The 140,941-nt window shown below is 43.4% G+C and overlaps 2 protein-coding genes and 2 long non-coding RNA genes across 8 annotated transcripts; 2 read left to right on the plus strand and 2 right to left on the minus strand.

The window, feature by feature from the left end:
- Positions 1–5,890: 5,890 nt before the first annotated feature.
- On the minus strand, positions 5,891–32,139 carry NRIP3 (nuclear receptor interacting protein 3). Its single transcript, XM_059135602.1, has 7 exons — positions 31,875–32,139; positions 12,686–12,847; positions 12,136–12,218; positions 10,022–10,161; positions 9,407–9,459; positions 9,197–9,291; positions 5,891–8,896 (listed from the first exon to the last, which is right to left on the minus strand). Exons 1-7 carry the CDS (start codon positions 32,046–32,048, stop codon positions 8,881–8,883), a joined length of 723 nt encoding a protein of 240 aa, XP_058991585.1. The 5' UTR covers positions 32,049–32,139; the 3' UTR covers positions 5,891–8,880.
- Position 32,140: 1 nt separating this feature from the next.
- LOC131809074 (uncharacterized) lies at positions 32,141–52,888 on the plus strand. The gene is made up of 2 exons (XR_009345049.1): positions 32,141–32,652; positions 50,569–52,888. It is a non-coding gene; the product is annotated as an uncharacterized LOC131809074 (long non-coding RNA).
- On the minus strand, positions 46,487–116,585 carry SCUBE2 (signal peptide, CUB domain and EGF like domain containing 2). Of its 5 annotated transcripts, none has more exons than XM_059135562.1 (23): positions 116,290–116,584; positions 114,811–114,933; positions 107,655–107,780; positions 102,292–102,426; positions 96,948–97,073; positions 93,542–93,658; positions 92,617–92,706; positions 86,923–87,039; positions 85,849–85,971; positions 83,297–83,413; positions 81,831–81,953; positions 81,331–81,447; positions 80,982–81,068; positions 79,122–79,226; positions 76,315–76,470; positions 75,697–75,903; positions 61,170–61,340; positions 59,511–59,678; positions 58,629–58,790; positions 56,418–56,615; positions 55,068–55,220; positions 50,409–50,488; positions 46,487–49,713 (listed from the first exon to the last, which is right to left on the minus strand). In XM_059135562.1, exons 1-23 carry the CDS (start codon positions 116,555–116,557, stop codon positions 49,561–49,563), a joined length of 3,222 nt encoding a protein of 1,073 aa, XP_058991545.1. In that variant the 5' UTR covers positions 116,558–116,584; the 3' UTR covers positions 46,487–49,560. The 5 variants fall into 5 exon arrangements, with proteins under 5 accessions (XP_058991545.1, XP_058991535.1, XP_058991553.1 ...); XM_059135552.1 differs by having other exon boundaries at positions 79,122–79,256; XM_059135570.1 differs by lacking the exon at positions 96,948–97,073 and having other exon boundaries at positions 79,122–79,256; positions 116,290–116,585.
- LOC131809069 (uncharacterized) lies at positions 58,248–62,074 on the plus strand. Its single transcript, XR_009345047.1, has 3 exons — positions 58,248–58,440; positions 60,836–60,902; positions 61,903–62,074. It is a non-coding gene; the product is annotated as an uncharacterized LOC131809069 (long non-coding RNA).
- Positions 116,586–140,941: the final 24,356 nt, after the last annotated feature.

The following is a 140,941-nucleotide window of genomic DNA, read 5'->3' on the forward strand; positions in this document are numbered from 1 at the left end:
AGTGTCCCATATGAATGGGTAAAGATGGAGTATGTACACACACACACACACACACACACACACACACATACAGGAATATTATTCAGTCATAAAAAAAAAGAACAACACCTTGCCATTTGTGACAACATGGATGGATCTAGAGAGTATAAATGCTAAGCAAAATAAGACACTCAGAAAAAACAAAAACCATGTGATTTCACTCATGAGGAATTTAATAAACAAAACAAATGAACAAAGGGGAAAAAAAGATAGACAAACCAAAAACACACTTTTAACTGTAGAGAACAGATGGTTACCAGAAGGGTGATAAAAGGGGGCTTGGGTGAAATAGGTGAAGAGGATTTAAGAACACACTTATCTTGATGAGCACTGAGTAATATATGGAACTGTTAAATCACTATATTGTACACCTGAAACTAATATAACACTGTATGTTAGTTATACTTAAAATAAAAAAGGATAAAATAGGGATGCCTGGGTGGCTCAGTTGGTTGAGCAGCTGCCTTCAGCTCAGGTCATGATCCCAGCGTCCTGGGATCGAGTCCCACATTGGGCTCCTTGCTCCGCAGGGAGCCTGCTTCTCCCTCTGACTCTGCCTTCCACTCTGTCTGCCTGTGCTCGCTCTCACTCTCTCTCTCTCTTACAAATAAATAAATAAAATCTTTAAAAAAAAAAGGATAAAATACATTTAAAAAAATAAAGTGAGACCAATCAGCATGGTTACTGCACAGGTTTAGGCAAAAAGCTGGCTTTAACCAATATTGTGGTTTTGCGAAATGACAAAAAGAGAGGGTAAATGGAGTTAAAAGTATATGCAAGTGAATCATTATACTGACTGATCCTGGGATCTAAACTGGTTATGAAGTGAGGAGAGGACCTCAGGAAGGGTATGGACAATGAAAGGTGGTAGTCAAAAGAGTGCTGAAATCAAGTTACTAGGAGATGGCTGGAAGATAAAAGGTGGTGGTGGGGGGGTGGTGAGACAGTGAGCTACATCAGCCTGACATTATGGAGGGGTTAGTTTTGGGAACTAAGAAAATCAAAGGTATGACCATGGGAATGAATGCAGGAAATGGGAGAGGATAATATCAGCGGAACACTGTTATTCAAGGAATATGTCAGGGTGTTGAAAGGATTATCCACGTACGTAATTTAATCACCGAGAATTAAATCAGGAGTAGTGTTGTAGGGAGTGAAATGAGCCAAGAGCTAAACTTTTTGAGAAATGAGAGTGAATGACCCAGAGATTTTTATGGATGACAGCAATAACGAAGGGAAATAAGTGATACAATTTGATGGCATGAGACTCAAAGCTGGGGAATTTAAAAGGAATACAAAGGGAGAAATGTCTGGAAACAGTGATAAGGTACAAGAAGAACATCTACTTCCAACTCTTGAGGAGTAATAGGACTGTGGGAGGAAAAAAACCACCTGAGAGGGCTGCAGTGAAAGCACTGACCTAAGAAAAGAGCCAGGGACAGAAGTGCCTGATGCTTCAGAATGCTCAACTTTAAATTCCCATTTTCAGTGAGATGCCTCCTCCCAGCTCCCAGCTGTTCTTGGTGACTGGGAAGCATCCTGGAAAGAGTGAGCCAGTCAGACATGTCTGACCCCTTAACAAAAGTCTTACTGGCAACACCTTAGTAAAAATGTGGACTGAAACTACAGTTTCCTCCTGAAACACCACTAAAATGACAGCAAAGCAATATTAAATGATATAAATCAAGGAGGACAAAGAACATGGGAGAAAAGATAATAGCACTCAAACACTGTCAACAAAACCTTTGAATCTGGAAGGTAAAAGACAAGCAACAACTGTTGGAGCAGTTCAAAGAAAGCAGAAACCTAATGGGGGTGGGGGCTGAGGGCAAGGGGACAATAATAATAATAAGCAAGCAAATGTATACCACAGAACCCCAGAAAAGACTGAGTGAGGAGTCTAATTCAGTTTCTCCAGAGGACAAAAGAATGAACAAATGAAAGAGTAAGAGGAGAGGATTTCAGGTCTAATTTACTTTACAGTCTTTCAAGTAATCTTTGTGTTTTTAGCCCTCTACACTTACCCCTTGCTATTCAGATAACTGATGTCTCCAACTCCTCACTCAGTCTTTTCTGGTTCAGACAGATCAGAATCACAGTGGTGGAATCAACTTAGGCGGAAGCTGGGATTCCCACTTTGTTTTTGTTTCCCTTTAATCATCACTCTTTTCATTGCTGCCCTTCCCCTTACTCCTAACTCCTTACTATTTCTGAAATTCTACTCTCCATGGAGCATGCCCAGCTGTTCATCCTCTCTAGCTATCCTTCCTCAGAGCTTAGCACTGGCCCCCTTCAGACACCCCTGTGGTCTAATTGGTCTTCATGAGACCTGTTCACTTTAATATACTCCCCACTGGTTTGAATCCGTCAAAGAGAAACTATTATGAACTCAGACATGTGGGGGAACAGTTTCTGTAGAACTTTCAAAATAGAGTAATTGCTTCTTCATATGATCAGACCCAGTGCACTGGTCAAATTCTCATGTCCTTACCCATTTTCAAAATAAGTAAGATGGGAAATCACGATAGCAGCTCCCCAAGTACAAGGTCATCCAGTATATCCATGGAGCCCAGCAGTTCATAACAGAATCCCAAGACATTCCACCTTAGTTTGTCACATGATGAAAGCAAAGTTAAATTCCTATTACTTAAGCTCATAATACAAAGATTTCATTTCCCCCGTCCTTTACCCTCCAAGTCTCTCCTCTGGCACAAACACAAGTATCTCCACTAGGTCAGCCATACTCTGTTTTCCCAACCTGTTTCTCCTGTTTCAGGAAACTGGCATGGTTTGAGTAAGTCAACATCAAAGTACGTGATTTCCCTAGAGAGTTAACTTTTCTGTATTAATACAAATTTGGAGGCTACCCTGGCTCTAGTAAAAGCAATGCTAAGGGAGTACCTGGATGGCTCAGTCATTAATTGTCTGCCTTTGGCTCAGGTCATAATCCCAGGCTCCCTGCTCAACTAGAGAGACTGCTTCTCCCTCTCCCACTCCCCTGCTTGTTTTCCCTCTCTCACTGTACCTTTCTATGTCAAATAAATAAATAAAATCTTAAAAAAAGAAGCTAAAAAAAAAAAAAGCAACACTAAGATTAAATTACCCTTTCTGATTTTGGTGGCAGTGATTTGCTGGTTAGAGTCACAGGTCTAGGAAAGAGCGTGAAAGAATGGGCTGAAAAGAAAGAACAAAGTTTGTAGTCATCAGGCTACTTGAACGTTTGGACTGATCACTACTAAAAAAAATCAGATAAAGACTCATTTTTCTCCATTTTGGCCAGATATCTGGCAGCCCCAGTCTTCCAGAACATACCACGACCCATGAATAAAAGTGCCTTTAAGAAAACAGTTATCACAGTGTCCATATGCTTGACACAATGTGAGAAACAGCTGCCAGTAGGTCACTGGCCAGACAAATAAGACAGTAGCATCGTATAACTCAGGATAAACTAATAATGGAAGGAAGAGGTGGCAGCCGACAGAGGAGTGCAAGCTATAATAAAAACAAGTTTGTCTCTGCTTTCTGATTCCATGAGAACAGTAACCTTCAACCCTTCCAATCTGGGTAAAGAAGATCATAACTCAAAGCCAAATTAATGAGTTTGTTTGTAGTGATGGCAGTGAGTCAACAAGAGACTACATTTGGTTTACAATGTCATTTAATAAGATGTCCTAGAGAATCAAAGAATTTTGACATTAGAAATTACTTTGGAGGGACACCTGGGTGGCTCAGTTGGTTAAGCCACTGCCTTTGGCTCAGGTCATGATCCTGGAGTCCCACATGGGGCTCCTTGCTTGGTGGGGAGCCTGCTTCTATCTCTGCCTCTGCCTGCCATTCTGCCTGCTTGTGCTCTCTCTCTCTATTTTGGATGTTGTGAAATGTGTAAGCCTGATGATTCACAGACCTGTACCCTGGGGGCAAATAATATATGTTAATAAAAATTTTAAAAAATAAAATTATGTATTATTGAAAATCCTTAAAAAAAAAAAGAAATTACTTTGGGGCTCTCTTTATTCCACCTTCTATCCAATGCCAAAATCTTTTACAATATTGTTAGGAAATGATCATCCCACCTTTCACTTCCAGTGAAAGAAAATATAGAGATAATTCATTTAATTCATTTTGCTAAATAGTTGTACCTTGATACCACTCTGAGCCTTAGCTTTTCCTTCTGAAAAACTATGAACAATACTACCTTCTTTGCAGGTATTCTCATAGGCCTTGGTTTACAATAGATGCTTCCCTCCAATTGAGCCAGGATATGTATGCCTCTCTGCAACCTCCACCTACTGGAAATGCTTGCCTTCTGGTGCCAGAAAGAACATTTTCCATGACAGCTCTGAAGACAAGAATCATGTTATCATTGTCCTTTTCTAGATGCTCCACAAATTGTATACATGTCTCTATCTTACAAATGACAACTACATACAGAGTCCTTAATACTTTTTTTTAACACCACACAAGCTTTATTTGTACAATCTGTAAGATTTCTAAATCTCTCAGACCGTAATACTTTTAACTAAAGTGTTTTAACTAAACACCATCATCTTCACATAAACTTTTGTTAATCCAAGCTCTCCCCCACTGTACAAGAGCAATAGATTTTTAAAAAATAAAAGTCAAGATGTATTTTTTAACTCTTTTAAAACTTAATTTTCTTCATTTTATTTTATGAAGATGATCATGAATCTTGATTCAGTCCCTCATTATTTAAGGTTGGGTAAGTCTTTTTAATTTTTTATGTATTTTTAAATTTTAAATATTTTTAAAAAGAGTTTATTTGAGAGAAAGAGATCATAGTGCATACAAGTTGGGGAGGGGCAGAGGGAGAAGAAGACTCCTCACTGAGCATGGAGCTTGATGCAGGGCTGGATCCCAGAACCCTGAGATCATGACCTGAGCCAAAGTCAGATGCTTACTGAGCCACCCAGGCACCCCTAATTTTTTATATTTAGAATAAATGGACAAAACAAGACAAAATCTTTTGAGGTGGAATGGTAGTACCATCTAAGTAGTAGTGGAATTATAATTCTAAATTGTGATAAACATTGTCATAGCTAAAGAATGTTTCCTGTTGGCTCTTTAATCTTACTATTTCAATATTAAAATATTAATACTTAAAAGTTTCTATCATCTGTAAAATTTATTTATTTGAAATGTCATTTAGGCAATGGCTTTAACTACATATTAAGGCTCATTCAATAATTCTTCCCCTTCTGAAACCTGTCTTATTTGTTTGAACTAAATAAATATGTCCCTTTCTAGAAAAATATTCTCTTAGGCACTGCTGACCTACCATAAAAGATTGTTCTCATGTACTGTTAAATCTTTAAATAACTACCACATGCCAACCACTTCACACAATTGATACTGTGTAGCAAGTACTATCATCACATGTTTTATAGACTGAAAAACCAAGCTCAGAGAGGTTCACTAATATGACCAAAGACATATACCCAATAAGAGACAGCTGAAGAGGGGCACCTGGGTGGCTCAGTGGGTTAAAGCCTCTGCCTTCGGCTCAGGTCATGATCCCAGGGTCCTGGGATCGAGTCCTGCATTGGGCTCTCTGCTGAGCAGGGAGCCTGCTTTCCCTTCTTGCTCTCTCTGCCTGCCTCTCTGCCTACTTGTGATCTCTGTCTGTCAAATAAATAAATAAAATCTTTTCTTTTCTTTTTTTTTTTTTTTTTAAAGAGAGATTGCTGAAGGACTAGTAGCAATGGAAGAAATGAGGACTTCAAAGCCTTGTGTTCAGAGGACTCTATGAGAGAAACATTGATGCAATTAGGCTGTGCCTTGGCTCCCTAACCTTCCAGGGGCCCTGACACAGAGACTTTGTCAGACAAGCACACAGAGGGGAAGATTTCACTTTATTGTTACATCAATCTCACAAATAAACCCAACACAGCCAGAAACACTGAGCAGGTAGAAGTGCCAATGTAGAGGACTGGCAACAGAAGGAGGAAAGAATCCAGTTCATCTCCTCCATGTTTCCAGCCTGGAAAGATATTTCTATTACACAAAAGTCAGGGCAGCTGACACAATAAGTGATCCATTCTACAGACACTTTAGCTAAGGAATAGAAAATCTTACCAGGTGGGGTCTGTGCAAGGCAAGGAAATAGAAAAGTCAGAAAACATTTTTTCCTCATATAACTCTGGCACAGATATACCAAATAACAAAAACAATATTTTTCAAACTTCCTGTATTTGTGATGGATATCTAATAAGGAATGAGAGGGGTACTAGTTCTATAGGCTTACTTCCTGCTACTGGCCATCTTCAGAACACAGTGTGGCTAGACACTTTCTTCCCCAATCCTGAGTCAGAGATGCCAGAGATAATTTTCTAGGATTCTGGGAAGAACTAACCTTACCTTTTCACCTTGCCAGCCCCTGAAAGGTAGATCAGGTACTCCCTCATGAATATCAAGGAGATATGGACTATCAGAACAATCAACTTGGCAGCATTTAAAGATTAATGAAGCTCAAGATTTCCCATAGCTGTCTTTAGACATTTTTAGGTACCTCTGTCAAGCCTGGGGTTTAAAGTACAATTATTTGTCTAGTAAATTCAAATGATCTGACTTCTGAGAGTGAGATTATGATACCATAAGCTCAGATCACCCCAACTGTTTCTATTCCAAAATTGGAAATTCAGTGACGGATTCTCAGAAGCCAAAAAGATCACTAAAGTTCATCTAATCATCCCTATGATGCCACAGAATCCTGAATTCAAAGGGCAGAATTAGTCACATCTTTCCAACACCTAAGAATTCCTGGCTGTACCTCATCTACATGGAATCCAAATAAGGATAAGCCAGGCCCAGGAACTTCCAACATGCCTTACTTGTGGCCAAGAGTCAAGGCTTGGAGTAGAATTTTCAACCTCAGGAGGAAGGGGTGAAGTATTTCAACTCAGCCTTAGGATAAGGAGCCAAATTGGTGCCATGATAGGTAAAGTAGGAGAGTGGAGAGGCCTCAGTGGAAAGGCACAGACCCCCCCTCCCACTGCCCTGCTCAGGGTGAATTTGGAGGGGGCATTGAAGACTGATAAGGTGCGATCACCCCTGCTAAAGTTTAGATATGACCTTCCCTGCTGTGGCTGTGCTTAGTTTTCCATCTTGCTTCCTCTATAAAGACTGATAAGGGGGTTTGGGGGTGACACAGGCTGCAGTATGGCTGCCTAGTTGTTCAAATGGGAGTCATTAAGTTTCTAGCCTTTAGGGAGCTTCTATAAGTCTAAAAACATTCAGAGTTCCAAAGAGTTGTTTGATAGAGGTGGGAGCTGAACACTTGACAAGATTGTTGGTGGGATCTGGCAATTCAAAATTCAAAGTGGGATCCATTAAATGCTCGGAAACTACTGCTATGAACCAAGCGCAGGCTTGGAAATCTCATAAGAAGATATTCACAGCTGATTATTTTTCTGACTTCTCCATGTACTTCTATTACCAAATTGAAGGGGAGATTTCATTACAGGTATCTGTGTGCCTAAACTGACACCCCCCCAAAAAGCTTTGAGACACTCCTGTGATCTCCAACATTTTGAGAAGGGTCGAAAGACATTGCACAGCAGGAAAAAGTTGTCCTTAACACTGTCAGCTCTTGCCCTGCCTCTTTTCTTGAAGCAGAACAAGGCAGAAGAGTTTCCAACCTTCAGCTCCCTGTCTGGAAATTTCATTCTTGACCTCCAGCCCGGAAAGCTTTCCATAGGTAGGACTTCCCACCAACTGATTCTACTCAGTACTTCCTTCTATTCTGGATCTGCTTGGATTTTTTTCATCTCCTTTCCCTATTCCTGATCTTAGCTACTTGAGTCTGTGGCAGACAAATAACAGACTGGGCAGAAATACTGACCAGATCTTGGGGGTAAAAATGTTTAATAATGATCCCCAGATTATTTACCAAAGCCTTCAATTCCATCTCATAAAGTGATTAATGTTCTTCTGGCTGTGGTTCCTTCTCCTCCCGTCCAAGAAGTTCAGGTAAGAGGTCATCCCACTCATTTTTGCACCCTCAGGTTTTAGGCACCAAAATAAGGTCCTAGATGCGACAATTTGGGGCAGAGAATTTTAGCAGACTTAGCACATGGGAGGAAGGGCTACCCAAAACCTCCTGGCATCCATCTCCAAAGCAGATCCTTCCCCTACCTTGACTTTTTAAAATCTTACCTCTTCATCCTCCTTCAAGGCCTGAACACAAAAGAAGCAGCATGGGAGAATGAACATAGCCTTGGCTTGTCAAGTCTGAGTTCTATGTTCCTCTGCCATTGACTTAGTATAACAGTTTACTTAATTCATTTGCCTCTCTGGACCTATAAATGAAAAATTGGACTAGATGATCTCTCTGGGCTCTTTCAGATAAACTTATTCTTGAGAAATCACGAATGAATTAGAAGAAATTCTAATTCTGAGACATAGGTATCCTGCACCTCTTTGAAACAGCTGGAGATAAAGGTCAGGTTCCTGTTTATTATACATTTTAACTATAGGAAAAGAAGCAAGTGTATCTATGGAGAAAGAGAACCTGGCAGCCCCTATACTAATAAAAGCAAATTCCTGAAAGAAGCAGAGAAGTAGGCCACAAGTGAGACCTGGCAGTGTCAAAAGGTCTATAAATTAAGTGACCAGAGGAGTAAAAAACAATGGCTATAACCAGATAAGATCTCTAAGCACGGACTAAAATCTAAAGAAGTCTGGGTGGGAAGGAGCCCCTGGAGCTTCTATTAGAGGAAAGGACTTGGTCCACAGCAAGTTGCTACTGCATTTGGTTCAAACCCAATTTTCTCAATCTGTCAACCTGGTATGTGTGCACACGTGCAGACATGCTGCAGTCTGTAGTTATGCTTCTGAAGTGCTGAAATGAGAAAGAAATAGAAGAAATGATACCAAATTCAAAGAAGTTAGGTTGCAGGCAAGTACAATTTTAGTTTAAAAGCTACTTATTTTCCCCACCACTCTGTGCAGTACCATCACTACTTATTCTGGAATGTGGGCTAGAGAGTTATTTAGGATGGTGAACTCTAGGGGTTGGGGATGGGTGTACTTGTGATAATATTGAAGGACAAAGGCAAGACACAATCCAATATCCTGTGTGAGAGCCCCTCCACTTAATGATAAATGGATTTTACTTGACCTGACCCATTTGGGCACTTACTTGTCTTCATTCAAGGAAACGGTCTCCACAAAAGGGATTTCTTCCTTGTCTGTCTTCCCCATGATCAGCCGGTGCTTATCCAAATTTATGATGCACTAAAAACAAGGGAGAATCACTGGTAACTGTCAGTGATCCCAAGGCCAATGGTCCATGTAAGAGGACCCCTGCTTCAGAAAGTAAGATTCAAAGGGAAAGTAGAATCAATCCTACCTTAAGGGATCGGAGAGTCTGAAGACCAAGGGACAAGTTTTTCTCACTGTCCTCTAAAAAAAAAATTAAGATCCAACTATTGCTATGCTGGGTTAGAAGTCAGCCTTATCACCGTTGGATTCCATCTCATCTTCCTTCCTTCTTTCCACTCATCCATCCATCCATCCATCCAATAAACACCTGTTAAGCATCTATTATATTAAGTAATTTTCCTAGATCATTATAGTTAAAAGGTAATAGAGCCAAGATTCAAACCTAGGTCTTTTAAACTCTAAAGGACAAAGGCCTTTAGATAAAATTCAGGAATCTTAAGTAGTCTGAAGTAGAGTACATAAGGGTAGTCAACAATTTAAGGCGAAGGAGTAAGGGGATCTAGCCCTCTACCTCCAACTAGGTCAGAGAAAGCTCTCAGGAGCCACTTTCACTGGCACACAAAAACATTTCTTGCTCCTTACATTTTTTTTTTATCCTGAATTACACACTCTTTTTTCTTAGTGATTCCAAACATTTTTAGAAGTTAATATTTACAAGCATGAGATTTTAATGAGGATTTGGTGGAAGTAGGGAGGGCGTTTACAATAGGAGTCCATAGGTCCAGTTCTCAATTCTACTCACCAACCACAGCTGCTGCACAGTCCAGACGGAGGGAGCCCAGTGTGATCACCAGGTGCTCAATCTGGCCCACTACTTTCAGATGTCGGGGTAGAGAAAGCTTCTCTCCTTCATGCTTGTGAGATCTGACATGCTCCTTGAGTCTGCACCAGAGAGGGAGATATCGGAATTCCTTTGGCAGAGGTTTCTGATGGAATTGGACAATGTATACAATACCACCCCACCCACACTGTTGGACTTTTCCAGGGATTTCCTGGGATTAATTTACCAAAAAGTGTGCTAGGCAGCCTATACTTCTTGCTTCAGAACTTTGTCCTACATATGCCAGGGGATACAAAAAACAAAAGATTCAGCTCCTATTCTCAAAAAGCTATGTCACTATCTGTACTGGTGAAAAACGACAGTTGATACACTCAGAAAATCCTATTCTGAATCTTAACATCCCCACCTATATGCAAGGCAATTTAGTTAACATGTCCTGTTACCCACTGCGGGTAAAAGATGTCAGAAAGGGCAGGAGTTTGTCCTAATTTTAGAAGATGCTTTTTGTTCAGCATCTTATTTTCTCTTTGCCTTCTCTATTTCAGTTTATCCTCCTCAGTTAGTCCTCAGATATAAAATTAGTGGAAGCTGGTACTTATCTGGTAAGTGCACTGATATTGATATTGATACCAGCAAGGAGTATCATGGGGAAGGTCTTGATTAACTTAACTTGTCTCTGCAGGGGAGGAAGGAAAGGAACAGCACCCAGGTTTCACGCAGTTATATAAGCAGATTGGAACAGCAAGCACCCAAGATATCATGGGCTGGTGGATAAAAACTTAATTATGGACTTTCTGTGCCAATACTTCTGCTTTACTCCATTTCCTCTCTTTTGGTGTTATAGCTCATCCAAAAGAAAAATAATTGCAGTTTTACAGATGGTTATTAATTCCTCTGGAACCATGGCAGACTGCTGCCTAATTATGCACCAGGACATTATTAGTCTTCCTGGAACCATCATGTTGCACTCTATCTCATCTCTTCACCACATAAAAAAGCTCAGGATTCTTCCCACAAGAGCACTTGTGTCCTGGACTTCTCCTGCAAGCCTAAATAGCAATGTACAAAACCCACAGAGCCAGCCTCAAAGAGTCACAGTGGTGGTGAGGGGTGAGGACAGGGTAGAAACAAAAGGGAACAGATCAGGTAACAGAGGTCACTAATTATAAAAATCCAGCTTTGTTCAAGTCCTACCTAAGAGTAGTATGAGCATCTTGAAAGCAGCTTAGAATGAACCATTATATCTATTACAGAGATTGTTTCAATACAGAGATTAAGCTAGGGAATGATCTGTTGTTCTTAGGGCTAGAAAAGTGGAAAAGGACATTGGGTTGATCTTTACAATTCTGGGCTAGACCTTAGGGTCCAGCTAGTACTTAGGAGGGAAGAGAAGGAAGAAGACATAAAAGAACCAACTGACTGAAAGGGAGGAAAGATATAAAATGGCTTTCTCTGACTAAAAGAGGAAGAACCCAATTCTAGCTGTTACAGAACCAAAGACATTCAATATATGAGGTATATGCCTCAAAGGCAATCCCCAGCAGGGACAGCAGTAAGACTTGCTTTTACATGTTCTTTACAGAGAGGAAAGGTTCTAAGAAACTATTAATCACACCTATGATGGTTTAGGCCCAGCAGCAATAGCAGTCCTATTCTAAGATCTGAATGACGCTTCCTCTGACAGGCAGTGTGACCTCCAGAAGAACCCTGAGTAAGCTAAGACCAACCACATCCCTGCTTTTACTCATCTGGGTTATACCAACAGGACTGCTCCTTCTAATCTGTTGTCTTTGCAGGGCATATATCAGGACCAAGGCATGGCTAACAATGAGCCAAGGATCTCACAGAGCCCAAAGGTCTTTGCTCAGAAATTAATAGGTGGGAGTTAATGGAAAATCTGATGCTTTCCTGGCTTGCTGATTTCTCCCAGGTGCCTGAGAATCCAGCTTATATCTGAACTCTGCATAGTTTTCTTGGAACCTTGGTAGAGATCCTCACTATCTCTAACTTCAAAATAGATTCAGGCAAAGAGTGCATTAGCACCTGACTCCCACCCAGCACAAGTGGTTACTTACCCCAGTCTATCTACACAGGCTGAAGAGATGAGATTATATTGACAACCTGTGTCAACCAAGGCTTTCACATCTTTTCCAGCACACTGTGAAAAAGGAACATACTGCTCAGCAGGAGCCAGAGAAGCAAAAGGGAAGGGTGTAAGCTGCAGATGTCACATGAAAGCAGGGCTGGAGGGCATCTCACAATTACCCGTTGGTAATGTCTCAGCTTTAACCACTGCTGAGTCTCCTTTTAGGAGCCTTTTCCCACTGAACCTAGAGCTGACAGAGGATCCCAAAGGACTTTCTGTATTTAATTCTATATACCAAGCAGCTCTTAATCGTGTGTGTACACGTGCATGTGTGTGTCACACATCCTTTGCAAATCTAAAGAAAGTTTGGTCCTTTTTCCCATAAAGATGCACACACATAAAAATATTCCATACACTTCCTGTAAAACTCACTCATGAATTCTGTATACTTTGGAGGAGGGGGTACCACTATGGGAATCACAATGGGCCCACAACCTACTCTCCAGAAAACACTGGAAAAACTATTCTCAGAACATTACCTGGCAAGAAACCAAAATCATGTCATCATCGTCAGACTTCTTTAATCCCTCAGACTTCGTCTGATTCAGTTTGTTGGTCTTGGAGGCCCAAGGGACACAACTACTTCGAAGTTTAGACAGGTTGGTTTCCATGAGGCGCCTCTGCAGAATGTTATGAGGTTGCTTGAGGAATAGAAAGCAGAATATTCTTAGTGACAAGTCATTTCCCCATTTTCCCATTGTCCTCCAGGTGCCACAGAAATAATAAAGAAGCCTCACATAACTGAGCTCTACCTTTGCTTCTTATTTATTTTTCCTTCAAGCAGAGACTTCATTGGTAGTTTCAGTGCAGGTACTATAAATCAGTTTGTAATAGGCCACCTTGAATGAATCAAAGAGTAAGGTGGAACACTGGAAAATGTGGCTAGAGCCAATGAATATTCTATGGTTAAAGAGAATTGAGGGACCCCTGGGATTTGGATTACTGAAGCCTGCTGTATTTCCTCCTCTTGCAAGGGCATTTCAGGAGAAAACTGAATATGTGGAATAAATGTATCCTCCCAGGTAACTTATAGAAGAGGCAGTTCACTCTCACAGGCCAAAGAAACCTACCCAGTACTGGCTATCAGAAGCTCTGCCTACTTCCATCTCAAGACTTACTTGAAGACTTGCAGTCTCTTCTTTTGGACCTAGTCTTCATATTACTTGGTGGCCTGACTCTCCTGTGGGCTGAGTAACCCATGAGGTGGTTGGGGTGGGAAGATAGGAATTCATATCCGCTGAGCAATCCTCCCAGGAGACACACTTTGGAACTTGGCAGAACCCACAGGAATAATCCTTACTAACATCTTCTGGACCTCAAGAAGTATAATGAAACTCTTGACATATTCTTGATATCCATTCTCTCTCTGTACAATGGGTCAAAAAGTGGGAGTCTAAAAGGGGCAGATACCAAGAAACAGGAGACTTAATTAGACTTTATATCTATGTCAAGATACATAATAAGATGCAGAATGAGGAATGTGAATTCAAGTCTGCTTTCTGACAGAACTAAGAGAATTCACAGAGCAGCTATATGCATGCTCTGCTCTTTCTACCCAAAGTGGCCTCTAGAAAATATAAGTTACTTCATGATAAGGACTTATTTGACCTGAGGAATATCTATACACAAGCATCTGATTCTCAGTTTGCAATAATATTTAAAATCTCTCAAAGGAAAGATTCCAAATTTCTATGTAACACATACCAGATACCTCTCAATTTTAGGGGGAAGAAAATCACTCTTAGAAGCTCAGAGCCTAGAATTTTCCCAGGAAAGGGGGCAGAACTGGATAAGGTCTCCATTATCTACCACCTTACAATTTCTGAGGAAGAATGGAGTCAGAGCCATGACTCACTGTAACCCTGGTGAGGCGAAGAAATGGATTCCCAAAATACACAGATTCTTGGCAAAACAGATTCTAAATTAGTATCCTTGGGAAAAGGAGAGAGAGAGGCACTTAAGAGAAAATGAGAGCTTCTTAACTTGATAAGGAGCTAGAAGAAGTGCTAACTCTGTCAGATTTCTTTGGAGAATGATTTGCTCCTCAAAAGAAACAAATTCTTCATTCTTATCTCTCTCACTAATAAGGCTGGATTCCTAGCTCAAGTCATATTAAAGCAGGGTGTTTGCTTCTGTCAAGTCCACGCTCAGCAGAAACAACTGAATTTGTACAACCGTAAGCTGAACTTGTAGAACTGAAGATTAGAAAGGACTTCAAAGGCCAATAAATGAAAGCCCTCACTGAAAATTTGGGGCTTCCCTTCCACATCAGTCTTGCTGAACACAGCTTTACTTCTCTACTCCTAATCTTCCAAAGGAGTCTAATCATCATTGGACAGATGAGGCAAATGAGGAAAAATCTGAAATTATTTTCCTTGAAGTCATCTGTCTTCTAAATTTTCCTCCTTCCTCCTCAGGTTATAAAAGATACTCAAAGTTCTCATATACTGGGGAGAAAACACATAACCTCAGACTCCGCCTCCTCAGCTCCTCTAATTACACCCTTGTCTTAAATGGTCATCTTTTAAAGAAGCCAAACATTTCCTGATATCCTTCACTGAAATTACTTCTGATCCCACAACATCAATAAAAATCTCCTAATTTCCAGATCTGGTAGATATTTTTCAGTCTTCATTTTCCTTAACTTCTCTAAGGCATTTGACCCTGATGACAACTCCTGCATTTGTTCTTTTCTTTAGTAATAAAAAAAGTATCAAAAATAATATGTTCAGCGAAAAAAATTCAAGATTCACTGAAGTATATAAAATCAAAAGGGAAGGCCTCCCAACCTCTCAACCTTTTCTCGGTCCCACTCCCTACAAATAACCACCCTTAAATTTAGAAGTATGGGGCACCTGTCTGCCTTCAGCACAGATCATGATCTCTGGGTACTGGGATTGAGGCCTGTGGGTTCACTGCTCAGTTGGGACCCTGTTTCTCCCTCTCACATTCCTCCTGCTTGTGTTCCCTCTCTCCCTGTCTGTCTCTCTCTCTCTGTCAAATAAATACATTAAGTAAATAAATGAATAAATAAATAAAAATTTAGAAGTATATCCTTCCAAAACTTTTTGTACATTTACAAATATATACAAAATAGGATTATACTATAACACTGTTCTAAAATTTTCTATTTTAGTTTAATATATGAAAGACATTTTTTCTATGTCAGTACATATAATTCTCCTTGTTCATTTTCATAACTAAAAGTATTGATAGTACAGGAGTTGAAAATTCACAGCTGATAAACCCATATGAAAATCAGGAATATTTTTCTGTGGTCATTTTATTATGCTGACATGTGTAACTGCACATTTACCTCTGCCCCCAACCAAAATTTCACTAAAATCAAAATCAAGGAGTAAGAAAGGCCTAAACATACAAGAGCAAAAAGAAAAAAAAGAAAGAAAACAAAAACAAAAGGGAGAAACAAAAACAGCCAAAATTTCGGAATCTGAGAAGCAAAAAGGAAAGTGAAAACTGATCTAAGAGTAAAGAAAGGTAAGTGCTTCACACCATTCTACTTCACACAATGCTAGAGTGGCGAAGATTGCCAGTTGTTTGCCAAAATCTGTGTTCTCCTATTCTTACTGTATAAATATCTAGATTTTGTTTTCCAGCCTTCTTTGCAGTTAGGCATGGCCAGAAGACTGAGTTCTAGCAAAGAGAATGTGAGGCGAAGTGACATATACCACTTCTAGACTTGACCCATAAAAATGTTCTGTGAACACTCCTCCATTCTTTTCCTCTTCTGACTGGTTAGAATGAGATGACCCTAGGGGTAACCTCCTTGGAGGTCACATGTTGGAGACAGAAGAGCCACTGTCGGCCTAGGTTCCTAAGTGACTACATGGAAAAGGGCTCTCTTGCTGACCTATTAGTACTGTTACTTAAGAAAAATGAACTATCATGTTTGAGCTATTATATATTTTGGGGTTTAGCTGTAAAAGCGGTTTTCCTATTTAAACTAAAACTCTGAAAAGGCTGAGGAGTTAGGGTTATTAGAACTTCTACTGTTAGAGGGTGGGAAATAGATCAGTATAAAGTCTGCATAAAATTCCTACTTGACCCAGACAACCAGGAAGTACGCCAAAAGTTTATTCTTTTTGAAATAGTAACTCAGAAAACTCTAGTTGGTTAATAGTTTGTCTAAGCTTAGCAATTATGTACTGTCAGATTTCTAGAACGCTAAGGGTGAGGATAGAGTGCTATACTAAGCTAGAGCTGAAGGATATGGGTTTAAGGATTGAAAAAATCCTTCATATAATCCTTTCATATAATGAAAGAAAAAAGATCCACAATAATATCTCACATCACTATGAATTTTTGAAATATTATGAGTGACACAGATTCCAAAAGATTCTAAGGAAAAAAAGATGATCCAAATACAAAATATTAGGAAACAGAGTGGCATAGGACAATTCAACGGTATTAATGAAATCTAGAAGACAATGGAATACTACTTTTTTAAAAATCTGACAGAACATAATTTCTTAACCTAGCCAAACTATAGATCAAGACTCAGGAAAATTAATTCCCAATCATTCTCAAGAAGCTACTGAAAGAAATGAGGGGAACCAATGAACAAAAAAAAAATCATAGGGTTCAAGAATAAAGGACCCAACAGAAAAGAGAAGCACAGGACATTCTGAGAATGGCCCTGAAGGAAAAATCTAGGATATAGGATGTGTAGCAGGCCTTGAGAGCAACCAGTACGAAATGAAAATTGGAGGATGGAGGGCTCAAGGAAGGATGTCTCCAAGAAAAAAGAGACGGATCTGCTACATCATCTACAGTTTTAAGGTTCCTGGAGATTTAAATTTTACATAGAAAATAACTAGGCAATTATTAATTTTTAGAAAAAGAAATACTTGCATGGGAAAGGAAATATATAGTACATCATTTGAGCCAGCTGTGAATAATATGAATATAGTCATAATAACATAAGCAGTAAATGCTGATTGGACCCCAAACAGCTATTTAACAGAATATCGGTATAATAGAAGAGAGGACATGATAAAGAGGTTAAGAGAATTAAACCCTTACCTATTATAATAGAAAATCAATAGATAATGGTAAAATGAATAGGTCAAGAAATAGTAGTACCACCATTTACCTAGATGTATGGAGATACCTAGCACAAGGAACAGTCAAAATTTTTTTAAAGTTTTAAATTATAGACATACTTTTTTTTAAAAAAAAAAAGATTTTATTTATTTATTTGACAGACAGAGATCACAAGTAGGCAGAGAGGCAGGCAGAGAGAGAGAGAGGAGGAAGCAGCCTCCCCACCGAGCAAAGAGCCCCATGCGGGGCTCAATTCCAAGACCCTGGGACCATGACCTGAGCTGAAGGCAGAGGCCTTAACCCACTGAGCCACCCACACACCCCTAGACATACGTTTTTTATAAAAATAACTATTAAGTGAAAAAATACATCCCACATCTTAGGAAAGTGTTCAGTCACAAGAAAAACGAACTTACAATGACTTAAATGGAGGTGTATTTTTTCTCACATAACAAGAAGTCTGGAGGTAGGCAAATGTTAGCAATAATTCAGCAGTTTAACAGTTTCAGGGCTACTGTCTCTGTACTCTTGGATATCCCCTCATGATCATATGACGGGTGCCCCAGCTCCAGGTATTACATCCACATGTAGGAGGAAGGAGGAAGGGACTACATGCCATCTATCCCTTTTATCAAGAGAGCAAAAGCTTTCTCAGAAATCCCCTCAATATTTTCCCTAAATCTTTCTTGGTCAGAATTCTCATGGCCAGTCTTAACTAAAAGGGGGTTGGGAGAGAATCCAGCTTTTCTAATCTCTATAGAGGAATCAGGCAGATAGAAAAGGTCTGAGAATGGGCTATGATTTAGCTATCCCAGTTATCAGCCAAATCATGCAAAGACCAAAGTGTGTGTGTGTGTGTGTGTGTGTGTACATACAATGTAACTTAGGCAGGTATAATGCCAGCTCACCCTTATAACCACCTTGGCACATATTTTCTTTCATCTGCCTTACTTTGTGCATTTTATTTTATTTTCAAGTATTTATCTTCTAGTTACTTAACACATACAGTAAAATTGGTTTCAGGTGTAGAATTTCATGATTCATCACTCACATATAAAACACCCAGTGTTCATTGCAATATGTATCTTCCTTAATACCCATCACCAATTCAGCCCACTACTTTCTGCATTTTAAGACAGCACATTATTGGGCCATCTGGGTGGCTCAGTGGGTTAAGCCTCTGCCTTCGGTTCAGGTCATGATCTCAGGGTGCTGGGATTGAGCCCCGCATCAGGCTCTCTGCTGAGCAGGGAGCCTGCTTCCACCTCTCTCTCTGCCTACTTGTGATCTCTGTCTGTCAAATAAATAAATAAAATCTTTTTAAAAATACAGCACATTCTTTGCAGACATTTGAGTTTGTGGTACAAATACACCTCAATTTAATTACTTAAAATTTTTTTTAAGATTTATTTATTTGACAGACAGAGATCACAAGCAGGCAGAGAGGCAGGAAGAGAGAGAGAGGAGGAAACAGGCTCCCTGCTAAGCAGAAAGCCCGATGCGGGGCTCGATCCCAGGACCCTGGGATAATGACCTGGCCCGAAGGGAGAGGCTTTAACCCACTGAGCCACCCAGACGCCCCTAATTACTCAACTATTAATGGACATTTAGATTGTTTCCACATGTCTATCACTAGAAACAATACTATAGTAAAACTCAACATTCCATTTTATTGACACTCTCCTCACTGGCTTCTAAAAATCACCTTTCTGTCTATTCTCCATCTCTTTTACCAGTTCCTCTGCCTCTGCTCATTTCTTAAATCATCACTCTGTCTCTGGTCCTTTTCTCATTGTACATATCCTTTCAAGGCAACCTTACCTACTTTCATTGCATATGAAATGATGATTTTATGATGATGATTATCTCATGCCCAGACCTCACTTTTGAGTTTCAGATGCACAGATCGAACTGCCACTTTGAATTTTCCACTTAGACATTCCATGTACTTTCAAACTTAACTTGTCCCACTGATCTTTGCCACAAAACCTGCACTTTCTCCCTTATTCCCAATCTTGGTGAATGAAACTCTGCCTCTTTAACACCTTTTATTTCTCTATCCATTTCTACCATTACTGCTAATTCAAGCAATCTTCTAAAAAATTACTTTCATGGTCTCCTTACCCTACAGTTGTTCTCTTGTCAGCTATATTGAACACAAAATCTTCAATTTAACATTTAAGATCTTCCACTAACTTGCCACTCATCTTCCTTCCCAACTTACCTCTATTTTTCCATGAAATCTTTCTACTTTTTTTTTTTTTTTTTTTTTTTTAGGATTTTATTTATTTGACAGGGAGAGGGCGAGCACAAGCAGGGTGAAAGGCAGAGGCAGAACCAGGCTCCCTGGTGAGCAGGGAGCCTGAAGACTTTCTACTTTCAGAAAAATGACCAGTTGTCACATACTACCCTGGGCAAATCGCTAATCTTGCTAGGCATTACTTTTCTCAGGCCTTGCTTTCTTCATCAGTAATTAAGTTTGAACTCCAAAGTCCTGTTCACTTCTAACACTCTGGATTATTCCCTTTCCACCAACTTGTAAAATGGCACCACCATACACCCAACCATTCTTTTCTTTTCTTTTTTTTAAATTAAGATCCTATTTGTCAGAGAGAGAGAGCAAGCACAAGCAGGGGGAGCAGCATCCCAGGGAGAGGATTGGCATCCCAACACCCATCCATTCTTGATTCTTTTCTTTCCCTAACACTCCCTCCCAAAGTACTATTGTTGCTTCCTCTAAAACATATCTAGAATTGATCTACTTCTCCCCATCTTTACCTCAAGTCTGATCAAAGCCACCATCATCTTTTTTCTTGCATACTTACAGAAAAGTTTCAAAGTTTGTTAGATCTTAAAAATGCAATGTATGGATACCTGGGCGGCACAGTTGGTTAAGTGTCTGTCTTCTGCTCAGGTCATGAACCCAGGGTGCCAGGATTGTGCCCCGCAGGTCAAGGAGCTTGTTTCTCCCTTTCCTGCCCCCTACTTGTGCTCTCTCTCAAATAAATGAGTAAAATCTTTTAAAAAAATGCAATGTAACTTTAGTTGTCCTCATCCTCTAAGTTTTATTTTAAATAATGCAATTTAAAAAAAAAATTGAGGTACTGGGGCGCCTGGGTGGTTCAGTGTCTAAAAGCCTCTGCCTTCGGCTCAGGTCATGATCCCAGGGTCCTGGGATTGAGCTTCGCATCAGGCTCTCTGCTCTACAGGGAGCCTGCTTCCCACCCCTCTCTCTGCCTGCCTCTCTGCCTACTTGTGATCTCTGTCTGTCAAATAAATAAACAAAATCTTAAAAAATTGTTTGAGGTGTAATTACATTATACATATATTATATTAGTTACAGGTATATGACATAATGATTTCATGTTTATATATACTGTAAAATGTTTACCACAATAAGTCTAGTTAATATCCATAACCACATATAGTTACAATCTTTTTCTTTTCTTATAATGAGGACTTTTAGATCTACCCTCTTACCAAATTTCAAATATGCTGTACACTATAACTACAGTCATCATGCTGTGCATGATAGCCCCATGGCTTATCTTTTTTATAACTAGAAGTTTTTACAATTTGACCACCTTCATCCATTTCACCCACATGCCCTCCAGCAACCACCAATCTATTCTCTGTATCTATGAGCTTGGTTGTTGTTTTGTTTTTCAGATTCCACATATAAATGAGATCATACGGTATTTGTCTTTCTCTGTCTGACCTATTTCACTTAGCATAATGTCCTCATGGGCATCCATGTTGTCAAAAGTGGCAAGATTTGATTTTTTTTTTTAAAGATTTTATTTATTTGACAGAGAGAGAGAGAGGGCAGTAGGCTCCCTGCTGAGCAGAGAGCCTAATGCGGGGCTCGATCCCAGGATCCTGAGATCACGACCCAAGCCGAAGGCATCAGCTTAACCCACTGAGCCACCCAGGCACCCCAAGATTTGATTCATGGCTAAATATTTTATACAACACACACAGACACAGACACACAGACACACACACACACCCCACATTTTCTTTGTCCATTCATCCACAGATGGATACCTAGGTTGCCTCCATATATATATTTCTTGACTCATCATTTCTTATCTGAACTGCAAAAAACTCCTAACTCGTTTTCTTCCTCTTTTCACTCTTCTTCCAACTCATTCTCTACATAGCAACCAGGGTGAGTTTTTTTTTTTTTTTTAAATATTTTATTTATTTATTTGACAGAGAGAAATCACAAGTAGATGGAGAGGCAGGCAGAGAGAGAGAGAGAGAGAGAGGGAAGCGGGCTCTCTGCTCAGCAGGGAGCCCGATACGGGACTCGATCCCAGGACCCTGAGATCATGACCTGAGCCGAAGGCAGCGGCTTAACCCACTGAGCCACTCAGGCGCCCAACCAGGGTGAGTTTTTAAAAATATAAGTTAGAGGGGCGCCTGGGTGGCTCAGTGGGTTAAGCCGCTGCCTTCGGCTCAGGTCATGATCTCAGGGTCCTGGGATCGAGTCCCGCATCGGGCTCTGTGCTCAGCAGGGAGCCTGCTTCCTCCTCTCTCTCTCTCTGCCTGCTTCTCTGCCTACTTGTGATCTCTCTCTGTCGAATAAATAAATAAAATCTTTAAAAAAAAATATATATATATATATATATATGTTAGATAATACATTCCCTTACTCAAAACTCCTCAATGGCCACTTACTGTTCTTTGAACAAAATTCAAACTTCTTACCATGGTCCATATGGTTCTGCATCATCTGATCCCTGTCCATTTCTCCAGCCTCTATCTATATACCATATACTTGCCACACTCCCTTTGTTCATCCACACCTCCTTGCTCAAAAACTTTCTCATTCCAGTGCTTTTGCACTTGCTATTCCCTCTGAAATGTTCTCCCACTAACACTTCAAATAGTTAGCTTGCTCTCATCAGCTCAAATGTCACTTCATCAAAGATATCCTTCTTGCCTATACTATTTAAAGTGGGTACCCCACCACTTTAGTTATTAACATATCCCACTGTTTCTTTTGTAATGATTATAAATTATTTTGCTTATTTACCTGTTTACTATTTTACTCCCCCACTAGATTGTTAATTCCACAAGGGCAGGGACCTTAACTGTCTTGATCACATCTGTATCCTTAGCTCTTGATACAGTACCGAACAAACAAATCTCTACTCTTTACTTCTTCAAAAACCCTTTATTGATTAACATCATCTAGTTCTTTTTTTCAGAATCCCTATACTTACTCATTATACAATTTGTACTACCTACTTTCCCACACCTTGACTATTGCTTTGTAAATTTACTTAAGTAGTTTATGTTTATTGAAATATCAGCTTTCTAAGAACTGTCTTCTATTTTCCTGATGTCCTTCAAAATACACATTAGTAATTAGCTAGAAGGGTACTATAGGTATTCTGGTAACCTTTTGGACATAATTCGCAAGTCATCCTCCTGACATGGATCTTGCTTTATGCTTTACCTCAACAAGGTAACTACTAACCCAAGCAGTTCCTGGTTCTCTACTGTTCCTGAAATGTGGCTGCTAAACTTTAACCAGGGCTTAGGCATCTAAACTTTAGCAGTAAGCACAAATGTGCCGCCTTCGTTATCATCAGGAGTTTCTGAAGGAAATGGGCTCTGTGGGCAGTACTGTATTCTGGGTAGAAAGAGCTGAGGTTCCTCAATCTGGCACCCAATATGCTTAAATATCTCTACTAATCAGGCTGTAGCGTGGGAAGAAAAGTGAGGTGAGAGGAAGTAGATTATACTGCAAGAATGCCACAAAATCATGATTTGAGCAAGAACTTCTAAGGCCGCTTTCTCAATCCCTTTACCTATCTGCACTGAACCCAGATAGAATCAAACAAATGGAGTTTTGTGATCCACAGAATAGACCAGACTGGAAAACAGGGGAAATGACACAAGTCTACCTTCTTTGTAGCATTTACTCCCAGAGGAGAAACCCAACCTTTCTACCCACCAATAGAACCACAGCTAGAACTACTTAGAACTAGGGGTTAGCAAATATGGTCCACCAGCCAAAGCCAGCTTGATGCCCATTTTTATAAATAAAGGTTTACTGAAGAAAAACCAACCCCACTCATTTACTGTCTATGGCTGCTTTTGCACTATGATAGCAGAGCTGAGTAGTTGAAACAGAGACAGTTTGCACTGAAAAGCTGAAAATAGTCACTCTCTGGTCCTTTACAGAAAAAGTTTGCCAACCCTTGCTTAGAGTAGTGTTTAAATATGTGCTTTACAGAATTAGACCTATAAATACAGAGAACAAATTGATGGTTGCCAGAGGGGATGGGGTGGGAGGGGTGAGCAAAATGGGTGAAGAAGTGAGAGATATGGCCTTCCAGTTGTGGAATGAATTATGTCATGGGAAGAAAAGGCAAAAAAAAAATGATATTGTAATAGCGTTGTATAGTGAGAGATGGTAGCTACACTTGTGGTGAGCAAAGCATAACCTATAGAGAAGCTGAATCACTATGTTGTACATCTGATACCAATGTAAAAATAGTGTCATCTATTTTCAAATAAAAAATTAAAATTAAATAAAAAAAAATAAAAAATAAACTGTTGAGAGAAAACTCCACCAACCTCAAAATCTATACCTGCTAAATTATCCTTCAAAAGTGAAGAAATAAAGGCTGTCTCAGAAAAACAAAAATTGAAGAAATTTGTTGCTAGTGATTTGCCTTCCAAGAAATATTAGAGAAGAAAATGATATAAGTCAGAAAACTGAATCTCAATAAAGACAGCAAGACCACTGTAAAATCAATAAGTGAAGCTAAAATAAAGCCTTCCTTCTTATTATTCTTTTTTTTTTTAAGATTTTATTTATTTATTTTACAGAGAGAGATCACAGTAGGAGAGAGGAAGGGAAGAGATCACAGAGAGAGGAAGGGAAGCAGGCCCCCTGCTGAGCAGAGAGCCCGATGTGGGACTCGATCCCAGGACCCTGAGATCATGACCTGAGCCGAAGGCAGCGGCTTAACCCACTGAGCCACCCAGGCGCCCCCCTTCTTATTATTCTTAATTAATGTAACAGATAACAGTGTTTTCAAAATATTAACAGCAATAATATATTTGATTACATATGGATCTACTCATCTTAGTGATGCTCAAGACAAGCTTCATATGTAAGTTCCCTTTGCTTATTAAACTTGTCAACTATCAATAAATTGAAATAAATTAAGAAAAATAACAAAATAAAATACATGCTTTAGAGTCAGACAAAGTTGAGTTCAAGTCAGTAAAAACTTTGTAGGGTATCTATAAGGATTAAATGAGATATCCATATGGAGTACTTAACACTGTGTCAGGTACACAGTAAGCACTCAAATGTTGCTAAGTATATGTCTCTGTGTGCGTATGTGTATTTAAAACTCTGACAGTCACCCTAAAATTGAAACTGATTACCATTCACCTTTTTTTTTTTCTTAAAAGGACATGAAATCATCCTATTCCATTTTAGTCCTTATTTAAAGTTTGTAGATAAACCTGTATTCCTAGCTGACTCTCATTTCAAGTCTAATATATATGTCTATCAGGTCTTAGAAATCTAAAAGAGGCACAGTATCTGTGCCTTCTCTTCTTCTCTCATACAACATGTGACCCATTCTACCCCCTGGAAACACAGACAGGTTTTCTCTGGGTTTACAGTTGCTCAAAAACACGTGAGGCTGTATCTAAAGCAGGCTGTCATACTGCGCTAGACCTTCTGTGTGACCCACAGATATGTTATTTCAAAGAGAAGGGCCTTATTCCTGATTGTTTTCTGCTTTGTGGATTGGTCTGAGACAGTGGTTTCTCAGGTGCCCATGGTGGACTGCATTTTTGTTAGGAAGTGTTCACACATAGGCAGGGATTGAACCAGATAAACTGTTAAGTTCTTACTCTGAGGTTCTACAGGGCACACTCTTGCAATAGCCTCCTCTCTGTAACATCTCATAGTTGGCTGACTCACCATGAAATGATGAACCTGTAATCAAATGCTGATCTCCATCACTATTGTACCATTGGGTTAGAGTAATCACTTATTTCTCTGAGCTCCTCTAATGCTTATTGACTGTAAGACCTGGCAACTAGCATAAACTTCCTGGTGGTATTATCTATTTTCTTGTGGACCAGTCTACTCAACAGCTACACTGGCTTAAGAGATACTCCAAACTCAACTCATTCAAAAATCAAATTCCTGATTCTTATTCCTTATCCCTAATCTGCTCTTCCTGTAGTCTTACCCATTTCAGTAAATGGCAACTTTATTGTTCCAATTGTTAGATCAAAAACCTTAAGGTCATTTCTGATTACTCTTTCTTTTTTTTTTTTTTTTTAAGATTTTATTTGACAGACAGAGACAAGTAGACAGAGAGGCAGGCAGAGAGAGAGGGAAGCAGGCTCCCTGCTGAGCAGAGAGCCCGATGCGGGGCTCGATCCCAGGACCCTGGGATCATGACCCGAGTCGAAGGCAGAGACTCAACCCACTGAGCCACCCAGGTACCCCCTGATTACTCTTTCTTTCAGATCCTTAATCTAATCTGTCAACTAAACTTATCAGCCTACCTTCAAAATATATCCAGGGCTTTTCCCATCCCTTTCACCACCATCATACTGCTCTGAGCCACCTTCACCTGTCAACTGGATTACCATATAACAGCCTCCTAACCAGTCTCCTTGCTTCTACTCTTGCCCCTCTTCAGCCTAATCCACACAGTAGTCTGAATAATCTTTTTATAAAATAGGTCATGTCATGTTACCCCTCTGCACAAAGTCTTCTATTGGTTTCCCAAAATGGATTAAAAGCCAATATCTATATAATGACCTATAAAGCCCTGAGTGGTCTGGCCTCCCACTACTCCTCTGATATTATCTCTTATCACCCTCCATTTGCTCACTCTGCCCTGGCCACAGTGACCTTACAGTTTTTCAATCACATCAGTTCACTGACACTTCAGGCCCCTGCGCTTTCTGTTCCTTCTGTCTAAAACATTCTTTCCCAAGATATTTTGCTCTCTGACTTCCTTCAGTATCTCCTAAAATGTAATCTTATCAGAGAAGCCTTCCCTGACTACATTTATGAAGTAAGTTTGCACTCCACCTTACTCTGGCATTGTACTCTCTATTCTCCTTATCCTGGTTCATCTTCTCCACAGCACTTATTGCTACTTGTTATATTACATATTTACTTGTTTTTATTTTCTGCCTTCTCCTCTCACAACAATACAAGTTCCATTAGGACAGAAACTCCACTTTGGTTCACTATTGTATCTTTTTTCTTTTTTAGGATTTTATTTATTTATTTGACAGAGAGAGAGAGAACACAAGTAGGCAGAGTGGCAGGGAGAGGGAGAAGCAGCCTCTCCGTCAAGCAGTGAGTCCGACAGAGGGCTCGATCCCAGGACCCCAGGATCATGACCTGAGCAGAAGACAGATGCTTAACTGACTGAACCATCCAGGTGCCCCATGTTCACGATCATATCTTTAATGCTTACAGTACTGACCAACATGTAATAAGCATTCAATAAATATTTGTGAAATAAATGAATGAATCTATCCTGTCCTTCCCCCTAATCTATATAAACTTCTCATAGAAAGAAACTTTACTATCTTCTTTGTGGTCTGAGCACCTAGCACTGTATCCTGAACACAGTTAAGTTTTCAAATAATGTTTCCTATAATTAGGACACAATCATGGCTCTGGAAATCTTCAGTTTGCACCAGATCCTGGTATTATATTGGTATTTCATACTCCTCTTCTAAAGCTCCAAAGTTCTCTGATTCAAAACCTGTGGTATTATAGATGACTTGTGGCATTCTGATCAGGTAGATCAGATACTCAGAGTACAGAGCTAGTTATTTCATGGTCAGTTTGCTTTGCTGTGTTCCATAATCCTTGCTCTAGCATCCATTCCTAATTCTAGTGAGTATTCTAAAGCATTTGGCGATAAGCACAATCAATCATAGATAGGAAAGAAAAATGCTCTCTCTATTCCTGGACAACTAAGGATGTGGCCTGATGGTCAGTAATATTATCATACAGGGAAAACATCATGAGAGGACTGGTTTGTTTTTTGTTTTGCTTTTTGTTTTTGGGGGGACAGGACTATTTTTTTTGCATTTTTTTTACACATACAAATATTTATTATTATGAGCTTATTTTAAAAGTATCGTCTGCTACTATTGAGAGATACAACTACAATAAAAAAACAAAACAAAAAACCCCACTATATTTTTCAGCAAAAATATTCTGGACTTGGTTCATTCTCAAAAAGTCTAAAATAACTTAGTCTCATAGTGAAGTAATGTTATGTTATTTGTGTATAAGTACTATTTACTTTTTTTTTAATTTTTAAAAATTTTTTATAAACATACAATGTATTATTATCTCCAGGGGTATAGGTCTATGAATCACCAGGTTTACACACTTCACAGCACTCACCATAGCACATGCCCTCCCCAATGTCCATAACCCCACCCCCCTCTCCGGAGCCCCCTCCCAGCAGCAACCCTCAGTTTGTTTTGTGAGATTAAGAGTCACTTATGTTTTGTCTTCCTCCGATTCCATCTTGTTTCATTAATTCTTTTCCTACCCCCCTGCATCTCCACTTCCTCATATCAGGGAGATCATAGGATAGTTGTCTTTCTCGATTAACTTATTTCACTAAGCATAATACCCTCTAGTACCACAGGACTATTTTTTTTAATATCAAAAATACCATTTTTCATTTTCGTAAAACTTTTTCAGTAATACTGTTTGATATTTATTAGGTAGAGCTGAAACCAAGAAGTGAGGCTCTCATGTTGCTGGTGGAATATAAATTGACCAATTCTATAGGAAAGCAGTTTGGCAATGTTTCCAAAGTGATGAGACTGTTTTTAAAAATCAAAATCCCGGGCGCCTGGGTGGCTCAGTGGGTTAAGCCGCTGCCTTCGGCTCAGGTCATGATCTCAGGGTCCTGGGATCAAGTCCTGCATTGGGCTTTCTGCTCAGCGGGGAGCCTGCTTCCTCCTCTCTCTCTCTCTGCCTACTTGTAATCTCTCTCTGTCAAATAAATAAATAAATAAAATCTAAAAAAAAAAATCAAAATCCCTACCTCAATGAAAAGAACATTTATGAAACTGATAGCTAAGACAAAAGAAATTACAAGAACCAAAACTCCAAGAGTGGAGATTTTTTCCCCCAGCTTCATCAACTTTTAAAAAAAATAATAAATCACATAAAATATTACTCATATCTCTGAATTTGGTTCTTAATCTAATACAGAAAAAAAGCCATCACAAAATGGAAGGATAAGCAAAGTAAGATAATCAGACATAAGAAATAGGATTAATATCCACACTAGACTTTGTAGTAGCCAACTACACACAAACAGGAATAGGACAAATGTACTCCCCTGGGGCCAACAGAAGACCACATCTGATTGCCTATGGGTGCTTTCTGCTAATCCAAACAAAAAGTTGGAGGCTGGTATCAAATAGTGAATGTTACAGAAACAGCATGGTAAAGGTAGATAATTCATAAAACCCAGGAGTATAATTCTAATATAGGTCACTAGTGTGAGGAAAACAACCCAGTCTTCTCCACTGGCACAAACCCCAGAGTCAATTAAAACTAATTTGTCCTCTATTTCTGTACCATCAGCAACAATGAATACCTAATTTGTCCTTTCACCCTATCTCCCTCTGGTGCCATCCGTTCCTTTTTCCCTCTTCCGTTAGTTTGCACTACAGACGTATTCGATCAGTTTTGGCACCCTCAGAATTTCACTTCGGTAAGAGGAAATTGAGTCAACATTGGTCTGTATTACCAGATGTATCCATGAAGTAAAGTGACCTGGTCCTTATAAGGTTATTTCTTAGATTGTACTGAGGCAGCAACATCAGTTCTAAGAGAGCTTAATCATGTCACCACACCTCAGTACTCACACCTTTCCTTTCCCTACCTCAATCTGCCTTGGTTTCTGTGACCTGTTCTAGCTCTTCTGTGCAATAATTTGCACATTAAGGGTGTGAGAACAGTGAGAAAGGGATATCAAGTCCATGGCAATGGTGGGGATGGAGGTGGGGAGGGAAAGTGTGAACCCCAATTCAGCGTCTCACAGTAAACCGCTGTGCGTCAGACCTATGGCAATAACTTGCTTAAGGATGCTTCCTCATTCCAGCCTACTGCCTGTTTTATATTATCAGCTCCTGTGTGGCTCAACTGACACAGACTGGAGTCAGAAGAGCATATGGAACTCTTCCTACACAGGATGAAGTAATATAAGGAATGCTAAGCAGAAGGATAGAGTGGTAATTCCTCAGGGCCAGGGAACTCTGAAAGCCCAAGACAACCAAACGTCAACCATTTCTTAAATCCAGTCTATGGGGAAGAAAAACGTTCCACACTTTACTTCTTTTCCTAAATACTCCCTCTTTATTCATTCCCAAGGCTTCTAGGAACTAGATTATTTTGGTCTGAAGATAGGAAGACTTAGATCTGGTTTGCTAAATGAAACGAGACTACTTTAAATTGAAAGAAGGGAAAAAAGAGAGTTCTCTTTTCTAGGAATGTATTTCAGTCACTCACCACTCTGAGTTAGCATAAATTAGATTGACTATCCTGTGGCTTTAGCAGGAAAACTACCTCTGGGGGGAGCGGGGGAAGTGGGAACAGAGCAAAATAACTGGGTAGCCAACCCCTGCCCAAAAATAACTAAAATTGGGTGCCTGGGTGGCTCAGTAGATTAAGTAGCTGCTTTGGGCTCGGGTCAGGATCCCAGGGTCCTCAGATTGAGTCCTGCATCTGTCTCCTTGCTCAGCAGGGAGCCTGCTTCTCTCTCTCCCTCTGCCTGCTGCTCCCCCTGCTTGTGCTCGCTCTCTCTTTCTTAAATAAATAAATAAAATCTTATAAAAACTAAACAAAACAAAAATAACTAAATTATTTTTTTATCAAAATGGGGGAGGGCAAATCTAATATTAGTATCTGTCATTAGAGATATTTTTTTTAAAAAGGAAGTAGATTCAGAAGTTCTTCATCATCATCTGGGGTTTTAAATGGCAATTTCAGTGAACCAGGTGACACCATTCCTCCTTCCCTGCCAAATTAAATATTCCAAAATCTCAAAAAATACTGAAAAAATTGTACAGAGCGCCTACCTCATTTGAACGACATTTAACTAATGCTTCACAAGTTATTGCCCAGATGCAAAAAGTGACTGTGAAATTCGAGAAAACTACAAGACTCCAGATAGGGGCACCTGGGTGGCTCAGGTGGTTAATCAGCTGTCTCTTAATTTCAGCTCAGGTCATGATCTCGGGGTCCTGGAATGGAGCCTGTGTTGGGCTCCATAATTAGCAGGGAATCCTCTCTTTCTGTCTCTCTCTGTCCTTCCTCCCTGCTCTTGTGAGCTCTCTTTCTCTCATATAAATAAATCTTTAAAAAAGGAAAAGAGGGGTGCCTGGGTGGCTCAGTGGGTTAAAGCCTCTGCCATCAGCTCAGGTCATGATCCCAGGTCCTAGGATCAAGCCCAGCTCAGGTCATGATCCCAGGTCATAGGATCAAGCCCCGAGTCAGGCTCTCTGCTCAGCGGGGAGCCTGCCTCTCTGCCTACTTGTGATCTCTGTCAGTTAATAAATAAAATCTTAAAAAAAAAAAAAAAAGGAAAAGAAAAGAAAACTTCTGATAAAACCACAAAACTAAACATATATTTGCCCCAGTACCACTACGGTGACTGAAGGATGAGTCAAATATGGTTCTTCAGTGACCCTGGACCACCCACCCTCCCCTGTAGAGGACAACATGGTCTTTGAACCCAGACCTCCAGTCCTAGAGTTCCTCCTTCTTAGGGCAAAGAAAGACCCTGCCAGAAAAAAAGCTTGCACCAGCTCCAGCTCCAGACGTTAACTGGTCAGTGAGATGGAGCAGCTGGTTTCCTTTATTCACTCTTTGTGGGTAGGGGAAGAGATGAGATTGCCGAAGAGATGTTTGGGGTTCAAGAAACCTCCTTCACATTCGACCCCTTTTTCCCCCACTCCCACCCCAGGATGGAAGGTTAAGGCAGATAAGCCCAAAATCAAACGGAAAAATTGATTTTGCATAGGGAGAAAAGGATTTAACAAAATCATCTGGGTATGGTGACTGCCAAGAGACCACCCCCTCTCCCCATTCCCACTTCTATCTCTCCTTCCCAAACCCATTAGGAATCACCTCTGTCTGGGTCACTGGACCAAGCAGCCCGGCCAAGCGAGGCTCAATCAGGAAATCAGATTCGGTACTACGAGTAAAAATAACGGGAAAGAAAGGCGACTACAGGGCCAGACGGCAGGGCAGGGTCTCCTACTCGAGAGGAGAGAAGCACGAAGGGAAGAGGCAGAGCGGAAGGCAGCGCAAGCTGGTAAAGCTACGACGGAATCCCGAGGGAAAGCGAAGCAGGGAGATGCTGGATGGAGAGGAATTCGGAACAGCAATAGCAACAGAGAGGACAGCGCCAGGAGGGGGCGGGAGCGGGGGCCTGGCCGGTGACTCAGTGAAAGCGGCCAAGGGCGGGCCCCGGGAGAGGCATAGCGCGAAGGTGACCGGCCGCCGCGCGCGGGCATCCCGAGGCGGGCACGGCCGCGGGGGCTCACCGTGTCCTTGGACGAGCCCAGCTTCTTGAGACCGTCCAAGGGCAGCAGGTCGGCGGAGTCCTTATGAATGAACTGCACGGCCTGTTTCATCCGGCGCTGCTGCCGCAGCGACGCCGCCTCCCGCTTGTCCGTCTCCTTGCGGCCGCCCTCGCTGAGGAGCCCTGAGTAAAACATCGCTGAGGCGCCCGCGGCCCAGCGTCCCCGGTTGCTCCGCGCTCACCCGCTACCCTCAGCCTCGAGCTCCTCCAGCGCCGCGAGAGCCGCGCGCCGAGCATTTTATAGCCGAGCGTGACGTCACGGGGAGCAGCCAGTGCGCGCGCGGAGGGGCGGAGCCAGCACGGTGCCCCACCTAGCGCGCAGCTCCCGGGCCTCCCCACCCGCGCTGTGGGTCTCCGCGCCGCCTCGGTGAAGGGAAGGACCCGCGGGGAAGGGTGACGCGGGCTGGACTGGCTCAGAGCGCCGAGGGTCTACCAGGACCGCTTTACCCAACCGCCTCTCCCGTTGTGGGTGCCCTGCATCCCCTGCACCGGGATAGGGTGTGGTGGCCCCACGGAGGAGCAGCCTCTCCCACCCCAGTCGCCGCCGCTGCCCGCGACTCAAGCTCACCTGGCCACGACGTGGCCGACCCCGGGATCACCGCCAGCTGCGCCATGCTCCAAATCTCTCCCCTCGCGCAGTTGCCCCGCGGTGCAAATTCCCACCTCCGCGCCCCTCCGGGAGCCCCAGCGTCCACAACGCACTTCAGATTTGGGAAGGCTCAGGATTTCTGCAACTTCAGGTCGGTCCCCACCCACCAGGCCACGTGACTGGGGAGGGGGCAGCCCCTGCGGGCGGACGGGAGCCGGCTTTCCGGAGACCCCACTCCAGTGCCCTGGCTCTTGGCACCCTCTTTCCGCACTTGCGAACCAGTGGCGGCTGGAAACCTGCGGGGTCAGCCTAGGGCTGAGGAGTGGCGATGGTCCCCGCCTCCGTGCAACTACACAGGAGTGCGTGGCCCACACCTGCTCTTAGGAACATCGGCTAGAAGAGCACTTTTATCTCAGCCAGGGATTCAGGGTTACCGTTAGGGAGGGTCTTTCAATCTACTCTCCAGCATGTTTCCAGGAGAATTAAGAACCCAGTATTCTTTTGAGTCCTTCCTACTCACTCTCAACCCATTCTTAAAAAACAAACACCCCCCCAAACTAATAGACTTTAAAATTTTATTTAAATTCAATTAAAAAAAATTTTAAAGGTTTTATTTATTTATTTATTTGAGAAAGAGAGGGAGACCATAGAGGGAAAGTGAGAGGGAGAAGCACACTCCAAACTGAGCAGGGAGCCAGATGTGGGGTTTGAGGCCAGAACCCTGAGATCCTGACCTGAGCACAAGACAGCCGCTTAACTGACTGAGCCATCCAGCCACCCTATTTAAATTCCATTTAGTTAACATATAGTGTAGTATTTAGTTTCAGGGGTAGAATTTAGTGATTCATCAGTTGTATATAATACCCAATGCTCAGTACCTCAAGTGCTCTCCTTAATGCCCATCACACAGTTACCCCCATCCCCCCCACCCAGTTCCCCTCTAGCAACCCCATTTGTTTCCTGTAGTTAAGAGTATCTAACGGTTTGCCTCCTCTGTTTTCATCTTATTTTATTTTTCCTCCCCTTCCTCTATGTTCATCTGTTTTGATTCTTAAATTCTACGTGAGTAAAATCATATGGTATTAGTCTTTCTCTAACTTATTTCATTTGGCATAATACTCTCTAGTTCCAGCCACGTGGTTGCAAATGGTGAGATTTCATTCTTTTCAATGGCTGAATGATATTTCATTATACACCATAGCTTCTTCATTCATCGTCTGTGGATGGACATCTGGGTTCTTTCCATGTTTTGACTATTATGGACATTGCTGCTATAAACATTGGGGTACATGTGCCCCTTCAAATTGTTATTTTTGTATTCTTTGGATAAATACCTAGTAGTGCAGCTGCTGGGTCTAGGTAATTCCATTTTTAACTTTTTGGGGAACCTCTGTACTGTTTTCCAGAGTGACTGTACCTGTTTGCATTTAAGCCATTCTAGTAGGTTCTTCAGGCTTCCTGGCTGTTGGCCTCTGTGTTGTGACTTAATACAAATCACATTTCCATGACCCCTTCCCCTCTCCCACCCTGTCTCACAGGAGGAAACAGAAAGCAGAAAGATCTGCGCTCTGAAGAGAACCAGCAAAACTAACAATAACGACATTTACTGAGCCTTTACTGTGCGCCACATACTGGCATAAGCACTTAAAATGCCATATTTCATTGAGTCCTGGCAATAGCTTATGAGATAGTATTATCCAATATCCCCATTTTACCCGCAAATAACTGAGACCTCCTAACTGGTCTCCTGAATGTTCCTTGGTTCCCTTCCAATCCATTGTTCTTTGCTGCCAGAGTAACCTTTTCAAACTACAAGCATGATCATCTCACCTCTCAGTTTAGAGCATCACAGAAAATTTCATATTGCTCTTAAGATTCACATTCCTTTTTTAAAAGAATTATTTATTTACTTTAAAGAGAGAGACACAATAAGAGAGGGAACACAAGCAAAAGGAGTGGGAAAGGGAGAAGCAGGCTTCCCACTGAGCAGGGAGCCAGATCCAGGGCTTGACCCCAGAACCCCGGGATCATGACCTGAGCCAAAGGCAGACACTTAATGGCTGAGCCACCTTAGTGCCCCAAAGATTCACATTCTTGTGTGGTCTATCCCCATGTGTCTCTCCAGTCTGTACTTCAGCCACATGAGTCTTCTTCCAGTTCCTTGGAGGAACCATTCTTGCCGTATGGCATACCTTGAATATCCTGTTCTCTGTGCATGGAATGTCCCTTCTACCCTATTCAGTAAACAGACCTCAGCTCCATTATCATTTATTTAGGAAAGCCTTCTCTGACCTCCCAGAGTGGGTGAATTTTCCTTAAATATAAGCTCTGCAACTCTCCTGGACGTTTTACTTTTCTCGGTGGTAATGGTGGGGGTATTATGGGTTGTTTGATTCATATTTATCTCCTTCCCTAACTATAAGCTCTAACAAGGCAACTGAGTCTTGTTTTTTTGCTTACCATTAAATCCTTAGCACAGCACATAGAAGGTGGTCAATAAATACTAGTGTAAGCATAGCAAGAAGTTAAGATCTGGCCCAGGGAAGGCTTGTGGTACAGGTGGAATTTTAAACCCAGACTGTCTTCCCCCAGAACCTGTGCTGGACTTCCCAGACCTGGAAGGACTGGGTTGCACTTCATGAACCTGCTCCTTGTCCTCCATTCCTATCTTCAATGCCTGCCCTAGATTCACAGCTCACAGACTGCTTGTGGGAAAATAAATCCAGAAGGCTGCTCACCTGGCTTCAAGAAAGCCCGCACCCCCCAGCCCCATTCATGGAGGGCAGGATCTCTTGGGAGAGACAGGCAAGAAGGAGGTGGGATTGTAGTTACCCTCCAGTCCCTTGGCATGCTTCCAGCAGTGAACAACAGTGGCTGCCCTGGCCCCTTCTGTCCTGTTGCCTGGCTTTCTGCCTGCTCACTCCTCCAGGCAAGACTCGCCCAGGGAACAGTGAAAAACAGCCTTGCCTTGTCTCTCTAGGACAGGTACCTCTGAGCTCAGTGGCAACGCATCAAGGCGGGCCCAACAGCTCCAGCCCCTGGGGCTTACCCTGGGACAGCTACTTTCCTCTGGGAGGAAGCCAGGCAGGCAGATTCCAGCTCCCCTCTCTTCAGGCAATTCAACTCAGTCTTACAGCCTTTTTCCTGAGGATGACCCAATGGAAGAAAGGGGCTCTTTTTATAGCAAGATTCCCCCCTCCCTCTGGGAATACCAGAAAGCTGAATGTCTCTGAATGAGCTGAATTTGTCCATATCAAGTGTTGCTGAAAAGTAAACAGGGCTTTGACTGGAGGTAGGGATCTTTGTGAATGCAGAGCCCTTTGCTGTAGTGGGATTTGTGTTCTGCAATTGGATCTGTGGCCAAATCACAATTGGTCCTCTTATCTCTTGGAGATCTTTGTTAGCCAGACTGATATCATCAGCACGGGTCCATGCGGTACATACAAGTTTCTGCAGACTCCAGCCTGGCCGCTCCATTTGAGGATCCTCACCTCTGCTCAGTTTATCCCGTTTGCGCAAAGAATATGAGAAAGTCACTTCCTGCCTCTATGTCTCAGCTTCCATATCTATAAAATGGATGCCATGAGATTGCATATAAAATTGGGCTTTGTGAACTCTGGAGGGCTTTGCCATCAGAAAAGATCATTATTATGATCTATTATTAATTCTCCATAAAGCCAACCTTCCCTGCCTTATTGACCTATCTTGGAAGAAGTATCATATAATTGTTAAAAGCACAAGTTTTGTTGGAGTTTGACACACTAGGCTTGAGTCCCTGCTCTGCCACTTACCAGCTATGTGACTAGTAAGTTTACGTCACCGCTGTGTTTTCGTTCCTCATCTAGAAAATAATGCCAGTAACATATCTACTTCTTAGGGCTGCTGTGAGGATTAAATAAAATAATACACATAACATACGGTGGTGCATAGTAAGGGCTCAGCAGAAGGTAGCTACCATTGTCAATGCTTGAGACAGACTCAGGAGAACCTGTAGGCTGCTGAGTCTCGGAGTAGGCCCTCTCCTATGCCTGCTACAAGGCTTTCTACGAAACGCCAGGCAATGCGAGTGAGACCTGAATGCCTTATCCCATCTCTGGAGCCAAGGCCTCCCAAGGCAGGGGCTGGCCAGCCTCTGGATTCTGGATTTTCCATGTCATGTGGTTTCTATACTAAAGTTCTCTCCATCCTGCCTTGGCCGTGGTAGATGATCAGTCCTTGAAAATTGTTCTAGTCAAGCCAATTCTGTTTCAATCAGGATTTTATTTGTGATGTTCATATGATAAGTGACAGAAGCTCTGTTGAAATTTTCTTAAGCAGAAGTGTAAACTTTTTGGTTCCATGATCTAAAAGTGCAGGGATTTCAGGCATGGCTGGACCCAAGGTCTCAAGTGACATATCCAGTATAGGCACCGAGGTGATGCCACCGTAGGCAAGCTCTTCCTGTCTCTTGACTGTCAGCAGCTCCCAGCTTATAATCTATTCTCCCAACACCCCTCCTTTGGGTCTTCAGCTAACAAGGAGACCTCTGAGAATGGATACACAGTGAGTGCTAGGGCCAGGAGGCCAGAATAGAAGAGAAGAACAGAGGGGAAAAGAGATTGTCAAGGAGTTCTTATCCCTCTCCTCTCCTTCCCACCCACACAAATTTTGCTCTGACTTTGCCCTTGGGCACCCTTGGAAGTAATGATCCTGCCCAGATCCCCCTTTGCTCCCCACCCCCATCCTTATAGCTACAGAGTCTGCTTTCTTCTCTGGTGCCCTCCCCACCACCCCATCTCCCTCTGTCAGGAAGATTGTTCAAACAGCTGTGCACTGCAGGTACCATATGTGTGCCAGGATCTCTGGCTACACAGAGCCCATGACTTGGCACCCAGCTCCGAAGATTGTGTCTTCTTTGGCAGGTTAAAGCAAAGACGAGATATTTCTGTCTTCTTCCTTCGGAGTGATTCCCAGCATCACCGAAGCCTCATAAAACAGGGCTGATGGCAGCCCTGCTGGTGTTTTCCAAAGTTGGCTGAGTCTTTTGGATTCATTCCTGTTAGCAATGATTTTGTTTCATTTCTTGGGATAAGGACAGGCTGTGACCTCAAATCAGACAGCAAAGAGGAGAGAAAGAAGGGGGGAAAATCCTGTATCTGAAGCAAGAGAACCTGGGGGAAAGAGGGGAGACTAGGCTTGGCTTTGAATCTGGCTCTGCCTCTTGCTCAGTGTGGGACCTTGGCCAGATTACTGCAGTTCTTGGAGCCTCAGTTTACCCATCTGGCAGGGCTCTGTGTGGTTTCATAAAATAACATGTAAAGCACAGGGCTGGGCACAAATTGAGCTCTCAATAAATATGATTCCTCTCCTTATTTAATTCTCCTCTCCAAGATGGTAGAGAACTTGGAGAAAGACCAGCCCTCCAGAGGCCAATGGAGAGCTCTTCAGTCTGGAAACAGACCTCTGAAGACGGCAAGCCTCTCAGAAGGCACTAGGCCTGACCTTCCTGCTCCCAGGCAAAGGCGAGAAAGCCTGCAGGCAGCTCACACTGGTTACCTTCGTCTGCCTCAAGCACATGGAGGGCTCTACAGCCTTCCCCCAAGCTAACTTGGGGTGTGACATGCTGCTGGGGTATGACAGTGGGAGGTCAGTGGCCTGTGCTGGGCAAGCCTTAGGCCAGATGGAGCAAATAGCAGCCGAGAGGCGAAGCACCCTGTGGAACCATGGGTAGGCACTTGGGTGTGCGGACATCTACACACCACAAACACTCACACATCATTCTCTCTGACCTGTTTTCATACAGCTCTGCATGGCCCAGAGAGAAAAGTCTTTTGTGATTATTTGCAAACTTATTTGGAAACGATTTCAAACTTACAAAAAGTTGCAAAGATAAAGACAATCCAGACCCTTTAACAGATTATTAACAATTTACTCCATCTGCTGTATCATTTGCTTTTCCCCAACACAAACAGGTATGCTCACATTTTTTTCTGAACCATCTGAGGATGAGTTGCCTGTATTATAACCCTTCACCGCTAATACTTCATTGTGTATTTTCTAAGAATAGGGAGCTTTTTCTTACACAACCAGTGTATAGATAGAAATTTCATAAATTTACATTGATACAAAGCTTTTATCTAAACTACTGTTCACGTTTCAGTTTTGTCAGTTGGCCCAATAGTGTCCTTTATGACATATTCCTCCAATACAGGACCCAGGCTAGAGTCCAGTATTATATTTGGTGGTTGTGTTTCTTTAGCCCCCTTTCATCTGGAACATTTCCCCAGCTTTGTCTTTTATGACATTGACTTTTTTTCTAGTTCTTGGTTTATTTTATTTTTTAAATTTAAATTTAATTAATTAACATACAGTATATTATTAGTTTCAGAGGTAGAGGTCAGCGATTCATCAGTCTTATATATTACCCAGTGTTCATTACATCATGTGCCCTCCTTAATGCCCATCACCCAGGTACCCCCTCCTCCCACACACCTCTCTTCCAGCAACCCTCAGTTAGTTTCCTATGATTAGGAGTCTCTTATGGTTTGTCTTCCTCTCTGGTTTCATCTTGTATTATTTTTCCCTCCCTTCCCTTATGATCCTCTGCTTTTTTCTTAAATTCCACATATGAGTGAGAACATATAATTGTCATATGATTATCATACGATAATTATCAAATTATCGTATGATAATTTCTCTGATTGACTTATTTCGCTCTGCATAATACCCTCTAGTTCCATCCATGTTGTTACAAATGGCAAGGTTTCATTTTTTTGATAGCTGAGTAGTCTTCCAGTGTGTATATATACCACATCATTATTCAGTCCTCTGTCAGTGGACATCGGGACTCTTTCCATAGTTTGGCTATTGTGGACATTGCTGCTATAAACATTAGGGTACAGAAGTCCCTTCAGATCGCTATGCTTGTATCTTTGGGGTAAATACCCAGTAGCACAAATGCTGGGTCATAGGCCATCTCAATTTTTTTATTAACATATAATGTATTATTTGTTTCAGGGGTACAGGTCTGTGATTCAACAGTCTTACACAATTCACAGCTATCACCATAGCACATACCCTTCCCAATGTCCATCATCTAGTCACCCCATCTGTGCCACCCCCCACCAGCAACCCTCAGTTTGTTTCCTGAGATTGAGTCTCTCTTTTTTTTTTTTTTTTAATTTTTTTATTTTTTTTTAATTTTTTATAAACATATATTTTTATCCCCAGGGGTACAGGTCTGTGAATCACCAGGTTTACACACTTCACAGCACTCACCAAATCACATGCCCTCCCCAATGTCCATAATCCCAACCCCTTCTCTCAAACCCCCTCCCCCCGGCAACCCTCAGTTTGTTTTGTGAGATTAAGAGTCACTTATGGTTTGTCTCCCTCCCAATCCCATCTTGTTTCATTTATTCTTCTTCTACCCACTTAAGCCTCCATGTTGTATCACCACTTCCTCATATCACATGAAAAAGTGCTCCATATCACTCGGCATCAGGGAAATACAAATCAAAACCACAATGAGATTGAGTCTCTTATAGTTTGTCTCCCTCTCTGGTTTCATCTTATTTCATTTTTCCCTTCCTTCCCCTATGATCCTCGGTCTTATTTCTTAAATGCCTTATATCAGATCATATAATTGTCTTTCTCTGATTGACATTTCACTCAGCATAATACCCTCTGATTCCATCCATATCATCGCAAATGGCAAGATTTCGTTTTTGATGGCTGCCTAATATTCCATTACACACACACATACACACACACACACACACACACACACACACACACACATATCTTCTTTATCCATTCATCTTTTGATAGACATCTAGACTCTTCCCATAGTTTGGCTATTGTGGACATTGATGCTATGAACATTGGGGTGCATATGGTCCTTCTTTCCACTACATTTGTATCTTTGGGGCAAATACCCAGTAGTGCAATTGCTGGGTTGTAGGGTGGCTCTATCTTCAACTTTTTGAGGAACCATACTGTCTTCCAGAGTGGCTGCACCAGCCTGCATTCCCATCAACTGCGTTCCCACACAACAGGTCTTGTGTGTAGAAGGTTCCCCTTTCTCCACATCCTCACCAACACCTGTTATTTCCTGACTTGTTAATTTTAGCCATTCTGACTGGTGTGAGGTGGTATCCCACTGTGGATTTGATTTGTATTTCCCTGATGCCGAGCAATGTTGAGCATTTTTTCTTGTGTCTGTTGGTCATTTGGATGTCATCTTTGCCAAAATGTCTGTTCATGTCTTCTGCCCATTTCTTGATTGGATTATTTGTTCTTTGGGTGTTGAGTTTGAGAAGTTATTTATAGATTTTGGATACTAGCCCTTTATCTGGTATGATATTGACATTTTGAAGAACATAGTCTTTCGTATTTTAGGGGAAAACTGTTTCATTACGATATAATTCACATACCATACAATTCACCCACTTAAAACTTCACAATTCAATGATTTTAATATATTCACAGAACTGTGAAAATATCACTATGTCAAATTTTAGAACATTTTTGTCCCCCCAAAAGATACTATGTACCCTTTAGCAGTCATTGCCCATTTCCTCCCAAACTCTCCAACCCTAGGCAGCTTGTAATGTCTAGGTTCTATCTTTATGGATTGGCCTTTTTTGTCTATTTCAATTAAACAGGATCATACACGACTGGCTTCTTTCACTTAGCGTAATGTTTTCAAGGTTCATCTGTGTTATAGAACTTCATTTCTTTTCATGGCCAAATCATATTCCATTATTTGGAATAATAATATTTCCAGTATTATCATATTTTGTTTACCCATTCATCAGTTGATAGACTTTCGAGTCATTCTAACTTTTGGCTGTCGTGATTACTGCTGCTGTGAGCTCTCGTGTAATAAGTTCTTATGAAGACGTATGTTTTTATTTCTCTCAGAGTGGAACTGCTGGGTCATATGGTAACTCTATGTTTAACCTTTTGAGGAATGAACAGACTTTTCCAACGTGGTTGCATTTTACAATTCCTACCAGCAATGTGTGAGGGTACCAGTGTCTCCTCATCCTTGGCAACACTGGTTATTATCTGACTCTTTAACTAGAGCTCTCTTAGTGGGTGTGAAATAGTGTTTCATTGTGGTTTGATTTGAATTTCCCTGATGACTGACGATGCTGAGCATATTTTCCTGTGCTTCTTGGCCATTTGTTTATCTTCTTCAGGAAAATATCTTTTATGTCCTTTCCTCATTTCTAAGTTACTTATCTTTTTATTATGAGCTGTAAGAGTTCTTTAAATATTCTAGCTACAAGTCTCTTGTAAATTTTTACAATTTTTACGTGATTTGTAAAAATTTTTCCCATTCATGGGTTGCCTTTTCACTTTCCTGATGGTGTTCTTTGGAATACAAAAGTTTTGAATTTCATTAGTGTACCAGTTATTTTTCAGCTTCATTCCCTTTTTTAAAAAGTGAAATATTCCTCACTTTGTTTGTATCTGAAGTTTCCTTATATTGAGGATGAGGTTTCGCATTCTTGGCCTGAGTACTGTATAGAAGATATTATGCTGGGGCGCCTGGGTGACTCAGTAGGTTAAGCAGCTGCCTTTGGCTCGGGTAATGATCCTGGGGTCCTGGGAGTGAGTCCCACATCGGGGGGGTCCTTGCTCAGCAGGGAGCCTGCTTCTCTGTCTGCCACTCCCCCTGCTTGTGTTCTCTTCCTAGCAAATAAATAAATGAAATCTTTAAAAAAAAAAAAAAAGGTGTTATGTTTTCTCCATCACATGGAGCCATGTGATGTCCTTGTGTCCTTTACTGGAGATGATAATTCTGATAATCTGATCAAGGTACTGCCTGATTTCTCTTCTGTATAATTATTAGATTTTTTTCTTCCCCATTCATGATTTTTCAAAGGATGAAATTCTTTCTTTTCTAAGCTATCTACACTCTGTCAGCCCATTAGAGTTCAGTGCTCTCCAAGGCATGTGCTACATGGTGGACAGACCCTATGACCTCATGTCTCATCCAGGACTTTGTCCCACTGATCGTGAGGGCTCATGCAGATTCCTCACTGTTTCCTTAAACCCCTCTAGCTAAGTGAATCTCTTTGTAGGCTTTATTAGTCTACAACCCTGAGCACTACCTCTCGGGAGTCAGAAGTGGACTTTGCCATGTTGGAACATCAAACTTGAGGTAAATATTTCTGGAGAATGTGTTATTCCAGCCTCAGTAAGATGTGCTGATGTCCTTACACATCAGGGCCTGAAGGTTGAAAATAAGAAAAGATAAAGGATTGACAGGCCTGTGTGTGTGTGTGTGTGTGTGTGTCTGTGCGCACATGTGCTATTCCTGACCTGAAACAGTTTTACGGGGTTGGAAAAGTGTATTTCACTTTCTCTGCTCAGGAAGATAAGGATTTTCAGAGGTCTTGTGTGAGAACCCAGATCAGGCATTGTGGCCTTTCTTTCCTGCTTCACGCTCTAATTCTTCTGTTCCTAGAACACATCCCACCAGAAAGCCTATGACTAAAGGACTTTTGGTGTCACTGAAATAGGAGAGACCAGCAGAGTGTGAACCCATTAACAAATAGATCTTGGATTTAGGCTGACCCTTGGGGTGGCTGTAAGGCCCAGGACAACCTCATCGAGGAGACTGACAGCAGACATCCCTACCCATCATGTCTCCTGAGGTGGGTGCGGCCCTTAGCCAGAGAGTTGCTTGTGGACTCGACCTAAATCCTTTCTCCTGGCACTGACGTGGCTGGAGCTCTAGGGCCCCGGGTCCCTCTGTCCACCCACTAAGTGTCTCCTGGCTCAGAGAGGCACTCTGAGCTCTGACTGTCCCATCCCATCCTCTTTCCTGTCAGTGTTTCTTGCCTAATCTTCTGAATATTAAAATAAACCCAGGAGACGTCAAAAAAATGTATCTTGGATTTAACTTCTCAAGTCTGAAGAAGTGGAAGAGAATAACGGTGATGATAATAGTTAACATTTATTGAGCCCTTACTACATTCCAGGAAGTGTTCCAAGAGTTCTCCATGAGGAACTCATTTAATCCTCACAACAACCCTATCCAGTCAGTTTATGTACCATATGAGGAAACTGAGGTACAGAAAGGTTAAAATGACTTGTGTAGGGTCACACAACTATGATGTGGCAGAGCTGGGATACAAATCCAGGTATCACAGAGGACATAAGGGGAATCTTGGAGAAGATGAGCATCATGAAACATACTCGTAGAGAAATCTTTCACAAGACAAACAGAGAGAATGCATTCTTAGCAAAGTACATTAGGAATTCTGGGAGGCAGATACTGGATCACTGATGCTGCTTGAGTCGCCTCAGCTCCTCGTTGGAAGCCCTGAGTGAGGGTTTAACAAACCTCTGATACTTGCTCCCGGATCACCTCAAACTCCAGCTTTGGTACCTCTGTGGCTGCCAAAGCCTGCCTTCCTCAAGCCAAGTCACCTGGATCTAACGTCAGGGTTCTGGGCACATGTTCTTGCTTGGCCACCATTACCATCTTGTTGTATCATCCACAGCTGTGTATGGTGGACATGCACACACATTGGTAGTGTGTCCCAAGACCAGTTTGTGGTCACACAGCAAGATGGCCACAAGGCTACAGAGGGCTGAGCACAATACGCCTGGCCAGGGTTCACCACAAACTCCTACTCCAACTGCCACACTGTCTTGCTGGATGTGGTCACATCAGTAACACACTGTCCTGCCTGCAGCTTCAGTTCCATTTCCTGCTCAGCAGCTATTAATTTTTCTTGAATCATAAAGTGTGCATAATAAGGCAAAGCCAGCACCAAAGCTCAGATTTTTTTTTTAAGATTTTATTTATTGACAGAGAGAGAGCACATAAGCAGGGGTAACGGCAGAGGCAGAGGGAGAAGCAGACTCCCTACTGAGCAAGCAGCCCGTTGCAGGGCTTGAGCCCAGGACCTTGAGATCATGACCTGACCCAAAGGCAGATGTTTAACTGAGCCACCCAGATGCCCCCCAAAGCTCAGATCTGGGGTAGATTCGTGTTTCTGCTTTTTGCACTGTGGAGGGAGAAGACAGAAAACGCCAAACTGTGTCTCAAAGTTATCCCTCAATTGCTGGATAAACTATAGGATCAGAGGGTGGTCCAAGTCAGGGGGTGTGGTAGCTCATGGAACTATATGTGCTGAAATACTTCACAACATTACAGTTTGGGGACTCTCCTCCCTCATTCTTTCAACTCCTTTTCCCTCCTGTCTCAGCAATATAGAGCCAACCTAGCATGGTGCCTAGACCATTACAATGAATGAATGAATGTACAGGCTGGGGGTGTGAGTATGGGTGGGTGTGTTTGGACAGATTCAGAGCACTGTTGATGGTTTGAAAAGACCCAATCAAGGCCATCCCACTTGGTCATTAGTCATTAGACCAGGAAGAGAGAAGGAAAAGATCTAAACAGATACGTTCTGAGGGCTGTACTGAACAACATGCAATCAATCAGTTGTCAAACCACAGCCCTGGTCCACAAATCTCACTGGTTACATTCCCCCTTAAACTGCAGTCATTTAAGCTCCAAAGCAGGGAGAGGACAGAGACACACGTCTACTCCACCTTAGAGCCACTAGGTGGCGCCTGTCCCAGAAATTGCAAAACCACTTGTTGACAGCTTGGAGCTCTGGTCAGCCTGGGGTGAGAGGAAATGTCAAGGGCTTGCTGGGTGGGTCGAGGAGCTTACCAGGGCCTGTGCTGCCAGCGTAGGTTTGAGGAGCCGGTGAGTACCCAGGAGAGGCCTGGATTGACGACTCTAACGATGAGCTCACTCCACCTAAAATAGCAACTCCTTCTCACCACCTACTCATCCTGTATCATTTTGCCCTTTACCTTCTTTAAGCAGTTATCACACTTGACTTTACAATTTGTTTATTTTCTGTCTCCTTCCCAAGAACCTAAACTCTACAAGAGCAAAGACTTTATTTTGTTCATTATAGCACCACCTGTCCCTGTGGTACCTAGCACTTGGTAAGCCCTCAAGAAATATGTTGGATAAATGACCAAGTGAGTGAACACATAACAAAGAACTATTAGTAACCAAGGTCTGTGGTTGCATTCCCCTGAGATATTCTGAAAACCAAATAATGCTAAGTTATTGTCATGGTTTGCAGCAGGTGAATTTTTGTCCCTTTTATTCAGCTAAGGCAACCTGGATGAGAATTAGATTGGTTTCATTTTTCTAAATCTATTTTGATTCTACTGTGTTTCCTGGAAAGTGATCCCTGCTGAGTAGTTAGGTTTTTTGGCTGTCTGTCACAGGAGCAGACTTGCTGGGCCATCAGACCCCTGAGGATGGTCTCCTGCAGGCTGATCAGGATTGCCTGAAGGGAGAAGGAAGCAGGGAACACAAATACTCAGGAAACTCAAGCTGGGTTCACAGTCCCCTAGAGTAGAAGATGCCACAGAAAGGAAGCCTCACCAAGGCTTCTAATTTCCTGTGGATGGAGCTCTCATGGCTATATCTAGGACCTGGATTTGGAGGATGGCTTGCCTACCAAGAAGGCCATAGCTAGGCCAAGCCTCCCTGAACTTGGTGAAGAACTGCTTTACTCTTCATCTAATCCATTTGCCTCCCAAATACTGGCTAAGAGTGACAAAGACTGGAGTAAGGCTGTCAGGACCCATCCTGCCATGAAAAAGGAAGCAAAGATGCTGACAGCCCTGGTAAGAAGCATCCCTTCCGGACTGAGGAGAGGACTGAGGCTGGGCTTGGTGTGGGGGCCCGGATTTCCCGGTGCCCAGGCCCACCAGCTGTCATAGCCTGCAGCAGGCAAGAGCCCTCGAGCTTTCCCCATAAAGATCTGCCCGAGGGCAAGTGAGTCCGTACCTTATGCTGGGCAGCCACGATCTTTCCCAAATTACCACAGGACAATTTTAAGATCACCTGCAAACCTAATTCCAGTGAATTCCTCAAGAAAACACACTTAACAGCTCAGAGAATGATTCAGAGGAAGCAATTTTCCACAGTGAAGATAATGATCTGGTAGTGTGAAAAGGCAAACACTCTTTTATTAGCATTGGAAACTCAAGGGAAACGTTGCTAAATCCATAAATGCAGCACTTGAGTAAACGGCTCAGGAACAATATCCACAGCTGGAGAGGAGGACTTGTGCAGATTCCAGTTCCACCCAGACTCTTCCCACAGAACAAGCTCCCTTGGAGGGCAGGGGAAACAGCTCTAACCTCTTCCTTTTGACTGAACAATCAGCTCCTCCAGTCCCGGTCATGTGCCCACACAGGGAAACCCAGAATGGAGAGTGCCCTGGTCTTCTTTATGTCCGTACTTTGCCCAGGTGTCCTCAACCTCATGTCTCATGTCTTTATTCTGTGACATATTCCAGCGCTGACCTCTTCTGGGACTTCATAAAATCAGTTGCCTATCTGAACTCTTGAGTTTGGATTCCTAAACAGGTACCTCATACTTGATATGGCCCATCTCCTCCAGCTACCAGTTGCTCAGGCAACTAGGAGGTCTCCTCGGTGGCTGCTTCTCCCTTCCCCTCCATCCAGTTCTCATGCAAGTTCTTGACTCTGCCCTAAAACAGGTCCAGAAACTTTCTCTGGTCTCCACTCCACACCCTTAACCCAGACCACCTCATCTCCCACCGGGATGACGGCTTGGTTGGTTGCGATAGTTGGCTAATGGCTCTCTGCCTCCCCACCTTTTTCTGAAATCTATTCACACAGTAACCAGAACTATCTTTTTAAAACATAAATCAGCTCGTCCCACTCCTTTGCCCCAACCCCTCTGAAAGCTTTACAACATACCAAGAATGAAACCCAAACCTCTTGTTCTAGATTCCAAAGCCTGATGTGCTCTGGCCCCTGTCCACTTCCCTTGCCTCATCTCGTCCCACTGCCTTCTCACTGGACAGTGACCACACACACACACACACACAGGCTCCTGCCTGTCAGCCTTTGCACTTGGCCTTCCTCTACCTGGAGCCCTCCCCCCGCCTTGTCCCAAGCCTGGTTCCCTCTGGCCATTTTCAGGTTGAAATGTCATTTCCCCAGAGCAGCCCTCCACAACCCGTAATTCTAAAGTAGCAACGCAGTCATCTGTCTTGTTAACCTACCACATAACACAATGCTAGCTGATACTTTCTGTGGTGACTTATTTGTTCACTGGCCACCTAAAATGTAAGTTCCACAAGAGCAAGGACCCTGTCTTGTCACTGTGCAACCCTAGGGCCTAGAACAGGGCCTGGCACAAAACAGACATTTAATAAATCTTTATTGACTTATAGGTAGCAACTGTAGCCACAAGCAGCCAATCTTCCATAGCATCTCTTAGGGTGGTTAGTGGAGATAGAGAGGGTGCTTAGGAAGGGCCTCAGCTGCTCACACTTACACCAGGAGCAGAGCTCTGGTGGGCAGGCCTGCTCCTGGAGGGGGCCTCCTTCCAACCCCCAATGCATTTCCATCCCTGGCCTTCCTGTGACACCCGCAATACAGAACCACACAGTCAAGAACACAAAGTTACCAACGTGCTTGGACAGGATGGCACGGTTCCGCTCACCCCACCCCACACTGGGCAGGTCACTGAACCTGGTCGTATTACATTTCAACTTTCATTTTATGATTAGACTCAGAAATGTAGGCAAAGTTCTGCAATGACAAACTCCAAGTGCTTATTTTGAGAATTATTTTTTAAAATGAAGATGTTTCAATTTTTGAAAAGAAATTTGGAAATGGGTACTTAGGACCCATCCAAATAAAGAAGAAAATTTTAATTAGAGGTGGGTTTTTTTTTTTTTAAATCAATGTTATGGATAGGTTAAAAAAAAAAAAACAGGTGAAACGTGAGCTCAACAATAATGAAATAGTCTTTGTTTGCTTTAGAAATATTTGTTAACTATTCTTGAGTACTTTGGTGTTGAGAGTTGTGTGTCCAGAGTTAGTCTGTTACTGAAGTAACAACATCATAGTTGTTTGTTCTCAGTCCCCTCGGGAATGCCAACTTGTTTGATAGGGTTTTTTCTTTTTTTTTTTTAATTCACTGTAATAAGATATTTACTTATGGATTTAAATTTGTAAAAATTAACTGGTATTTAAAATTCTAGATTCTGCGGGAGAAAATGACTGTGAAGCCCCACTGTGCTGACCCAGTGTTGACTGCAGTACCTAGACAGCGGGATTTGTGTAGCTGCCTCTGGTGGTGGTGTGATGGTTAAGAGAAACTCGGGGTTTGTGAGGCAGTACTTCTCCTAACTGTAGGTGATTCTCATCCACCAAAGAGATCAAGTCCGCCCTGAACTCTCCAGGCCCTAACACCGTGCCAAGCAGGGTACCAGAAAGACAGCTGAAGGTGCTAAAACCAGCACTGTGCATTTGCCGCCGAGCAGAAGCTGGACACAAGGAAGGCCGTCCCCAGAACTATCGGATCATGTCTCTGGAAGTGCTTAATTTTTATCTTTTTATCTCTAATTCTGTTTTAAGTACTTTTTTTAATGATCACTGCTTAGAACCCAAGTTCCTGGCATCCAACGAAGGTCACACAGGCTGGAGAAGGCCACAGGGAAACGGAATCCTCCCAGGTCTTAGGTGAGGCCTGGTGCCTGGAGCACTCTCACTTCTTCCCTCTCTCCCTTCCTCCCTTCCTGCTCTGCCTGGTCACAGCCTCGGTGCAGAGGGCTCCCTTAGGGAGAGCCGGGCAGGAGGAAGCTGAAGTTTCAGCCAAAGCAGCCTCTTTTGTGGCCTCCTTTCCACCACGGCCTCTGAGGAGGCCTTGAGGAGGAGTGAGAAGCAGGAGGGACTGGTGAGTCTTGCCTGAGCTGACTAGAGTCCCGCTCAGCCAGCTCTTGATGCTCTAAGACCTCTGCCCACAGCAGTGAGAGGTGGTGGGACTCACTGCCATTCTCGGTCCACATCCACAATGCTGGCAAAGAAAAACCAAGTTCAATTTACCAAAATATCTGTATTATCTATAAAAATTGAACTCTAATGAGTCACTGCTACGGGAGGCAGCAATATCCAACTATGTTGGCCGCAGAGGCAGACAGCTGTGTCCCACCAGCCCACAGGCAGAACGTGTCACCGGGGGTCCCGTGGGGCGGGCTCACTTGTAAGGCCTCAAGAACCTGGACACTTTGGAACGCAGCAATCGGATGAAGGATCTTGGAAACATCTCCCGGGATTCCTGGGCTGTGTACTTGAAATAGTTCTGGGGGTGGGCCAGGACGTCAAACAGAGCCTTGATCAGTTTCTTATCCTAAAAAGAACAGAAGTTCTGTTGCTGGGCCAAAATACTTAAACATTCCAGCATTTTGCCAATGGAACTATAATGGGCCCAGTGTTGGACAGTAGGTTGATTAGCTGAGGAACACTTTGGGAAAATTGTTTCTTCTGATTTTTATCTTTTCTCCAGTTTTTATCTTCCCTAATTTTCTACAAAAAAGGTATTATTTTTATAAAGGAAAAGTGAATATATATATTTAAAAAAAAAGGTTTTCTTTTTCTAAACCAGATGAGCCACAACACTGGGATTTGAAGAGTACTTACAGGGTTAGTGATGTGGCAAGTGTCTGATGATTACTTATAAGTATCTAAAATTTGGTGAACCTTAGGCTTGAAGGATAAACAAGGAGCCAAACATCTTCAACCATCTGGAGAGTGAACATGGAAACATGATCTGCTGCTGGCTTATGATCAGCAAGTTTCCCACTCTTTCTCCACACGTTTCCAAATGTAAACAAATACAGCTTCACTTGGCAACACTGAGGACAGCCACCTGATTTTTTTTTTTTTTAATCAAGTCTAGTGAAGATATAAAACTGACCTCAGCCCAGAGCAGGCTTCGTGTCTGACAGGTGGCCAAATGCAGCAAGAGTAAAAGCTTCCTCCAGCGGTGCTGGGAGCTCCGTGGGTGCCGGGTGACTGCAGTGTCCACCATGGCTATGTACTCACCTTCAGTATTTCCTGATGGTTCTCAGAGGCATAGAGCCTGCCATCTCGAACTATGTCTTCAATGAGCTCCTGGTAGTCCTCTGTTGGAACATAGGACATAACTGACATTCAGAGGGTTTTGTTATTTCCAAACTCATTCTTTCCTTCATTTTAAAATAAGGTTCTGAGGAATGCCCCTTCTGTAGCTGTTATCTGAACAATGACCACTGTGATACTGAGAAGGTGAGCAGAAGAGAACTTCCGCAGATACCTACCATCATAGCCTCACACTGACCGGCCTCTGCACCCATCTCTTCTGCTCCATCTTCCCTCAGAGGAACCGTCTATGCAACCCGGTCAAGGCCCTTCCTCTACTTTATCCACCGACTCCATCTTCTCTCACCAAGGCAAGGACATTGGTTCAGTAATTCTGCCCTTTCTTCCCTACATGATGACATTCTCTCGCCCGACCAGGCATTCCCATCAGCACATAAATATGCTATTATGTCTCTAATCCAGAAAAAGTCCTTCCCCCCCTTGACCCCATTTCTCCCTCCAGCTTCTATCCTACATTTCTGCCCCCTTTATCGCAAAGTTCCTCAAAAGAATTGTCAACACTTCCTCTCTCCAGTCATTCCTCCTCCTGGATCCACTTCCTCATTCAGTTCCAGGATAAGACACTCTGATTTTCCTCCTCCCCCACTGGTCACTTTGTCTGAGGCTTCTTTGCTTTTCTTCCTCTTCTCCCTGACCTCTTACTGTAGGAGGGACCCAGGGCTCAGTGCTTGGGTCTCATCTCTTCTGTCTATTCTCACTCCCTGCTGGCCTCCTCCAGGCTCGTGGCTTTTCTCTGCTCTGCTTCTCTGCCTTCTGTCCTCCCCCCTTTCTTCTCTCTGCCCTCATATTGTGCAAAACAATTGAGTTTCTTACCCACCAAGGAAGACTCTTTTTCACTTTTGGGGGGGGATGAGGGGGGGAGAATTTGGCTGGCTGTAGAGGGAAGAAAGCCACGTTCATTTTCTTATTAATAATTTTTGGTCCTGACGTATACGTTAAATGCAGTGTACATCACATAAGCTGTCTCTGAATCTAAACCCCCACCTTTCAAAGTCTAGCCTATTTCCTACAGTCATAATTCAAGCCAGGCATATGCAAAACACAATCTTTTCCAAATCCCAGGCTGAAAAGAATGCCTCTTTATATGCATATCATGTACAGCAAAAACCAAACAAATCATAAGAACATCACTGGAATTGTGTGGGAAGAGTTCTTGAAAAAGTTTCTCCTAGTCAAGTGATGGTAAATGGAAACTCGTTAGCTCTTCTTAAGAGCTAGTTCTCATAATGGCTAATTGAATACATGTACAACCCCACTGGATACCCTATGCGTGTGGTGTCTTCCTTCTTAGTCTTTTATTTTAATGAGTATAAAATATGAGGAAGGGGACTTGTTTTTCTCAAATTCTTCGGCTGCAGAGTGTCTTCCTGGGTGAACCAGCTCCTTTGGGTGATGGGTGTTCACCCAAAGGAACAGCAGCTGCTGTGCTGTGTTCGGGTGTAAGAGAGAGCGGAAGAGCTGTTGGCCGCTATGCCAAAGCTTCCAGACTGCTGTCAAAAAACTCTTCAAACGGTTCTCTCCACTCTTAAGAACTACTGTGTTTCGTCACTTGCTACAACTGTCATGAGAAAAGCAGTCGGGTGTTGTAGGTAAGAACTCGGGCCCTGGAGTCCCGAAGACCTAAGCAGTGTTGTCCTCCTGCAACCTCAGGCCGGCTGTCTACATTAATCTCTAAGCCTGAGTGGCCTTGTCTATAGACCCAGCTATGAATCGTGTCTACTTCATGGGTGATCGTGAGGAATGTGCTTGTCAGAGGCACTTAGCACATGCCTGGCACTCAGTACACGTACTCAGTGCATGTCAGCCACAACTACAACTCTCCCTGTCCTCCAGGGGTCAGTGAGCCAGTCTGTAGCAGTCTCCCTTGCCCCTCCCCCTTTAAAGATTGATTTATGAGAGAGAGAGAGAGAATAAACAGGACCGGGAGAGGGAGCCAAAACCCTCAAGCCGACTCCCCACTCAGCAAGGAGGCCAACGTGGGGCACAGCCGCAGGACCCCAAGATCATGATCTGAGCCAAAATCACGAGTCAGCCGCTTGCTGACTGAGCTACCCAGGTGCCCCAGCACCTGCCCCTTCTAAATGTGATTTCTATTCTTCTGGGCTTGGAAATCAGGTATCAAACTTGTCTGAAATATGTGTTTAAAAAAAAAAAAAAAGATTAAATAAGCTCTGTGTGAAGACCTGCAACAGTTTTCAAACATTTTCTTCTGTGATGTGTAAGACACGTTCTCCTGGGCCTAACCGGGGTGATGTGTGATCTCCCTGGCTCAAGCTACAAATCTTTATTTCAGAAAATGAGAAAAACATTACCATGTTTTCGTGTGTCAGAAAGGTAGAGTTAAAAACAGACAGACTAAAATATGTGAGCTTTATTGATATTTATTCTGGAGTCTCTGTGTCTTTTTTGGTTCCCTCACTGATTCCAGGGAGAGGAGGTTGTTGGCTGGCTGCTCTTGGGCAGATGAGGTGCTCTGTCTCTCTCAGCAGAGCCACGTGGGAGGAACTGCTGTCCACCCAGGAGTCTGACCCCAAGAGCCCCTGTCTTGAGGGTTTGACATGATTTCAGGCACAGAGACGATAATCCTGGCTTTTGTAACATGTTAGAAACAAACTATGTGAAATGCTTTTATAAAATCCATAGAACAGTATCTTTCCAAAACACCTACTTTTGACACTTCCTGCCTAAAAGCCTTCCACACTGCACTCCAGGCTCCTCATCAGCAAACTCCATACCCTTCTCATCTTGTCTCTCCCTGCTAAGCCCCATGCACCTGACCAACTGACCCAGTCAGGCTATTAATCAGTCCCCACACATATCAGGTACTCTGTCCTGCATCCTGTAGCATTCTCTCTTCCTAATGTTCTTCCTCCCATTATAAAAACAAAAACAAAAACAAAAAAACTCATTTTCTTTGAAGATGCAAATCTCTTGAGATTTTGCTGTATTCTTTCCAAATACCCATGCAAAATTAATTGTTGCCCATTCTTCTCTCCTCACACAGAGCTCTGTATCTGCCATATTATAACATCTATGAGCTGTGTTTCACCACTAACCCTGTGGTTCCTAGCAGCTTGCCCAATGCCTGGCATAGGAGCTGCTTGTTAAGTATTCATTGAGCTAGACGGATGAATGAATAAGTTCATGAATGAACAGATGACTTGTTCCTCACTGAATTATGACATCTTCTAGGACAAGGTCCAGTTCATTTTGTATTCCAAGCAAATGTTTGTCAACCAAGGTCCAGACTTGGGTAGGGCCCTAGTGGTCAGGTGGACCACCCCTTTATTTATCAAGAGAAAAAGAAAACCAGAGAAGTCATCTGAGTGGCCCCAATTCACACAGCAAATTAGTAGTGGAAACTGGGCCAGAACTTGAGTCTTTTCCTCCCCTCCTCAAGATGCCGTATAATAAAAGCCACAGTCATAATTGGCTAGTATTTACTAAGCATTTACTATGTGCCAGGCCCTGCACCAAGTCCTTTATGGACTATCTCACTGAACTCTCACTTTGGTCTAATGATTATCCTCATTTACACATTAAGAAAATGAGGCTTAGATGGGGCAGCCACTCTGGAAAACAGTATAAAGTTTCCTCAAAAAGTTAAAAATAGAGCTACTCTATTACACTACTGGGTATTTATCCCAAAGATAAAAATGTAGTGACCTGAATGGGCACATGCGCCCCAAAGTTTATAGGCCCAATGTCCACAAGAGCCAAACTATGGAAAGAGCCCAGATGTCCGTTGACAGATGAATGGATGAAGAAGATGTGGTATGGATATACAATAGAATACTATGCAGCCATCAAAAAAGAAATCTTGCCATTTGCAACAACATGGATGGTGCTAGAGGGTATTATGTGGAGCGAAAAAAGTCAGTCAGAGAAAAACAATTATCATGTGATCTCACCATACGTGGAATTTAAGAAACAAAACAGAGGATCATAAGGGAAGAGAGGAAAACAATTAAATAAGACAAAACCAGAGAGGGAGACAAACCATAAGAGACTCTTAAGCATAGGAACCAAACTGAGGGTTTCTGGAGGGGAAGGGTGTGGGGGGCTGGGGTCACTGGGTGATGGGCATTAAGGAGGGCACCTGTTGTCATGAGCCCCAGGTGTTATATGCAACTGATGAATCACAATCTCTACCTCTAAAACTAAGAATACACTGTATGTTAATTAATTGAATTTTAATTTTAAAAAGGTCAAAAAGAAGAAAAGGAAGGAAGGGAGGGAGGGAGTAAGGGAGAACAAGAGGCTTAAAGTTGGTAAGTAACTCACACAGAGTCACCCAAGAGATTAGGCCAGGGCTGGTCCATGTCCTTACCCATGAAGCTATGCTCACTTGTATTTATTTTCTGAAAGATCTTTCCATCCCTATAGACAGGGTACCCAAATGCCTGTTTAAAATCTGGCATTTGTGAGTCAGCAACATCCTTTCTCCGTATCCTACCTGCCTCTCTGAGCATGTGCGCTTGTCAGCAATCCACCAGGGGTTGGTTTGACTGAACACAGAGAAGCTCCTTGCATGGGATGGAGCATGAGCCTCACAGTGCTTACCATCGTACGTCACGTAAGGGACCTGGAAGCCCCTGGCACTGTTCCCTTCGTTGGACTTGAACTGAATCCACAGCTTTTTTGATCTGGAGGTGAAGGCGATGGGCCGTTCGTAGGTCTGGCAGGTCTCATATGTTGTCACGGAATTGGATGAAGCTGCCAAGGAAATTTGGAGGGGGCAGGCTTCAGGACTCATCCTGAGCAGACAGACAGCAGCACTCATCTTTGCAAACACGCCATACAACAAGCGATGCTCAAGAGCTCCGCAGGCCCTGCTTTGCCGTCACAGGGGCCAAAGCCCTGGAAATGGAGAGGACCCAGCTGGCGACCGCAGGCCCCCAGGGAAGGCTCACTGAAATGCCCAGGGCTGAACAAACAGCAGCAGCCCAGGCCCCAGTGCTCCCTGCGGGAGTTGCGGAGGGGCCCTCCGATTCCGGAGCTACCTGCTGCCATCCAGAAAGAATCGCCACCTAAGACTGGGCAGGCAGGGCGGGGCCCACTTCACAGAGTTTATCTCACATAAACCTCAGAAAACCATAGCAAGTTGTGTGGTTGTTAACTCATTTACAGAGGGTTTAAGCACTTGCCCAGGGTCACTGAGTCAGTATGTGGCTAAGTCAGCATTCAAACCTACACCTGACTTCAGACACTGTAACCACTAAGAAAGAGAGGCCAACACACAGTGTCATTATTTCTCTCAGTGCTTTATGAATATGAACTCTTTTATTCCTCACGATGACTCTATAAGGTAGCAATTATTGTTATCCCCATTTTAACAGACAAGGAAACTGAGTCACAGAAAGATCCAGAATATATCTCCAAGATCACAGAACTAACAAGAGGTGAGGCTAGGTTCCGATCCAGACAGTCTGGCTGCTGGGCCCGCTCACTACACTGCCTCGAAGTTGTGTTGATGGTGGCATCTCTCAGTGGACACTGGGTCATGAGCCAAGATGGGAGAACAGTCCCTCCTGGCTGGACTCTGACCTTAGCTTTTGTCAGTCCCCAAGCCCGAGTGGCTTCCCATGGTAAAGCAAGTGGTGGGGTTAGCCTTTGTGAGCTTCACTGGCTCTCTGTGACCTTGTGGAATAGAGTCCATGGTAAGGCCAGTGGAGAAGACTGGCCTACAGAATCACTACCTCTGGGGTTCAGCAAGAAGCCTCAAGAGGCAAGGGGCCCAGCAAAATTGCACAAATTTTTTTTCTTGGCAAATGCCATAAACTCGTGTCCCATTTCTGTTCTGATATGGAGGTGACGCCCTAGACTTGCTGCTCACATTTAAAGCTGGGGAGCAGGCCAGCAGGTTTCCCCACCAGCCTTAGAAGGGGAGGGGGGCCGAGGGAGGGGACGCACAGGTTTTCCGCATCACCAGGTAGTCTCCACAGTCGTCTTCTATGGGCAGGAAGATCTCAGGGACCACAATTAAGATTCGGCGTTTGGGCGGTGGGTTGATGGTCCATGTACACTCGGTGTTGGCTGGGTAATTGCCTGGGTAGTTTGGGGATTCAATGTATCCGGTGAAATCTCCCAGCTCCCCTCCACATCTTCTGTCTGGAAGGGGAAATGCCATGAGTCATGAGGGCACAACACTGTCATGGCCACCAGCAGCTCAGCTGATGAAAGCTGCTACGTCCTATTGTTATCGAGGCATGGGGCCTGCAGATGGTGCCATTGTGGAATTAGTGTGTCCTGTAATGCCTAGGGCCCCCCAGAGGAGCCCAGCTACACTAACCCCCCTCACAGAGCTCACCCTACTGAGTCCCCCTATGAATTACCATTTTCTCATTAACTTGAAGGTGATCTTGAACAGGCCCTAGTGAAACAAAGGACAACTTCAGTTTTCAATATTTTGTTTACAAATTCTAAGTGCCAGGGGAACCCATGACACAGAACTTCTAGGTCTGTCAAAACAGGAAGAGCAGAGCTTACTGCTAAATAGAGGACATTTGACCCCTTCCTAGAGACCTTGGATGAATTCATGATCGCTGTTTTCTTTCTCTTGTCTTTCTGGTCAAGACCATATTTTATTTTTGGTGTGGAAGAGAATTCCAGTAAAGTATCAGCCAATATGGGGCATGTTGGATACTCACCTCTGGGAGAAACACACACATTTGCACACGTGCACATACACACACACACACACACACACATATACACACACAACCAGCTCGCCCATGTCTTCATTCGCTGAATCTTCACTCATCCAACGTATGTTAGCAAAAGTTCTGGGGGGTTCAGAAATGAGAAAGACACAGTCCTTGCCCTCAAGGAGTTTACTGTTTAAAACTGTCAGTGAATGTATACAAGAGAGGATGTCGAAGGGACTATCTTTCTCCTCTCTCATTGTAACTGGGAATTATTATTCCCTTTAGGAAAAAAATAGTCTTTTCTTCTTGGAAGAGGGTCAAGTGGGGAGAGCCATGGAGCTCAGAAATCTGCCTTCAAGTGTGATGGACCTTCTGAGGATCTGCGCCATGTGGCTCCTAAGGGTCAACCAAGGGTGGGGATGGGAGGGCAAGGAAACTGATTCCATCTGAGTATAGGGAAAAAATCTTCTTCTTTTTAAGATTTTATTTATTTGTTTGAGAGACAGAGAGAGCATGAGAGGGGAGAGGGTCAAAGGGAGAAGCAGACTCCTTGCTGAGCAGGGAGCCCAACCCAGGACTCAGTCCCAGGACTCCGGGATCATGACCTGAGCCAAAGGCATTCATTCAACTAACTGAGCCACCTAGGCACCCAGGGAAGAATTTTCCAACACTGTGAACCTCAATCCCAAATTCCTCCAGTGTGGGGAGACCTCCTTGCTCCCCTATACCACTGTCTGACTGACACTAGATTAACTGTGATTTACTTCTGACCTCTCCTGGAGAATTTTCCATAATGATTAAAAACCAGTCAACCAGCCAACCATGTGGCAAGTCCTTGAATGATCTGCTTCCCCACTCCTATAGGATATAAATCCAACTCCTTTGTGTGGCGTTCAAGGCTTCCCTTTTTAATCTGCCTCATTCCCCTCAGACACTCCATGGTCCAGGTTCAAAATGCCTTTCACTTTTCCGTGTCTGCTCTTCCTCACAGCTGTGGTCTTAGGTATAAAACTCTTTGTCCTGCCCTCTCCCATGCTTTCCATCAAAACCTTCTCATGCCTTCCAGAAGCCTTTCCTTATCTCTCCAGACAGAACGAAGTGCTCTTTCCTCTGCAACCCCACAGCCTGTCTACAGGGCCAGGGACTTATTCTGCTTGTGGTGTCTAGCACATAACAGGTCCTCAAACAATGTTTGCTGAACTGAAATTCTGCCCCTGAGAGGGAATGTTAGCAAGGGAGGGAATGTTAGCCTGTCAAGGTGCCTGGAGGAGCAGCCAGGATCCACACGGGTGAGTACCTGGGGGCCAAGCCTGGCTCTCCTTTAGTGCCGACATGCGGTGCTGGGAGCTGGGATAGCAGTGTCCTCATGGCTCTTGGTGGACGTGAGACCCTGGCCCCAACACCCTCCCCACCAGCGTCAGGTAGACCCAGGCACTTTCCTCTGGGCCAAGACTTTGAAAGACTTAGAGAGACCTACCTTTACACTGCGTTATGTTTGTGGAGCCATCGAAGTCAGTGGTAGTATTTCCTGGGCAAGAAACACAGTTATCTTTTCCAAATTCAGGTTGGTATGTCCCTGATGGGCAGCGAATGCATCGGTGAGTGGTGGTGTTGTAGAAATGTCCAGGTGAACACTGAACTGTGCGGTGGGGGGAGAGTGGAAGGAATGAAAAAAATAAATAACAAAACTGTCTTTTCATCATCGGTGACATAAACTGTATGCCCAAATGAAGTACTGCTTTCCTACTAATCTGGGGCTAATCAACACTTAATTCCCTAAATAGCCGGCTTGGGTGGGACTTGTGACTCATGACGCTGAGAAAAACACAAAGGGAACAAAGTACAAGTGTATCTTCAAAGCGTTTACAGTGCAAGCGGTCAGGCCTAAATGAGCACAGCCCAGGCTTTCATACACAGCTTGCTTGTGGGTCGTGAGCTTGCCAAACTGATGCCGGGCCTAGGGCCAGGCCGGGGCCCCAGGAAGAGGCGGAGTTGGGGCTCTGGGGCCAGGTAGGACCTATATGAGAGGGGAGCTCCAGGGAAAGGGACTGGGATGGAGAAAGGCTGGAAAGAAGGAGCCAAGAACCTATTACACAAAACCTGCTCACCTCTCCCCAGACCAGCTGCCCCCCGCCCCGTCTGCAGGGGCCCAGGTGGCTGGGGGAGAGCACATCTAGGGAGTTCCCATGCTCTCTGTACTTCCTGCAGGGGCAGATGGAGCTGGGCCCTGACCTCCCTGCTGTTGGGATACCACACAGGGCACTCCAGGCCGCCGGGCTTGGCTGGAGCTTTACCGGACTCCTGTGGTTCTCAAGAGGGAAATTCCATTCTGGAAAAAGGCAAGCTGCCAAGTCCTCACCTCTGGTTTCACAGTCCTGGAAGGAAGTGGCTCCCAGGTGTTTGGTGGGGAGGCCTCCCCCACAGGGGAAGCAGGAAGTGCGGCCGGCCTCAGGCTGGAATGTGCCCAGGGCACAGAGCTGGCAGGGTGCAAAGCCATCTGCAGAATATTCCCCAGGTTGGCACAGACCTGGGGAAACGAATGACCCTAAGTGAGCAAGGCCCCTGGGCAGACCCCTTCCCGTCTCTCTGTCGATGAGCTCAGAAGTGGGTCAGCCCCATGGCCCAGTGCTGACCTGAGGTCCCACCTCAGGGAGAGAAGCCCTGTCCTGCCCCGCCACTGCCCCTGAGCCTGTGAGTGCCGATGTTTACATGCAAGGCTACAAAGCACAGTGCAGAAATGGAGACCAAGGAGCCCAGTGTTAATTGCTTCCACAGCGTGCCCCAGGCCTGGGTTTGCTTAAGATTGAGGACTTTGCAGTGCCCAGCCAGTGCCTGTAGTGCAGGAACCTCAGGGAGGGCCCTGGGCTCTGGAATCATCTGGTAGTTCAGCCCGGGAGTGCACCTTCACACAGCAACCATAGGAATAATTCACATACTACATGTTGCTTGATGCTGGGCATAGGTAAGGATTCCATAAATGTCAACAATTGTTATTATTACTAGTATTATTGTTACTACAAATATATCTTAACAAGGCCACATACAAGTGTAAATAGATGCCCCAAAGCGCTTCCTCATCAACCCTGCAGATGGACTGGGGGGAGGGGAGGGGAAGATCGAGAGGGGGAGAACCTCCTGCACACTCCCCGCTGAGGGTGGAGCCGGCAGCCTGGCTCTGTTTCATGACCTGAGCCGAAACCAAGAGTTGGACACAATTGACCGAGCCACCCAGGTGCCCCATGACTTTTAAAACATTTGAAAGGTCCTGCAGTTGATTCTGGCGTGGTGTAGGTGGGGACTAAAGCTGGACACTAAAGCTCTGGGAGTCACTGGGAGGAGAAGCAGGGGCCACAGGGCACCCCATGGTCTGTGGCATGGACATCACCTACAAACCACAGTGTTAGGTCACACCTTCTATTTGAGCTCACAGAGCCTCAATATAGCTGGACCTTCTTCCATTTAATAAAAGGAAGACATTTGTTAATAAAATTAATGGGAACCAAGCCCACAAAACCTAAGTAAGCTTGGCTCCAGAGTTAACATTTTATAAGGGACATTAAAAACTCTTCACAGAATTCTAGCAAAATAACCAGATGGATACTCTTTAAAAATCAATAAGGTATGAATTCAAGACCCAAGTTGGAAAAATACTCAGAACTACCTTCTCCATGTTCACACCTACAGATAGCCCGCCGTACACGGGAAGGTCACTCCAGGAGATCACTCAGGTCTCAAGTTGTATTTATTTACAGTGAGTACAGATTGCAACAGCAACACCTGCACCTTTTCTTCTGCCAATGTATTCTATCAGCTTTTCATTTATGTGTTCAAGTGAGCATCAGTCCAGCATGTGTTGGGCACTGAGGTAGGCACTGGAGAGCTAAAGGTGAAGCCAATATGGTCCCCACCCGTAGGAAGCCCACGGTGCAGTATGCACTGTTTGCACTGAAACGCCACTTACGCCTTCTAAGTAATACTGGAGACCAGGAGAATAAAAAGGGGCAGATGGAACCCTTACCTCCACATTTGGATACATTCCAAGCTTCTGGAGTCTTCAGGGCTCCAGGATTTTCTGGTCGTGGGCAAGGTTCGCATGTGATTTGTCCTTCCTCATTTTGGAAGGTTCCATTTGGACACAAAATGCAGCGTTCTTGTTCTCCATCATAATATGTCCCAGCCCTGCACCTGACTAGCCAAAGGGGGAAATGATCTGGTCAGTGAAGGCACAGAAGCCGAGGAAGGATGATAAGAGTGCTTGAGATGAAGGTAAATAGATGACATTGAGCCCACGCTCCTCCACACAAATGCCCTAAATGCGGAGTGTACCACCTTTGAGTTTTCTGTGCACACCTCTTGCCCTCTTGTCACCCACTCTTTGAGGTGTCCACATGGTCCCTAGACCATGAGCTCCTTAGAAGCAGGGATCACACTAGTCCTAATTATTTTTGAGAACAAGTACTTCACTTTTCCTATTTCACACGGCTGTCAGAACGATTATAAGGTAAAAATACTCACTGAACATAGGCCTAGTGCTTAAAGAGGGTGCTATTAATTCTGGCTGATGGCTTTCCTGAAGCCTTCTAGAGGAGACCACATCTGCGGGGCAACTTAAAGGTGAATAGGATCTCCCCAAGAAGGAAAAGGAGCAGATCACAGAAAGTCATGCATGACTGGGAGGAGAGGGAAGAAAAAAAGGTTGGGATAGATTTTAAAAATTCTTGAATGCCAGGCATTTGGGTTTTCTTCTTCAGGGGGAGGAGCCATTGAAAGAAGAGGAATATGACCAGAGCTGGATTTGAAAAGCTCACTTTCTGGTGGCTATGGGGAGAGTGATCTCGAGAGACTTACCAATAAGCTCCCCAACACAATGTGCTTCATGTTTATAATAAGTTAATATGTTATGAAGAGTAAACCATGGTTAATGTCTCCCAAAAGAATAAACTATAAGGAAATTAATAAACTGTGTTTCTGGCTATATTTCTGGTACTATTATATTAGTTAAATGTAGATTCATACCTTGTTTTAGAATATGAATATAAAGGAATATGTTTAAGTGGGTTCTCTAGTATCATATTCAGACATCAACATAACCATCAAAAGAGCCTTTTTAATGGCTAACATTTACTGAGCACTTACAATCTCCTGTTCACCACACCAAAAGCTTTACATATGTGATCTCAATCATCCCTAAAAACAACCCTAAGGACCTAACAACCCTGAGGAGTTAGGTGCTGTTATTAATTCCATTTTACAGAAACAGATATTTAAGGATGTTAAATAATTTGGCCAAGGTCCCACAGCTAGTCTATGAAATACACCTACAGTGAGATGAAGAGCTTTGAATTTAAGGGGGAGAGAGGTCTTCAGCGAAAGTGTGGACTGAATCATAATTCAGGACTTTGCCAAGGATTCTCTCTGTGGCCTTAGGGGAGTCTGACTGGAATAAACACAGTCTCTTTTTAACTGAAACTGCTGAGAAACAGAAAACAAAATATCACATGATAAAATCAGCTATTACATCTCTTCAGTCTCTGTGAGGGGGATACATGTGTTCACACTATCTGACAAAGGCAATCTGCATACACACTTCTAGGGATAAACATGGCCAAGTTCTCTATTACCATTCTTACAAATGTCTTTACTTCTTCTTCTTCTTCTTCTTCTTCTTCTTCTTCTTTTTTTTTTTTTAAAGATTTTACTTGTTTATTTGACAGACAGAGATCACAAGTATGCAGAGAGGCAAGCAGGGAGAAAGAGGAGGAAGCAGGCTTCCTGCGGAGCAGAGAGCCCGATGCAGGGCTCGATCCTAGGACCCTGGGGTCATGACCCAAGCCGAAGGCAGAGGCCTTAACCCACTGAGCCACCCAGGTGCCCCTACAAATGTCTTTTCAGTATTCTCTTCATAATCTTAAAAAAAAAAAAAAAAAGCCCAAAGCAAGACTTTTCAAAATCATAAGCTAAAATATGTCACATTTCAAATATTAGGTCTACAACTAAATGCAATCAATCAATCAAGTCTACTCTAAAATCTAACATTTTAATGCTTTTTTATGTTGTTTGGATTTCTGTCATAATATTCATGCATCATTTTTATTTATCATATTAAAAAAATTAGAAGTGAACGAAGCTCTTGCTATCTCAGCAAACAACACTATAACAAGTCTGATGCACAGACCTGTGGCGGACAGAGCCTATAATTTCAGACCTGGTCTCTAAATGCAGTCTCCCTGGATAGTGGTTTCCCTGATGACTCTGTTTCAGCTCATCTCCCATGAAAAGTTGGGCTGAATTATATACTAGGAATTCATGACTTCTTATCCCGTGTCCCACTTGACTCTCCGAGGGCCCACAGTCCAGGAGGAAGAGGATAGCTCCCTCATGGCTCTATGGGGTCAAGTGTCCTGAAGGCTGGCACAAAGTAAATAAAACCGAGGCTATCCAGATCTCCTCTAGCCAAGCCAATGCCATTTCTGTAACATTCTATTGGCTGACGGGAAAACGCCAGATGATGGCGATGATGTCAAGCCTCACTAACCCGAACCTGGAGTCAGATCGCATGATCGTAGTTCCTCTGGCGGAACATGGGTCCTCTCCACGGGTGTGCCAGCATGGCTCTGGTTCTCCCTGGAAAGCGTAACTGGATGGGCTCCCACTGCTCTGGGCATCTGCTAGCTTCGTTAGAAGTATTTATCCCCCCCAAAGACATTTCGAGGTTACATTTTGAGAAGCCTCACAATGTCCCATATCTGTTGCAATTTTCCAACTGAGCAAAGAGCTGAGAAATGCCCCTCGGGCCAGCCTGCCGAAGGGAGGGCACCTGCTCTTTTTTCTCCCCGTGAAAGTCTCGCTTCACAGAAACAAACTCACATTGCTGCTCACGGCTTCCATTTTCATTCCAGAAAGACCTACAGAAATCATTCCTGCCAAGCACCTTCCAACTTAATTTCTTTCGCAAGGTAAAGATGAGCTAAACAGCAAAGAGGAACTCTGAGAGATGCCTGAAAGCTGCTTTTTGCAAATGTGCTGAAGATCTGGCCTGAAGAGACCTCAATCACACGTTCCAGTTGGTTCTCTTTTCTCCTTGAGCAGCCGCTTGTTTTGCTGCCCTAAACAAAGGAGTCAATTGCCCCAAAACACTTCAGGATCACAGCAAAGCTTTTGTGTGTCTTCAGCGACCATTAAAATCCCATTCTCGAATCCCACACAGCTGTTTTCTCCCTCTCTTTAAAAAAAAAAAAAATACAAGAAAACTTTTCTGATGCAAAAGGGAGAGACTGGCAGGGACCAGGATTAATGTTGACAAAGAGACCTGAAGGCTCACCCTCTTTTCAACACCATGGCCTTTGAGTATTGCAGGCTATGGACAAACACTATGGTCTCTCTGTGGCGAAGATGGTGAACCTAATAAAAGAGGTCACTCTCTAGCATCTGACTGTTTTCTTAAGAGTCACGCCTTGACTTCTGAAGGAAAGCCACAAGCAGCCCACGTGGATTCCCAGGGCGCTCTGGAACCGCTGCTTTGTCAGAGTTCAGAGGCTAGGACCATAGGGTAGCCTTGGGATCCTGGTTCAAAACCCTCTTAAATGAGTGTTTCAGGGTAACAGGGGAGAGCAGCCCCTTGCCTCAGAGGCTGAGCCATCCTATCTGTCCAGGTTTTGGGTGTGTGTTCAGATTTGCTAGAGTTGGGGCAGAGAGCTGAGTCCAGCTTGCCGCCTTCCTGGCTGGGTTCCCCAGGGCCTGCCATGTTCTCGTCATATCTAGTTAATGGGGGCCGAGATGTCACTTCCTTGCGAGTAACCCTTCTGCCCTCAATTTGAGTATTTCTCCAGACATGTGCCCTTGCCTTCTTTTCTCTTAATGTGGGTGGTTATCCTTGAGATTTCACCTGTTGTCCCTATGAAAATTCATTAATTCCATTTAATACTTAGCACTGATTATGTGCAGAGTACTGTTCTGAATGGAGCTGGAGCTATCACACAGAAGTCAGACACGGCCCTGCCCTAAAGGGATTCTCATTCTAGTGGAGGATATGGACACAAATACAGAGCAGAATGCTACTGAGAGGTAAGTATGATGAAGAAAAGCAAAACAAGGTAAAGAAGGGACGGCAGGGTGGTGGGGGTGAAGTCCGTGTGTTTGTGGTCTCAGAAGAGGGGCCAGGCTTTCCTCTCTGAGCAGAGATCAGACTGAAAGGAGCGAAATGATCCTGCAATGGTACTTGCTTAACAGCAGAAAATGCCAGTGTAGGAGGGACAGAGTGGAAGGGCCAGGATGATAGGAGAGGAATCCTAAAAAGCAAGCAAGGGCCAGACGATGTAGGTTCTTGAAGGTCCTGGTACGGAACGTAGACCTTACTCAAAGCGTGTTGGAGGTTTTACGTAGAGGAATGGCCTGGTCTGACTTAAGTTTCCAACAGAACTTCTGGCTGCTATGCAGAGAACACAGGGAGTCAGGCAAGGGTAGGAAACAACTCAGAGCCTGTCACCACAGACTGGGCCCAGGATGTTGGTGGTTTGGAATAAGAGTGGTCATGATGGAGGAAGACGAAACTACTTAGAGTCAGAATATAATCTGAAGGCAGATATGACAATTTGCTAATGGACTGGGTGAGGAGGGTGACAGAATGAAAGAGATCGAGAAGAACGAGAAGATTTTTCATTTGAGCAACGAGATAAAGAGAGGTGCTGTTTACTGAGATGAGGGAGAAGCAGGTCTTCCTTGAAAGGGAGGGAAGAGGATAAAATGTCTTGTTTAGAACACGCTGAGTTGAAGATGCCTGCTGGCCAGGCCAGTGCTGATACTGAGAAGGCGTTGGTTCTACCAGGGGTCTGCAAGGTCGAATGCTACACCTCAGGGGTTTACGAAATGATCCCTTGGGTGTGGGCAAAGCCTTTTCATGCTATGCCTAGTTATTTTTACCTAACAATAAGAAAAAAGGAAAGGTTCACTGGTTCAGTGTATGGTGTCAGACAGGTCCCTCCGTCAGTCCACATCTCGTGAGGCATAGATACACATGAAGATACAAGATCTCCAAGGAAAGAAGGATGGGCATTCCCCAGCTCTGGACGTGGGAAGGTCCTGACTGCGTGGCTTCTTTTCAATGTATGGAGAATTGTAATTTGCCTGGTTGAACAGGTCTCCGGATTGTATTATCCACCTTCAGCCAAACTAACTGGTACAAAATAGCCAGCAACTTGAGAAAATCCTACAAAAACCCTGGCCCGAAGGTACAACCAACAATGCAAGCCCAGGTGAGGGGCAGGGAAGTGCCGGGCAAATGCAACTTTTACTCCAGGATGAGTTCTCTGTCAAATATCACAACACAGAAACAGAAATCAGATCTGACAAGAGCTGAGCCAAAACACCAGCAATGAACAAAAAGGTTATTTGAAAGATGGATTTAGGGGCGCCTGGGTGGCTCAGTGGGTTAAAGCCTCTGCCTTCGGCTCAGGTCATGATCCCAGGGTCCTGGAATCGAGCCCCGCATTGGGCTCTCTGCTCAGCAGGGAGCCTGCTTCCTCCTCTCTCTCTCTCTGTCTGCCTCTCCAGCTACTTGTGATCTCTGTCTGTTAAATAAATAAAATCTTAAAAAAAAAAAATTATAAAAAAAAAAAAAAAGAAAGAAAGATGGATTTACAACCTCTACTGCTAGCAATGGACCTTGCCAGACTATAAATGTGGTACCTAAAGATGCGAACCAGTTATTTTAAATTTTTGGTTTAATCTGTACCTCCTTTTTAAATCATGTACGTAATACATTAGCCAATAAAGCAGTATGTAGTTTTTAAATAAGTAAACGCTCATAAATTCAAAAATATTTTACTTTGGGGTGCCTGGGTGGCTCAGTGGGTTAAAGCCTCTGCCTTCGGCTCAGGTCATGATCCTGGGGTCCTGGGATGGAGCCTGGCATCTGACTCTCTGCTCAGCAGGGAGCCTGCTTCCCCCCCCTCCCCACCGCCTGCCTCTGCCTACTTGTGATCTCCGTCAAATAATAAAATCTTTTAAAAAAAAAATTATTTTCAGTGTGCGTGTACCAGCGCATGGTGGTGGCAGTGAATGAGGTCAGGTAGGACAGCGTGAAGGACTGAGCCCAGGGATACCCAGTGTTGAGAGATCAAAAATGAGGGGAGAACCAACATAGGAAGTAAAAAGGGAGCAGCCCAGGAGGCAAAAGGAGAACCAGAAGAGTGTGCTGTCTGAACCCCGGGAGAAGAGGGTGTTTCTGGGAGGAGGAGAGGGTATCCCCAATATTTGAATGAGAGTCAGCAATTGAGTTTGGTAACATAAAGGCAGTTAGAAACCTCGGGAAAAACAGTTTCAGTAGAGACGCTGGGAACACAAACTCCAGACTGGCTACAGCAGAGGAGAAAATGGGAGGGGAGGAAGCAAATACAGCGGGTGTAGACAACTCTTTTAAGGAATTTTGCTCTACAGGGGGTCAGAGAAATGAGGCAGTATCTGGAGAGAAGCATGAAGTCAAAGGAGGGTCTGTTTGGTTTTTAAGACAGGAGATAGGTTGGTGTGCTGTTGGCAATGACCCAGGAGGGAGGAAGAATGCTGAGCTGAGGGGTCAGTGGGGACAACAACGGGAGCGATGTTCTTGAGAAGAGGAAAGCAGATGGGCTCCAGAGACCAAGTAGAAGAGCTGGCCTTCGTCGGAACATGGGCTGTTCATCCATTTTAAGAGGAAGCAGGGTGGAGTATGTGTGGACAGATGCAGGACCGGAGGTTTGGTCTGCACGTGATAAAGTCATTTCCCTAGATTCCCAGAAGCCCGTGGACATCACTGTCTGGAAGTCTTGTTGCAACTTAAACTCAACGTGCTCAAGGGGGCTGCTTCCCTTCCCTTCCTTGCCCAGTTATTTCTACCCCTCTGGCAAACAGCATCTCTGCTCCCCCGGTCACCAAGCCTCCAACCTTTGCAATCCAGCCCGTAGTTATTATTCCAGACCTTTCCTCCCTGCTCCATCAGTCAGTCAGCTGCAGCATGCTGCAGCTGTGTTCCCTTGGTCCATCGGCTAATCTCTATCCCTGCGGCACCAGAGTGCTTTGATCCTTGCCATCTCTAGATTCCTCCCATAACCTTCCAACGACTTCCCTTGACTGTGTTCCTTCCTCCTTGTCTCAGCCCTGTCCCAGCCTACCGTCAGGCTCCCCTTCCTGAAGTGCTTCTCTGACTGCTTCCCTCCCTGACTCCAGAGTCTCCTTGACTTGGCTCCCGGCACTCCTTTTGGTGTCTTTGATTCCGACCTCAGTCTTCAGTCTCCTTTTCTGCATCTGAATTTTTTTCTTCCTTGGGCTTTCTCTCAAGAGCCTATTTTTTCCTGCTTTTCCTATAAATCTTTTCTGATTATTTCTTCTCCAGTGATCACATTCATCCAACCATTCAACCAACCCACAGGCTTTCTCTCCATGCCTCCTGCATATGAAACAGGGCCGGGTGAGATGAGGGACACATGGGAACTAAGGGATGGATCAGAGGCAAAATCAGAAAACTCTGAGCTCACCCCAGATCTTTCCTCTTCTAAGTCCCCAATCTAATTTATCACCAAATGCTACTCGCATTTCCTCCTAAATATTTCTAGAATCTATTGCTTCTTTTCTAGTCCATCCAGTCCATCTCTATTCTAGACCACGTCTTGTGTCATCATGTTCTCAACATCTCTCATGCAAAGCATTCAGAACCTTCCAAGCTAGGTTTTCTGCCTCTGGTCCTAACTCTCAATCCAGTAAATGAAATTTTGCTAGAATTCAAATACAACCTGACCCATTCCCTGATTCAACCCTCTCATGGCACCTTGTCACCTAGATATTAAAGCCAAGACTCCTTAGCAGCATACACAAGGTCTCTCATGACCTACTGTGCTTCTCCTAAAACCAAGCCGCCTATCACATCCCCCCTTGGGCTCGAGGTTTAGTGGTACTGAGGTATCAATCACCTCCTGGGTCCATCTTGCTCAGTCACATTCCCCAAGGCTACTCCTCTGCCTGAATACTTCTCTCCATGGACGCGTCACCTATATATCCCTCAAAACTCAGTTTAGCCTCCTTCTCTCTAGGGAAGGCTTCTCTAACCCTTCCCTGGGAGGACCAAGTGTGACTTGAGAGGGATGTTGTCTTTTTTTTTTTTTTTAATATTTTATTTATTTATTTGACAGATGGAGATCACAAGTAGGCAGAGAAATAGGCAGAGAGAGGAGGAAGCAGGCTCCCTGCTGTGCAGAGAGCCTGATGCGGGGCTTGACCCCGGGACCTGGGATCATGACCTGAGCCAAAGGCAGAGGCTTTAACCCACTGAGCCACCCAGGCACCCCGAGAGGGATGTTGTCTTATTTATAAAGGTCTCCTCAGCACCCACCACGAATCTGGCCCATGGAGGGTTCTCCATACAAGTGCTATTGGAGTTGTACCCAGAAGAGAAAGCATTCCCATTGAGAGAGTTAGGAACACAGGCTCTTGAGACAGATCTGGAGTGGAAACCCCGGCACTGCCTCTTACTTGCTGGGTGACCCTGGGAAAACGCCTTACCTTCTTATGCCTTAGTTTCCTTATCTATTAAAAAAAGGCATGATGCAAAATAGACTTGCAATGAGGATCAAATGAGATAATATATGTAAAGTGCTTAGCACAGTGCTAAACACACTGTAAGTGCTCAATAAATGTCAACATTTTACTAAATTATATTTTGTTTTGTTGTGGGTTTTTGGGAGGGGTTAGAAAGAGAGAAAGGTAGTGAGTGCTATGAAATATGTAAGCCTGATGATTCACAAACCTGTACCTCTGGGGCAAATAACACATTATATGTTAATAAAAATAATTAATTTTAAAAAAAGAAAGAGAGAGAGAAAGGAAGAGAGTGAATGGGGTGGGGAGGGGCAGAGGGAGAGGTTAGAGAGAATCTTAACACAGGCTCCATAACCACAGCGTCCCACAGAGGGCTCGATCTCACAACCTTGAGATTATGACCTGTGCTGAAATCACGAGTCGGACACTTAACTGACTGAACCACCCAGGTATTCCCTAAATTATGTTTTTTAAACTCTTTTAATCAAAAGAATTTCCTACCCCATTTGTATGGTAAGTATTGGTCTAATATTGGTTTATATTGCTAATATAGACTTTATATCTTCCATGATTTAAACAGAAAAGAAAATTTCTGCCTGTTCGATTGCAAATAATTTCTCAATTCTGAAAAAATTAAATAGAAAATGCCTGCCTCATTCCTGCCTCAGGTCATTTGCACCTGCTGATCCCTCCTCAGCCAGAATACCCTCTGCCCCCATCAGAGCTTTACAAGGCTAGTTCCTTCTCAGTTAGATCAAATGTCACCTGCTCTGAAAGCCTTGCTGAACACCTGTGGGAAGTAATCCCTCCTCCACTCTGTCCTTTTCTGTACTTTTATCTTCATAATACTTACAACTTCTGAAACTACCTTTTTCTTTACTTTTTAATTGTCCATGTCCTGTAAGAATGTGAATGTCATACAGGCCAGCTCCCCACCCTTTATGTTCTCACTGTTTCATCCCAAGATCAGAGTGGCCCAGAGTGGTATCTGAATATATACTGGTGGAATTAATTTTTCTCAACTGCTTCACATGGAAGCTACTGCTCTTGGGAGTTGAATTAAACCCTCCCAGTCTCTCTCAAGAGCCTAGGCACAAAATGCTTTCCTGGTTTGCCAGCTGCCTGGCTGTGTCTTCTAAAAATTTTAGCAAGTTTTAAGAATAATCAAATATAAAAATACATATTTAGGCAAGTACAGACCTTAAATAATTCACCCTTTATGAAGGGATATAGCTATGAAAGAAAAATAGAAATCCATGTCATCATTAATTTTTCTTTAGATATAAAGGACTTTAGGAATTACTATGGAGATTAAGGAATTTGTTCCTCAGAGAATATAATCACTAATTTTTTTCCATCTTGCTAGAATTGAACACAGATGATACAAAGGTCACCTGCAGCAGGCTATCCCCAAAGTCCTTAAATGCTAAATGAATGAGACCTTCCTATGCAAAATGATTATAAAAAGAGTTTAATTGGTCAGAAGTGATTATGTTCTTTGACAAGACTTGGGACTTCAAAATTAATTTTTAAGTGATATTGGAAAACAATTCAGTGGAAAAATAGGCAGAGAATGTGGATACTCTCAGAATGAGAAAACCAAATGTCCACAGACATATGACAGCATACTCAGTTTTACTAAATAATCTAAGAAAAACAAGTTAACATTTGACTATCATTTTTGCTTATTAGATTTGCAAAAATTAAAAATATCAATGACAGGGCACCTGGGTGGCTCAGTGGGTTAAAGCCTCTGCCTTCAGCTCGGGTCATGGTCCCAGGGTCCTGGGATCGAACCCCACATTGGGCTCTCTGCTCTGCATGGAGCCTGCTTCCTCCTCTTTCTCTCTCTCTCTCTACCTGCCTCTCTGCCTACATGTGATCTCTCTCTGTCTGTCAAATAAATAAATAAAATCTAAAAAAAAAATCCATGGAAAGCCACCCATGTTAGCAATGATGTGGGACAATGAGCTCTCAGCTACAAGGTTGGAGGGAGTCTACAGAGGAATGGTCTTTTTGCAGGTTAATTTGGCAGCATCTATTAAAGTTTTAAGTCTACATGTCTTTGACCCAATAAGTGGACTTCTATGACATTTCAGACATGTTGGCCACATGCACACACACACAAAATCTTCACTGAAGCATTGTTTGTAGTTTAAAAATTAGGAATAATTTAATTAAATGTTCACCACGGGGGTGTCATTAATAAATACCAGCATCTTAGAACAAATACAGACTAGGAAGCTTCAAAAGGAATAAAGTAATTCCTCTATTAGAAGAATGCTCATGATCCACTCTATCATTAGACAAAACCCAGCACTATTCAAATTGTATTGATATATATTTTTAAGGTGGGGGGAGGGGCAGAGAAAGAGGGAGAGAGAGAAAGAGATAGAGAGAGAGACAGAGAATGAATCCAGAGCAGCTCCAGGCCCAGTGTGGAGCCCAATGCGGGGCTCGATCTCACAACCCTGAAATCATGAGCTTAGCTGAAATCAAGGGTCAGATGCTTAACTGACTGGGCCACCCAGGTGCCCCATATATTGAGACATGTTTTTAAAATATGGTTTCTTCATAGGTAAGCTGATAGCTGCCAAAGTTATTCTTTGAAGACGTAAGTCAGAAACCCTGTTACTGTTCTGCTCAAAACTCTTCACCGGCTTTGTTTCTCACTCAGATTCAGAGTCAGAGGCCTCACCCGGCTTCCCATTCCCTCACGATCTGGCCCCTGGCGACTGCTCTGACCTTCTCCCTTCCCCTCTCTCCCTCAGCTACCTTTCTCGCTTTCTTTCCCTTGCCTCAGAGCTTTTGGTACTTGCTGTGTCCTTCACCTGGACTCTTCCCCCAGATACCCCCATAGCTTGCTTCCTTCCATCTCTCACATCTGGTTCCGAGTGACTCTGCAACAACCACAGTCCCCGACCATAGTCTACATTTTGGGGGGATATATTCCTCCTCAGCCCTCTCCCTGCCCTGCTACTTTCTAGTCCCCTTCCCCGCTTACCCCTCATATGCCCTTACTGCCATCTGCTCCACAATATAGTTCCTTCTTTATTGGTTTGTAACCTGGCTCCCTCTTCCTAAGATTTTTACCTTTTTGTTTAATTACTGCATTCCCAGCACCTAGAATAGTACCTGGCACACAGTAGGTGCTCAATAAATATTTACTGAATAAATAAATAAAATCTCATTTTTACATGTGCATGAAAACAGATGGAAAAAAAAATACATCGAACCCACTGACAGTGATTCTTACCAAAGAATAGGATTAGGAGAAATTTTACCCTCACTGTATACGTTTCTGTATCATTTGGAACATACACTATTTTGGTAACTGGAAATGAAGTAAAAAATACATTAAAGGAAAAATGTAACCATTCCATCTGCCCTTCCAGTGACTTCAAATGCTTTGGGGGGATCCTTTTGGCCGACACTGAAAATAATTTTCTTTTTTTTTTTTTAAGATTTTATTTATTTATTTGACACAGAGAGAGAGAGATCACAAGTAGGCGGAGAGGCAGGCAGAGAGAGGGGGAAGCAGGCTCACGGCTGAGCAGAGAGCCAGACGTGAGGCTTGATCCCAGGACCCTGAGATCATGACCCAAGCCGAAGGCAGAGGCTTAACCCACTGAGCCACCCAGGCGCCCCGAAAATAGTTTTCAAAAAGAACTACCCTAGGCATAGCTCCATTGTATGTACCATCCAGAGTTCAGAAAATACCAGTAAACTTGGTCTTTATGAGGTTCTAAGACCAGTCAATACTCCAGGAATATAAAGAATGTTAGATACACTCCCTGCCCCTGCACACTTACTCACTCCCTAGCCCTTGTCTTTCTTTTATCCTGTGTAGAATGCAACTTTCTTCTTTTTTTTTAATTGAAATTCAATTATCCAACAAATAGTACATCATTAGTTTTTGATGTAGTGTTCAGTGGTTAGTTGGGTATAACACCCAGTGTTCATCACCACACATGCCCCCCTTAATACCCATCACCCAGTGACCGCATCTTTTTAATTAACATATGCAACCCCTCCTTATACATGCCTCCTCCCTTCAGCAGGAGGAAGAAATTTCACTGGTAATTCTTTGTGCTGTTTTCCCTACATGGTAGAATCTTCAACACTGCAATCAGACAGGGTGAACGCCATCTGGTTCCATGGGGCTACAAAAGTCATCCATTGCTAGAGGGAGCTCTTGAGACAAGACGCATTGCCTCTCAGCAACAATCCACGTTAACTTAGCATGACAAGCATCTCAGGACACATTTACACACACAACAGCCACAGCATCTTTTCACAAGCTGTCATGGTCATGAGGCCTCTGTGAAGTAACTCCTGATCCTCATTCCTGGGACTTTTTCCCAGGAGCACAGTCATGGTAGTATTGGCAATACTCTAGTTTTGCCTGATTTCTTAACTGGCCACAGAGGCTCCCTGGCAAGGCTGGAAGGCCTCTCCCTAACAGGACTGCAAATGCGGAAGGGGCTCCAGGTTAGCTCCGAGGGGCCAGTGGGAAGACTGACCTGCCTGTTCCAGACAGCTTTCTGCAACTCACCCTGAAAAGTAGGTTAGCAACAGCCAACTCTCATCACTGTTTTGGTATGGAAACTGGAACTCTTAGAATTTTAAATGAGAACAAACCAACCAGCTGGGTTGTTTCTTTCTTTCTTTCTTTCTTTTTTTTTTTCTTTTAAAGAGAGTCAGCTAGAATAAAAGTCAAGACTATTTGAGAACCAGCCCCTGGTGGACAATTACACTTGATTTTACACTTGATTTTTACTACAGTTTGGCAAAGCAACAGATTTGGGCTAGGGGATTATTGCTGACAAGTCTCCTGAATGAGTGCCTTGGGCTCAGCTTTGCTTCTTCAGAAACACAGGCTTATTACTCCTTAGCTCAAGCCTCACTTTTAGGGCCTTCTAATGACGCTTGAGAAAGGACATCAATTTATTCTGGAGGGGGCTGGTTACCCAAACGCACCTTACTTGGGTCCAGAGCCCAGGCTTTGGAGTCAGATCGTCAGTGTGATCTAGAGCAAAAGAACCTGTAGCCCTCTGAGCTCCGCTTCGTCTGTTAAGTGGAGTTAATAACACGAGCCTAGAAAGATGACCATTTGGGTTGAATGGGACAATGCAGGTACCATCTTAATGTTGTACTTGTGTCAGATGAAAACTCAAGAAATCATTACCAGGATTATTAAAAAGTGAGACTATAAAGGGATTGCCAACAAAGGTAGAACCTCCCATAAATGCCCAGAACAAACAAGTCTCAAGACTGACCATCCTAGAATGTCTTGCCCAGGTTCCCCTTGCTTAGAACTTCATGAGCTGGTATTGTTCAAATGCCGCGTCTCAAACTTAATTCTGAAACACACACACACACACACATGCGTACACACACATGCATGCACACACACACACACACACACCCATATATGGTACTGTTACTACCAGTAGTCTTGGGCTAAAGCTCAGAGATCGCATAAGGCTGCCAAGTGGCCTCCAAGACTTGCCTCTGCACAAAAATATGGACAGGAGACTGTTCAAGTCTGCCAGCAGCTGTTCCAGAGGGAAGTGATGGGAACTGACAGTGGGGCATGCAGAAGGCTCATGGGTGCCTCACACCTATAGTCCTGCCCCTGCCCAGGACCACAGTGCTCTAAAGACCACTGTCCCTCAGATCCCTTAAGGTCAGCACTCCCTCTTCTCATCACCCTACCTCTTCCTTTCCATTCTTCAATCTGGAAAATGTTTATTAAGGGCCCACCACAAGCCAGACACTGTGCCAGGCAGTAGGGAGCTCCTGGTCCAGCAGACACAATAGGCCCCAACATGGTGTTCCTGAATGACAGTGGGTGTCCACAGCATTCTCCGGAGTGAGCCCAGACAGGGAGAATGGGCCACACTTTTGGTGACCCCGAGTCTTTACAGAGCTCAAGACAGTTCCATTGGCAAGAATATTCCGGCCAGCCGGTCACTCACCACATTGGTTTCCTGCGCGGCCCTGACCCACTCCACAGGACTGCACTCGGTGTTCAGGTGTCCTGGGAGACGTTTTTGCCTCTTCCAGGTCCATGCCTGAGAGCTGGAGGTGAAACTGCTCCCTGTTGGCAGCCTTCCGGAGTGCACGGATGGCTTTCCGGAGCCGCTTCTCTGTTCGTTTGACGATACAGCTCAGGTCACAAGAAGCTATGGAAATAAGAGGGATGGCTGTGGGCGAGGAGATCAGGCTAAAGCAGTGAGGACATCCAGACCTACTGCAGGACCCACCAGCAACACCCGCAGCTCCCTGAGGACAGAATGGGGGAGACCCGGGGCTGGGCACCTTGCAGGCTGGGCAGCATTTGATTCAAACAGAAATTGGTTGACCAAAATGGAATCTTTGAGTTTTTAGGAAACAGATGATACCATGAGGTTCCAAACTAATTCAGTTTAGTTTGGGAGTGAAAAAGAAAAAACAAAACAAAAAAACAGGAGATACTTCAATGGTTGCATTACCTCCCCCCCCCCCCCCCCGCAAAGAATGATGAAAAGTGAAAGGCAAAGGAACAAGGAGCAAGCTGGGAGAAGCCTGGCACCAAAGACTGTTTTCAAACCAACCTGTCACCTCCTTTTGGTTAGTTTCAAGTTCAAACTCAACAGTGATAAACATTTCCTTAGTGGTGCTTGGGCGGCCAGGGGCTCCCGGGACGTGCTTGCTGGAGCTGCATGTAAGGTTTGCATAGCGGAAGCTCTCTTTTACTGAGCTGTGCTTCTCTGTATGAAGAAACAAAATGATCGGAAGCCAGATCCTGGCAAAGCACTCGGGGTTGAACATTCGCTAGAGCTCAGTAAACATTTCATTAAAACGACTCTCAAGGGACAAAGTGATTAACTCCAGATGCCAAGACGCTGTAAGCCTCAGCTTGGAGCACAGTGACATTTTAATTTTGAAGAGCCTCCTATATAACTTAACAATTTAGCTCTCAAGAATGATTTTCATGGATGAATGCTGGATGTGTGCAACTGACCAGCCCCCTATGTGGAAAACAGGATGTGGGGTTGCCTTGCAGTCCTAACTGATGGTCTGCTAAGGTGTGCTTGTGTTCTCACGGTTGGTTTCCTTAGAGCCAGACTGTGAAGTACCAAGCAGGAGCTGAGGCTTTGAACAGGGAATAAGCACAAAAGTGGAAAGGAAACCAACTCCTGCTTTCAGGCAAACTGAGCTTGGAGTAATTCCAACCCAAAGGGAAGCAGGAAAGCACATTAACAGTGATGTCTCATTTTGGAATAACCAGGAGCATATACGACAGAAGGCATCTAGGAAATCAAAGAGTATCATGAAGGCATCTAGAATGGGAGGAAGTGTTGCATAAGGCAGGGCTCTGCACAACCCCATTCCAGACTCTGGCTGTCTCTCCCCCTATCTCCGCTTCCAGTGGATCTTTTAACTAATGACTGTGAATCCAAACCAAAGAGCACTTCTATGTATCATCCACACAACTGACCTGTCTCTAGTTTAAACTCTTTATTCAACTGAGGTGTCATCTGTATCACATTCCTCTTCAACATGACAAGGCTGTTCAGAGCAATAAGTCATCAGGAGCCAAAGGAAGGAGGGGGCAAATTAATCCTACCCCACCCTACTCTCGGAAAAGTCCCCTTACCTTTTCAAAAGGCTAACTTCAAACCTCAAACAGATACTTTGAAACTTCCTCTCTTTGAATTTTCCCAAATCTATATTTTCAAACTTTTTATTTTGAAATAAGTTTAGATTTTCAGCAAAGTCACTTAGATAGAACTGAGAGTTCCCATATACTCTTTAAGTCCCCCCCATGCTAACATCTTACATTATCGTGTCCATTTATCAACACTGAGAAATTAACATAGTACGATACCATTAAGGAGATGAAAGACCAAGACTATTTTTAAATAATGCTTTTTTCCTGTGATCTAAAAGCATCAATTCTGGGGCACCTGGGTGATTCAGTTCATTGAGCAGCTGACTCTTGATTTCGGTCATAATCTCAGGGTCATGGGATCAAGGCCCACACTGGGCTCCATGTTCAGTGGGGTGTCTGCTTGAGAGTCTCTCTCCCTCTCCCTTTGCCTCTCCCCCCTCAAATAAATAAATATTTTAAAATTAATTAATAATATATAAATATATTTATGTTATACAAAATATATAATTATAAATATAAATAATATCAAATAAACATAAATATATAAGTATATTTATAGAATAAATAAATAAAATAAGATAATTAAAATAAATAAATAAAGTAAATGCTCACTGTGGAGAATTTGGAAAATCCTTAAGAAAAAAATGAAAATTTACTGTCATCTCCCCACTGAGCTATAACTACTATAATGATATGGTCAGCTTCCTTTCTTTTTCTTTTACTCACACTTTTTCTAACACAGTCTGGGTGTATTAAACATACAAAATCTCACTCTCATTATATTGTAAGAACATTTTCCTATGTCAATAAACATTCTTTAAAAACACACAATTAGGGCGCTTGGGTGGCTCAGTGGGTTAAGCCGCTGCCTTTGGCTCAGGTCATGATCTCAGGGTCCTGGGATCAAGTCCCGCATCGGGCTCTCTGCTCAGCAGGGAGCCTGTTTCCTCCTCTCTCTCTCTCTCTCTCTGCCTGCCTCTCTGCCTACTTGTGATCTCTGTCTGTCAAATAAATAAATAAAAGCTTAAAAAAAAAAACCACACAATTAATAGCTGTATAATATTCCATCAAATGGAGGTACCAAAATTCATCTCAGTTTCTTAAAATATGCAGTCATAAGTGACTACAGTGAGCCTCATATTTATTTGTATGATTTATGTGATGGCACACTGGGGAAAGAAGCAGCCCTAAGACATGAGTCATGATTTTTTTAATCTCTAAAATTATTTTACAAAATAATACTGGAAATGTGAGCTGGGGGGAGAGGAGTGTTGGGTTCTGCTCTCCTCTACAAGGCCAGTTCTACTTGGATGGTGTTCGTTCTGCTGAAGCCAATGGAGCCACTGCCTCCAAAGCCTGGATCCAGCAGGAAAGCTGGATATCACATCCTTGTTCATCAGAGATCTGAACCAAATCTTTCTCATTTCTTTGGCTTATATTCCAAGCAAACTCTGAGATCTAAAAAATTTAACCCAATACAGTCACAAACTGCCAATCATCTTAAAGCCCTTACTGATTGCTGTGACCTTGGGTTTCTCCAGGGCTCACCATGTGTGCCTGGTAAAGGAAGCCCTAAAGTGTAAGTCCAGAGCTCTACAGGGGTGCTAGGCTAGGCTCCTCTTCCTCCTGTGGGGATAGTCCCTGGAGATGCTGAACTGTTCGTTCCCATCTGAAGGGCTCGGCATGTTACAGGCCCCTTTCCCAACATGCAAGCAAGCTCCCTACACCAGCTATCTGATTCCATACCTGGTAGTGCTGGTCGCAGACCCTCGGGAAACAGCTCAGCCTTTTTCAAACTACACTTGCCTTCATTTAGTTTAAAGGTTACACTTGTCCTGATGGTGGCGACATCTTCAGAAAGAAACAAGTGAGAAATGTTACCTTCAGAGGCAAAGGAATGGAAAGACCCAGATGGGGTGGATAATGGTGAGCTATCCCAAGGCTGGGTCCCACCACACTCTGCATATCCTGAGCCGCTCTCTTCTCCTGAGACCACAAAAGATTTGGCTCATGACCCTGAGGCTGGGAATGCCAGGAGCCTCCTAAGAGTTAACCTTGTTTGTCCACCTGAGATGAATCCAGTGCTCAAATATAATAAAGAGAGGGCCCCAATCAACCTCAACACTGAAATGAACTATGAGGTCACTTTTGTGCCTTCCTGAGAAAGAAGACCAGAATCCCCTAGTTTGAATTTGGACACGATTGCTGAGGGAAATGGTGGAGGGCAGATTCTCCTGGAGAAGGCTTTCCTGGGGAGGAGAAGTTTGAGGGAGTAGACACTCAACACTCAACAAATGGCACTCAACAAATGCGGCTAAGATGTCTGGGCTCTGGGGGGCAGCAAAGGTCCCACTTTGAGGGCCTTGTGTGCAAAATTCTGTTCTCCCCCCACAATCAATCTTAACTATATGTCAAGTTCTGGAGCCAAAGCTCAGGACTCACACACTAGCTTATTGACTTGTGATGAGAACTTAAGCAAATTAATAAGTCTCAGTTTCCTCCTCTGTAAAACAGACAAAATTGAGTTATTTACATTAAGGTACCTACATTACTATGAGGATTAGATAAGATGATGCAAAAAAAGAATAGCTTAGCCTACTGTCTGGCACACAGTAAGAACTGAATAACTAGTAACTATCAGTTTGCCCAACTCCACTGTGTCCTATCTGAGTCACTCTGGGTACATTATTCTACCTCTCTGAACCTCAGGTTCTTCATCTAATTAATGAGAAGAATAGTAACATTTCCTTGAGCACTGCAGTGTGGATTAAATCAGCTCAGTCCTGTAATACAGTGGCTGGTATATTTTAACTGCTCGATCAATATATTTGAGTATTATTATCATGGTTCGGGTCTCTAGCTCTGCTCATATATGTAATATGGACATCAAACAAGAATCAGGGGCACCTGGGTGGCTCCGTCAGTTAAGTGTCTGCCTTAGGTTCAGGTCATGATCCTGGAGTCCTGGGATTGAGTCCCACATCGGGCTTCCTGCTCAGCTGCTTCTCCCCCTGACCCTCACTCTGCTTGGGCTCTCTCTCTCAAATAAATAAATAAATAAAATCTTGAAAAAAAAAAGAATAATTTCCTCATTGATGTCCTCATGATGTAATCACAGAGATCTCTAAATCTGGGAGGATAAGGCTACTTTAAGTCTTTACATTTCATTCTATGTCTTCTGACAAACAGAAAGGGTTTGGGACTGTTTCTCTGGACAGAATGTTTGCCCCGTCATGCCTATGTCTACCTCCACCAATGCCATGTGCTCCAGGCACACCCTGCCTGCTCGGCCTTTGAGGTACAGGGAGTTTGGGAGACCTGAGTCTCCTGATCCCAGAGCTCTGTGGGCCTCTGCCCAACAGGATGACCCACCAGGGCTGAACACAGAGCCTCCGAGCACACAGTGGACACTTGGTAAATATCTGTTACGTGGTGAGTCAGTTTTCAGGCTCCAAGGCTGTGGACAAGAACAGCCTGTAATGTGCTCGCAGCACAGAGGAGATTAAGAGAAAAGAAAATAAAGCCAATGCCCAAGAACAGCACCCTAAGAACGAAGCCCTTTTAACACAGTGAACCCCAGAGAGAACACACAGATTTGGTAATTACCCCCGAAAGCTGAGTCATTTGATTTTTGCTGTTTGCTCCTGAGAGAAGAGGAAGAGCCACAGGCGACAGAGTAGGCCTCTTGCAGTCCTGACAGACAGAATGTGGGTTGTCAACATGTAAGCAAGGTTACAGTCTCTCCTGGTAGCAGATATATTCGCTTCCCGCCCCCCATGCCACAGAAACCACAGACAAATGCCCAACATATGGGGTCTCAAAGCATGAGCCTCCCCGGTGGTCAAGCAGCAGCTGGCCAAAGACCTGGAAACTCTTTGAGGGCATCAAACACCTAACGGCCAGGAAGGCCTGGCCCTGGCACAAGGACTTGCCCGGGGGACTGGGACCCACTCACCTGAAGAGAGGTGAATGCCCGAGTGACATCTGAGGAAGCACCTGTCTCCTCCGCCACTCTTACCGCAATGCAGGGACACATAGGGTGATACGCTAGTGGGCAGGACCCCCTTCACCTCTGGACAGGACAAAAAGCAGACACTTACAGAAAGAGCAGGACACTTCCAGGTGAGTCCCAGATACCCAAGGCCCCAAGGAAAGAAGGGAGGGCTGATATCCAGCACAGAACTCAAGACACAGGGCACTATTTCCCTCCAAGGTAAAGAAGCTACTTGCATGCTCTTTTTTTTTCCCATGCAGGAAAACAGAAGGGATTCCAACCTACACAGAAGCACAGACGGAAACACTGAAGAGCCTGTAAAGTATCTCCTGTTTTTGAACTATTTCAAGAATGGCTGCTGCCACTGAGGGAAGAAGCATCAGGGGCAGATGAGGGCGGGTGCACTCCGGGCCCCGGGGGGACAGAGCTGCCTGCGGACTGAGAGACGGGGGACCCCTTACCCACACAGTCTTTTTTATTCCAGTGGAGCTTGTACCCGGAGTGGCATCGGCATTCATAGCTGCCCACTGTGTTCACACACACCTGCTGACAGCCCCCGTTGTTGACGCTGCACTCATCAGTATCTGCAGAACAAAGCACTCTCCTGTCACAGCAGCCTGCGGGGGACCAGGCTGGTGCCATTCCTCCCCTGAGGAAGGAGCAGCAGGGAAGTCACAGGGTTGAAATCCATTAACCCAAGGGAAGGTGCTAGCTGCCTTCAGGATGTGCACTGGGCCCCAGCTGACCCCACTCCCCACTCTGTGGGTCTCCTGGCACGCGCTTCACCAGGATGGTCTCAAGTTCTATTCTGGACCAAACCTTTCCCCCATTAAGGATGCTCAGAAGGGGACATACTCCACTTCCACGCGTCCAAACTCAAACACTGCACAGGCCTCCAATGTGAAGTTCTACCATCCTCCTGGGCTACATGCTAAGGGAGACAGAGTTAGGACTCTTCATTGGACATTTCATATTCAGTAGTTGAATTATAGAGAAGGGAAATTACTTGCTTTAATCCGCATCTACCCAAGACCAAGTCCAGGTTGGAAGGCAGCTCCACCCAAAACCCAGACACACATCCGTATTCAGGCCATACATCCTTGGGGTTTCCTGATGGACTAGAAGAGGATGTGTGTAGCCATGCCAAGGATATATTAGAAAGAAGGAGAGACGATGTTTTCTACACCAAATTCCTGCTATCCAATTCTTCTTAAGCACAGGGTACAAGAATTGGGCAGGAAGTATTTAAGCCCCGGGTTAAACATTTGGATACTCAGGATCACCATGGAAGCCATAGCCATTCTGAATCAGAATCTGAAACTGTATTCTCAAAGATCGTTGAATGAACCTGATGATCATGGGGGACAGGGTGGGAGTCATTTGAGGTCAAATCCGATTTTTGCCATAGTCTACATGAGCATCAGGACAGATGACATCAGAACACAGGGCTACATGGGCACAGCACAGACAGATGGAGTTGATTGTCCACTTCCAGCTCCAAGATCAGCTCAGATCTTGAAACAGGCTACTCAGCTGGTTCCTGGGCACAGCAAGGCTGTGGAAATGGTCAATGCCCTGCCAAGTCTCTGACTTTATGATTCATGGGGAAGTTCCAACAGACAGGGTATCAGCTCCTGAGAGATCCTCCCACGGTCTGAATATACTACATCAATAAAGTCAATAAAGAGTTCGCAGTTGATTAGCTCAGTTCTTCTCTCTGCTCTGTAATGGAACATGTTAAAGGGATCAATGTTTTTAAGCCCTTAGCAGATGCTTCCCTTGAATCGATGAACTCACTACTGCTATACTAAAATGTCCCACTCATTCCCCAATACGGGAAACTTGACCGGGACCTGGGGAAACTGTGGGAGGTAGGCCTGGCTCCCGGGCAGGACCAACCTCCCCTGCCTCTAGACCCTCTGCTCACCTCCGCAGTGGGTGAAGCCATAGAGGGTGTACCCTTTGTTGCAAGCACATGTGAATGTTCCAGGGTGGTTGAGGCAGCTGTGGTCACAGGTCCTATCCAAAGAGCATTCATCCACATCTGTAATTGTCAAAGGGAGAGGGGAGCTGAAACCAACGCTGAGGGGTAAGTACAAAGAACAGGTCTATAACTCCACTTACTGACCAACAAGAAAAACAACATAAACAGAATTTTTAAAGTGTCCATCAGTTCTCCTGCTCACTTGTGTTACAGAAAATGTTGAGCAGTCTACAGTAAGTATACTCACAATCAGAATCCTTATTTCTAAATTCTGTTGTAAATTGCAGTTGCCTTTAAGCTCAGTTGGCCTCTCTCTATCCCATGCTTATCGGCAGGGATGAGTAATTTAAAATATTTAAATGAATCTAAATGAGATAACATTCCTTAAAAGGGTTTGCAAATGATAAGCTAACCCATGCATTACTGTTGTTACATCACTATTGGTAAAGCAACAGTACTGATGATATGAGCTATAGCAAATGGAAAGGAGAAAACAGTTGGGGGTTGGAAATAAATCCTATTCTTATCTTTCCAGAATTAGTCTTTGGGCCCCAAGAGGCCAACTGGGTTTTAATGTCCTCTGCACTAAAAGAATGCATGAATGCTAACATCCTCAGTGATTTTCTATCACAGACAATAAGATTTGGTGATTAAGCTCCAAATTGGATCCTGTTGGCCAATCCCTTGGCTTTGTTCTTCTGCCATGGTTCAGTCCCACAGAGCCCCTCCTGTCCTGGTCCACGGTGGAGGCATCGCTTGCTCTGGCTTGGGTCCTGGAAACTAGCTTAGGAGGCTGCCTTTGTCAGTCTAATCATCTCTTCTTCCCTGGTCTGGTCCTCACATCTTTCCCGTAGACTAGAATTTCAGTGTTTCACTTCCTCAACTCTTTGGAGGGTTTTAACAGAGTTACGACTTGCATCTCCAAATGGATAACCCAGGACCAGTGCAGAGCTCCGTGGAAGCCAACTATCCCAGAGCTAGATCTCTTTTTCAACATCAAATGTGCCATAAGAAACTATGTTAATAAAAAACAAACATTTGGAAGGAACTGGAGGGATGAAGAAATGAAATTAAAAAGGGCAAATTCTTACAAAACCTCTTCATCACTAGCTTTTCCCAGAAATCCTGGCAGTTTCTTCAGTAAATCTGTTTTGTGAAAATATTCTTTCTACCAAGACCAATCATTGAAAAATAAGAAAAAGTCCATTTCTTTCCTAGTAATTGATGTTACTCTATGAATTCTGTTATTAACATCAGCCAGTTGTTGAGAAAGTGGACTTGTTCAGTAGCTGGCTTTGGCTGCAAATGACGAGCTGTTGCTTTGCCAAAAATAATGAGATCACTTTTCTAATTTCTTTTTAATATGTTTACTCAGCTTAAACAGTATTTCTGGCTCTATACATTCTGAAACATTATGTGGAACATCAAATTTGCTTTCCAAGTACAATGAAAGAAAGCCATGCAATAGTCATCTAGAATGAACTTGTTGAATTTAAATGGGGCTATACTTGAACTGCCTGAAAATTATGTATTAAAAGAAAGAGAAAAAAGAACAGAGAAACCTAAGTCACACACTGTAAGATTTAAAAAAAGGGTAATGTTACATTTTTATTACTTGAAGTGAGAGTAAATATTATTTTCTGATTTTAATTCTGGGATTTCTAACAAAATAATTTAGGTTGTTCTTATTCCCAGAAATGAAACAAGACTACATGACAGCACATCTTTCCTGAGAGCAGCTTCCTGTATATCCATGAGGCATAAAAGGTGTTCATCTGAAAATATCAATCACGCCTTGCATCCAACACACCAAAGAGTTACCACCACCCCCAAAGAGTTATCAATAACAACAACTGCTCCCTAAAGATGGTTCCTTGACACCCCTTGTGTGGGAGCAATGCATCTAAGAGGAGGTCTGTAACACTGCCCGAAGACCAACCAGCACTGCCTCCACTCAGTCCCCTCCCTCCCTCTCCCAGGCCTCAAAGGCTGGTTGGTCATTAAAACAAGGGCTATAAGGAAGAGACCAACCAGTACATGACCTTGATTATGGGTTGACCCCAACTTTTCGCTAGGAAAAAGTAAGGTATGTTAACAGAACCTACATATTTTTGCCACCAAGTTTTGTCATAAAATCCACAAAACTAAAGGAAAATTTAGAAGAGAAAAATTATTCATAATCTCAACACCCTAATGCAAACCTGTTTACGCTCTGTGATCCATGCCATTTCTGGCAGCGAGCTCTGCTGTAATCACACCAGATGGATGCTTTGAGGTGTTCTCTAATCATTAACAGCTTAATGTCCAAAATACACTTGTGAGCTACATCAGTGTTTTTATTCTACCAACAGATGAAATAAGTGAAGCATGGGCTGGAGGTTAGATTAATGACTCCGTCCAGAAGCCCAAAAAGCCAGTCTCTGCCAGTGTGGGGTTTCGTCTTCTCAGCTCTGACCAGCGGGCATTGCACAGCCCGGCTACGTTTCAGCACATACCTTGGCAAGACTTCTCATCTGTTAATAATTTAAATCCCTTTTTGCAGCTGCAGTCAAAACTGCCCACGGTGTTTTTGCAGAAATGATCGCAACCTCCATTGCGGCTCTGGCACTCATCGATATCTGTAACAGGCAAGCACGGGCAAATCAGAGAGCGAAATGGGTCTGCCTTTCCCCAAATCCCTGACGTGCTACTGTGTGCGTGCTTCATTCCTCTCTGCTACAGAAACAGACCCGTGAAAGCATGGAAGGGTATTTGCTCATGTTTTCAATCTTACACATGTTTTCTTGTTTGGCTGAACCAACTGGGAAAAGCAAGTGCCTCAGCCCCTCAAGAATTCTGACTTGTGTTACCCTTGGCTAGCATTAAGGAAACAAGTTATGGGAAAAGAATGGTAATGTCCTGTTAAGTTCTCATCCTTGCACAGCTCTCTTGAGATAAGGGGGCTCCCTTCGGTATACTTTCCATTCCAGATTAATGATTAAAGTTATAAGGAATTAGGACATTTGTTTGGGCAAATTATATGATGATCAAGTAGCCTCAAAGCTTTTAAATGATTCCTGATACTCAAATTAATCCTATCTTCTCTCAGTTTCATCTGGTAACTGGTTATCTGCTTTGTATCATGTTAAAGAACTAAGCCTTTGTACTCTTGCCCATGAAATACTAGCAGGTCACTGAGGTCTCTATTCATCAGTAAAAGTTAATTGTACAGCTATTCATTAAGTTCTCTGGATAAAAATCTTGGCTGTTATTTCTATAATAATCTCTAGGCTGTTATTTATGAGATGTGATATTATCACTTGCAAATGAATGTTTTCTTAAACTTCTGCCTTTTTTCTAATAAGGCCGCTGCCTGTGTTATCTGATGTTTGCAGAAGCTGACCTTCTCAACAGTTAGTGTAATTAAGTTGGCTCTAATTAAGCTTACTCAATTATAATCTTCCACTAGCCCAGGGAAGAAAAGCTTCCACCGAAATGAATCATAAGCTTTCTGGAGTCTCTCTGGAGGTATGGAGGGGATGAGCTGCCTTTATCCCCACACATTAGCAGCTTGGAGAAGCACAGGCTACCTTTACAGGTCTTCCCATCCAACTGGAGTGTGAATCCCACAGGACAACTGCAATGAACACCTGTCGAAGTATCCTTACAGGTGCGATCACAGCCTCCATTGTTGACAGCACACGTTTCTGACAAGGGGGTAAGAAAGACAGTTAGCTTGCTAAAGGAGCCCTGATGCAGCTGGGAGAGAGGATAAGACTGCAGGAATAATGCTTGACAAAGTTCACGGAAGCCAAGAAGCACTGTGGTGCACTCACAGTTGTAGCCCAAATCTCTACCACCTGCAGGTGAGATAAATGGAGAGCCGGTGCAGCTCCTTTCACCCACCTAAATGAGTGACATCTCCCAGAGAAGCTTGATAGAGGGTTAAAAATGTGTCTCCAGCCTGCCGAGCCTCCCCCCCCCCCACCAATGGCAGATCGGAAGCTACTACGTGTTCCTACTGATCCGTAGCCACCGACCCGCACAGTGTGGCCATATCTGGAAAGCTAGATGCGAATGCAGAACAGGGCAAAGGAATATGGTCCCTCCTTAATCCGGAACCCTCTCCCTTCAAAATAAGTAATGGGGAAAGCAAGAGAGGGCAAGCTTTGCCTACTCCAACCATTCCCTTGCTGTAGAACAATGACTTCATCCTCGCAGCAGTCAGTCAACTCAGATTAGGGGTTTACCTTTCCCTGAAAGGAGAAAGAATGGTCAGAAGTACATGAAAAATCAGCCACAGTTCGTAAGTCACAGCTATAGAGAAGAGAAACAATGAGCAAATGTCCTTCTAGTTTTACTTACAGACTTTACTTCCATAGCGACATCAATGTAGAGCCTTGGAGGGAAAGCTTAGTTCTAATTAAATATGCCAGACAGTATAAGTTTATCTCTGTTTCCTCTCAAAACCTAACATGAGAGTGAACAGATTTTTTAAAGTATAAATCCTTTTTTAAAAAAGATTTTATTTATTTATTGGACAGAGAGAAATCATAAGTAGGCAGAGAGGCAGGCAGAGAAGGGGAGAAGCTGGGCCCCTGCCGAGCAGAGAGCCTGATTCGGGGCTCGATCCCAGGACCCTGGGACCATGACCTGAGCCGAAGGCAGAGGCTTAACCCACTGAGCCACCCAGGTGCCCCTAAAGTATAAATCCTTAAGAACTGGTATAGCCACTGTAGAAAACAGTATGGAGGTCCCTCAAATTGTTAAAAATAGAACTACCCTATGATCCAGCAATCGCAGTACTGGGTATTTACCCCCAAAATATGAAAACACTAATTCAAAGGGATACATGCACTGCCCCCAATGTTTATAGCAGCACGATATACAATAGCCAAAATATGGAAACAGCCCAAGTGTCCAAGTGATTGATGAATGGATGAAGAAGAGGTAGTGTGTACACACACACACACACACACACACACACACACACAATGGAATATTACTAAGCCATAAAAAAGAACAAACTCTTGCCGTTTGCAATGACACGGATGAAGCTAGAGAGTATTATGCTAAGTGAAATAAGTCAGAGAAAGAAAAATACCATATGCTTTCACTCATTGTGTGGAATTTAAGAAACAAAACAAATGAGCAAAGGAAAAAAAGAGGGAGAAGCCAAGAAACAGACTCTTGACTACAGAGAACAAAGTGATGGTCACCAGAGGGGAGGTTGGGAGGGAGGATGGGTAAAATAGGTGATGGGGATTAAGGTAGGCTCTTGTGTTGAGTACTGGGTCATATATAGAAGTGCTGAACCACTATATTATACACCTGAAACTAATATAACACTATATATTAACTATACTAAAATTAAAGTGTTTAAAATTAAAAGTACAAATCCGGGATGCCTGGGTGGTTCAGTCAGTTAAGCCTCTGCTTTTGGCCTGGGTCATGATCTCAGGGTCCTGGGATCAAGTCCCCCATGGTAGGAAGGGGGGGGGAGTCCTTGTTCAGCAGGGAGCCTGCTTCTCTCTCTGCCTCTGCCTGCCTGTCTGCCTACTTGTGCTCTATATCTCTGTCAAATAAATAAATAAATAAAATCTTAGAAAAAATTAAATAAAAGTACAAATCCCTAATGACGAAGGAAATGGAAGCAAAGACAATAGATGAAAAACATCAAATATCCCGTAAGTGACATATCAAGGAGGGGCAGTAATGGACAAAGCAGACAGCTAAACCCTAGCAATCTGCAGAGGGGGTACCAACAAATGGTAAGCTCAGGTGAGCCACAGAACCCCAGAAAGGCCCAGGAACTGGAGTTGCTAACTTACCCTAGAGGCAGAGGTGAGGAAGAAGTTAAAAATAGGAAGATTATTATATGTCTATATAACAAATGGATAAACCCTCAGATCCCCTCCTAAATTCCACAGCCAAGTGACTACCCCTTCCCTATTTGGGCCACAGCAGAGAAATTCATCTTCTGAAGAAGTGGGACCAGAGAAGCACTAGACTCAAGGATACCAGGAAGAGCAGGAGGGAGGAGGAACACTGTCAGGTGAAAGTCTGTACCCTGAAAAGAGAGATCTCAAAGCCCCACCTCCACTACCCCCACCTCCCCAGCTCCAGAATCACTGGTGGTCAAGTCTATGTTCCCTCGGCAGGAGACGGAAGGATTCCTCTCCACCTAAACTGGCCTGGCCAAGTGAAAAGACATTTAGACACTGGCATTTCAGGGTCTCGAAATGAAACGGCCAAGTCACTGCCTAGTCATCCAAGTTTAAAGCCTATTGGCTGGCAGAACACTCAGTTAACTTTTTAGTATTTCACTATTAAATATGAAGAGTCAGCCTCGAATCACCAGACATTTCAGGAAGGCCTTTTTTAAAAAAATTAAAGATTTTATTTATTTATTTGACAGACGGAGATCACAAGTAGGCAGAGAGGCAGGCAGAGAGAGAGGACGAAGCAGGCTCCCTGCTGAGCAAAGAGCCCGAGGAGGGGCTCGATCCCAGGACCCTGGGACGACGACCCGAGGAGCCGAAGGCAGAGGCCTCAACCCACTGAGCCACCCAGGTGCCTCCAGGAAAGCCTTTAATATTAAATAAACACACCCAATCAAATGAATAGGGAAAAGGGAACTTGGAAGAAACAAAGACAATACAAGAAACAAGAGAAAAGTTTTAAAAATCTCATGACTAATTTCCCCAGAGAGCTAAGGAAAGCATTCATGAAATATGAATAGGCGCCTCCAACAGAAGACATAAGTAACATTTTTAAAAAATTAAAATACGAAAGCAGAAATTTAAAAAGGATCCTGTAGAGGGTTAGAAGAAAGAAGATGAAAAATCTCCTAGGAAGCAGAACAAAAATTAAAGTTAAGAGAAGAAAAATTAGCGGAGTTAAAACAGCCAACTGACAGAAGTTTCAGAGAGAAAGAATAGGGAATATGTAGTGAAGAAAATTTATCAAAGAGGGGCATCTGGGTGGCTCAGTCTTTAAGCGTCTGCCTTTGGCTTGGGTCATGATCTCAGGTTCCTGGGATCGAGGCCCATGTCGGGCTCCCAGTTCCACAGGAAGACTGGTTCTCTCTCTCTCCCTCCTCTTGCTTGTGTTCCTGCTTTCACTCCCTCTTTCTCTCTGTCAAATTTAATTAATTAATTAATTAATTAATTATTTTTTTAAAAAGAAAATTATCAAAGAAAAAAATGTAAGGAACTTTCTCAGAACCAGGGTGCTTCACTGTCCATATTGGAAAGACATTCAGCACAACAGGTGGTAAAAGTCCCATTATGAGGGTCGTTATTGTGAAATTTCAGACCACCAGAGACAAGGAGAAAACCCTAAAAACAACCAGAGAGAAACTTTCATGGGTTCCATTCAAAGGATCTAGAATAAAAAGGACTTTAGACTTCTTGAAACAACACTGAAGCCTTGAAAACAGTAGAGCACTCACTATTCACAACTCTGAATTCTATACTGAGCCAAATGCTCAATAAAAATAGAGTAAAAGGCATTTCCAGGCATGGGAGGTTTTTAACAATCTATACCTGGGGTCCACAGACATGGGAGCAAGGTGAAGGGGATTCCCAAGCTGGAGCTAGCTGGAAGGCTGAAATGAGAGGTGTGCAGCCAGCCCCGGGGTCAGGCCCCTCTAGAACAGAGGAACACTCAGAAAAAAAAAAAAAAAGATTTTATTTATTTATTTGAGAATGCACAAAACACAGTGAGAGAGAGCATGAGCAGGGGGTAGGGGCAGGGGGAGAAGCAGGCTCCCTGCTGAGGAGGGAGCCCAGTGAGGGACTTGATCCCAGGACCCTGAGATCATGGCCTGAGCCAAAGGCAGACCCTTAACTGACTGAGTCACCCAGGTGCCCCCAGAAAACTCTTTTTAAGAAATGGAATCAATAAGTTGATTGCTGTATTTGAACACATTGAAAGGGTTTTAGAACTCTGCTCAAGATGTGAAAAGGAACTGGTAAGAGGTACTTGGAAACCTAGGCAAACAAAGACAATAATAATCACAGCACACTACATGGTGGGGGTGACTCACATTTAGATACTCATAGTCACAATGATGTAAATATGCAATGTTGATTTCAATAGTGATAGAACTGCAGTAAAGGTGTGGGAGAGGGAGAGCGCGTGCATTGGGGGAGGGGGCAGAAGAGAGCTAAAGCTCCGTGTGCTCTGTGGTAAGAAGTCCCAACTAACACCCAAAACTGTCATATCAGGAAATAAGTGCATAATATAATAAAACAAGAAAAAGAGAAATAATTGTAATCACTCTTCAGAAATATGGGGGAAGGGGAGTGAGAAGAAGAAACAACTGGGAAAAATGGAAATTGCAACCTCTGGCAAATGGGATGAGGGAAACAGAAGTTCTGAAGCAAGGAAATGATATTTCATTACAAGCTTAATAGCACTAATTAGGTCCTTAAGGGTTTTTTTTAATATTATTCGTATGTAGTATTTTGAATTAACACAACTAAAAATAACTTTAAGAGGGCAGAAAAGAGCTCAGAAATGTCATGTGCCCCATAACCCGTGGCTGCTCAATATATTACCTGTTAAATCTAGAAGCTATCAAAAAGTCGGCTTTGTCCCGGTCAAGCCAAGCTTTCTCCAGAATAATAACGCACCCAGGGATCTGACAGCCGCCCCACAGCCACGGCCTCTACTTCTGCTCCCGTCTCCAGCTCTGCCGGCAGACCTTCCCACACCCCACTGCCAAGTGCTGCTCTTCTGCATTCATCTCTTTTGCCAGCAGCACGGGCTGAAGTCAGAGAGACAAGGACTTCGTTGACAAAAACCCCAGACACAAGGCCATGCTGAGCCAGGGATGGCCCAAAGTGCCTCCCTGCTCACAGCCGCTCCAAAGAATTGGAACTGACATTCACTGACCACCTATGAAGTCCCAGGCATTGGACTCTGGGCACTTCCACACATTATCATCCTCACTGAGCTTGCTGAGAACCCTAAGAGGTAGGTTTTATGATCCCCAGTTGAAAGACCCAAGACACAGGCTCAGGGCCATTCGCCAGGTGGGGGCAGCCCTGGGACCCTAACCAGGCCATTCTCGGGGCTGGTGCCCTTCCCACAACTGCCAGGTCCTTGGATGGGGACTGAGTGACAGCTGTGGGGGAAGAGCAGACACACCTGGCTTGACAGGAGCTGCTGACCCTGGTCCAGCTGGTCGAGGGGGTATGGGCCCCAAGTGCAGGCCTGAGGTAGTAAAGGGAGAGGGTCGACGACAGTGGCCAGGGAAGGGTGGGGGAGGCGCCTACCCATAAGCAGCCGCCGCTTCACCCGCTTGTCGCCGTCCACCACCAACGTGGCATTGCTCTCTGTCCCCTCCGGAGCAGAGTCTTCTCGCTCTGTAAGAGACACCAAAGAGCACAGTTTGCAGAGTGAACGAGTCCGATGACTCACCCTTGCACAACCCCTTCTGCTGAAACCCCAGACGTGAGAACAATGGAGGATACACGATTCTGTTCGCTCAGTAATAATGTGTTGTAATGAGGCTCTGTGGGGAACAAGGCCGGTGACATGGCCACAGAGCCTTAGTTAATGTTGGAAAAGATTTTTGAAGCATATGGCAGTGACCAGAGACACCAGGGAATGCAAGCTTCAGATTCCCTCCAATGCCCTTAGTCCAGGACAAAAAAGAATCTTGGGCCTGGGAACCTCTAAATGGAGCTAGCGAAAGACATGCCACGAAGTACAGGATTGGCATCCTGACAGAAATACGTAACCCTGTCTTCTGCTCACCATAATGGCCACTAAGTCATCACAAATGGCTAGCTTTAACTTCACATGGCCCTGGCCCCTTAGGATGCAATGTCCCAGTCCTCAGAATACCATCTTCAGGAGCCCCCTCATCTAGGAGAGAAAGGGCTTTCCGAGGTGGCACAGGAAGAGAGAGAGAGAGAGACCCCCTCTGAGGACTAGACCACTTACTCCCACTGTCACGTGTAAGATAGCACGGGACCTGTTTGGAGGCAAATGGACCAGGAGCACCCTGAACCTGGTGCTAAACACCATTCACAGTCAGGGACAGGGTTAGGGGTTTGGGGGTTAGAGGGCCAGAAGCTAGAGGATTAGGGGTTAGGGTTAAGTTTAGGGGTTAGGGTTAGGGGTCAGAGGTTATTGTTAGGGTTATGGTTAGGGTTATGGATGGGCAGACCCTTACCAAGTATCGGGGTCACTCACCGAGGCAGCTCCTCCCATCTGCATGCATCTTGTACTGTGGATGGCAGCTACACTCGGGGCCTTCAGCAGTGTCCTCGCATGAGTGCTGGCACCCACCGTTTCCATGGTTACAGGTCACTGAGATGAAAAGGAATCAACATGTTGGGCCATGCATTTTCCACAAATGGGGCTGCTTTTGTTTCAGAAGGTCTCTGATAATCATTCAGTAAGCATCTGAGCACATTGTATATGCTAGACATGGTGCATAAAACAAGTAACTCTGACTCAGAGCCTGCCGCTATCCATGTAGATACAGTACGAATCCAGGAAATCCCAAAAGACAGTTTTGAGCAATTACATAGGAAGATGGGGATAGGAAGGCATTCCCCTTTCATTTTTTAAGGGGAATTATGTCAAAGGATTCTAGACTACTGCGTTGGTCTATCAGGAGATTTTGCATATTAATTCAGCTGTACTGGGCCTATAGAAAATGTTATAGCACTTTATGGCTGGAAGAAACAGATAATGTTCATTTGTACATATATGTTAAGATTTCTCTCATGTGATTCTATCTAGATTAGTTAGAAGGGAGGATATTCAGAGAAAATGATGACTCCGCACACAATGCAACATTACCCAAGAATTATGAAGACTGTATGAATTTATTGATGATCAGCCAAAAAAAAAAAAAAGCCAACTCAAAACTATGTATTCGTCAAAGTGAACAGTGGTTACCTCTAGTAGGAAAAATGGGAGAAGGAAGAATATGTTTTCTTTACATCCTTAGAACTGTTTGAATACTTACACAGGCATATGTAATTTTTCCAGTTAAAAAAAAAACTAAATACATATTTGTGATGTTAGAAAGAAACTCTTCTGAGATCACAGTGAGGTAAACACTGTGTACACATGAGATCAACTAAACAGGAATATGAAAACAGTGAAGGGGCAGGAAGGAAGAGCAAAACAAAATGAAACAGGGGCGCCTGGGTGGCTTGGTGGTTTAAGCCTCTGTCTTCGGCTCAGGTCATGATCTCAGAGTCTTGGGATGGAGCCCCACATTGGGCTCTCCGCTCAACAGAAGCCTGCTTCCCCCTTTCTCTCCACCTGCCTCTCTGCCTACTTCTGATTTCTCTCTGTCAAAAAAATAAATAAAGTCTTAAAAAAAAAACAAAAAAAAAAAAACAAAGTGAAACAGCTGGTTATGTGGTACAATTCTGTAACTTTTTTTTTCTTTTTGTTCTTTCCCCAAATGTGATTATAATATTATGTAAGAAGTGACCTCTTAAAATATTTTAATATTTTAAATTTTAAATTCCAGGTATTGGGACATCTGGGTGGCTCAGACGGTTAAGCATCTGCCTTCGGCTCAGGTCGTGATCCCAGGGTCCTGGGATTGAGTCCCATGTTGGGCTTCCTGCTTAGCAAGGAGCCTGCTTCTCCCTCTGCCTGCCATTACCCCTGCCTGTGTTCTTGTGCATTCTCTGACAAATAAAATCTTTAATAAATAAATAAACAAATGAATTAATTAATTAATTCCAGGTATTCTACTGGTCCCTGAAAGACTGAAATGCCCAGAGAGAACCTCATCTGGAGACCTAGGTCCTCCTTGTGAAGAGACCAGGAACGAGGAAGGCAGTTTCCACTTTGCTCAGCCCACTGGAAGCCCTCAGGGACAGCCTTACTTTTAGGAGCCCCAGGTGGTGGTTGTGGTGGTGGTACCAGCCCTGGCTTGACAGGTTTCAGGGCCGCCCACTCTGCTTTGTGATGGAAACTGAAGAGAAGGCCTTCACCAGAGAAACAACCTCCTCCTGTCTTAACCACTAAGGTTGACGCGCTGTAAACAACCATCCCTGGCAAACTGCAGGGGAATTATAGAAGGTCCATGGCTTTGGGAAGACTTGCTAAAGGAAAACCGTCCATGTTTCGTCTGGCACAAATAGTGGTTTAGGAACACCTTTAATGGCTGGTTGTTTCCTATGACCAGTTGGAGTTTCATTCTTGTGTTTCATCATCATGGGGCAGCTGTGTCCAGACTGTGGACACCATTCATTCATTTAGTAAACAAGTGTGTGGCACATCCTGTGCTGGGCACTGGGGAATAAGAGGAGGTCCCTGACTTGGGGGTGTTCGCAGTTGGGGGGACAGACACATAAATGCACAATTCAGCACATGTGTCATGTGTTATCATTGAGGAACCAACAGTGTTGTGAGAGCCAAAATACAAAGTGGCTGCCTGGCTGGTCAGGGCAGGCTTCCGGGGACAGTTAGCGAGGTGCGCCAGGCTGTAGAGCTAGGAGGACCTACATCTGAACGCTAACTGGGTACATGCTTCCTATGCAACCTTGTTGCTTTACCTTCTCCACAATTTTCTCTACTAAAAATGAGGATAATAATACTTAGCTCAATAGGGTGGTGATATTAAGAAGTCAGTGGAATTGGTACATCTTTGGACAAGCCTTTACATGTAGTAAATGTGCTCTCAATAGTAGTTAATCTCTGGGCGCCTGAATGGCTCAATTGGTTAAGCATCTGTCTTCGGCTCAGATCATGATTCCAGGGTTCTGGGATCAAGCCCTACTTGGGACTCTCTGCTCAGTGGGAAGCCTGTTCTCCCTCTCCTTGCCACACCCCCTGCTGTGTTCTGTCTCTCCCCCTCTCTCTCTGTGTCAAATAAATTAATAAAGTCTTTTTTTAAAAGTCACTATTCTGCTTGTCATTATTAGAAGTTAAGCAGAATATTGAAAGTTGAGTGAGAATTGACCAAGCCAGGTCTGGAGGAGTGCTTGGAGAAGGCTTGGAGGTACGAAGGGACACGGGGCTGTTCTCTGACAGGCAGAGGCTGGGTTTTGGGAAAAGGAGGCAGATGTGGCTTATACAAGAAGCAGGACCAGGAGGCACCTAGGTAGCTCAGTGGGTTAAAGCCTCTGCCTTCGGCTCAGGTCATGATCCCGGGATCCTGGGATCGAGCCCTGAATCAGGCTCTCTGTTCAGTGGGGAGCCTGCTTCCTCCTCTCTCTTTGCCTGCCTCTCTGCCTACTTGTGATCTCTGTCAATTAAATAAATAAAACCTTAACAGAAAAAGAAGAAGCAGGACCAGGTAGCAAAGAGCTGGGGTTGCCAGATGACCACATCTGATTTTATTCTGTGGGAACAGAGAGACCGGCCCCAGCATTCACGGTCCTTCTGGATTTTATTTCCTTCTGATTGGTTTCCTTAAAAAGCATCATCTTCCTTCCTCCCTTCCCTCGGGGAGACCACCCCCGGTGCAGCGAACTTAGTCCTCAGTGGAGGTGAGTGTCCCGTGACACCCACCTTCCCTGATGTGACCACTGTGTCATGAGGTGGCGTTTCTGATGCTGGGCTGCACAAGACAACGTCTGGGGCAGGCTGGATCCAGCACAGGCATGTGCTAGGCTGTACTTACAGACACAGTCTCTCTGGTTCTTGGCCAGCTCAAAGCCTGGCCGGCACTCACAGGCAACGCTGCCCCTTGGGGCCTCCTTGCAGATGTGACTACAGCCGTGATTCTGATTCATGCAGCTCAGACCCTCTGCAAAAGAGCAGCATGCAGCCAGTGACCAGACTGTGCATACAGTCTGCAGCCCCAGGGGCACTGCCAAGGGCTGGACAGTGGGACCTGACAGCCTGGGTCTCCGTCAGCCCCACATTTTAAGAGAACATGTCATTAAAATCCAATCAGGTCAATTAACAGAGACATGACAAATTTCCTCTGTCACCCAAGAGATACGATGTCTCAAGTCTCCTAAAGCGGAAAGAGACCTCTCCTAATACACAGGAAAGAAAGCTCCCACCAGGGGCTCTCTGGTGGTTGTAGAGCCATGCCTGCAGACCCCAGGAACCAGCTTAGACTCTCTGCCAGGTTGTTACCCATGCTGACCAAGAAGACAAAGAAAGAAGGAGGATCTCTCTAAGAAAATCTGCAGATAGTGGTGCCTGGGTGGCTCAGTCCTTGAGCATCTGCCTTCCATTCAGGTAATGATCCCAGGGTCCTGGGATCAAGCCCTGCAGGAAACCTGCTTCTCCCTCTCCCACTCCCCCTGCTGTGTTTCCTCTCTCACTATCTCTCTGTCAAATATATAAAATCTTAAAAAAAAAAAAAAAAAAAAAGAAAGAAAGAAAGAAAAAAGAAAATCTGCAGATAGATGAAGATGGCCAAAGTTTTCACATACTCTTGAAAATGATTTTCTGAAAACATCAACCCTCATCTCTCCCCTAACCAAATGCACATTTTGGAGGTGACTGTGACTACTGGCATCAGCACACGAACACTGGCCCAGGGGTCTCTCTTCTGTGAGCACTCTCATTTAATCTCTGCACCCCACCCCCCATGGCAGGCTTGAAGCACACCAGCAAGGGAGCAGAGAGAGCCCGCAAGCAGGTGGTTTCTGCAGCCACTGTAAAATTCTCTCCAGGTAGACTCTCATTTTCATTGCAGTCCAATCTTGTGGTAACAGTGCAGGGAAGGGGGGTAACTTCCCGAGCTGGTTTAACATGCATTTAAATGAAGGGAGTTCATAACATAGTGTACATCTGTGTAGTTTGCCAGAATCCTGCCTCTTCTCAAAACCTATTCTTTGAGACCCTGCCACCTGCCAGCACTCTGGAGGAACTATTATCATGCCCAACAGTATTTTCAAGACCTCCGCTCCATTCGAACTGTGTTATTAACTACACACCCATCTGATACTTCTTTGTATCTGTGCAAAGAACATCTTTCAGAGTAGGTTTAATGGTTCTCAGCTAACAAGACACTCTCTAATGTAGGAAGTAGTAATGCTGTTTTAAACATGAGTACAAGGGGTGCATGGGTGGTTCAATGGGTTAAGCCTTTGCCTTTGGCTCAGATCATGATCTCAGGGTCCTGGGATCAAGCCCCACATCGGGCTCTCTACTCAACGGGGAGCCTGCTTCCCCTTCTCTCTCTGCCTCTCTGCCTACTTGCAATCTCTCTCTCTGTCTCTCTCTCTCTCTGTCAAATAAATAAATACAATCTTTTAAAAAAATAAAATAAACATGAGTACAAGAAGTTTTCATTCAACTTCTCCAGGATCCTACACTGTTCTGTATTGTGTCCTTGAAACCTTAGCCAAGTGGTTCTAATTAAGTCAAAAGTCACTTCTCTCCAATTCTCACCACAGAGCTGTTGATCTGTGCTTAACTGGAATAGCCGTTTTAATACAAACAGATGTCATTCCTCTTCCAGAAGACAGTGTAACGGTTAATACATCCCACACTCTCTTAAAACCATTTTGTTTTTTATCTGACAGTTACAAGCTGTTTGGACTCCCGCACTCCGTCTGCGGGACGTCGCTGAGATCCATTCACCCGTGCCAAGGCTGCTGCCCATTAACACAGAATGGGGCTCATACCCGAGCAAAGCTCTCTCATAGCTCTGGCTGGTGATTTGTGGAAATGTTATTTGCTTCTAATACTGAGACGGCACAGGAGGTGAGAGCTGCCCCCAGAGGCAACGTTCTATCCTCCTAGGAAGGCCCAGCAAGAATTACATTTATCCTTGGGTCAGCAGGACTTTTGGGGTCACAGGTGCCAGAAAGCACTCAGAGCTGAACATAACAGCACCCCAGAAAGGCAGCAGTAATATCTGCCATGCACACTCCTCGAAGAGGTCAGCTGCTGCCGCTTCTTCTCACTCTGTCTACAAGTCTGGGAAGACATCTGCAAAGTGACCTTTCCTGCCTCAGAGCAGCAATTCATTCACACAAGAAATATTTCCTAAGAATTGAGTATTTAAAAAACAAACAATCAAACAAACAAAAACCTGACTATGTGCCAGATGCTGTGGGGATACATGAAAATCTGTCCCCTGATGCCCTATCCTATTGAGTTATACCAAAGTTACCAGGAGATAATAGATGTTAAAACAGCTCTGGAAATGCCAGGGGCTTTTCAAAAGGGGCCCCTGAAGCTGTTCAAAGTTCCCCGATGCAAAAAAAAAAAAAAAAAAAAAGTCCACTGCTAGGGAGGCAGATGGGTCTGGTCCAAACTGGGAGGTCCTGCCATGGTTCTCACTCCCTTTGCCCAAGAAACTGGGCTGGCAATCATGTTTAGGGCTGTTAGTTCACCAGGAGGGAAATAGCTCAAAAGCACTAGAGACACACTATTGCGGTGGTCCCACTGAGGAATATTTCTGGAAACTGGAGAAAGACAGGCCTTGCAAACCCAGTGGAAACATTATATAAAAGACGGAACCAGTCCCTGCTGAGAGACAGCCCCTTCCTCACGATCCTGACACCTTCCTCCTACTCTGAAAAGGCAGTGGTGCAAACATCGAAAAATATTCTCAGAGCAGACAAAACGAAAGAGGAATGCTCATTTTGAGAGCCTGAGCACCCATGAATAGGGACAAAGCCTGGCTGGGGCAGAATGGCTCTCTCCAGCCTACCCCCATTACATGGGTGAAAACACACAGTCTCTTTACCAGAGCTTTGGTGTCTCTAAGAATAAAAAATAGAAGAAAAGAAAAATCAATAGCTTAAGCTTTCCCTCAAAATCATCTACTATGATCCCCTGAAGAACATTTAGTAAATAATTATTAAAAATAACCACAACACCAAAAAACACTAGCTTGCAGGATAACCAATTTTGGAGTATCAACAGGGGTTTTCAAGCCCACTTTAATACAGTTCCTAAGGGTTTAATGTGCACATCAAGGAGGAAATCCTAAAGGAACACTGTTTACACACTGTTCTATTTGAAGAGTTGAAACCTTAGGATGGTCAGGGTCTCAGTTATCAATGCTATAATCTGTTGGCCCAGGCTGCCATGAATTCAACAAGAAATCAGGCTGCAACGGCACAGACAGCACTCCCAGACCACAGCTCAAATTCTTGGATTTTGGTTTTAGCTCCAGACAAGTATGTTCATTTTAAATACTCTTCAGAGACTCCAAGAATGTCTGAATTGTAGAAAATTTAGAAAACACAGATTGCAGAAAGGAACTGCTTTTGTATTTACTTCTGTTAGGAAGAGCCTGTGTCTGTAATCAGTCTGGTGGTTCTGTGGGAGGGGACAGAGGAGCTGAGCCACTGCTTTGGAAACACAAGGGTAAGAGATGATCTTAATTGCCGTGAACTGCTTTGGGAGTGGGTGGGGATCTCTCCTGTGTTCAAGCAAAGGCCTGACCCACAGGTCCCCACTCCTGTCCGAGGAACCTGTAGGGAGAGCGAGTGACTTGAGGAGGTGCCCTGAGTTAGCTCGTCCTGCAGGCTTCTTAATCCCGCCTCATCCCAGATGTGAGGCTCACAGAAAAGTCCAGAGAACCCACCAGGAATATGAAACCCAACTGCTACTCTATTAAGGGCCACACCTGCGTGAGATAAGAGATCTGTCAGTTAGAGTCAGTGTGTGTCTCTCCTGCCCAAACACTGAGAACCAGCAGGCTCAGGGTGATAAGACTCATCAAACCCACTGGCCTGTGACCATTCCTTTTTGTACCCAAACAGCCTTTTCCAGTCAGGTAGAAGGAAGAACCCATCATTCTTGGAAAATGAGGCAAAAATCATCTTCCACACAGACACTCTTGAAAAGTCACAGAAGGGGCACCTGGGTGGCTCAGTCAATTAAGCAACTGCCTTCAGCTCAGGTCATGATCCCAGGGCCCTGAGGTGAGGGCCTACTCGGGGTGAGTCTGCTTCTCCCTTTCCCTTGACCCCTTCCCCTGTCTCGTGCTCTTTCACTTTCTCTCTTTCTCAAATAAATAAATAGAATAAAATAACTAAAAAGAAAGAAACAAAAGTCACAAGAATGCTGATTCAACAACAAACCTACAAATGTGTGATTAAATAGCAAAAGAATTAAACTCGCCTCATTCTTCAGTGATGAGAATGAACGAGCAGCACATGCCAAAAGGAGATAATAGTCTAGTGTTCAGAGCACTTCCCTCACAAACACACACAGGCAACCCCGGGATGACATAGCCACCAAAACGTAGCCCTTTGGCTTAAGAAAGAGCAGAGAATTAAAAACACATCACGATTAAAAACACAACCAATTAAAAACACAATTAAAAGCACATCACGTTAAAAGTGGCTGATCGGCCACGTGTGCTTAATGCCTTCCCCCCAACTCCAGAGAATCCACTGAACTAACAGAGGAATAATAAAGGTATAGACCCAAAGCAAAGAGAACAAGATGGCAGCCATCAGAAGAGCCATCTACAAATTTCTGGAGGAATGGTAAACAGTGGTGCGGGGAAACCACAGCATCAAAAGCCTATGCCTGGGAGGGGGTCCCTCTGAGCTAGAACCCCAGAGGCTCAGAGTTCAAAAGTGGGAGACCCAGGGAAGGCTGGATCCGGGTCTGCAGCCCCTCTAAGAAGGCTCTGCTCCTCCCCACCCACCCAGGGCCCCGAGCGGGCTTGCACTTGGAGCTGTGGTTTGCAGCACCTTTTTGAAAAACTTGGCAGATTGTCCATTACATTTCTCCTGAGACATCTAGTCATGTTTGAAATGTTCTCTATTTAAAGATTAGAATCAGGAATGTGAGAATTTGAAGAGACTCAGAGCTCACCCCACCCAACCCACTTATTTTGCCAGGTGAGGAAGTGGAAGCTAAAATAGCTTGCCCAGGGTTACCCAGTGGCAGGGACTGGACTCATCCTCATGCTTCCAGATTTTCACATAGTTCATGAAAATCACTGAGTGTGGGGGAGGGTCTCAGAGGTGGCCCTGCCCCCCAAGCCCCACCCACCTACCCACCCACTCCCACCCACAGCAGAGCCGAGGCACCTTCCAAGCGGTGAATGCACGTGTGCTGATTGTCACTCAGGAAAAATCCCTCCTTGCAGCGGCACTCATAGCTCCCCATGACGTTGACACAGGTGTGCTGGCAGCCGCCATTGTTCTCCAGGCACTCGTCCACATCTGGAGGGAGAGGAGAATTAGCCTTTGCTCTGGGGACGGTTTCAAATGCCACCCCTCCCTGCAGCTCAGGGACACCTGCTAAGCAGAGATGAGGTCTCTCTTCCTTCCCTGCATCACAGCAGTTCTCAAAACTGAAGTCAGCAGGGTCTGGGGCTCCCTTAACTAGGCCTTCCTCATGAACACACGATAATCAATTTAGTAAGTATTCATCGAACATCTTCTGTTTCCCAAGTATGGTGCTAGAGGAGACAGTAAAACACAGATGAGTAGGATAAAATTCTGCTCTAGGAGCCTACCCTTCAGCAGAGGGAAACGCAAATAAAAGAATAAAATGCAAACGTCCCGAGTAATTGTGAGACCTGGTAAAAGTGGGTGCAAAGGAAAAAGAGGCCACTTGGTTGTGGGGTATCAGAATGGGTTTTATGGAAAAGCTGATGAAAGAGGGGCCCTACAGAATGTCTTCAATTCTAAATCAGGAGAAGGGAGTCTAGGCCAAAGAAAGGGCATGAGCATAGTACAGATGCTGGGGAACATGGGTATGTTCCGATAACAGTGGCTATTCAGTTTGGCTGCAGCACAGGTCCATGCAGAGAAGTTTCAGGAGATAAAGCTGGGAATAGATTGGGTCATACCTTGGAGGATTTTGAATACCGGACAAAGAAGTTTAGCCTTATTTGGGAGGCAGTCAGGAACCACCATAGCAAAGGTGGCTTGAATTGGGAAGATCCATGAGTTCTGAAGAAGGTAGTAGCCAAGGAAGGGGTAGGATGCAAGGAAGGAGAATCGAAAGCCTGGGAGTCGGGCTTCACACATGTACCTGAAATAGCCTCAGGTGGCACTAATTGGGGACCAGACCTGGGGCCTGGCCATGGGGATGCCTAGGAAGGAAGAAGTAGAAGAGGACTGTGGGCGGGGTGCCTGCAGGGTAGAAAACCACGTGGGCATCGGGGTGGGGGTGGCCGAGAAACATGAAGACCAGAGCCAGATGGGAAAATGGGGGTGGAGATGGGGTTGGCCCCCACCACGGCAGGGAGGTGACGTGTGTGAGATGCTGACCTGCAGGCCTTGGTCCAGTAGGCAGGGGAAACCTGAGTCTGGTGTTGTGAAGACACCTCTGAAAGCCGTGTCTTGTGGTGGCCTGATAAAACGGTGGATGTAGATGAGGAAGCCGAAGGCAGGAGTGGGAAAGGAGAGAAGGGCTGCAGAGAGCACAGGGCCAGGGGCAGAAGTCAGGAGAAGAGCAGGGGCAGGAGGATGTGGAGGAGAGAGCAGAAGACCCAGAGAAAGAGTCATCAGAAAGAGAGGGAGGGAGCCCTCTGCCGCTGGTCTTCATTCACCTCCCTGGGGGTGGGATAAGGGACTTTCCTTCCACTGTGTCATGTGTTACTCCATGCCTGGTTCCATCAATACACAGACCGTATTGCATTCTCAAAATCTTCTTTTTTTAATTTGTATTTTTTGACCCCTCAGACCTTCTACTTATCCATCTCCACGAAACTGCAGGCTTCTTGAGGACAGAGATATTTGTTTTATTTACAACAGCCCTGGAACTGCAGGTGTACATTGCTCAGTGCATGAACAAAAAAAACAGGAGAGCAGAGCATCACCAGAGCCAAAGCAGAGGAAACTTCCAGAAAAGTCTGAGACATGACAACGCTCAAGGAGAAGACTGATAGAAAAATAATTTACTGGGGCACCCGGGTGGCTCAGTGGACTAAAGCCTCTGCCTTCGGCTCAGGTCATGATCTCTGGGATCGAGTCCTGCATTGGGCTCCCTGCTCGGCAGGGAGCCTGCTTCCTTCTCTCTCTCTCTCTCTGCCTGCCTCTCAGTGTACTTGTAATTTCTCTCTGTCAAATAAATAAATAAAATCTTTAAAAAAAAAAATATTTACTTTGGGGCACTTGGGTGGCTCAATCAGTTAAGCATCCAACCCTTGATTTCAGCTCAGGTCACGATCTCGGAGTTGTGGGATCAAGTCCTTCATCGGGTCCTAAGCTCAGCAAGGACTCTGCTTGTCCCTCTCCCCTTGCTCCTCCCCCTGCTCACTGGTGCACATGGGCTCTCTCTCTCTCTCAAATTAAGAAATAAAATCTAAAAATTTAAAAATAAAAATAAATAATAAAAGCAATTTACTTGCACAGCCTGATTTCCCATGTGCCTAACACTAGCTTCTGGGCACATCCATAACAAGAAAATTCACATTTAAATATCTGTTATCTGGTTTCAAGCTTCAGATCTTACAGTCATGCATCCTCCCACACTACCAGGCAGATGTCTTTCTAAACAGATGGGACTCAAGCCATCCCCTCAAGCCTAACAAACTTGCCCTTCTCTATGCCAAAGGGTAAAGGGAGCACATTCCAAAGGTTGAGACGCGCCGGAACACACCTGGCTGGGGTGTTCCACGATGAGGACTTGTGGTGAGCAGGAGAGATCTGCTCCCTTAAACGCCAAATACTGGATTGGTTTTGAGTCAAGGTGAGCTCCCCTCTGAGCTGCCACTCACCACCCTACACTTAACCTACCATTCCTTTCTCTAAAGCCATTAGAAATGTTCCACTGAGTTGGGGGATTGTACTCTGAATTAATACAAAAAGTGTGCATGTTCCCAGGCACAAATAGGTATCACTTGCTTGGTCAGTTTCACCAGACTGCAAAACACTGCTTCTCAACCCTGGCTGCGCATTAGGACCCAGATGCCGGGACCCCACCTCCTGAGATACTAAGGTAACTAGTCTTGGATGAGACCTAGGCAATGGTGTTGTTTTAAACTTCTAAAATGTTCTAACGTGCAGCCAGAGTTAAGAACCACTGCCACAACACTGAATAACTAGAAAGCACTCCTAGACGCTCAATAAAAGGAAACTGAATTCAGGAAGGAGAGCTACACGGAAGAGCTGTGTTTCTCAGGCTCCCATACATTCAGGACCTTGGAGCATTCTGGGTCTGGTGCCAGAGTTAAGTGGTATGTGCACTGTGTATATTCTGGCGAATATATTTGTGGCTAATCTGTGGTGAGGGGCCGAGGAGAGGATCGCGGTCAGCCCAGGGAATGCAAGAAAGTGCTGCTCCTGAAAAGTGTTGGCCCTGAGCTTCCATGTCACAAAATACTTCAGTCCTTTCAAGTCTATTTATTTGACAGACAGAGATCACAAGTAGACAGAGAGGCAGGCGGAAAGAGAGGAAGGGAAGCAGGCTTCCCACTGAGCAGAGAGCCCGACGCGGAGCTCAATCCCAGGATCCAGGGATCATGACCTGAGCCGAAGGCAGATGCCCCAACCCACTGAGCCACCCAGGTGCCCCAGCCCTTCCAAGTCTAACTGGCACAGAAATCTCTGTGTCTGCTGGTCCTGCTCTTCTTATCACACTACTTCCTTTAAAGAATCCTTAGCCCCTTCAGATACACTCAGCATATCTTCATGATATTTCTGCTAGGCAGATCTTTGCTACCAAGGCCACAAAGACACCCCAAGGAGGGGAAATGAAGATAGTCTGCTGAAATACCTGTGTTAGCAGCCAGGGCAAGGACAGACTCCCGGCCTCAGGACTTCTGAGCCGGCCTTGACTGAGAACCACCCGACCCAACCTGACCCAGGTCCCACCCTGGGATGGTTTGCTCCTAGGAAGCTCACTCGTTCCCCCAGCCAGATGACTGGATCTGCCCTTAGGCATAAATTCCTGCAAATGGCACTTTTGGCAAATCAAAAGGAAATGTGAGATTCACCCCCAGAAAAATGGTAAAATAAAACATACAGCATGTGTCCCCAAAACTTACACACTGAAAGTGACTTCTTCTTCTTCTTCTTTTTTTTTTTTTAGTTTTTAATTAATCTCAATTGACTGCTTTTCTCAGAATTGGCTCTCTAGTGTCTTTTTGAGGTCCTGACTGCCCTAGGCAGTCTGCAAAGGGGTTAGTGAGGCCTTGGCCTTCAATCAAATCTTCCTGACAGCTGCCTGCTTGCAAGGCCAAGTGTTCTGGCCCAAAGACTGATCTCTCACACAGGGTGCTAACAGGAAGGGCCAGAATCTATATCAGCGTGGGGTTCCAGGGGACACTGAAGTAGGATAAACAACATACAAGGGTTGATTTCCAGAGAGAAAGTCTTTCCTTGGGGTGCCTGGGTGGTTCAGTGGGTTAACCCTCTGCCTTTGGCTTGGGTCATGATCTCAGGGTCCTGGGATCAAGCTCCACATCAGGCTCTCTGCTCAGCAGGGAGCCTACTTCGCCCTCTCTCTCAAATAAATAAATAAAACCTTTTTAAAAAAAAAGTCTTTCCTTCTCCACCACTTGAAAAACGAGTTCTGTCTGTACTTATCCAGTGGCTTTTATGCTGACCTCTTTTATGTTTAATCGAACAGCCATTCCCCCTGTACTATAACGGAGCATCTCAATAGCTATCCCCTCCATGTCAGGGCCTAGCTCAAGTTACTCCTTGGTCAGCCAAGCAGACATCAGCAGGTTAATCACACAAAGGGTCATCAGTGTCAAAGGACCCTAATGCCATCTGTTTCCCAGGATGTCCTTCTATACAACTGATAGCACCAGCCTTAAAATGCAAATGGACCACAAACACCTGTCTGCCACGTGTGCTGTATCCCTTAAGACTATTCAACACCCAGCCCACTCAGCCCCATCCAGTTGCTGGCTAGTTCTGAATTCTGTTTTATTCCCAGCATAAGCAACCACCATAAGCAACGCTCTTTGCAGTCCCTAACTCCAGGACTAAAACTCCAACAGATGGTTCTGTTTTGTAGAGTCAAAAGAGGTTGTTAATGGAAAGTTTCTATTTGAACTTCTTAGTCTCTTAAGCAAAAGGTGGTGGTGGCAGGGTTACCTAACTGAGATCCAATCACACATTTGAGTTTTCAGAATAAGCAGTTTTACCTAATTCTAGGACAGAGATACTTACAGCGTTAAAGAAATGGTTAAAGTCTTTCAAATCAAGACCAAAGGTCTTAAAGGGGACAAGTCAATGCTAGAAATGAGTAATAACAATGATGTCTGTCTCTTTAGACTAATGGAGAATTTATATCATGAATGATCCCATAAAAACTGAAACACTTTAACTGGTTTTCTGTCAGAGAGTGTGATTTCTAGGGGGCCAGGAAACACAAATCTCTGATCCCCTTTTTGTTTTAATGAGTATGTTTTCATCAAAGGAAGCAAAAGGGCAGAGCACCAGCTGATAAGTGAAGGAGCACCGACATTTCCAACTGTTTTCCTTACCAAGACAATTATGACCATCATGAGCCAACTTGAAGCCATCAAAACAAGTGCAGCGATAATTGCCTGGAATATTCAAACAGTCATGGACACAGCCTCCGTTGAGTTCATTTTCACATTCATCAATGTCTGAGGAATAAAACAGAAGTGAGGGCGAAGTAAGTAAGAAGTAAAGAAGGGGCCATTGCTTAGGATGGAGATAGAAGTATTTACCCTCTAACCAGTCATCCCACTTCCAGGAATCTACCCTCAAGATACGTCTCCAACAACGGGAAAAATAACATGCATAAGGTTACTCACTATAGTATTCTTTGTAATCACAAAATACTAGAAACAACCTAACTGCCCACACATAGGAAAGTAGTTGAAGAACTATGGTACATTTATTCGATGAAGTACTGTGCAGCTATTAAAAAAAAAAAAGGAATGAGAAAAATCTCTGAACTGATTTGGGGTGATTTCTAGGATATGCTACTAAGTTAAAAAATCAAAATGGAAAAGAGTATCTGTAGTTTATTATCATGTCAAAAAAAATCGGAGAATATGAAAAACACACACATTCCAGAGCACTTTTTGGCAGAACTTGACAAACTTATCCCAAAATGTATACTGAAATGCAAAAGACTAAGAAGAACCAAAACAATATTGAAAAAGCAGAACTTCCCTTTGATTTGGAGGACTTTCATTTACCAAAAAGCTATAGTTATCAAGACAGTGTGGTACAGGCATAAAGAAAAACATACAGATCAATGGAACAGGATAGAGAATCCAGAAATTAACCATCATATATCTGTGGTCACTTGATTGTAGACAAGAGAGCTAAGGCAATTTTTTTTGAAGAAATGACAGTCATTTCAACAAACGGTGCTGAGACAACTGAATGTCCATATGCAAAAAGAAGAATTTAGACCATTAACTCACACCTACACAAAGATCAACTCAAAATGGATCAGGCTCCTAAATGTAAGAGATAAAACTATAAAACCTTTAAGATAAAACATAAAGCTTTCATGAGGAAAATCCAAGACCTTGGATTAGGTAAAGATTTCTTAGCTACAACATCAAACATACAATTCATAAATTTTAAAATTAATGAATCAGAGTTTATAAAAATTTAAAACTTTAAAGGAATGCCTGGGTGGCTCAGTCAGTTAAGCATCTGCCTTTGGCTCAGGCCATGATCCCAGGGTCCTGGGTTTGAGTCCCACATTGGGCTCCCTGCCAAGCTCAGCAGAGAGCCTGCTTCTCCCTCTGCCCGCTGCCCACCCCACTTGTGTGTGCTCTCTTTCTCGGTTTCTCTGACAAATAAATTAAATCTTAAAACACACACACACACACACAAAATAAATAAATAAATAAATAAAATGAAGACAAGCCACAGATTGGTGGAAAATATTTGCAAATCACATACCTCATAAAGGATTTACAAAGAACTTTCATAACAATAAAAAGACAAACAACCTAATTTCACAATGGGCAAAGGATTTGAACAGACATTTCACCAAAGATGATATAGGAATGGGTAATAAGCATATGAAAAGACAGTCAACATCATTAATTACTATGGGAATTCAAATTAAAACCACAATGAGATACCATTTCACACTCACTAGAACAGTTTTGATAAAAAGACAATAACAAATGTTGAAAAGGATGTGGAGAAATGGGAACCCTCATACATTGCTGATGGTAAAGTAAGATGGCACAGACGCTTTGGAAACAGTGTAGCAGTTTCTTAAAAGGCTAAACATAAATTTCCCATGCAATCTAGAAATTTCTATTTCTAGGTATATATTCATGAGAAATGAAAAATTATGTCCACACAAAGACTTGCAGGTAAATGTTCATAGCAACATTATTTATGACAGCCCCAAAGTGGAAACAACCTACATATCCATCAACTGGTGAATGGATAAACAAAATATGGTATACCCATTCAATAGACTATTAGGCAACAATAAAAAGGAATAAAATGCCAGTACAGGCTACAACATGGATGTGCCTCGAAAACATGGTAGGTGAAGGAAGTCAAAAGCAAAAGATCACATATTGTATGATTCTATTTATATGAAATATCCAGAAAGGCAAATCTGTAGAGGGAGAAAGTAGACTAGAGGTTGTCCGGAACAGGGCTGGGAATAAGGGATCTTACTAAGAAGAGGAAAATGTTTGAAAATTGAATTATGTGATAGTTGCACAACTCAGCTAATTTACTCAAAATCAATTATTTGTATACTTACTTTGAATTGGTGGATTTCATGGTATGTAAATTAGAATTCACTAAAGTAGTTCAAAAGAAAATACACATTTATCAGGGCACCTGAGTGGCTCAGTCAGTTAAGCATCTGTCTCTCTTTTTTAAATTTAATTTAATTTAATTTTTTCAGTGTTCCAAGATTCATTGAAGCATCTGACTCTTGATTTCACGATCTCAGGGTGGTGAGATGAAGTCCCACGTCAGGCTCCACACAGATTATAGAGCCTACTTAAGATTCTCTCTCCCTCTCCCTGTGCCCTCCCCCACTCACTCATACTTATTCTCTCTCTCTCTCATTCTCTCTCTAAAAAAAAAGAAAGAAAGAAAAGAAAAGAAAATACACATTTATTTGCAAAATTAGGAACCAGGGAAGATAAACCTGGTTTATCTTCTAGAAACTAGAGAGACTGGTGATCCATGGTGTGTAGGAAGAGGTTGAAAAGGAAGAATGAGATACAGGGCAACAGGAATGGGGAGAGGGAGTAATACTTCTCTGTGTATGCCATTTTGTATAGTTCTGAATCTCAGAACCATACTGATATACTCATGAATACATACATACATACATAAGGACATACTTATGTACTTATGTACATACATACAATCAACCAGTATACAGAGGTGGGGGGAGGGGAACAGATAAAAACAGGGTACAAAGAGAAACAAATGAACTTAGCTATACAACAAATGAGTAACAATCACACTGAAGGATATGTAGAAGAAAAGTACTAGCCAAGTAACTTTGAAAAACATCTTGACTGAATGTTGTAAGGCTATAAATAAAAAGAGCTATATACAGATACTGTACTCCAACTAATAAATCTGTTTTACTTGACTTTCAAGGCTATGGAATAGTAGTTTTGTAGATTATTTATGTGTATACTTGGACTCAACAAACAGGTAATTAACTGTATTGCAGATAATGAAAGTCATCTTTTTCACTGTTGGAGAAAGAAGTTATGAAAAAACAAAGAGGGAGCTCAGATTTTGTGGCATTGCTTTGGAATCCAAAGCATCAGTGTAAGCCATTGTTTTTAATATAGATGCAAATAGATATATACAAGGAATAACTATAAATAAATGTATATATATATATATGGGTTAGGATACATACTTAGATTTCTTTTTTTTTTTAAGTATTTTTAAAAATATTTTATTTATTTATTTGACAGAGAGAGATCACAAGTAGACAGAGAGGCAGGCAGAGAGAGAGAGGGAAGCAGGCTTCCTGCCAAGCAGAGAGCCTGATGCAGAACTCGATCCCAGGACCCTGAGATCATGACCTGAGCCGAAAGCAGTGGCTTAACCCACTGAGCCACCCAGGCGCCCCATACTTAGATTTCTTAGATCTGTGTACTGAGAGAGCCTAGGAGCAATGACATCCCAGTAACAATGAGAATACCAATCTTGGCTTCTGTGCACCATTTTCCAATCAAAGGAACCGGGGCTCATTGGAGAAGTGCTTAGTTCCAGGGTCGGGGAAGGGAAAATACAAGAGGAGTCTATGGTATCTTATGGTACCAGAAAACCAGGAATTTCTCAAAAAAGGATAAGAGCATGTCAAAAGGACATAGGAAACAATGTGAAGGAGTGCCCAATGGGTAAAGCTGGAATAATTTGGGCCCCAAATAAATTATTATACATATAATTAAATACCCATGAGTCCATCTGGGCATAAATGCATAAATCAATGTATAAACAGGGGAGAAGCAAAAGACCTTCCTTACAGAAGAATCTCAATTAACAGATGTATAAGGGATGAGGGAAATATAAAATTACCAATTATTACATCACAGTAATAACTGTTATAGGCAAGATCCACAGTTGGATGCTAAAATCAGTGGGCAAAGATTTGAAACAGGATATTAACACAGACTAAAAGTATCTGCCCTAAGATGTGTGTTCACTGCAAAATGAAAAAAATTGTAACATTGCAATGGAGAAACCCAGGATAAACCATCTTAATCATGGGATCAAGGTTAAATATCACCAGTAATGGGACATGTCATGTCAGGGTTGGAGGAGACAAAGGAGACACAACAACTAAATGTAATGTGGGACTCTGAACTGGAATGGTCTGGGGGTGGAACATTAAGAAATAACTGGTGAAATCTGACTGTGGTCTATAGCTTAGCTTGAAGTATTGAGCCAATGTTAATTTCCTGGTTTTGATATTGTACTATGGTTATATAAGCTGTTAACACCAGGGTAAGATAAGCTTAAGTCATGTGTGAATTCTGCACTATTTTTGCAACTTTCATGAAATTTAAAACCATTCCAAAATTAAAAAAAAAAAATTTTTAAACAGCTCCTCAATACAAAGGCCAAGTTTAGATCCATCCTTGTTAAATTTGATTCAGTTCCCTAGATTGAGAAGTAAGAACAACACAATGAACACTGACCGCTGAAATATCCCATCTCCAAAGTCTGGGATATAAACAAAGACCATTTAGAATAAAACTTCATTTCTTCAAAGCCACTTTGGAATTATAGTATTTTTAAAATACTTATTCAGGGTCCATATTTTCATTCCTCCAACATTTTGGCAGAAAAAACTATGGAGGATAAAATTCTGGCCACTCTGGGCAAACCCACTTCCTATCCTTATACTTAAACAGCAGCAGTGAAGCTGACAATAAACACAACAGAAATGATACCAGGGTTGGACCCAAAAGGTTTAAATGAGTGAGCCATGGAACGCACATAAAAGAGTTACATCTTTAAAAACCTACATCTTCGAACTCTTGCAATCTTTATTTTCTCACCTTTTCTTTCTTGGAAGAAAGTTTCTGCTTCCCAATGTTTGTGCCAAGAAATCTGAACCAAACAGGGACATCCTTACTCACTAGCTTTGTAGGTATTCAAAAGTATTACAAGTGTGTAAAAGATCATATCCCTCTGGTGTTTTCGTTTTAAATAACATTACAAAGAATATATACCCCTGTTAACAGTGATTACCTGTGGATAAAGGAATAAGAGGGTCTTTAATTTACTATTTCATATATTTTCTGTATTGTTTGACTTTTTATAATAACAATATATATATTATTATTATTATTTTAAAGCCAATTTAAATACATAAAAGCAACAACTCCAGTCATCATTATTTTAAACTAAATAGTAGACTTTTCAATGATAAACTATCAGTGACTCAATTTCATGTGTTATATGTTGAGCTCAACAGCTAAGAATAAGGAAATTCTTTCTACGTGTCATTCCACATCATTTGCTAAATATGTACTCTATCTCAAAGAACCCATGGCAGTTTCTGCACCCACCCCCACTCCCAGAGACTATTCAGTGACTAGAACACCAGTGAAAAAGTAAACATTTCCCCCCCAAACAGGGTAAGAACATGTGCGAATTCCAGTACTGTAAGTTTAGTATTTAATACAGTGAGGATGTGGTAGAGAGGAACTGGCGGAGAGAAGTTTCAGAGAGAGGTAGCCTTTTGGCTTCCCATGATGAAAGACAGAAAGAGAGAGATGGTTGCCTGTCTCTGGGAGGACATGATCTTAGAGAAACACAAGGGCTCTAAGGATAGGCTACCAACCTCATTCACTGTAAATGTGACTGCGAGCACGCCTCCTCTGATAGGAGAAGCAAGTTTTGCTTCTCATGCACAAAGAAAAATATAAATATTGGGATTTCTTACCCACCAATGAAGGATATCAGGATGCTGAGTGAATATAAGAGATATGGGTCTAGGCCGCCTGGGTGGCTCAGTGGGTTAAGCCACTGCCTTCGGCTCAGGTTATGATCTCAGGGTCCTGGGATAGAGTCCTGCATCAGGCTCTCTGCTCAGCAGGGAGCCTGCTTCCCTCTCTCTCTCTGCCTGCCTGTCTGCCTACTTGTGATCTCTGTCAAATAAATAAATAAAATCTTAAAAAAAAAAAAAAAGAGAGAGATGGGTCCAGGGACAGAGCTACGGTAAACATCTGACTTTCTTCAACCTGCAGGTTAGCTCTGCGGTTATGGCCACAAGTCCCTTTCCCAATTCCTCAGGGGCCTCAGTGTCTCACATCTGAGAAATGGTAATGGCTCAGAGCTCCCTGAAAGAGAAGAGCCCTGCCAGCTCCAACATGCCATGATTCCATTCCCAAGAATAGCCTCTTCCAATGAGTGCCCAGTGTCTGGATAGTTCTGAATTTCAGAGTTCCTGACACTGGTCCAGAACACAAGATGGCAGAGTCCAGACTTTTGGCTCAAAGATCTAGAACTCTAAGGGTTTAAAATACCCCTTTGCACACCTTTCAGGTACGAGCACGCAGCTCCAAATGAGGCAGGCCCTTGGTATAACTCTAAAGCTTGGGAGGTCACAACACCAAACAGCCCAAAGCCATGAGCAAAATGGAGCCTCCAGAGCCAGCAGGGGAAGGCAGAACTCCCACCCTCAGACTCAGGGCAAGGGTGTAAACTGCCCCAGGATGGGGCAGAAGTGGCTGTCCTGATCCATAGGGCTGCTGACTTTCTGACCCCAAAATGAGTAGGACCAAAAACGCCAAAGCACCTCTTTTCCCTTTCACAAGCTAGACAAAAGGGCATTTTGGAACCACATAAAACTATATGATCTATTGGGGAGGGTATGTGCTATGGTGATGCTGTGAAATGTATAAGCCTGACGATTCACATACCTGTACCCCTGGGGCAAATAATATATTATATGTTAATATAAAGAAATTTACTACTTCCTGGGGGGTAAGGGGAACTATATGATCAGCTCTAGGGAAGACCCGATATTCCTAGTGCTCTAAAGGTCTGAAATGTACTTCAGAAGATGGGGATATGACCTGAGGGGCAGGGGAGGAGCACTTTTACCACAATGAGTGGCCACCACATGAACTGAGGGGGTGGGGGCCTTCACCTGCTGGTCGACTTACCACGGGTCCCCAAGTTGCTTACCCTCACACTGCCTGCCCTCTCCCTGGTAGCCAGGCTTGCAGGAGCACTTGTAGGAGGTGAGTGTGTTCTGACAGAGGGCGTTGGTGTGGCAGTCATCCAGCCCTTGGGCACACTCGTCCACATCTGCAAAAGAGCACAGCAAGCTCCTGGTACGGTACTCCAAGCCCTTCCTGATCTGGTCTAGGCTGTTCTCTAGCTTCACCTCCTGCCAGCCCAACCCACTTCACTCCTCACCCGCTAAACTCCTCAGGAGACCCTGGGATGAACCATTCCACTTCCAGCCTCCTGTTCCCAGGCACAGCCTGTTCCCTCTCACCAGACTACTCCCCCACACACCCTTTCTATTCATCTGCAAGACTCAGCTCCAATCTACCTTCTCCAGGAAGCCCATCATGATCTCCCAGTGTAGGTGGTATCCCCCACAACCTGCTGTCATATTTATCTCCTTTCATAGCACATATCTCACAGGATTGTCACTGCTTTCCTGCCAGTCCTCCCCTCTAGATGGTGTCCTGATTACAGACTGCATCCTTGATGCCAAGCACAGTGCCTGGCACATGATTAGGCATTAATAAATGCCCGTTGAAGGAAAAGACCAGGTTGGCAAAAACAAAACAAACTGTAACAAAAAAACCAAAACCTGAGAACAAGCAGTGTCAGCTTTCTCAGCGGTGGAGGTACGTGGGGAAAGCTCGCCCTGGGCTCTGAGCTCACCGTCCTGAGCTCTCAGATGGCGCAAAGTGGGAATGGTTTCCACACCCCATCAACCGCTGCCCACCCTCTCAACCTGGAAACAGGCCTTGGCTGAAGTATTTCCTGGGTTGACACCATTCCAGGATGTTAACTAAAAAACAAAAGTTTTGAAAATACTGCAAGTTCAGTTAGTGCAGCACGTCCAGAGGACTTATCTCCCACCGCAGGGGGAAATCCGGGTTTGTTCGGGCTTAAGGCTCAGGATAAAACAGGATCCTCAACCCGTGCCCGTTTCTCAGAGAAAAAACCAGAGCCCACCCTGAAGCCTACAGAACTTCCTGGCTCCAGAAGAAAGAAGGAGCAAAGCTGCCAGGACCTCACGGAGGTACCGCGGCCGGGACCCTCAGTTTCCCCATCTACACAAATGAGGAGCTGGACCCCGAGAGTTGGGTGCCCTCCGTCCTTCTCAGTGGGCGGGAGTCGGCCCAGCAGGCGACTCTCCGGGAACACCCGGCAGCGGGACTGGGGCGAGAACTGTCATGGGCCCCGGGTCCGAGGCCGGGCGGCGACCCTCAGGCCCTGGGCCTCTAGCCCAAGCAGTCGTGGTGCCGTGGCCGGGCCACCGGGTGAGGCCCCAAGAGAGCGGGGGCCACGCGGAGCTCCCGCAGCGAAGCCCACCCCGGCCCGCCCGGCGCGATCCCACCGGGGGACCCAGGACCGCGTCCCGGCGCCGGCCCCGCCCGCCCTGCCAGGTGCGTGCCGAGGCCCGGGAGGTGCTGGCCTCACCTTCTGGCGGTCCCGGGGAGAGGCCCCGGCCGGGCGGGATGGCGGTGGTCAGCAGCAGCGGCAGCAGCAGCGGCAGCAGCAGCGGCAGCAGCAGCGCCCGGGCGGTCCCGGGACAGCCGCGGCCCAAGCCCCCCATGAATGGCGCGGCGGCTGCGGGCAGAGGCGGCGAGCGTGGCGGCGGCTCCGGGAGGTGTGTGCGGGCGCCCTGCCCGCTGTGCTCTGACACCCCAGGCCCGGCCCCGCCCGGCCCCCGAGCCCCGGGCCTCATTTTCACACGGTCCTCCCCGGGCCGGGCCGGGCGGGCGGCGCGGGGGCAGTGCCGCCCCTCCCGGCCCCCTCCCTTCCCCCTCCGGGCGCTGGGCGGAGGGGGCGCGGCCGCGGTGGCCCGAGGGCGGCTGCCAGCCTGGCCGGGAGGGCCCGTGGCCCCAGCGCAGGCCCCAAGCCCCGTCACCAAACCGCCGGCTCCCTCACCCCCGCCCCACTCCAGCCCTCAGAGCCTTGTGCTTTGCCTGTTTGCAGTGTCCTACAACTTGACCCAGTCCCTCTTGTGGGACAGATAGCACTCTGTCTATTCCCACAGGAGGCTCGCAGAAAGTGTCCTGTGTAGCTCAGAATCTTACAGTCCCCCAAACCCTAAAGCCACCTGTTGGGCTTTCCCACTCTCCATTTGAGAAGGGTAATGTGGTTGGAGTGAGGAATTCCACATACTTCTGACCCTCAGGAACCTGAGGAGAGGACCACCTCAGCTTGCTGCTCACCTTCTCATGCACGCTGCACCCTTCTCCATGCTGCCCAAGCCAGGCCTTTTGTGATCCCCAGCCCCAAGCAGGGGCCCACTGGTTCCACGGCCCTGCAGCGTGCTTACTTACACAAAGTTCCTCTCTGGTACACCGCTGGGCCACAGTAGAAATTGTTCATCTCACTTAACACTGGTTAAATGTATCTATAGGACAGCCTAAAAGGTGAAGAGAAAGGGGGCTAGCAGTCAAAGGTGAGTCAGCAGGGACAGGAGACAGCACCAGTTTTGCCTGGGTCACACGTGGTGTCTATGACCACCTGAACTCATAAACATCAGGTCTGGCCAGCTGCAAATACAGGCAGCTCCTGGCAGCCAGCCCTCCAAGCAAGACAGTCCTTACAAGGGAACACATGCATACAGGAATGTCCCACACGGCCTCTTGCCATGAGCCCACTACACTCAGCATCACTCCAGGAACAAATGTAGCAACGATTCTGAGATGCTGTTGTTGAACACCATACTCAGGGTTGGTTTTTTTTTTTTGGTTTTTTTTTTTAAGATTTTATTTATTTATTTGACAGAGAGAGATCACAAGTAGGCAGAGAAGCAGGCAGAGAGAGAGAGACAGAGGAAGCAGGCTCCCCACTGAGCAGAGAGCCCAATGCGGGACTCGATCCCAGGACCCTGAGATCATGACCTGAGCTGAAGGCAGAGGCTTTAACCCACTGAGCCTCCCAGGTGCCCCATACTGAGGGGTTTTATTACATTTTCTCCTATGCATACATATACATACATGCATGCATATACATGTATGTTTGTATGTACACGTGTATATATTTACAGGAGAAAATTTAATAATGAATGTATATGAATAGTGGATACACACACACACACACACACACACACACTCCTTTGGTAATCAGAAAAAAATAAATGTCACAAAAAACTCCCACATAGCTCATGCACAAGAACATGTGTTCCTAGGGTCCATCCCCTTTCCAGGGCACCCCGCTTTGTAGCACACCCCCACCTCTCCCACCCCCAACCCCCATCTGCTGCCCCTGTCTTTCCCATGCCTATGGGTCTATGCGAAGAATGCCTCTTTGCGCCTTCATTGCTAGTGCGGCTGCCTGATGGAGAATCTGAGAAAATAACTTTTCTGTGGTTGTTTTTCTTTTGACCTTTTCATCCCTCAGTGAAGGCAGGCAGGTTGCATCCCTTTTTCTGTCTTTTGCCCCTCCCTCCTATCCCCTTTTGTTTGGTTCCGAGAGAGACACTCAGCTATTTCTGGTCATAAGGATGGTTTTTACACATTTGTAAATCTTCACTTAGTGAAACGTTCCCTCCGCCTTTGTCTTTGTGTCCTTAATGGTAGCCATAAATTACCGCTTTCTTTTCTCTGCGCTGCATCAGGCTTCATTGCTTTTGAAATGATCAAAGTTATTTTCTTTTAAAATCCAACTAGAAACTGCCCATTGTGTGGCACAGACCTCTTTAGCTCCAGTCAAAGCATATAAATACATAAAGCTGCCCATTAAACTCTACGGGAGCCTCCTCCAGCCCTTGTTTTGCCTGGTAAAGAAATAAGACATGTGCTGTTCTTCCCCTTCACTATTTCCCCAAGTTTATGTTTCAGTAAGAATACAAATTAATTATGATAAGACCCAGTGCTTTTTTGCCTAAGAGGGTCAGTTTTTGTCACGTTTCCCGGAAAAGTTCACCACTGGCATAAATCTCAAAAAATGTTCTGAATTCTATTTTGTTCACCCCGACTTCCATACAAATGTGCTTTCAGCTGGTTGGCTCCCAGACTCCTGGGCAACCTTTCTGACACTTCAGATTAAAGTCAGTATGGTTTACAACTGGAAATTTCCAAAGGGAAAAGGCTCCAGAAGAAGTTTGTGTTCTAATGTCAGTGTTTTTGGTGTTCCAATGTCAGGAGGGACACGGTGGGCCCTGCACTAGCTGCCGTCTGCCCTCTATTGTCCAGCTGAGGTCCCCACAAACTTCTCTGAGAGGCCACAGCCCCTGTACCTGGACTGAGGCTGAATCTGCTTCTCCTTCTGTCTCTCCTTTCCCTCAGGCTGAGAGGCCAGTGAACAAGACCTGAGAGGGAAGAGAGGCCCATCAGCCCCACCACACTGTTGTGGGCTTCTGGCACCAGAGAAACTATGGAGGCAGAAGACCAGGGTGCCTCTGCACTATGGACAGCTAGGCTAAACTCTGCATTCACTAGACACCTTTCAAGGGCCATCTCTTCTGACTCCTCAGCAGCCTTTAGAAACTCTTTTTGGAAACTTTCCCTCCCCTGGATTTTCATCACAGCAGGCAAGATTCTGGTTTTCTTCCTACCTCTCAGGAAATGCCTTCTCAATCACCTTCTTGGGAGCCTCCTTCTACATCCTATCCCTGATGTTTCACTCATTCCCTTGCTTCCATAACAGAAATCTCCAGCTTGGATCTCTCTCCATAGCTTCAGTTCTATGTATCCAACTGCCTACTAGATACCTCCACCTTGATCTTGCACAGGTCCCTCAGATTCAAGATATTCAAAATAGAGCTCATCTTCTCCTTCAAACCTGCTCCTTCGCAAGTGCTCCGTCTCTCCGGAAAGGGCACCACCATTCTGCCAACACCAAGTCAGAGACCTGGCAGTCATCCTGGACTCCAATGTCTCCACTACATCCAAACAATCATGTCAACTCTACCTTCTTATCATCTCTCAAAGCCATCCTCTCCCTCCATGCAAGCTTCCAGAGCTCAGGGCCTCATCATCCCTCACCTGGTCTATTTCTCCTAGTCTGCGGTTCTTTACTGGTATCCCTGTCTCGAACCTCACCTGCCTTCAGTGCATCTTTCACAAGTGGCTGCCGGACTAAAATGTAAATTTCAACATACCTCTCCCAGTCTTCCTCAGGCCAAAGTCAAAACTCCTTCATATAACCACTCAGGAGAACTGTTGAGAAGTACCTACTAAAACAAAAATGTGCCTGCCCACTTCTAGGTATATACCCAAGAGAAATGAGTACATATGTTCACTAAAAGACATGTACAAGAATGTTCATAATAGCTTTAGTCACACTAGCACAAAACTGGAAATAACCCAAATGGCTGCCAACAAGAAAATACATTAAAAAGTTGTTGCATTTTTATTCAATGGAATACTATAGGGCAAGAAAACGAACAAAGTCTTATAAGTTCAACAACATAGAGACATCTCATGATCATTACAATGAATAAAAGAAGCCAGATACAAAAGGGTACAAATTGTGTAAGTCCACTTCTGTGTAGGCTAAGAACAGACAGGACTAATTAATAGCAATTGAGGCCAGAACAGTATTCCCCTGGGTGTGAGGACTGACTAGGAACGGTGTGAAGGAACCTTCTGGAATGCTACACATGTTTGACGTCTTGAGCTGAGTGGTGATTATATGGATGTGTATACATATGTAAAAATTCACTGAGATGTTGGCTTAAGCTTAATGTACTTTATTGTCTGTGTGTCACTTCAATACTAAGCTGAAACAAGAACTGCCCAGCGAAAGACCTTTATGATCTGACCCCATTCTACTTTTCCAGCTTCTCTCCTATCACTCCCTCACAGGCTATGCTCCAGAGACATCAAACTGCTTATACCAGAAGTTCATCATTTTTCCCTCATACACGCTTTACCCACACTCTTCTCTTTGCCTAAAAGACACAAAGTGGGTCTCCATAAATATTTAAATGAATGAAATGGTATATCTTGATTCTAAATATACTATACCTCAAAAAAAAGTTGTTTGCTGTGATGTTCCCACAAAAGCAATGAGGTATGGATGAAAGTTCTGGAGTCAGCAGGTTAGCAGGTCCTGAGAACTAATGCTAGAAGGAAAACTTCCACACATTAATTTCTCCTTCATGGATAGTTTTCACAACTCCTGAAAAACTTTTTCAATATGTCTGAGCTGGATATGAGGCAGTAAATTTTTCTACTTGCTTACTCATCCTCATCTGCTCCTTTTCTCTTCCTAACATATATTCATCCCTTCCTAAGGCACACCATGTTCCTAGGAGGGAAGCTGCCCCAACCTCAACTTCAGGCTCTGGAGTTGGCTTACGATAGTATCCTTCATTCTAGGGCACCTAGGTGGCTTAGTCGGTTGAGTGTCCAACTCTTGGTTTTAGCTCAGGTCATGATCTTGTGGTCTTGGGATTGAGCCCCATGTCCAGCTCTGTGCTCGGCGTGGAGTTTGCCTCAGATTCTCTCTCCCTCTCCCTCCTACTCACTCTCTCTCAAATAAATAAATAAAATCTTAAAAAATACATATCTTTTATTTTATTCCCCTTAGAATAGTCATGGGTTCAGGGATAACCATATGTTTGAATCAGAGTGAATCTCAGTCCCTTTGCTTGAAAGGCTGGTGTGCAAGTGTTCTTTTTTCTTCCTGTGAGGTGGCTGTAGTGAGAAACTGTGGCAGCCATCTTGGTACCAACCTGAGGAGGGTAAACTAAGAGAAACACTGAAACCAGTGCTGAGGCACTCCCTTCCTCAGGATCTCTGGTTATATGTGCCAGTGCACTTTCTTATTGTTTGCACTGGGTTTGTTTTTATTTTTGTTAAGATTTTATTTACCCATTTTGAGAGAGAGAAAAGAGAGAAAGCATGAGAGAGCACAAGCAGTGGGGGAGGTGGGGGGCAGAGGGAGACACACTCTCCCCAATGAGCAGGGAGCCCAATGTGGCTCAATCCCAAGACCCCAAGATCACAACTTGAGTGGAAGACAGATGCTTAACCAACCAAGCCAGCCAGGCACCACTGTTTGTTTTTAAATTGTGGCAAAATATACACAACATAAAATTTACCACTTTAACAATTTTTAAGTGCACAATTTAGCGACCTTGAGTACAATTACATTATTTTGTACTGGTGATGTGCATTGGTACATCACCACCATCTACATCCAGATCTTTTTTCATTCTGCAAAACTGAAACTTTATACCATTAAACAGAAAGTGCCCATTCCCCTACCCCACCCACCCCTGCTCCTGGCAACTACAATCCCACTTTCTGTTTCTAGGATTCTGACTACTCCAAGCACCTCATATGAATGGAACCATGCAGTATTGTGGCTGCCTGGTTTCGCCCAGGGTAAAGTCTTCAAGGCTTGTCTATACCGTAGCATGTGTCAGAATTTCTTCTCTTTTTAAAGTCTGAAGAATATTCCACTGTGTGTGTAGACCACATTTTGTTTATTCACCCATCAGTGGACACTTGGGTTGCTTCCACCTTTTAGCTATTGTGAATAATATGATTGTGAATATGGGTGTACAAACCGCTGTTATATCTCTGTTTTCAATTCTTCTGAGTATACATCCATAAGTGGAATTGCTGGACCATCCAGTAATTCCATTTTTAATTTTTTTTAAGATTTTATTTATTATTTGACAGAGACACAGTGATAGAGGGAACACAAGCAGGGATAGTGGGAGAGGGAGAAGCAGCCTTCCTGCTGAGCACGGAGTCCAATGCAGGACTCAATCCCAGGACTCTGGGACCATGACCTGAGCTGAAGGCAGATGCTTAATGACTGAGCCACCCAGGTGCCCCCCATTTTTCATTTTTTGAATAACTTTAATACTGTTTGCCATATCAACTACACCATTTTTCATTCCTACAATCAATGTGCAGGAGTTCCAACTTCTCCACATCCTTGTCAAAATTTACGTTGTTTTGTTTTGTTTAAATGATAGCCATCATCAGGGATGTGAAGTGGTGGCTCACTGAGGTTTTTTGACTGGGTTTTTTACTTACAACCCCAAAATAGTCCTAGTCAGTTCCATATAAGCATCCATAAGGAAATTTTGTCTGGGTAGCAGGTGATCCTCTCAGTGAGATGGGAAAATGATAGTTGGGTAGAACTGAATCCTCTCAGAAGCCTAAGAAATAAATAATTGTTTTATTCACAAAGCTGATACTATCTTGGTATAAATGCCAGGACTCCATTTAATTTTTTAATGGTTCTAAAAACTGTATCAATGTTCTCTTCTGCTTTAGGAGGGTTAAAAATCCTTCAACAAGGGGCGCCTGGGTGGCTCAGTGGGTTAGGCCTCTGCTTTCGGCTCGGGTCATGATCCCAGGGTTCTGGGATCGAGCCCCGCATTGGGCTCTTTGTTCAGCAGGAGCCTGCTTTCCTTCCTCTCTCTCTGCCTGCCTCTCTGCCTACTTGTGATCTCTGTCTGTCAAGTAAATTTTAAAAAAATTAAAAAAAAATCCTTCAACAAATATTTACTTTAAAATGATAATACTTAACATCTGAGTGAATACTAAATGTCAGACACAGTTGTAAGTACTTCATGTGCATTAGCTCATTTAATTCTCATAGACACTCTATGAAGTGGATATTACCATTATCTTTATTTTACAGATGTAGAATCTGAAGTGAAGTTTAAGTAACACTAAAAGTGGCGACCAGGACACATTGCCAAGATGTCTGGCATCAGATCTGCCTTCTTAACCACTGCTCTGTACAGCCCACATGTGCCAGGCAGTATTAGGCATTATGGAAGATATAAGCTGAATTTAGAGGCAAATCCTGCCCTCAAAGACCTAAAATTTCATCCTTAAGACCTCTTCCAAAATATAAATATGACGATTCCTGTTTAAAAACTTTCGGTGGGACGACTGGGTGGCTCAGTTTGTTAAGCGCCTGCCTTTTGCTCAGATCATGATGTCAGTGTCCCCTTGAGCTCCACTTTGGGCTCTCTGCTCAGCATGGAGTCTGCTTCTCCCTCTTCCTCTCTCTCTGCCCGCCCCCCCGGCTCATGGTGTGCGTGTGGTCATATGCATGAGTGTGCTCATGCTTGCTCGCTCTCAAAAAATACAATCTTTTTAAAATAAACCTTTGGTGCTTCCCTGTCTGCTTTTCCTCCGTAGGGAACCTCATGAGCAGGACCAGTTCCATAATTTACAGGGCTTAGCACAAAATTAAAATGCAAGGTCCCTTATTCAAAAAACAAGGGGAAAGTTCCATTAAAGGTGCTAAAAATGGTTTTTTCTTTCGAAAATGTATTTTTTTTAAGATTTCCTCTTTTTAAGTAATCTCTACACCCAAGGTGGGACTCAAACTGACAACCCAGAGGTGCTCCCTTTCAAAAATATTTTATACTTGTAAAACATAGTAGGGGTAATATCAATACATAAATAACAAGAGCTTACAAACTGCAAAAAAAGAACTTTTTAGGGACCTAATTTTATACAGTGCAATAAATAAAAATACTTTTTTTTTTAAAGATTTCATTTATTTATTTAACAGACAGATATCACAAGTAGGCAGAGGCAAGCAGAGAGAGAGAGAGGAGGAAGCAGGCTCCCTGCTAAGCAGAGAGCATGATGCAGAGCTCGATCCCAGGACCCTGGGATCATGACCTGAGCTGAAGGCAGAGGCTTTAACCCACTGAGCCACCCAGGCGCCCCAATAAAAATACTTTATTAATGTGCTATCTTGATCATAATATTTTTTTCTGCCTCATTTTCTAGAAATTCATGTATGAGGTCATCAAATTTATACTTTTAGGATCTTCATTTTCAGTCAATATAATTAAGAGGATATCATCATTCTCGGCAAATGAAAGGTCACAAATGAATTTCAATAATCTGTAATTTTGAGAAGGATCCTTCTGCTTGATCCAACTGTTGGGTCTACCGAGAATATGTACAGGCTATAACATACTGGGATACAGTTTTGATCAATGATTTTAAAATATAAATTTTGGAGCTTACGATTTTTGTGGAACAATTTTTCTTAAAAAGATTTAATTCTGGAGCACTGGGTGGCTCAGCGGGTTAAATCCTCTGCCTTCGGCTCAGATCATGATCCCAGAGTCCTGGGATCGAGTCCCGCATCAGGCTCTCTGCTTGGCAAGGGGCCTGCTTCTCTCTCTCTCTGCCTGCCTCTCTGCCTACTTGTGATCTCTGTCTGTCAAATAAATAAATAAAATCTTACCAAAAAAATTAAAAAAAAAATTTAACTCTTCATACAAATCACTTTGGGGTAAGTCTGACTTTAATTTAAATGTAAATTTATACAATGGTATGTCAATGTTTCCTTTGACATTTCCTGTAATTTGTGGAGGTCATATAAGAAACTAAAAGAGGCTTCATGATTTGTATGTAATTCAAAACACCTATTTATGTATTCATCATATCTTTAATGAGGAAAAATTAATTTTAAAACTGTCTTCCTTGTTAATAATTGGTTAATCTGAAGCTTCATATGAAAATAGTATTCTTGGGGTCCCTGAGTGGCTCAGTTGGTTAAGCATCTGCCTTTGGCTCAGGTCAGGATCCTGGTCCTGGGTCCTGGGATTGAGCCCCTCATCAGTCTCCCTGATCAGTGGGGAGTCTGCTTCTCCCTCTCCCTCACCCCTCTGCTTGTGCTTTCTCTCAAAGAAAGAACGAAAGAAAAGGGAAGAAAGAAAGAATTATTCCTTTCCACCGCATGGAACAATTTTTGTATTTGGTTTCTATTTCTTAGCCTGTGGATACTTGTTTCCCAGTGTTGTAGCAGTTTTAAAAACCAGAGATTCTAAACTCTTCAAAAAATTCTAATAACTCCCTACTATGCTTGACTGGAGGACGTATACACTTGCTTTGATTTTGTAATAATTTACTGACAAAGTTTGCTGCCTGAGGGCGGGCAATTTCTGTTCTGGTGCTTCAGAGTTAATATTTGTGGTGACACCACAGGAACAGGTTCTGGGGGTGGGTCAGTCACCGTGGGTCTCAATGCTGCCCCCCATATAGACACCTTCCTTTCTTCTTGCTGCTGCCACTATCTCAGCTGCTTGTCTGAGTTTTGTATCAGGATATGAGCTAGTTTTATTACTCTCACAAAGGCAAGTCACAGATACTATCTAAAGAAATGGAGGGTGAAGGACATCATAGAAAATTATAATTAGGGGTGTCCAGGGGGTGGCTCAGTCAGTTAAGCTTCTGCCTTTGGCTCAGGTCATGATCCCAGTGTCCTGATCGAGCCCCACATAGAGCTCTCTGCTCAATGGAGAGTCTGCTTGTCCTTCTCCCTCTGCTCCTCCCCCTGCTTGCGCACTCTCTCTCTGTCTCAAATAAATGAATAAATATTTTAAAAAAGAAAAAGAAAACTGTAATTATAAAGGTAACTTCAAGAAGAAAAATCCAAGACTTCTAAATAGCAGAAGAGCCATGCACATGAAACTGGCCTTAGAAGAGGCAGAAATGATAGAGATCAATTTGTAATGAAAAATAAAGAAGGTTGTCAGAGTTACTCTACCTCTTAAAAATGAGGCAGGCCCAGATAATTTCACAAGCAAAATTCTAACAAACTTTTTTAAAAAGTAGATTATTCCAGGGCAACCCCCTCAGGTCCCCTCCCTTCTCAGGAGCCTCGTACTATCACTTTACTATCACTCAACAAAACATGTTTTGCTGCCCTTTATAAAAGAAGAAGAAGAAAGTGGAGTATTCCAATGGTTTGTCGTTGTTGTTTTTAAGATTTTATTTATTTATTTGACAGACAGAGATCACAGGTAGGCAGAGCAGCAGGCAGAGAGGGGTGGGGAAGGGAAGCAGGCTCCCCGCTGAGCAGAGAGCCTGATGCGGGGCTCAATCCCAGGACCCTGAGATCATGACCCAAGCCGAATGCAGAGGCTTTAACCCACTGAGCCACCCAGGCACCACTTCCAGTGGTTTTTAATTGTTGTAGAATCATGGGAAAAAGTTCAAGTTTTTTCTATGAAGCAAGTATACTATTAATATCAAAACTTGAAGGGAACCTACCTGATACAGTCAGTGGATCATGGGACTCCTGATCTCAGGGTTGTAAGTTTGAGTACCACACTGGGTACAGAGATTATTTAAAAATAAAACCTTTTAAAAAAGAATCAAATTTTGATAATACTATACACCCACATAAAAAAAACAAACTAGAAATCAGTATCACTTATGACCATCAATAAAAAGTCCTAAACAAAAGTTAGCAATTAGAATTAAGCATCATACATTTCAGAATGCAAATATGGTTTAATATTACACCATTTAGGGGCACCTGGGTGACTTAGTGGATTAAAGCATCTGCCTTTGGTTCAGGTCATGATCCCAGAGTCCTAGAAAGATTTCTATTAGATTCTGAAACAAGACAAAGATGATCACTTGACTACTATTTAACACTCCACAAGACATACTAGTCAAATCAACTAGACAAAATAAATCAAAGGGTGAAATTTGGAAGAGAGGCATGTTGCAGGTGATATAATTGTATACCTAGAAAATCTAAGAAAATCAACTGCAAAACTACTATAAGTAATTTTTTAAAAAGCACAGTAAAAACATAGGGAACAAAATCAACATACAGAAATCAAGTTTTCGCAATATAAATGATACGATAGAAAAAATACCCTGTTTCTAGTAGCAACAATAAAAAGTTAAATACCTTGGAATGAACATAACAAGAAATATTCAAGTCCTATGTGAAGAAAAATTTTAAACATTACTAAACACTCTCCAAAAGAAAACTTGAACAAGTAGAAATATAACATGCTCTTGGATAGGAATACTCAACATCACAAAAATGTCAGTTCTCCAGAACTTAATTACAATTTGTAATGTGAGTGACCCAACAGGCTTTTTTTTTTTTTTAACTAGATAAATTGATTCTAAAGCTTACCTAGAAAAAGAAAGGGGCAAGAATAATGACCAAAAAGAGTGGAAAAGAAGAGCAATGATGGGGGAGGTGGATCTGTACTACCAGATATTAAAAGATGTTATGAAGCCTCAGTGATCAGAACAGTGTAGTGTTGGTATAAACACAGACAGACAGCTAATGGAGTAGAATATAATTTCCAAAAACAGTTGCAAAATCATACACAGACACAATATAATAAAGCTGAAAATATGGATCACTATATAAGTGGTACTAGGACAAATGAGGAGCCACTTAGACAAAAATGAAGTTAAATCCATTCCTCATGTCTCACTGGGTTAATTTCAAATGCATAAAAGACTTAACTTTTCTAAAAATTTGAAAAATGGGAAAATACCTTTCATCTTGTACTGAGGAAAAATCTATCACCCAAAATCCAGAAGCCATAAAGGATTGCTAAATTCAACCATCCAAAAATATACTCTGATGTTTTAAAAACATAAGTCAAACATAATAATACTAATAAACTTGGAGAAATGTTTTCATATCAAATCACAAAGGAATAATCTCCCTCATATACAAAAAGTCATTAGATTTAAATAAGTAGTGACCAGTAACCCAAAAGAAAATAGGCAAAGGATATGAATTAAAAGAAACATATATTAATCTTTAACTTAACATATGAAACAAAAATTCAAAGGTTGATAACACACTCTCCTTGCAAGACTAGGGAAATAGGCATTCAAATATTAGTGGTAGGAGTGTACAAGGACATAGGTTCTACAAAAAGCAATCTTAAAATGTCTATTTAAATTAAATATATAAAGTTTTTAATATGGATTGACTTTCATGTCTGGAAAATGACATCTGGACAAAGCCATTCAGCAGTCTGTTTGTAGCAGCAAAAGATTAGAAGCAACTCAAATGTTCATCAGTAAGTGTCTAGAAATAGAAATTTTATGACATCCATAAAATAGAACATTATGCATCTACAAAAAAGGAATGAGGGAGCTCTACATGTTTTACATGGAAAGATCTCCAAGATACCATTTTTTGAGAGAGAAAAAAGAGAGCAAGCAGCAGGCAGAAGGGGCTAGGTGGGGGCAGAGGAAGAGGGAGAGAGAGAATCTTCAGCAGGCTCCACACTCAATATAGAGCCCAGTACAAGGCTTGTTCTCAAAGCCCTGAGATCATGACTTGAACTGAAATCAAGAGTTGGATGCTTAACTGATTGAGCCACCCAGGTCCCTCTCCAAGATATACTTTGAAATGAGAAAAAGCACAGAACAGTGGATGTTCTGTTACCTTCTGTGTAAAGAAGGAAGAAAAACAATCTGTATTCTTATTTGTTTATATACACACAAAGAATCCAGAAAGAAATAAAAGAAATTAAGGTGGTGACTGGGTAGATGGAGGTAGAAGATGGGAGGGAGGTTTTCAGTGATTATCTCTTTATACATTTTAATTGTTGACTATATGGCCATAGAAGAAGAAGGAAGAGAAGAAGAACTAGAGGTGGTCTTTATTATCATGACCACCAAAGTAACTGAAAATTGAATGAAGTCTAGATCCCAACCATTTTTGAAAATCATGGAAATTTTCAGTATTTGTTCATAGTTCAACTTCAGCATAAAGTATAAGTGAATTTCTCTTAGTGCCACAGAATTGTTAACACCTGATTATGGTGAATTATTGTCCTGGGCCAATTTAGGCAAAAGAGGCAACAGATAACAAGTTTTTAATTCTTGTGGCAACATTACTAACTATTGCCTAAAGTCTGTGGGAAGAGAATGGGACAATCAACACACACACACACACACACACACACACACACACACACGTCAGTCTTTAAAATCATCATATAAGATTATATATTAGAGATGCTATTATCCTTTTAAATTAGCTCATAGAGCCTATTAATAAGATAACAAGTTAAGGTGTGACCTGTGATTCCTTGCAATTATCTGTTTAACCATTCTGCAATTTTCTTGCAGATAACTAACAATGCCCTTTCATTAATTATTGGTCAACACAAGCCAGTTTGTCAATTACTTCTTACTTCTGAAATATTGTTCATGTCAATGTTCAAGAAAAAAGGAAAATAAAGAGAAAAAGAAAAGGAAAAAATAGAGTTCATATATCTTACATCAAAAACTGGGCAGTGGGGCGCCTAGGTGACTTAGTCAGTTAAGTGTCTGCCTTCTGCTCAGGTCATGATCTCAGGATTCTGGGATGGAGTCCTGCATCTGCGGGGAGTCTGCTTCTCCCTCGCCCTCTGCTCATGCTCTCTCTCAAATAAATAAATAAAATCTTAAAAAAAAAACAAAACTGGGCAACACACGCGACAGAAGCAGGGACTTTACAGTTATGTAAATACATCTGTAGAAAACGTAGCCCTTGCTTCCTTCTCGCTACCATGGCACCAGAAGGATGATGACAAAGTTTCTACAATGAACATGTATTACTTACATTTTTTTTGAAGATTATCTATTTAGTTATTTATTGGAGAGAGAAAGAGTCAAGGGCAGGGCCAGACAGAGGGAGTGAGACTCTCAAGCAGACCCCCCTGCTGAGTGTGGCACCCCAGGTAGGGCTTGATCTCACAACCCTGAGATCATAAGCTGAGCTGAAAGCAAAAGTTGGAACCAACTGAGCCACCCAGGAGCCCTGAAAAGGTATTACTTTTATAATTAAGAAGGGAGAAGATTTTTTTTTTAAGATTTTATTTATTTATTTGACAGACAGAGATCATAAGCAGGCAGAGAGGCAGGCAGAGAGAGGAGGAAGCAGGCTCCCTGCTGAGCAGAGAGCCTACTCGGGGCTCGATCCCAGGACCCTGAGATCATGACCTGAGCCAAAGGCAGAGGCTTAACCCACTGAGCCACCCAGGTGCCCCAAGAAGGGAGAAGAATTTTAAAAATGTAAATGTGTATAAGCCAAGTGTGGAGATAGCCCTGAATGTTAACTCTGATCCTGTCCTGTGTTATCTGTGGGATCTTGGTCAGAGTCTCAGTTTTCCCATCTCTAAACTGAGGGCAAGCATACTTGCTTTGCAAGGTTAAAGTTAATTGCAGATCAGACTGTTTGTGATGGGCCGAGTACAGGCTCTGGCACAGAGGGGCACACAGTGAGAGAGATCCTCTTCCCGCACCTGGTAGAGGCAGGACCCACCGAAGCCAAGCCTGGCTGGTGCCTATTTCCTAAGTCCCTCCTCTATTTGAGCTGTTCTATGGCTGTGCCAAAGCACAGGTACCTGCCCCTGCCTGTTGGGAGAAACCTGGTTATTAATCCATACCCATAGCATGACTGTAATTAGGAAACCTGGAATTTCTGGAGATAAGCTAGCTCCGTTTAGATCCCAGAAGGGTGTTTCCCTTTTTATGCAAATGAGGTTTCAGTGCAGGATACTGAAATGTCTCCAGAAGTATATAATATAGAGAAGTGAGAAATTACAAAATGCTTGGAAGAGTGAGAAGTGTATGCTCTAGGCTGAGCCTTCAGGAATTCCCGGAGGACACCAGCCCTGATTTGCGGGGAAGCCGCTGCTTCTGCACAACGGGGGGGGGGGGGGGGGGGGGGGGGGCGCAACCTTAAGAACTCTCCAAATAGTTGTGAGTTCAGACACCTGAGCTTGAACTCTGTCACTTCTTATCTATGTAACCTTTGGGAAGTTACTTAACTTCTCAAGAATCGAGATAAGCAAGTTACCATCATAGTATCTGCTTCTCAACACCTGTGGAATTATTTCTCCAACTTTATGAGCAAAAACAAGGCCAAAAGCAAATGGAAAACAGCCCCTGCGTCACTCCTATTTTTCAAATCTCCCACAATAATGTCTCACTAGCAGAATGTAGGTTACATTCAGGACCCTAGCTGCAAGGGGATGTCTAGAAGAGCTGTTTATGCTGGTTTTTTTTTTTTTTTTTAAGCAGGGCTCAAAGTGATACCACAGGGACTTAGAAATCAGTGCTGATGACCAAATAAACAAATCTATCACAGAAAGAGTTATTTAGTTCCTACTGAACTGGGGCAACTTCTGGCAACACCTGTTTCTGCTGCAGGGGTTCCATAGTCAAGGTCAAAGCTCATTGTGCTCACTTGAAAATGTAGTAAGGCATTTTTGGTTGCCTCTCAAGCATCCCTTATCCATTATCTCCTCCTAACAAAGCAAAGATTTTCATTCATTCAGGTATCCCTCTACCTCTCCTTACACAACCCATATGCTTTGGAAAACAGACCCCCATTCCATTTCCAGAAGTAGGCCCTAACTGGTTTATATAAACTAGCACATTCTATCTTCTTGGCCATAGTCACTGGCACAAGGAAAAGTCTCTCCCAAAAGAACTGTCTTTAATTTCACCTTCCCTCTCTACACAGGATCCAAGTGGTGAGGGTATAATTTACAATTCATCTCTTTCAGCTATAGGTTTGTTTTCTCTTTCTCATTCTTCTTCATCCACTCCTACAACCATTTCTTCATCTTGTTCTCTGTCTTCTGTTGCATCTTCTTTATATACATATAAATGAAAATATTATTCAGCCTTAAAAAATAAGGAGATCCTGCCTTTCTTGATAACACCCATGAACCTGGAGGACATCATGCTAAGTGAAATAAGCCAGACGCAGAACTAAAAATACTGCGATTTCATTTGTATGCAGAATCTAAAATGTTGAACACAGAGAAGCAGAGAGTAAAACGGTGGGTTACCAGAGGCAGAGAGGTAGGAGAAATGGGGGGGTGGTTAAAGAGTAGAAGGTTACAGTTAAGTAGGATGAATAAGTCTAGAGGTCTAATGTACAGCATGATGACTGTAGTTAATAACATTGTATTTTATACTGGAAATTTGCCGTAAGAGTAGAATTCAGGTGCTCTGACCACATACACAAAACTCACTATTTTTCTATTTCTCAAAATTCACCCTTAACAGAGTAAAGATAAACCACAAAAGGGAAGATGATATTACAATATCTATTAACAACTAATAGTTATATCCAGAGTACATAAAGAACAATTAAAAGTCAGTAAGAAAAAGACAAAACAATTTTTTAAAAAAATGAGCAAGGGAGCCTGGGTGGCTCTGTTGGTTAAGCGGCTGCCTGGGGCTCAGGTCATGATCCCAGGGTCCTGAGACTGAGTCCTGCATCCTTGCTCGGTGGGGAACCTACTTCTCCCTCTTGCTCTGCCTGCCTGCCTGCCTATCGCTCCCCCTGCTTGTGCTCTCTCTCTCTCTGTATCAAATAAATAAAATCTTTTAAAAAAAAATGAGCAAGAAACTTGAATGAGCACTTCATCAGAAAGGATATCCAAGTAGCCCATACACATATGAAAATGTACTAGATATCATCAGTCATCATAGGAATGCAAATTAAAATCACAATGAGATACCACTGCACTCCTACCAGAATGGCTAAAAATAAAAAGACTGACAATAACAAGTATAGTGTAGGATGCAGAGAAAGGAAGGTGCTTGCACCCAGCTGGTGGGCGTGAACACTGACAGAGCCACTCTGGAAAGGAGTTTGACACATGCAGTGTGTACCAGCAATTCCCCTCCTACACACATATATAGATGTGTATGTGTATGTATATACTTAAATATATATATAGAGAGATCTATCTATCTATATATATACGGTTTGAAAACCACCGGAAACAATAAAATTGATCTATAGTGTTAGAAGTTAGGATAGCGATCGTTTGTAGGTGTGGGGGCAGGGGTGTGTGAGGGCTGCAGAGCAGTAGTTATGAGTTCCATTCCTTGGCCTGGGTGGGAGTCATGCAAGTGTCTCCCATTTATTTCAGTGGTGATAATTTGCTGATGTAAATGCATGCTTGTGATTGCTGCATGCTGTTTGTGTGTTGTGTTTCATTTTAAAAACCTACTAGAAAAGAGCTACATGATAAAACTGAGGAAATCTTCATAAAAACTAAGGCAAAAAGATGGGAAAATGAGTGAGTGGTAAGATGAGGGACAGAACAGGGGCACCTGGGTGGCTCAGTGGGTTAAAGCCTCTGCCTTCGGCTCAGGTCATGATCCCAGGGTCCTGGGATGGAGCCCCACATTGGGCTGTTTGCTCAGCGGGGAGCCTGCTTCCTCCTCTCTCTGCCTGCCTCTCTGCCTACTTGTGATCTCTGTCTGTCAAATAAATAAATAAATAAATCTTTAAAAAAAAAAAAAAAAAAAAGATGAGGGACAGAACATTCAGCATCTCAGCAACAGACATTCCAGGAAGAGAAAACAGAAAGAGAAGGAAGAAAACATCCAACGAATAATCTAGGAAAATTCCCCAGAAATGAAGCCCATGAATTTCCAAATTAATTGAAAGGGCCTATTAAGTGCCTACAACGGATGAAAATACACATATTCAGGCAAATTTCATCATCAGAAACAAAAAAAGATCCAAGCTTCCAGAAAGGAAACACAGGTCTCATACAAAGGGTCTGACATCAGAGTAGCTTTGGACTTCTCAGCAGTGACACTGGAAACTAGAAGTCATGAAGCAATGCATTTAAAATTAAGAAAAAGTATGAGCACTGAGAATTGTATAAGATTGATGAATCACAGAGCTGTACCCCTGAAACAAATAATACACTATATGTTAATAAAAAATAATATAAAATTAAGAAAAAGTATTTCCAAGCTAGAAGTCTATATTTTTCCAAACTAGGAATCTGTAAGAACAGAATGACAACATTTCCATATACGTAAGGTCTCAAAAAATTTTCAGGCCATTACTTCCTAAGGATGTTACTGGAAAATAAATTCCACTAATAAGGGAATAAAGAAAAAGGCAGGCATGGGACCAGGAGAACAGAATATTCAATACAGGAAAGTATAGTAACCACAACCTCTACACAGTGGGACATCCTACAGCCAGGGTGATGGTAAGAGGAGAGCACAGGATGACAGTGGGCCCCAGGCAGCCACCAGTCCAGTCTGAAGCAGGCCCAGGGATAGAAGAGACTTCTTTAAGATGATGGGACTGCATTGAATGCCTGGTACAAACTAATGCATTAAGAGATGACAACCAGCCAAGGGTTCGGGGTTAAATAGTGATTAACTCAAGGAAACTAAACAAAGAAACTCCAAGGGGTCATTCTGAAGGACCACTCTAGCTCCAGAGCGCCCATGGCATCAGTCAAGGCTGTGCTCATGCCTCCTACATAGCAGCCTGGCTTCTCTCTCCCAAATCCCCATCCCTGTCTTCTTCCTCTCTATACACAGGTGTTGAACCTAAAGGTACTCCCTAGTAAATATCCAATACACGAAGCTCCATCTCAGAGTTTACTTTCTGGACACCCCAAACTGCAATACAAGACAACTCCAGAGAAAAGAAAATTTGGGGAGGGAAGGACAATCCATCATATTTTACTATACCATGCAGCTATCAATAGCACTTACGAAGAACTCAAACTTTCACTCTTTGCAGATGACATGATATTCTATGTAGAAAACCCAAAAGATTCCACCAAAAAATTGCAAGAACTGATACATGAATTCAGCAAAGTCACAGGATATAAAGTCAACATACAGAAACTGTGGAATTGGGCCCCTGGGTGGCTCAGTTGTTTAAGGAACTGCCTTTGGCTTGGGTCATGATCCTAGAGTCCCGGGATCAACTCCCATGTTGGGCTCCCTGTTCAGTGAGGCGTCTGCTTCTCCCTCTGGCCGTACCCCTTTTAATGCTCTCTCTCTCTCTCTCTCAAATAAATAAATAGTCACTAAAAAAAAGAAACTGTGGAATTTTTATAAATCAATAATGAGGCAGTGAAAAGAGAAATCAAGGGATCAATCCCAATTATACCAAAAACCATAAAATACCTAGGAATAAACCTAACCAAAGAGGTAAAAGATCTGTATGCTGAAAACTATAAAATACTTGTGTAAGATATGGAAAAAGACATGAAGAAATGGAAAAACACTTCATGCCCATGGATTGGAAGAACAAATATTGGTAAAATGTCTATGCTACTCAAAGCAATCTATACATTCAATGCAATTGTGATTAAATAATACCACCATTTTTCACAAAACTAGAACAAACAATCCTAAAATTTGTGTGGAACCAAAAAAGACCCCAAATAGCCAACGTAACACTGAAAAAGAATAGCAAAGCTGGAGGCATTACAGTCCTGGACTTCAACCTATATTAAGATAGTATGGTACTGGCATAAAAATAGATGCACAGATCAATGGAACAGAATAGAGAATTCAGAAATAGGGCGCCTGGGTGGCTCAGTGGGTTAAGCCGCTGCCTTCGGCTCAGGTCATGATCTCAGGGTCCTGGGATCGAGTCCCGCATCGGGCTCCCTGCTGAGCAGAGAGCCCGCTTCCCTCTCTCTCTCTCTCTGCCTGCCTCTCCATCTACTTGTGATTTCCCTCTGTCAAATAAATAAATAAAATATTAAAAAAAAAAAAAAAAAAAAGGTCTCAATTACACAACCTAAGCCTACATTTAAGGGAGCTGGAGAAAGAACAGCAAAGAAAGCCTAAACCCAGCAGAAGAAGAGAAATCATAAAGATCAGAGCAGAAATCAATGAAATAGAAACCAAAAGAACAGTAGAACAAATCAATGAAACTAGGAGCTTGTTCTTTGAAAGAATTAATAAGATTGATAAACCCCTGGCCAGACTTATCAAAAAGAAAAGAGAAAAGACCCAAATAAATAAAATCATGAATGACAGAGGAAAGATCACAACTACCACCAAAGAAATACAAACAGTTATAAAAACACATTATGAGCAACTATACACCAGCAAATTTGACAATCTGGAAGAAATTGGATGTATTCCTAGAGACATATAAACTACCAAAACTGAACCAGAAAGAAATAGAAAACCTGAACAGACCCATAGCCAGTAAGGAGATTGAAGCAGTCATCACACATCTCCCAACAAACAAGAGCCCAGGGTCAAACGGCTTCTCAGGGGAATTCTACCAAACATCTAAAGAAGAATTAATACCTATTCTCTTGAAACTGTTCCAAAAAATAGAAATGGAAGGAAAGCTGCCAGACTCATTTTATAAGGCCAGTATTACCTTGATCCCAAAACCAGACAAAGACCCCATCAAAAAAGAGAATTACAGATCAATATCGTTGATGAACACAGATGTGAAAATTTTCACCAATACTAGCCAATAGGATCCAACAGTACATTAAAAGGATTATTCACCACGGCCAAGTGGGATTTATTCCTGGGCTGCAAGGTTGGTTCAACATCTGCAAATCAATCAATGTGATACAATACATTAATAAAAGAAAGAACAAGAACCATATGATACTCTCAATAGATGCTGAAAAAGCATTTGACAAAGTACAATATCCTTTCCTGATCAAAACTCTTCACAGTGTAGGGATAGAGAACACATTCCTCAATATTATCAAAGCCATCTATGAAAAACCCACAGCGAATATCATTCTCAATGGAGAAAAACTGAGAGCTACTGAGAGCTTTTCTACTAAGATCAGGAACACAGCAGGGATGTCCACTTTCAACATAGTACTAGAAGTTCTAGCCTCAGCAATCAGACAACAAAAAGAAATTAAAGTCATCAAAATCAGCAAAGAAGAAGTCAAACTCTCACTCTTTGCAAATGCTTTATGTGGAAAACCTTAAAGACTCCACTCCAAAACTGCTAGAACTTGTACAGGAATTCAGTAAAGTGTCAGGATATAAAATCAATGCACAGAAATCAGTTGCACCAATAAAAAGACAGAAGAAAGAGAAATTAAGGAGTGGATCCCATTTTTCAACTGCACCTAAAACCTTAAGATACCTAGGAATAAACTTAACCAAAGAGGCAAAGAATTTGTACTCAGAAAACTATAAAGTACTCATGAAAAAAATTGAAGAAGACACAAAAAAATGGAAAAATGTTCCATGCTCATGGACTAGAAGAACAAATATTGTGAAAATGTCTATATTACCTAAAGCAATCTACACATTTAATGCAATCCCTATCAAAATACCAAAAATTTTTTCAAAGAAATGAAACAAATAATCCTAAAATTTATATAGAACCAGAAAAGAATCCCAAATGGCCAGAAGAAAGAAAGCCAAAGTTGGTGGTATCACAATTCCAGATTTCAAGCTCTATTACAAAGCCGTCATCATCAACACAGTATGGTACTGGCACAAACACAGACAAATAGATCAATGGAACAGAATAGAGAGCCCAGAAATAGACCCTCAACTCTATGGCCAACTAATCTTCAACAAAGCAGGAAAGAATGTCCAATGGAAAAAAGAGTCTCTTCAACAAATGGTGTTGGGAAAATTGGACAGCCATATGCAGAAGAATGAAACTGGACCATTTCCTTACACCACACACAAATATAGACTCAAAATGGATGAAAGACCTCAATGTGAAAAAGGAATCCATCAAAATCCTTGAGGAGAACACAGGCAACCAACCACCCCTTTGACCTCAGCCTCAGCAACTTCTTCTTAGAAACATCGCCAAAGGCAAGGGAAGCAAGGGCAGAAATGAACTATTGGGATTTCATCAAGATCAAAAGCTTTTGCACAGCAAAGGATACAGTCAACAAAACCAAAAGACAACTGACAGAATGGGAGATTTTCACAAACAACATCATCAGATAAAGGGCTCGTATCCAAAATCTATAAAGAACTTACCAAACTCAAAACCCAAAGAACAAATAATCCAATCAAGAAATGGGCAGAGGACATAAACAGACATTTCTGCAAAGAAGACATCCAGATGGCCGACACATGAAAAAGTGCTCCACATCACTAGGCATCAGGGAAATACAAATCAAAACCACAATGAGATACCACCTCACACCAGTCAGATTGGCTAAAATTAACAAGCAGGAAACAACAGATGTTGGAGAGGATGCAGGGAAAGGGAATGCAAAGCTGGTACAGCCACTCTGGAAAACAAAATGGAGGTTTCTCAAAAAGTTGAAAATAGGGCTACCCTATGACCTCGCAATTGCACTACTGGGTATTTATCCTAAAGGTACAAATGTAGTGATCCGAAGGGGCATGTGCACCCAAATGTTTATAGCAGCAATGTCCACAATAGCCAAACTATGGAAAGAACCTAGATCTCCATCAACAGATGAATGCATGAAGAAAATATGGTGTATATATATATACAATAGAATATTATGCAGCCATCAAAAGAAATGATATCTTGCCATTTGCAACGACGTGGATGGAACTAGAGGGTATTATGCTGAGCGAAATAAGTCAATCAGAGAATGACAATTATCACATGATCTCCCCGAGATGAGGAATTTGAGAGGCAGAGTGTAGGGTTTGGTGGGTAGGGAAGGATGAAATGAAACAAGATGGGACTGGAAGAGAGACAAACCATAGGAGACTCTTAATCTCACCAAACAAACTGAGGGTTGCTGGGGGGAGGTGGAATATGGAAAGGGTGGTTGGGTTATGGACATTGGGGAGGGTATGTGAAACGGAGTGTTGTGAAGTGTGTAAACCTGACGATTCACGGACCTGTACCCCTGGGGCAAATAATACATTATATGTTAATAAAAACAATAAATAAATAAATGAATGAATAACTTTGGAATGCTTGGGTGGCTTAGTCGGTAAAGTGTCTGCCTTCGGCTCAGGTCATGATCCCAGGGTCCTGGGATCAAGTTCCTCACTGGGCTCCTTGCTCTGCAGAGAGAGTCTGCCTCTTCCTCTCCCTCTGCTCCTCCTGATCTCTCTCTGTCAAACAAATAAACAAAATCTTTAAAAAAAGAAAAGGAAAAAACACTTTGCAGAGATGGGGGGCACCTGGGTGGTGCTATTGGTTAAGTGTCCGACTCTTCATTTTGGCTCAGATCATGATCACAGGGTCCTGGGATCGAGCCTCAAGTCGGGTTCTGCACTCAGCATGAAGTCTGCTGGAGGTTCTCTCTTCTTCTCCCTCTCCCTCTGTCCCCTACTTGTGCTCTCTCCCTCTTTCTAAAATAAAATTTTAAAAAATTTGAAGAGAAGAAACAGGCCAGCTAAGAAACTATACATCACCTGTCCTGAAACCCAATTTGGGTTCATTTTTGTATGTGATGCCAGGGGGCCAATGTTATTCCTTTGCATGTTGATACCAAGCTGTCCCAATACTATTTGTTGAAAAAGACTATTCTTTCTCCATTGAATTATTTTGGCACATTTATCAAAAATCAGTTGACTGTAAATGTGAGTATGAATTTCTGGACTCAATTCTATTCCACTGATATATATGTCTGTCCTGTCAATACCACACTGTCTTGGTTACTTTGTAAAGTTTTGAAACTGGGAAGTGTGAGTTCTCCAAATTTATTCTTCTTTTTCAAGCTTGTTTTGGCTCTTCTGGATCCCTTGAATTTCCATATCAATTTTAGAATTAGCTTATCAATTTCTGCAAAGTCAAATGGAGTACTGATAGAAATTTCAGTGAAATATAGGCCAATTTAGGGAATACTACCATATTACCAATATTAAGTCTTCTGATCCGTGAACACAGATGTCATTCTATTTACTTAAGTCTCCATTAATTTCCTTTGGTGACGTTTGGTAGTTTTCAGAGTATAGGTTTCACACTCCTTTTATTAAAAATTCCCAAGTATTTAGGGGCACCTGGGTGGTTCAGTGGGTTAAAGCCTCTGCCTTCGGCTCAGGTCTCAGGGTCCTGGGATGGAGCCCCACATCGGGCTCTCTGCTCAGCAGGGAGCCTGCTTCCTTCTCTCTCTCTCTCTGCCTGCCTCTCTGCCTACTTGTGATCTCTGTCTCTCAAATAAATAAATAAAATCTTTTTTAAAAAATCCTAAGTATTTTATTCTTTTTGATATTATTGTCAATGAAATTTTCTTAATTTAATTATCAGTTTATTGCTCCTTTATGGAAACACAATTATTTTTGTATAAAGATTCTGTATACTGAAACTTTACTAAGTTCATTTATTAGTTCTAATAGTTTTTAATAGACTCCTTAGGATTTTCTAAATACAAGATCATATCATCTGCAGATAGTTTTACTTCTTTTTCAGTTTGGATGCATTTTACTTAGTCTTCTTGACCAATAGCTACTGACTTGTTTTTGAAAACCATTTCTTTCCTGAGTCCTTCAATCTTCAGTACACACCAGTAACGTGAAGTTAATGTGCTCATTTTACATATGAAGAAACTGAGAACAGGAAGTCACCCTACTTGAGTTTGTGGACCCAGTATTCTTAGACTGAAACCTAGCTGCTCCAGCTTCCCAGATTAAAGCCTGCATTTGGGATTTAGCAACTTTAT

This window comes from Mustela lutreola, chromosome 1 (genome assembly GCF_030435805.1).
Source record: "Mustela lutreola isolate mMusLut2 chromosome 1, mMusLut2.pri, whole genome shotgun sequence".
NCBI classification, from domain to species: domain Eukaryota; kingdom Metazoa; phylum Chordata; class Mammalia; order Carnivora; family Mustelidae; genus Mustela; species Mustela lutreola.

Excerpts from the sequence above, each read along its gene's own strand:
- NRIP3 (XM_059135602.1), bottom strand. The coding sequence starts at position 32,048 with ATGTTTTACTCAGGGCTCCTCAGCGAGGGCGGCCGCAAGGAGACGGAC. Across the intron at positions 9,460-10,021 it reads CTGTGCAGCAGCTGTGGTTG|AGGACAGTGAGAAAAACTTG; the intron begins GTGAGTAGAATT and ends TTTTTTTTTTAG. Across the intron at positions 9,292-9,406 it reads AGACTCTCCGATCCCTTAAG|TGCATCATAAATTTGGATAA; the intron begins GTAGGATTGATT and ends CCTTGTTTTTAG.
- SCUBE2 (XM_059135552.1), bottom strand. The coding sequence starts at position 116,557 with ATGAGGCCCGGGGCTCGGGGGCCGGGCGGGGCCGGGCCTGGGGTGTCA. Across the intron at positions 114,934-116,289 it reads CTCCCCGGGACCGCCAGAAG|ATGTGGACGAGTGTGCCCAA; the intron begins GTGAGGCCAGCA and ends GCTCTTTTGCAG. Across the intron at positions 79,257-80,981 it reads AAATGACTCAGCTTTCGGGG|GTAACATTTCTCACTTGTTT; the intron begins GTAATTACCAAA and ends TTGCCTCTGAAG.